At 47.6% G+C, this 125,364-nt stretch overlaps 3 protein-coding genes across 10 annotated transcripts; 2 read left to right on the top strand and 1 right to left on the bottom strand.

Annotated features, from left to right (window-relative positions):
• Positions 1–21,372: 21,372 nt before the first annotated feature.
• Positions 21,373–53,758, bottom strand: SIX3 (SIX homeobox 3). 6 transcript variants are annotated; one of them, XM_055539976.1, is made up of 3 exons: positions 52,974–53,758; positions 50,979–51,165; positions 21,373–21,633 (listed from the first exon to the last, which is right to left on the bottom strand). In XM_055539976.1, the coding sequence occupies exons 1-3, from the start codon at positions 53,756–53,758 to the stop codon at positions 21,553–21,555; spliced, it is 1,053 nt and encodes a 350-aa protein (XP_055395951.1). In that variant the 3' UTR covers positions 21,373–21,552. The 6 variants fall into 6 exon arrangements, with proteins under 6 accessions (XP_055395951.1, XP_055395952.1, XP_055395950.1 ...); XM_055539977.1 differs by lacking the exon at positions 21,373–21,633 and adding an exon at positions 49,745–50,893; XM_055539975.1 differs by lacking the exon at positions 21,373–21,633 and adding an exon at positions 49,745–50,654.
• A 5,825-nt stretch (positions 53,759–59,583) lies between these two features.
• Positions 59,584–62,793, top strand: LOC129623003 (uncharacterized). 3 transcript variants are annotated; one of them, XM_055539983.1, is made up of 4 exons: positions 59,584–59,715; positions 60,364–60,522; positions 61,220–61,427; positions 62,349–62,793. In XM_055539983.1, the coding sequence occupies exons 2-4, from the start codon at positions 60,412–60,414 to the stop codon at positions 62,666–62,668; spliced, it is 639 nt and encodes a 212-aa protein (XP_055395958.1). In that variant the 5' UTR covers positions 59,584–59,715; positions 60,364–60,411; the 3' UTR covers positions 62,669–62,793. The 3 variants fall into 3 exon arrangements, 2 of the variants coding, with proteins under 2 accessions (XP_055395958.1, XP_055395959.1); XR_008700242.1 differs by lacking the exon at positions 61,220–61,427; XM_055539984.1 differs by lacking the exon at positions 59,584–59,715 and having other exon boundaries at positions 60,272–60,522.
• Positions 62,794–62,805: 12 nt separating this feature from the next.
• Positions 62,806–67,249, top strand: LOC129623002 (translation initiation factor IF-2-like). Its single transcript, XM_055539982.1, has 2 exons — positions 62,806–65,445; positions 65,550–67,249. Exon 2 carries the CDS (start codon positions 65,816–65,818, stop codon positions 66,701–66,703), a length of 888 nt encoding a protein of 295 aa, XP_055395957.1. The 5' UTR covers positions 62,806–65,445; positions 65,550–65,815; the 3' UTR covers positions 66,704–67,249.
• The last annotated feature ends 58,115 nt before the right edge of the window (positions 67,250–125,364 follow it).

Below are 125,364 nucleotides of genomic sequence, written 5' to 3'. Positions count from 1 at the left end.
CTTTCTTGAACGCTCACTCCACATCAGGCACTTTACACACCTGGTATCTGTTTAATTCTCACAGAGGCCACACAAAGAAGCTATTATTACTGATACATGAAACTGAGACGTCAGGTTCGGGAACTTGCCCAGAGTCAGACACGTTTACAGCGGTGGGACCGGCATTTGAACTTGGTCCTTGCCAATATGCAGCGCATGTTTGCGCGGGGCCAGGGATTGGAAGGCGCCTGGCCCCGGGGTCCCCGGGTGGCCGGAGGTGGGGGCGGGGGGGCGCATATGCTTCCCGGGGGATCGGAGGCAGACCTTTGCCGCGGGAGCGAGCTGCGGCATCGGGGCTCGCAGTCCCAGTGATCCGCCCAAGTCCGGTGCAAGCGTTTATCCCTTCAACCATCAGCGTAATTACCCCGTTCCCTCACTTGCACTCTTCTAGTTTTGAAGCACCATCGAGTACCACCAAGCAGATTTCGACCAGCGCGGGTTACTAGATAGAAAAGATAGAACCTTGGGATCCTAGGGTCAATCTGCTGCCGCTTCCCTCTTCGCCCTCCTGAGACTCCGGCCTTGTCTCTGCCATTCTGATAGGGACAGTGAGGCTGACTGGGGACCCTGAGGGCTAGACCGGAGTCTTGGGTGGGACACTCTCCTCTTTGTCCGCTTCCAGCCCCACCTCCATTAATCCTGTGCTGCGGACAGGGCTCTCTGGTGGGCTGTAAATAAAAAGCATCATTCAATTAACACAGGTTTACTGCTGGGGTGCAAGGAGATTAGTAGGGAGGCGGAGTCCAGTCACTATTTTTCAAAGACCAGAGCGACCCATCCCAGTCCGGCTCCTCCCCCGCTTCCCCAAGGCACACCCTTCGGGCCCCTCTGGAAGCCCCCATGCCCTTCACCCGTGGAGCAGTAGATGGTGCAAGCGCTCAGATTCCACCCGAGCTAGGTGATTCTGTCAGTTTCAAGATAAGGTGTGTGCAATACCCTGTTGTCCCCAAGCAGAGCCATTGGCGACCCTGAAAAGCTGCCCGGAGACACCTGAACTGATGAGGGAGATTGCTCGCCCAAGTGAATGCATGGGCTCAGCTTAAAGCTAGTCCGGTATGAGTCACTCCTTCGTCCTCCTAAGGGAAGAGCAGGCCCTGGTGGGACGTGCTAGGGAGCTGAAGGAGGTTAGAAACAGGGCGAGGCAGAATCGTTTCTAAAAGCAAAATAATGTAGGGATTGCTAGTGTTTGTCCAGTCTTCAATGGGCTCATGCTCTTTCTTCTGCATTCTGTTGTTGAGGTGGCTTCTTGAGTTTGGGAGAAATTGTTGTTGTTCAGTCACTAAATCGTGTCCGACGCTTTGTGACCCCATGGACTGCAGCACTCCAGGCTTTCCTGTCCTCCCTATCTCGGGAGCTTGTTCAGATTCATATCCATTGAGTCAGTGGTGCTATCTGACCATCTCATCCTCTGCCGCCCTTTTCTCCTCCTGCCCTCAATCTTTCCCAGCATCAGGGTCTTTCCCAATGAGTCAACTCTTCGTATCAGGTGGCCAAAGTATTGAAGCTTCAGCTTCAGCATCAGTCCTTCCAATGAATATTCAGGGTTGATTTCCTTTAGGGGGAAAAAGCAGACACCAAACCAGCCCAAAGAATAGAGATTGTTACTCTGGGATTAGGGAAGGGTGCAGAAAAATGGCCACCATCATGGAGCTCCAGATGCTGCTACAGAGACTTAAATGTATCTCAAAATCAGAACAAACCATCCCTGAAATCATTCAAAGGAATGCCTAACCACTGAAAGAAAGGGATCTGTTCTGACAGGCCACTTCCAAACCTTCCCCAGAGGAAGCAGGCAGAGCTGAGAACTTGAGTTTTGGTCTCTCACTGGACCGGTCAGTTAAGGCTCCCAACAAATGAGCTGTGAGCCAGAGATTTCCACAGCAGGTGAATACTGAATTTTGTGGGTGATCCCCAAAGGGATGTAGCTTTTTTTTTAACTGAAGAAAATGGAGAGTCAAGAGTTCTATTTACTCTGAAAGACTAGACCTTGGTGTCAGTTCAGAGCTATAGATAAAATCAAGAGTTACTTTATCATTTACTTATTATTCTTTAAAGAACTAGGTTAAGCAATCACCCTAAAGGCAGATAAATATTTAGTAGGAATATTAAATAGACAAGACTTCAGAGGAAGGATGAAGGTCCAGAATGGGTGGAGCCAAGACACAGTATCCGGGGTTAGGCAGTCCTCCTTCCCTAGAGATCAGGAACCAAGAGGGGGCAGGGAGGCACAAGTAGGTAATGCCACATCATCCAGAAGCAGCTGGAATGTGTTGGGCACCAAACTTGAGACCAGGAAAGAATCAAAATGTCACCATACCTGGTAGCTATGTCAACAAAAGTGTGCCCCAGGCTCAAAGTCTACCCAACACAAACCAGCTTCCAATTCAGATGGAGCTGAGGCAAAGCCCAGGAAAAGAGACTGTATTACATGTTTGTAGACAAATCCCAAAACAAGAGTTTATTTCTCATCCACATTCATAACAGTCTAGTGGAACGTTTCTGGGTAACAGGTGGCTTCCCAAGGGGTGGTTCTGGAACCAAGCCTTCCTTATCAGGTGGCTCCACTCTTAGAGTCTTTTGTATTCAGTTGCCATATGGGTAAGAAGCATGAGACAGGCATGGGAGGGGTGGGTGAAGTGAGGGGGTTTGGAGTGGTACACATCACTTCCACTTGCATTCCATGGAACGGAACTTAGTCATTTGATCAAGTAAACTGCAAGGGAAATTGGGAAAGGAAGCTACCTGTGTGACCAGAAATATGTCCCAGGAAACAGATTTACTGATTTTTTATGGTTAGTCAGCCCTCAGTGATTTTAAAACAGAGAGATCTGTCAATTTTCCCTTTGCATGCATCTATATTTATTTTTTTTACAATTATGAGTTAGAATACTGTTTTTTTGGTTTTTGTCTTGGTTGTCTTGGTTTTTCTGGGGTGAGGAATACACATGGAGATACCACTCTTACATTATAGGTCACTTCACTTCTCTGGGCCTCAGTTTCCTCATCTGTTTCATAGTATATTAATTAGGGCAAGGTTCAGCTAAACATGATTAAAAAAAAAAAACCCAAATAAGAGTCGCTTAAGCATAATAGAAGATCATTTCTCTCACAGATTAACATCTAGGTAGGCAATCTAAGATTGATGCAAACCCAAGCTCTTCCTACTTTGTTGTTGGCTCTGAAGAAGTCTAGACATTGACTTACAAGATGGGCACCATAAATCACCTGATTTTATAATTTTTGTTTACTTATTTATGGCTGCTCTGGGCTTTCTCTAGTTGTGGAGATCAGGGGCTACTCTCTAGTTGCAGAATGTGAGCTTCTCGTTTCAATGGCTTCCCTCATTGCAGAGTCCAGGCTTTAGAGCACGGGCTCAGTAGTTGTGGTACATGAACTTAGTTGCCCCTTGGCCTGTGGAATCTTCCCGGACCAGGAATTGAACCTGTGTCCCTGCACTGGCAGGCGGATTCTTAACCTCTGAACCACCAGGAAAGTCCTAAATCACCCATTTGAAATACGCTCAAAGAGCTAAAAGAAACTATATCTAAAGAACTAAAAGAAAGCATGAGAACTATGTCACACCAAATAGAGAATATCAATAAAGAAATCAGAACTACAAAAATAAATTATATAGGAATTTTGGCATTGAAAATTACAATAAATAAAATGAAAATTTTTTACTAGAGGGAGTCAATAACAGTTTTGAGCTGACAGGAGAAGGAATCAGCCAACAAAATTATCCAGTCTGAGCAACAGAAAAAAGAAGGAAGAAAAATGAACAATGTCTATGAGACCTGCAGGGCACCAGTGAGCACACCAACCTAGGCATACTGGGAGTTCCCTGAAGAAGAAGAGAGAGAAAAGGGCAGGAAGACTATTGGAAGAAATAATGGCTAAAAACTTCCCAAATTTGATGAAAAACATTAATTTACATATCCAAGAAGCTCAATAAACTTCATGTAAGATAAATTCAAAGAGAGCCACACTGAAACATATCATAATCAAACCATCAAGACAAAGACAATCTCTTTGGATACACTGTATGCAGAATCTTAGTTCCACAACCAGGGATCAAACCCACACCCCTGGCAATGGAAGTGTGGAGTCTTACACACTGGATTGCCAGGGAAGTCCCAAGAACCTTTTTTTAAATTGAAGTTTAGTTGCTGCACAATATTATATGTTATAGGTGTACAATACAGTGATTCACAATTTTTAAATGTTATGGTCCATTTATAGTTATTATAAAATGTTGGCTATATTCCCTGTGTTGTACAATATACCCTTGTAGCTTACTTTGTACAGAATAATCTGTGCTTTTTAATCCCCTATCCCTGTCTTGTCCCACCTCCTTCGCCCCTCCCCACTGGTAACCACTAATTTGTTCTCTATATCTGTGAGACTGGTTTTGTTGTTGTTATATTCACTAGTTTCTTCTATCGTTCAGATTCCACATATAAATGATATCATATAGTATTTGTCTTTCTCTGTCTGACATTTCATCTAGCATACTGCAAGTCCATCTATGTTGCTGAAAATGGCAAGATTTCATTCTGTTTTTATGGCTGAGTAGTATTCCACTGGAGAAGGAAATGGCAACCCACTCCAGTGTTCTTGCCTGAAGAATCCCAGGGACAGCGCAGCCTGGGCCGTCTATGGGGTCACAGAGAGTCTGACACGACTGAAGCGACTTAGCAGCAGTAACAGCCGTATTCCATTACATATATATACCAGGATTCCCTGGTGGTAAAGAATCCACCTGCTAATGCAGGAGATGTGGGTTTGATCCCTGGGTCAGGAAGATGTCCTGGAGAAAGAAATGGCAGCCCACTCCAGGATTCTTGCCTGAGAAATCCCATGGGCAGAGGAACCTGGTGGGCTATAGTCTATGGTCGCAAAGAGTTGGACATGACTGAGAGCCTAAACATCAACAACTATATATGGACTTTCCTAGTGGGTAAACTGGTAAAGAATCTGCCTGCAATGTGGGAGACCTTGGTTTGATCCCTGGGTTGGGAAGATCCCCTGAAGAAGGGAACGGCTACCCACTCCAGTATTCTGGCCTGGAGAATTCCATGGACTATATAGTCCATGGGTCTCAAAGAGTTGGACATGACTGAGTGACTTTCACATATATATATATATATATATCACATCTTCTTCATCCATTTGTCTTTTGATGGACACTTGGGTTGCTTCCATATATTGACTACTGTAAATAGTGCTGCTGTGAACATTGGAGTGCATGTATCTTTTTGAATGTGTGTTTTTGGCTTTTCCAGATATATACCCAGGAGTGGAATTGCAGTGTCATATGGTAGTTCTATTTTTAGTCTTTGAGAAAACTGCATACTGTTTTCCGCAGTGGCTGCACCAGTTAACATTCTCACCAACAGTCTTCTACTGGAATAGACACCTACTCAGGATATGGATTTACTTTCCCTACCAAAACAACCATCCATGGGCTTGTAGATTGCCTTAGTCACCATCATGGTATTGCATACAGCATTGCTTCTGATCAAGGAATACACCCGCACAAAAGAAGCGCAGCAGTAGAGCAATGCTCATAAGATTCACTGACCTTACCATGTCCCCCACCATCCTGAGGAAGCTGACTTGATAGAAAGGTAGAATGCTCTTTTGAAGATTTAGTTAGAGCACCAGCTGGATGGCAATGACTCGGGTGAGGTTCCTGAGAAAGCTGTATATGCTCTGAATCTACATCCATTTATGGTGCTGTTTTTCCCATAGCCAGACCTCACAGGTCCGGGAATCAAGGGGTAGAAATGGCAACGCCACCACTCACTATTCCTCCTAGTGACTCACAAGGAAAGTTTCTGCTTTCTGTTCCCACAACATGATGCTCTACTAGAAGTCTTAGTTCCAGAAGGAGAAATGCTTCCACCAGGAAACAAAACAACGATTCCACTGAACTGGAAGTTAAGACAGCCACCTGCCCACTTTGGGTTCCTCATGCCTCTGAATCAACAAGCAAAGAAGGGAGTTACCGTGCTGGCTGTGGTAATTGGTCCTGATTGCCAAGCGGAAGTTGGACTGCTCCTGCACTCCGGAGGTAAGGAAAAGGATGTCCTGGGATACAGGAGATCCCTTAGCTTATCTCTTAGTAGTACCACGCCTTGTAATTAAGGTCAATGGAAAACTACAACAACCCAGACCAGGCAGAACTACTAAGGGCCCAGAACCTTGAGGAATCAACCCACCAGTTGAAGAACTATGACCAGCTGAAGTCCTAGCTGAAGGAAAAGGGTTAGAATGGGTAATGGAAGAAGATAATTATGAATACCAGCTCCAACTATGTGACCAGTTAGAGAAATGAGGACTGCAGTTGTCAAGAGTATTTCATTCTTATTTTGCTATTCATATTTTTGTGTATAATATATGCATATATATTGGGCTGCCACAGTGGCTCAGTGGTAAAGAATCCACCTGCAGCGCAGGAGACGCAGGAGACGTGGGTTCTGTCCCTGGGTCAGGAAGATCCCCTGGAAGAGGGCATAGCAACCCACTCCAGTATTCTTGCCTAGAGAATCTCATACAGAAGAGCCTGGAAGGCTATAGTCCATAGATCGCAAAGAGCTAGACACAACTGAAGCGACTGAGCATGCAAATGCATGCATATATACTGGCCTTCCCAGGTGGTGCAGTGATAAAGGCTCTGCCTGTCAAATGCAGCAGATGCAAGAGACAGGATCGATCCCCGGGTAGGGAAGATCCCCTCGAGTAGGAAATGGCAATCCACTCCAGTATTCTTGCCTGGAAAATTCCATGGACAGAGGCGCCTGGTGGGGTTCAGTCCTTGGGGTCTCAAAGAGTTGGACACATCTGAGCAACTGAGCACATACACATGCATATATATTAAGCAAATATCATTGGGGTTTTTTCCTCTCATTTCCTTATCATGTAGCATAAGGTGCATTGACCTATATTATAGCACATACATTTTGTTAATTTTACATCATAGTATTTAAGTTATGGGATATCAAGGAGAGAAGTGAACATAGTTCAAGGATTTTTCCTCCTCTTCTGGGGATGGGGTTGGTGCACTTTCAATCATACTCAGGATAGTTGAATCATGCTTGGAATTACGACCTAGTTATTATCTTAATTTGCACATTAAGTTTGGTTTAAGGAGCTATATATGTCAAGTTGACAAAGGGTAGGCATCTGAAGGTTTTAATTTCATGTGAAGCTTGGCTGGGCCACAAGATAGATATCTGATTGAACATTATTTCTGATAAAAATCGAAATGGCCATAAGTTATCATGTCACACTTGTTCGAATGACTATTATCAAAAAGGCAAGAAATAGTAAGCATTGGCAAGGGGGTGGAGAAAAGGGAATCCTTGTACACTGTTGGTGGGAATGTAAATTGGTGCGGCCACTATGGAAGACAGCATGGAGATTCTGAAAAAATAAGAATAGAACTATCATATAATACAGCTATCCCACTTCTGAATATTTATTCAAAGAAACCCAAAAACACTCATTTGGAAAGGTATATGCACCCCTATGTTTATCTCTGCATTATTTACAATACTGAGATAGGGAAGCAGCCTAGGTGCGCATCAATAGGTGAATGAATAAAAAAGATGTGGTATATATATATATATATATATATATACACACACACACACACACAATACAATATTATTCAGTCATTTAAAAAATTAAATATTGCCATTTGCAACAACATGGACCTTGAGGGTATATGGTAAGTAAAAGAAGTCACATGGAAAAAGACAACTACGATATGATTTCACTTCTATGTGGAATATAAAGAACAAGCAAAAATGAAACAAATGAACAAAACAAATGAAAACCAACATATAGATACAGAGAACAGAGTAATGGTTACCAGAAGGAACTAAATCTATACATATGATATGGCCCTTGATTCTGCTTCTCTGGACAATGACAGTGACAGCCGCTCAGTCGAGTCTGATTTTGTGTGGCCCCGTGGACTGTAGCCCTCCAGGCTTCTCTGTCCAGAGAATTCTTCAGGCAAGAATACTGCAGTGGATAGCCATTCCCTCCTCCAGGGGATCTTCCTGACCCAGGGATCAAACCCAGGTCTCCTGCATTGCAGGCAGATTCTTTACCATCTGAGCCACCAGGGAAGCAGCTTTTCCAAGATAGACCAACCAGGTGACCCAAGCGGAAAAATATAAAGAATTATTTTTCACACTCTTTAGTACTTTGTATGTATGCCCAGTAGGCTATTAATATCATTTATTGTCTGGTAAATGATATACTATACCTATATCTTCCCACCTCACCACCATCTGCTATTGACCCTTGTAATTTAGTCTCTACACCTTTGTTAATGATAGAACTTGCAATCTGTAGCTGACCAAATGCTGCGCAGAATAAAGACTACATTTTCTGACCTCCCTTGCAGCTAAACATACCACACAACTAAGTTTTGGCTAATGAATATTATTGAAATGTTGTATGTAAACTTTTAGAAGTGTTTTTCAAGGAAGAGGATCTCTTTCTTCTCTCTTCCTCCTTCTTGCTGACAGGAATATAGATGCGATGGCCGGAGCTAGCACAGCCTTCTTGGACCATGAGGCAACATGCTGAAGTTGGTGGAGCAGTCAAACAGAAGGAGCCTGATTCTAATATAACTTTGGAGTAGGTATTCTAGCCCTCAACCTCTTACTCCAGATTTCCTTAATATAAAAGAGAAATAAACCCCTATTTTATTTAAGCTACTAATCCCATAGGTTTCTCACATGTGTAGGTATATCTAATTCTAACTGAAAACGACTTTTCAAAATTCAAAGAGTATAATATTCCTTTCTGGAACCCTATGGCTCTTTTACTTGTGTAATTTGCTTTTCTTCTTTCAATATTTCTCTGAGGTGTAGTATTCTCTGACCATGCCTAGTTCACAAAAGTACAGAAAACTTGCATTCAAAGTATTGCCTAAGGCAAAGAAGTGGCTTAACTGAGAAGTTGTAACTCCTAGTTCTCCAGTGCATGCTGTCCCCACGCATGCACTTGTGAAAACATAAGTTCAGCATAGTCCGGGCAACCAAATGAAGAAAGTTTCCAGCTACTCCTATGCCTAGATGAATTTGTCTGGACCCAAGAGGCTACCAGATATGTTCTCACTTTTATTTTGGGTCCTTCTCAGGCTGGCATACCCCTGAAAGAGATTTAAAAATCCACAGATGTTCCTTGATAGAAATGGTGGGGGTGCGGGCTGTGATGAGCTTTTGGAAGACATAAAATATTGACTTTATCCCCTTCCCAGACTTGGTAAAATCTTGGTATTCCCCAGGTTTGGTAAAATCAGTACCAAAACTATTTCATTTTTATAAATGATCTGGAGGGCCATGGTGAAACCGCTAGTTTTGCAAATGACACTGTGCTCTAGTAGTGAGTGAAGGACTCAGAGGCTGAGAACAAATTCAGGAAGATCTCATAAAGGCACATGAGTAGGCAGACCAGTGACAGGTAAACTGAGGCAAGCAAATAAGCGACTGGAGGTACATAATAATCTAAATCTGTGGGTTGGGGAGCTGGAGGTGAAGGCACAGGGATTATTATTAACTCCTCTCCAAAGACATTAACCAATGAGCTTGTCTAGCTGAGGAGGTCAGTGCAGTTCAGCTGCACAACATTGATCGAGAGTCTCTGATGTGCCAGGCATCATACCAAGTGCCAGTTCATAAACACGTGTCAGAGGTCGGCCCTACCCTCATGGGGTGTGTGCTCTAGCTCCAAGTGTCACCATGGAGGGAGTTGGAATATTCTCCTTCCTGCTCTCTGGGACATTGTGTGCAAAATTGATCACTGTGCCCAGAATCCAAAACAGAGCTGAAGAAGGTTCAATGAACAGGTGGAACCAGAGGGCAGGCATCTGCCATCAAGCATTGGTTGCAGAGGTGAGGGTTCCACTCTGACCCCAGATTATACGTCACCTCCTCTGTGAAGACCTACCTGACTGTCTCCCCCAGGTAGAAATGACCTACACTTACTTTAGTTTGTAAACAATTCTGTCATGTAACTTCACTCCAACTACTTTTTTTTTTAATACTTCTTATCTTTCCTTCCAAAATACCTGAAAGCAAAGACCTTACAAGGTTTTGCATCCTTAGTATTTAGTATAGTATGAGAGTATAGTACATGTTCCATAAATATATTTCATTGGTCTCTAAAATTTATTGTTCATATGCTATATCAGATAAAAAACATTTGATCATGTTCCATTTAAGTATATTGTATACTTATTCTGTACATTAGAAAACAAAAATAATGTGAACTGAATGAGGTATAAAATTGAATATAACATTCTAAAAATCTTATTTTTTAACAAGACATCAATAACAATAATGGATACAAATTCATAATGCAAATAGCCCTTGATAAGTTTGATTGTTTTTTTTTCATCTGACTGGGTCTGTCCTGATTAGAATATCATTGTTTTTACCGAATAACATACCAGATGAAGTGTCATCAGATAAAATGTCACTGAACAGGTGCCTGATTTGCCATTAGAATACATATATATTTAAATTTTTTATTCTTTTTTTTTTTTTTTGGCTGTGCTGGGTCTTTGCCAAGGCAGGCAGACTCCTCAGTATGTGAGATCTTAGTTCCCCAAACAGGGATTGAACCTGTGTCTCGTGTATTGGAAGTGCAGCGTCTTAACCACTGAACCACCACAGAAGTCCCTAGAATATATATTTTTAATAAACTAATTTCAGAGCAGTTTTAGGTTCACAATGGACCAGAAGATACAGAAATTTCCCACACACTGTCTTCCCCAACACAAGCATAGTCTCCCTCACAGATGCATCATTATCACCCAGAGCCCATCATGCAGAGTTCACTTTCAATGCTGTGCTTTGTATGAGTTTGCACAAGTGTATATGGGTATGTGTCCACCATTATAGTATTATGCAGAGTAGTTTCACTGCCCTGAAAATCCTCTGCACCCCCTCTATTCATCTTGACCACCTCCTCCAATCCCTGATCCTTTCACTATTGTTACAGTGTCCTTTTTTGGGAATATCACATAGCTGAAATCATACAGTGTATAGCCTTTTCAGTTTGACTTCTTTCACGTAGCAATATGCGTTTAAGTTTACGCATGGCTTTCCATGGCTTGATAGCATATCTTTTTAATGCTGCATAATATTGCATTGTCTGGATGCACCACAGTTTATTTACTCACTCACCCATTGAAGGACACCTCAGTTGCTTCCGAGTTTTAGCAATTATGAATTAAGTAGCTATAAACATCCGTGTGCAGGTTTCTGCGTGAATATATTTTTCAGTTCCTTTGGGTAAATAGCAAGGAGACTGACTGTTGAGTCAAATGGTAAGAATATGTTTAACTTTGTAAGAAACCACCAAACTGTCTTCCAAAGTGGCTGTACTATTTTTCGTTCCCATCAGTAAAAAATGAAGGTTCCTGTCGCTCCACATCCTTACCAATATCTATCTGTGTGTGTGTGAGTGCTCAGTCATGTCTGACTCTTTGCAACTGCATGGACTACAGCCTGCCAGGCTCCTCTGTCCATGTGATTTTTCAGGCAAGAATACTGGAGTGGGTTGCCATTTCCTACTCCATGGGAACTTCCCAACCCAGGGATCGAACCAGTGTCTCCTGCACTGGCAGGCAGATTCTTTACCACTGAGCTACCTGGAATGTTGACTATGTTCTGAATTTTGGCCATTCTAATAGGTGTGTAGTGTTATCTCATTGTTGCTTCCTTTTCCCCCCATTGTTCTGCTTGCATTATTGTTTAGTTTTTCAACCTAAAGATTATTTGCAAAATTCTCTTGAGCTTCTTCAACGACTGGGCATGAGTAACTTCCTTAAATCTTGCAATGAGCATCCTGGCACTCAAGCGTTTCTCTAACACAAGGAAGATGAACGATTAAGGGCATTGCTGACAATCATTTTGGGGAACATCACCTCTTCCTTCAGAGGATCTTGTAGACAGCAGGTAGCATATCTCCACCTAAAACAAGATCTGAAGGTAGGTACCAGCCTCAACCTATAAAATATCTTTTAACTTTTTACTGATTTATTTCTTTTTGGCTGTGCTGGGTCTTCATTGCTGTGTGGGCTTTTCTCTAGTTGTGGTGAGCAGGGGATACTCTCTAGTTGAGGTACACTGGCTCCTCATTACAACGGCTCCTCTTGCTGTGGAGCATGGGCTCCAGGGAGCTTCAGTAGTTGGGGCACATGGGCTCAGTAGCTGTAGATCGCAGGCTCTAGAGCACAGGATCAATAGTTGTGGTGCACGGGCTTAGGTACTCTGCGGCATGTGGAATCTTCCAGGATCAGGGATGGAACTCGTGTCTCCTGCATTGACAGGTGGATTCTTTACCACTGAATCACAGGGAAGCCCCTCAATCTATATGTGAAATATTAGTAAAGCTCCATTTAAAGTTTTATAGGTAAAATTAAAATATGAATGTAAGTTCTGCTATTTTCTTGTCTCACCCCTAATGGATTATTTTGTGAATTGAAAACAGAATAATTTGAATAGAGAAGGAGTGTAGAGCTAGAGGCAGATTTAGAAAAGCTAATTTTGAGTCACTAAGTGGATCAGAACATGATGGCAAATCTTTTTACACCTCTTCCAGCAAGAGGCGGAATTTATCTCCTACCCTAGAAACTGGGTGGGGCCTCTGACTACTTCAACCAGTAGGATGCAGTGCAAGAGGCATTATGTGACTTTTATGGTCGTAAAAGGCCATAAAACTTCCACCTTCCTCACTGGAACCCTCACTTGTAGAGCTCTAAGCTTTGGTGTAAAATGCCCTACTTCCCTGAGGCCACGTGCCGGAGCACCAAAAGGGGCTCTGACAGGTCCAACCCAGGCCAAGGAGCCAGACATACAAGAAAAGCGGCCCTGCACCCTGCAGACCAGCCCACAGGTCAAGTAAGTGCCCCTGTAGGACCTCTGTCGATGCCACAGGGAACAGAAGAATCAGGCAAGTGATCTCTGAATACCTGACACGTGAGGCCATGAGATATAAGAACATGGCTGATGTTTTTTTAATTTTTATTTTATATTATGATCCTGTAGATCGAGGCTTCCCAGGTGGCACAGTGGTAAAGAACCCACCTGCCAATGCAGGAGACACAGGAGACTTAGGTTTGACCCCTGGGTCAGGAAGATTCCCTGGAGTAGAAAATGGCAACCCACTCCAGTATCTTGCCTGGAGAATTCCATGGACAGAGGAGCCTGATGGGCGAGCTACAGTCCATGGGGTCACAAAGAGGTGGCACAGCTGAGCAACTGAGTGCACACGCACGCATGGCTGATTTATAATGTGTTAGTTTCAGGTATACAGCAAAGTGATTCAGGTATACACATCTATTCTTTTTCAGATTCTTTCCCCATATAGGGTATTACAGAATATTGAGTGGGGTTCTCTGTGCTATACAGTAGAATCCTTGTTGATTATTTTATATATAGTAGTATATATGTTACCTCTAAATTCCTAATATATCCCTTCCCCAGCTTTCCCCTTTGGTAATCCTAAATTTGTTTCCTAAGGCTGTGAGTCTGTTTCTTTTTTTTCAGTCTTGTCTGGGCTGGGTCTCAGTTGCAGCATGCAGGATCTTTGGTCTTCATTGCAGCATGCAGGATCTTTAGTTCTGGCCTGCGAACTCTTAGTTGTAGCATGTGGGATCTAGTTCCCCAACCAAAGATCAAACCTGGGCCCCCCTGCATTGGGAGCTTGGAGTCTTAGCCTCTGAGCCACCAGGGAAGTCCCTGTGAGTCTGTTTCTGTTTTGTGAATAAGTTCATTTGTATCATTTTTTTTTAAGATTCCACATATAAGGAAATATCATATGATATTTGTCTTTCTCTCTCTGACTTTCGGAGAAGGCAATGGCACCCCACTCCAGTATTCTTGCCTGGAAAATCCCATGGACGGAGGAGCCTGGAAGGCTGCAGTCCATGGGGTCGCTGAGGGTCGGACACAACTGAGAGACTTCACTTTCACTTTTCACTTTCATGCATTGGAGAAGGGAATGGCAACCCACTCCAGTGTTCTTGCCTGGAGAATCCCAGGGATGGGGGAGCCTGGTGGGCTGCTGTCTATGGGGTCACACAGAGTCGGACACGACTGAAGTCACTTAGCAGCAGCAGCTCTGACTTTACTTACTATGATGATCTCTAGGTTCATCCATGTTGCTGCAAATGGCATTATTTCATTCCTTTTTATGACAGCATAGTATTCCATTGTGTGTGTATATGTGTGTGTGTGTGTGTGTGTGTGTGTCACATCTTTCTTTATCCATTTATCTGTTGATGGACATTTATGTTGCTTCCATGTCTTAACTATTGTAAATGGTGCTGCAGTGAACATTGGGGTACATGTATCTTTTTGAATTATGTTTTCCACTAGATATATGCCCAAGAGTGGGATTGCTGGAGCATATGGTAGCTCTATTTTTAATTTTTAAGGAATCTCCATACTGTTCTCCCTAGTGGCTACACCAATTTTCATTCTCACCAACAGTGTAGAAGGGTTCAACGTGGTTACTTTTTTAAGTCACTAAATTTGGAGGTAGTTGTTATACAGCAGAGAATAACCAGACAATAAGGAAAGTGTTTCTCAAAAATCATAGCTACCAAACAGTGGAACAGACCACACTGAAGGGAACGATTGTGGGCAGCATTCAGTAAGAGGTAAGAACTGGACAGACATTGCCAAGGGGGATTGGGAGGAGCTGGTCATGGGAGAGGGCTCAGCTGGAAGTTGGGTGTCCTGCGTATATCCTGCCACGGAGGAGCCGGGAATCCTTGGGCAAATCTCTTCACGCATGTATCTCCCATGGTTTGAAAAGTTTTTAAAGAGATATGACATCAGCTGCAAACTGGAAAGGGACTCGACTTCCCTTGCCTTGTCACACTACAACCATGCATTGGTTGAACAGCTGAGTTAGGTGAATTAATTCTGAGATTCTATAAAAGGAGAGGGAGTTGTACTTCATGTAACATGGCATAAATGTATGCTGCTGTGGATGATTGATTGGTCAGGGTTTCATCTTCCCAAAAGCAGAGTTCAACCCAGGGTGTGTTCTCCTCACTGCCTCCCCAGCCCCTAAGATGTGAGCGTGTCAGTCAAGCAAGCGGTCTCATTATTAAGTTGAAAATTAGATTGAAACTCTACGTCTGGAGAGCAGATCTTTCTACAGGGAGACTGGGGGTGTTCAGGAGAAAACTCCAGAATTTTAGGGTGATGGAGAGCATAGTTAGGACTTGCCCCAATTCCTCCTCAGGACTTCAGGAGGTTTAAGACAATAAATATTTCTGACAAGTTTGTTTATGAAGCTGAGATAAAGAATCAGAAATATTGCGGGTATGGGAAGGAGAGTGATACGAAGAAGGCTGGTTGGAATTAGTTTGCTGTCCTAAGGGTTATCAAAGCCCCAAATACTGAGAAGGGGAGTCCCAGGTGGCGACTTACATTCCTGGTTTGCAAACTCAGAGCAAACTTCCCTGTCCATGGAGGCACCGGAAGGTTAAGTTATGGTGCCACCTGCTGGAAAAACATAGGCTTGCTTCTCTTTGCTTGCCGGTTCTGTTCCTTCTGCTGCTGCTGCTGCTGCAGTCGTGTCTGACTCTGTGCGACCCCAGAGACGGCAGCCCACCAGGCTCCCCTGTCCCTGGGATTCTCCAGGCAAGAACACTGGAGTGGGTTGCCATTTCCTTCTCCAGTGCGTGAAAGCGAAAAGTGAAAGTGAAGTCGCTCAGTCGTGTCCGACCCTCAGCGACCCCATGGGCTACAGCCCACCAGGCTCCTCTGTCCGTGGGATTTTCCAGGCAAGAGTACTGGAGTGGGGTGCCATTGCCTTCTCCTCTGTTCCTCCCTACACTTGCCCTAAAATTCAGTCCCCCAGAGACCCAAGACCTGGAGGGGAGCCACATCCCAGACAGGTGGGAAACCACAGTCCGGCTTATTAATATGCCTTCAGCCTTTCAAAACCTGGGCTCTTGGGGCTGGAGAATTAATATGTTATAGATCTAGCAGACCTTCTCAAAGGAGATGAGGATAGGATGAACATGCCCACCTCCCTTAAAAAGATAGGACCAGAGACTTCCTTGGCTGTCCAGAGGTTAAGATGTCACGTCCCAATGCAGAGGGTACGAGTTTGATCCCTGGTAGGGAAGCTAAGATCCCACCTGCTTCACTAAAAAAACAGAACAGGAACAACAGAAGCAATATTGTAACAAGTTAAATAAAGACTTTAAAATTGGTCCACATTTAAAAAAAAAAATTTTTTTTTAAAAACAAGCTAAGGCCAGAGGAGGGTTAGCTCTTCTGAGGTTGCCCTCAACTCAAATAGACAGCCCTCCCTGTGAGCCTACCATGGTCAGGGTCCTCTTCTCTGAGTTTTCAGGAAGGACACATCTGTGGTTCTGAAGGAAGAGACATGGACTGGTGAGCCATGGAATGCATTCACCAGCACGGGATCCAAAACCCGTACCCACACTGATCAATTTGCCAGTGCCCCATTCCGTGTGGACCAGGTCTAAAAGGCTCCATAATGACCCAGTAATGGCCAGCAGATGCCTTGAAAATGGTTCCCTCCTCTAAGGATCATTAGAAAGCTATTAAGGGTATCTAATGATTCCCTAGTGCTAATAAAGGTGCTAATAAGCCAACCAAGTTTTCTCACTTTTATGGAGATAACTAGAAGACCAATTATTTTTTATGTACATAAAGGAGCAAAATCTTAGCTGCTGTTCCTGTAGCTGTATTTTATTCTGCACTGTTACAGAAGCTGCATTGTAGCCCTTCGTTATGCATTAACAAGAAGCTTGGATTTTTAAACTCCACACCACCAGCTCACCTCAGGTTAAGAGTTGGTCTGGAGGAAGCAGAGAGAGAAAACAGAGGAGGATTGATCGTGGGGAAGGGGCCACCTTGGCCATGCAGCCCACTTCAGAAATTGCATCCTTCTCTGCTCCATGACAGAGAAGGCAATGGCACCCCACTCCAGTACTCTTGCCTGGCAAATCCCATGTGGATGGAGGAGCCTGGTAGGCTGCAGTCCATATGGTCGCTAAGAGTCGGACACGACTGAGCGACTTCACTTTCACTTTTCACTTTCATGCATTGGAGAAGGAAATGGCAACCCACCCCAATGTTCTTGCCTAGAGAATCCCACGAACAGGGGAGCCTGGTGGGCTGCAATCTCTGGGGTCGCACGGAGCTGCTCCATGACGAGGCTTCCCCGGTGGCTCAAATGATAAAGAATCTGCCTGTAATACAGGAGACCTGGGTTTGATCCCTGGGTCAGGAAGATCCCCTGGAGAAGGGAATGGCTACCGGCTCCAGTATTATTGCCTGGAGAATTCCAAGGACAGAGAAGCCTGGTGGGCCACGGTCCCTGGAGTCGCAAAGACACGACTGAGCAACTAATTCTTTGACTCCCACTCCCACTTTATGACAGGGGTTCTCAAACTTGAGCACATATCGGACCCACCCAAATGCTTGTTCAAACTCATACTGATGGGTCCCATGCTGGTTTGTTTTTTTTTTTAAGAAATTTATTTATTACATTTTTACTTATTTACTGCACAGGGTCTCAGCTGCAGCATGTGAGATCTAGTTCCCTGACAAAGGATCAAACCCAGACCCCCTGCATTGGGAAATCCCCTCACTCCAGAGTTTTTGACTCACTAAATTTTCATGGAGGGGCAGAGTTGAGGGGAGATTTACATTTTTAATAGGCTCCCAGGTGAAAAGACCACTGTAAAACAAGCGTTTCAAACTTGGAAAACACAGATACCCTCCTTCCCTCCCCGACAAGAGATTAATGGATAAGCTTCCAAGGAGTCTTTGACTTCGGTGGAAAAAAATGACATCTTTATCTTCACTAATTTCTCATTGAAATTTCCATCTTTTCTTAAGTTACAAACATAAGCAGACAACCACAGCAGTACTAGCCATGATAACAGATACTTTCAAATCCCATCACAGTCTAACAAGTATCTTCTGTACATATCACTGCTTCAAAACTCCAATGGTTGTTAGTCCTGCTGGAAGATCTTATAATGTAATCCATTAATGCAGAAGTATAAATATTACTATATCACTACTTTAAAAAACATTTTGATCACTGTATTTCAACATGATTGGTTTCCTTTGAGAACCTCTGCATTTTTTTTTTAATGCATTGAAAATGTTCTTCAGGCTGCAGAGGAAGGAAGAGGGATAGGAAGCAGGAACTATAGCAAAAAAAAAAAAAACCACACAGTTCAAACCTTGTTCTTAGGGTGTGCAATTCATTCTCAAGAAGAATTCAGAGTTTCCTTCCAGGGGAAAATTTGAGAGAAGTGATGTCACCACTTGGATGGGCAAGGAGAGGCGTGGAGGGGGTGGTGACCTAGAGGTAGGGTTCAGACAAGATGGCCATCTATGCTGTTCACACTCTGGTTAGATTAGGCCTCTTAAAACCTCACCAGCTCAGTTTGAAATAAGCAGTGGCAGTATCAACAGTAATGCTGATGTATCGTCAAAAACATGATTGACTTTTATCAGGCACCAGATGGTTTATTAAGGTCTAACGTGTGTGATACACTCTATTTGGGAGACTTGATGGAGGTCATAATTTTATGACGTGCTGAGACAGGGAGGCTGTCCACTCAATAATTGGGAAGATTAAGCTGATTTCTCTACTCCCAAATCCTGCACTTTCCAGCCATTTGAAGGGATGGGAGCAAGCGTGTGTGTCTATGGAGGTGGCAGTTGAGACATTTGCCCATATCGTAAAACCCTTCTTTATTCCCCATCTAGGCTCACAGACCTTGTCACTGTGGTTCCCAGATCCAAATCCAATGTTTTTCTCCATGTGGCATTAAGGGAATAATCTGGAGTCTGGGGTCACTTAGACTTGAGCTCCACACTGATTCTGCCACTGTGAATTTGGGTGATTTATTTGAGCTCCCTGAACCTGACTCTTCATCTGTAAAATGACTATAGTATTCACTTTGCATGGCTGTTGGCACCCACTGGGTGCTTAGTAAACACCAGCCGTCATGGTGTTTTCACCTACCCTTGTTCCTGTGGTCACATACCATCACCCTCTCCCTCCCTGTCAATCTTCATTATTTCTGCCTGGCCACACCTCCTCCATCTTCTACCCCCTTGCCCCAGCCTGCTCCCTCCTCCTAAATCTCCTTCCTTGCGATGCCCAATTCTGTGCATTTATGAACAGCTCACTGGGTATCTTCAGCTTTGCCAAAGAGGGCCTGATTATGCCTCATTTGAGGGGCCAGGCTTCCTGCCTGAACAGAGGACTCAGTGTCTCATCAGAGGAAGAGACAGTGTCATACAGAAATCTTCCCTAGAATAGCTCTTTCCATCATATTTTTCTTTTGTTTTATTTTAATTGGGGTATAATTGCTTTACAATGTTGACTCCTGCATGAGTCAGCCACAGTATACGTATAGCCCCTCCTTTGTAAGCCCCCTCCCACTGCTTCCCTATCCCACCCTTCTAGGTCATCACAGAGCGCCGAGCTGAGTTCCCTGTGCTGTACATCAGCTTCCCACTAGCTGCTGTTTTACACTCGGTAATTTACGTATGCCAGTGCGACTCCTCGATTCGTCCCACCCTCTCCTTCCCCACCTGTGTCTACAAGTCCTTTTCTCTACGTCCACATCTCTATTCCTGCCCTGCAAATAGGATCATCTGTACCATTTTTCTAGATTCCATATATATGCATTAATAGACGATATTTGTTCCAACATGTTTCTTAGCCAAAGATTGTCTGGGACTTGCTTTGATTGTGTTTCTTCCCTTCTCCTGTGTGGGTGTTGAGACAGGTTTCCCAAACCTGTGGCTTTGAGAGCAGCCCCCAAAGCTCTGTGTCATCCCCTTGTCAACTCACCCACTCTTTCTGGCTCCAGAGAAACACACTGAAGCTTTGTCTGAGAACTGGGAGGCCCCGGCAATGTCAATTTCCTCAATGTCCTGCATTCCAATGTTTTAATCCTTTTATGTGCTCCGTGTCTTTAAGCAAGTCCCCTGTCCTTTCTGGGCCTGGGGTCGACACATCCTACAGAAGGAAGACACGGTCACTCCATTTTCCTGAGTGCTCTAGAGGGGTGTTGAAAGGTTCAATTAAAGTTTAGAGAGGATGAGGGCTCTGTTGCTAGACCAAAGATTCACAGTGCTTTTCCATGGCCTCTTTCCTGCCTATCCATCCATCACTGATACCTCCCTTAAAAGAAGCGGAGAATGTGACCCTTAGGCCCTCCATATAGGAGAGAGAGACTTCAATCCCGGGTCTCCTGCATTGCAGGCTGATTCTTTACCATCTGAGCCACCAAGGAAGTCCCAAGTGAAAGTGTTAGTCGCTCAGTCGTGTCCGACTCTTTGCGACCCCATGGACTATAGCCTTCCAGGCTCCTCTGTCCATGGAATTCTCCAGGCAAGAATACTGGAATGGGAAGCCATTCCCTTCTTCAGGGGATCTTCCCAACCCAGGGATCAAACCCAGGTCGCCTGTATTGCAGGCAGATTCTTTACCATCTGAGCCACCAGGGAAGTCTATAAACAAAAATTTTGTGCTAAATGCTTACCTGTTCAGGATTCTTGTAAAACACTCCAGGTGCAGGTAAGCCACTGACTGACCCTTCCTGGAGTTGGGCAGCTGGACTGGGAGGTGTGTCTCACACTGGGCAGAGGGAGAGGGAGGATCCAGGGTGATTCCACATATTGGGGGATGATGGACCACTAGCCAAACTGGGGCACTTAGAAGAAGCAGGCTTGCCACAAAGGACGACACCTTTCCTGGTAAAGCAGGCAAGAACTTCCCCCTTTTAACATAATTTCATTCTACAAAGGTAATGTTTTTATTATAAGAAATTTAGAAAACAATAAAAGTTTACAATTTCACTACTCAAATGAAGTTATTTTGCATTTTATTATTATCTTAATATCTTTATGTACATATATATTTTTAAACAGCAAATGTTCTATATTACTGTTTTATAATTGTTTTTGTTGAACAATAAGTTGTGATAACCTTTTTTATGATTATGAAATTAATCTATGTCAGAAAACTTGTGAAAATAAAAATTGTGAGTAATAACACTGCCCAAAGACCAAAAAACATACTTAATCCATGAGGATCTAGGTATCTGATGCCAGGTATCAGAAGGAGTTAGAGCTAGGAGATTGTGACACAAGAGCTCCTGAACCCAGGGCCTCCCCAGAAATCCCCAAAGGCAGAATGTGCCAGAGGATAATAATAGACAAAGCAAAAATAATAGTTACAAGAATCATAATAACCATTATTTATTGAGCACCTACTAAGTGCTAAGAACTTGCTTGGTGTTTTGCTCCATTTACTCTTAGTAACAAACCCACAAGGTGGGTATCACCGCTCTCATTTACAAAGAAGAAATTGCATCTCCAAGCAGATGGACCATGAACCCGTACCCAAGCCCTGCTTCGGGACCCAGTGAGCACCCATGCAGGATCCCATGGAAGACTAGGGACCACCAGCCACCATGGTCTGAATGGCCCCTCTGCTGTCCCCTCCTAAATTGGCTCCTAGCTTCAGTAGCTCCATCTGTAAGAACAAGAAAAAGCAGAATCATGAGCAACAGCGAGAAAGTCAACTTGGGAAACAAGGTAGTCAGCCCACTGGGTCCAAGCTATAGGTTCACATCCACCCCAGTGGGTCACCCACAATGTGGGTGAGTTGCCCACAAAGGGGCAAGAGAGAGGCAGCCATAAAAAGTCAGAAGGGGCATCTCTCCCCCTGGAGATAGCCTGGTAACTCTGATTCCAGTTCAGCTTATTCAGACCCTCTTCTTTAAGAAATTTTATATTTATTTAACTGTGTCTGGTCTTGGTTGCAGCATGTGGGATCTAGTTACCCAACCAGGGATTGAACCCCAGCCCCTTGCATTACGAGTTCAGAGTCTTAGCCACTAGGAAGAGATAGGAAGCAGACAGGAGCCTCAATATCCCCCACTTTCTGCTCCTTCTCCTGTTAACTTTATGGGTACAATAGCCAAGCCACAACCAAATGTGGACATCACCCCCAACTCCACACCCAGTAAGGAATCTTCCAGTGTGTGTGTGTGTGTGTGTGTGTGTGTGTGTGTGTGTGATCTCTGACATTTCCTGAACTCCTCTGGCTTCAGCTCAGAGAGACAAGTGCCAGATATGCTGAAAACAGAGCTGAAAACCAGGCAACAGCCTAGGCAGCTGACTCCACAATCCCTGAGGGCCAGGCTGAGAGGCTGGATTCCCACGAGGTCTGGGAGACAGGCTAGACCAGCCCTGGGGGGCTGCTCCAGTCCACACCAGGTAGGGTCCTATCAACAGCCAGCAGCTTCTCCCCAAAGCAGTGCAGGTCCCCCTTCCCACACTCCCATCTCAGAGAGTCCCGTAGATTTCCTGAGGATATAAGGACCACCTTCTCTCTCCCCCTTCACTTCTTGCTTTAGGGAAATAGAGGAGCTGCAGCTACTTTTATTCAAAAAATGAGATCGCAGTGGCTTGTGCTTACCCCAAACTCTTGTCAGGAGTCTTAGAATTTTAACTTCACACAGTCTCAGTTTCCCCATCGATGAAGTGGGACTAAGACTAAATAGGATAATACATGTACAAAGCCGACCACAGGGCCTGGTCGACAACGGCTGGCAGCCAACAGCAGCTGGTGCCCTTCCCTCCCTTCCCCACACCCTGCTCTCAGCACTGCTTTCACTCTCAAGACTAAGAGTGGAGCAGGACCAACCAGGTCCCTGTGGCTGCTGCTGGCCTGAAGTCCTAAGTCAGGTCTGGGCACGGAGTTCTAGAACTAACATAAAAAACCAGGATGTTCTGTGCCTGCAACGCAGGAGACTCTGGTTTGAGAGGATCCCCTGGAGGAGGGCATGGCAACCCACTCAGGTATTCTTGCCTGGAGAATTCCATGGACAGAGGAGCCTGGAGGGCTACAGTCAGGGTCGCAGAGAGTCGGACACGACTGAGCAACTGACACTTTCACGTTCACCCTCAGGGCGACTGGGTACTGGTCTGCAATATGCAATGGGGTGCTGCGCTTGGAAAAAAGGGGCTGATGGTCCCAAAGAGCTCCAAGGGCTAGATAACGGACCCATAATGGAAGCAACAGGGAGACAGTCATTGACTTGGGAAGGAAGAGATCTTCAGAGGGGAGTCCAGAGATGCTGTGGGCTGGCTTCAGTGGTGATGGTATATCTGATGTTCAGGCAGAGGAAGGTGAGATCAAAAGGACTGGGGGGTAAAAGAGGGGATGGAATAAGTAACCTTATTCCTCTCCTAGTCTGGAATTTCTGGGTCTGTCAAAATAAGAGGCACAATTTAAGAAGAACTCTTCACTGCAAACCTCTCTTCTGCCCAGAGTTAATGTCTGAAATTCCTTCACTGCAGATCCATTGCTTTGGGTTAAGATGTCCCTTGCAAAATGCCAGACTCCCTAGCTGGTATCACACACTGATTAATCAAAGCCCTTATGAAGGTTCTGAAGGCAGGAGTAGGAAGATGAGGATGAGGGACATTGGCATTGCATCAGCACATTTTGGGGAGTCAAAAAGTCCTGCTGTGTTTTTAAAGAAAGCCAAGTATAAGCTCAGTACTGGAATGATAAATACATTGCATGCTTGGGTTTTTTTATCTTAATCATTTTTATTGATTTATTCTTATCTAGTTAAAATAAGACACATTAAATATGTCTTCTTACTGTTCTATAAATACATGTATCTGATTTTATATATCCAAAGTGATAAATATGATGATAAAATACCAAGGCAGTTATAAAGATGACAGCCCAACCTCAAACATAGTATTAACCAGTCCAATCTAGAAAAAAAAATCCCAACAATACATAAAAGTGCCTCACATGAAAACAGGCAGCTTGTATATCTACTCCAATACTGGGCTTACACTTGATAGTCTTTAAATACACAGTAGGTTTTTTTTAATTCCCTAAAAAGAGTTATATGTGTGTGTTTGTGTATTCTCAGTCATTTCTGACTCTTTGCGACCCCATGGACTGTAGCCCACCAGGCTCCTCTTTTCCATGGAGTTTTCCAGGCAACAATACCAAAGTGGGGTTGTCATTTCCTACTCCAGGGGATCTTTCTGACCCAGGGATTGAACCCACATTTCTTGCATTGGCAGGTGGATTCTTTACCACTGCACCACCTGAGAAGCCCTTGACAAGATGCAAAGCAGCTCAAGATGTACCATCGTTGAGAGGTTCCTGCCCTGCCATGGGAGAAGTCCTCATTTGATAGGAACGTAGAGCCTATTACAGGGGCAGAGGGAGGAGCCCTTTGGGAAGCATGTAAAATACACACTCTGGACTCAAACAGATACTTGTCCACAAGTTCATAGCAGTATTATTCACAATAACAGAGAGGTGCAAATAACCCAAGTGTCCATCAGTGGATGAATGTATCAACAGAATGTGATACCTGCATACCATGAACACAATGCACAGAATGGATACTGGAGTTCAGCCTTAACGACGAATGAAATTCTGATACATGTTACAACATGGATGACCTTGAAAACATGTGAAATAAGCCCATCACAAAAGGCCAAATACCATGTGATTCCACTTATGCAGAGGTGCCTATAGGATTCAAATTCACAGAGCTACAACGTGGAATCGTGGTTGCCAAGGCATGGGCAAAGAGAGGAATGGGGAGTCAGTGCTTCATGGATATAGAGGTTCAGTTGAGGGTGATGACAAAGCTCTGGAGACGGATGGTGGTGATGGGGCACAGCACTGTGAATGTACTCACTGTCACTGAACTGTGCACCGAAAAATGATTCCAGTGGAGAAGCTTATGTTACATATATTTTACCACAATAAAAAAATACACACTCTGAAGTTTGGGGTTCAGACAGGCTCAGTGAGAAAGGCTGTGGGTTCTGCTTCCAAAGACAGAGCGTGTTAGCCCTTTGCTATGGGCTCCAGTCCACTGCCCCTCCCCACACAGTGGCTGGGCTGGATGTTGGGATCCAGGCTTTATGCTGATGGGGAAAGAGGTAGAGGGGCTTAGCAGAACCTAGTGAGTGGTTCCAGGACAAGCACTTGTGGATGAGGGGGTTCAGAGTACCAGGGGCTATGAGGAAACTCACAGAAGCCCCACTCAGTACGTGCACAGGTGCCTGGAATGATATGGACCTGGCTGGAGTGACGGCTGGATGGAACAGAAAGTTGATAGGGGTCTGAGGGGACAGCAGAGGCCACTGGGGGAGTGGTGGGAAGTTTACTGAGGACAACAATCCTGAAAGTCTCCCCTCACTAGGAAGAGTGATATCCTGTGGCCAGTGGGCACTCCAGAATTCCATGGAGGGGGGAGCTTGGAGCAAGCACTCTTTCTCTGTGCCTTGAGCAAAGGATTATTTAGTGCTTCACTGCCCCGGATGGAGCTGCAGGCTTTGAACCATGACCCATGGGAAAAACAGCAGAGTTTCTGCTTCAGTCAGCACAAAAATAATAGAGCTGTCCAGAACTGGAGATGGAATGGGCTACCTTCAGAGGTGGTGAGTTCCCCATCACCTCTCCTAAGATAAGCTGTCCTCTGCAGATTCACAGCAGAGGACCCTGGGCTGCTTGGTTAGAAAAGGGGGCCAGAAATCCGCAAGAGAGGAGGTATTGTCTGAGAGAGTGGCTGCGGCTTTTTCAAGAGGAAGCCACTAATCCTCACAGGGAGCCTTTCTGGCCCAGGGCACTAGATAATCCCAAACTGCCATTCTGGGGTTTCTTTCATCCTAGTGACTGGCGCGAGGGGCAGGGCGGCAGAGCTGCTCCCGACACTTCCTGGCAACAGTGCTGGGCGGGGGCAGACAGTCTGGCTCCCCATGCCTTTGCCCTAAATGCTGGGCTGGGAGGAGACTGGCAGCAGGATGGCAGAGAGAGAAAGGAAATGTCACCCTCACTCTCCCAAAGGACTGCTTCAGAGCCTAGGAGTTGGTGTCCCTGGGCTGGCCTGTGGGGGAAGGGGGAGGAGTGGGCTCCTGGGAGTGGGCAGGTATGGGGGTGCCGCCCATTTCACAGGCAGGTGGGTCCTGGGTGGAATGAAATGAGTTTTTGCTTCCAGTGGCTTCCAACCTTTGGAAAGAGAGATGGACTCTACAGAGAGAGCTGTCTTGTTAGGAGTTTCTGGAGGACAACACTTGCCCAAAGACAGGTGATGCTGCATGGTGGGATTTAAGGAGGGTATGGCAGGTTAGGTCTTTGGAGGCAGAGGGAATTTTCTAGCACTTTTCCACCTCATCCCTCTGCCTGTCCTACCTGAGAGTCCATCTGGCCTTCAGAACAAACCTTGAACTTCCAGTCAGTACTTACCAGGCAGAAAAGTGTATGTATTAAGGACATAAGGGTCCCTACTGGAAAGAAAAGTGTATGTATTAAGGACATAAGGGTCCCTACTGGAAACCTGCATCAAAATCATCTCCAAGATGGATAAAATGCTAATACTTACCTGTCAAGATTCCTTGCCTCTGAGGCTCATCTCTATTAAAAATATAGGTTCCCATAGCAAAGGGCTTCCCACGTGGCGCTAGTGGTAAAGAATCTGCCTGCCAATGCAGGAGACACGAGAGATGTGAGTTCAATCCTTGGGTCGGGAAGATCCCCTGGAGCAGGAAATGGTACCCCATCCCAGTATTCTTGCCTGGAAACATTCCATGGACAGAGGAGTCTGGCAGGCTACAGCGTATGGGGTCACAAAGAATTGGACACAACTGAGTGACTGAGCTCAGCACGTGGGGAGACCCTGGAACCAGAACCACCATCGCTGTGGAATTTTTGCTGTGCAGGGGGCACCAGGAGGACCTGTGTGTGCCTAGGTTTGCAGGCATCCCATGGAGCCATTTACTGCTCTGTGCTAGCTCCCAAGGACAGGAATATGGGAGAGGCAGAGCACACAGCCAGCAAACTGATGTCTTCTCCAATTCTCTGGATCCCAGTCACCCCATGAGCCACCACTCCAGGGCCCAGCATACAACCAACCACACATCAGCCAGGCTCCAGGGACAGCCTCAGTGGGGGATTAGTGACTCTCCAGAGATCCCCCCTCTCCATCCTCACTCAGAACCTTCGGGCACCAACTTCTCCAAGCCTGCACTGGCCTGGGCATCTGGGGTTGGATCATTTTGCCAGCTGATGAGTGTTCAGAAAACCCAGCAGGAGCTGTTTCCTCCCAGTGACAGGCAGACATCTGAGGGTGGACAGGTGTGGCTCATTCATACTTCTGTGGCAGTGTTTGCTTCCAGCAGCTTCCAACCTTTGGAAAGAGGAACGGACTGACCCCTAGGTCAGAGGTGAAGGTCAAAGGGAGTTCATTTTGAGAGCCCCAGCGCAATAAGGATTGTGTCCTGACTGTATATTCCTTGCAGTGGGAAATGATAGGGAGTTGGAGTGGATCGAAGTGCTCCTATTCCTAAACCTTGGGCCCTTTTCTCAGAGCTGATTAGATCTGCTAAGAGCTTAAACATTGTCACAGATGCTAGACTGTGTGACCCTGGTGCCTGTAGAAGAAATGATCTGAGGATGATGCCTGCAACCTGAGTAACCTTCTGATCTCTGAATAACTCAGATCTTAACTCATGCTATATTCCAACTCAGGTTCACATAGGTTGTCTACAGCCAATGCACTGACTGATTCCCTCTGCCTTCTTTTACCAGTCCTTCTTAGAGTTCTGCCTGGTGCCTTAGTGGGGCATGCTGGGTGGACCCCTCATAGACCAAGGCCCACCATGACCCTGTTATGGGCTTGCTTCGCATATCTTCCAAAGGGCCCTCTTTTCTTGCCCCCTTACCAGCCCCGTCTCCTATGATCAAGGGAGGGTAAGAGGCTAGGTCTTTTCAACATTTTAACATTAATCATGAGTCTTAAGAGACAGTGAGGATAAAGAGCACTCTTTCCTGATAGAAGTAAACACAGTACATTTTAAAATTTACAAATAGGTCCCCATGTTTACATCGCTTGGGCAGCCTCTCCAAATTCCTGCAGGACTGAGCATTTGTCACTGCCCCACCAGCGTTACCCAGACACAAATGCCTGCAAAGAATTTTCTTCTCCAGGATGTCAGCAATCTTCTCCAGGATATCGGACCTCAGAGATGACTGTGATGTCATTTAGCACTTGCACATTTGGTTCAAATGCCCCTAGCTATTTTTCCTCCTCTGTCCCCTGCCCTGACCGAGGAAGAGGACCCATTTCTGAAGACTTTGAAAACCACTTTTCCTCCATCTGGCTGGGGATGTGAGTGGTCTTGTCTGCCAGCAGAGGGATGAATGAAATCAGTGGGTCTTTGGCTCCCACAGCCCATAATCTCCCATGATAGCCATGGGCCTTCATTCTCAGCTGCTGCTGCCACAATGGAAGCCCCTTTTCCCAAGTTACCACCAGCCTGACCATCAGCATGGGAGCCAGGGGGAATTAAACCCCAAGACAAAAGTATATACCGAAAGCCCTAAGGTATGAGACCAGCCCACAATGCCCTTCACAGCAGAGTGAGTCCTGGGGGCTTCAGGCTCTGACCCCACCTCTTGCCACATGTCCTTCACCACCCCACCATCCCTACATCTCTGTGTGTGTAAGTAAGTCTTCATCGCTCAGTCGTGTCTGACTCTCTGCGATCCCATGGACTATAGCCTGCCAGGCTCCTCTGTCCATGGAATTCTTCAGGCAAGAATACCGGAGTGGATAGACATTCCGTTCTCCAGGGGATCTTCCCAACCCAGGGATCGAACCTGGGACTCCCACATAGTGGGCAGACTCTTTACCATCTGAGCACACAGGGAAACCCTGTAGATGAGTCCAATTAAACAGAACGGCCTCAAAGGGAAGAAACTGCAAAAAGATAGTCTGAGGAAAGCTGGGAGGAAGCAGTCTCTCATTCTGCTTTAGGGCTTGGGACAAAAAGAGTGGGGGGTTCCGTATTCCCTGAATCCTGTGACTCTCTCAGGGGTCCTGCTAGTGGGTCTACCCCACGCGCCTTGTCTTGAGGGGACCACTAAATCATCTGAGATGTCCAATCTCAGGGACCACGACAGCTATCCCTGGCCTCCACACCCTAGAAACCTCTCAAATCCTTTGAGACAACAGAACATCAATATCTCTCAAGATTCTTTCCTGCCAGTAAGTTCTGTTTTATTCCAGGGGAAAGGGGAGTATACTAAAAAGGCTTTGTGTCCACCTGTTTATGCTGTGCATTCCTTTTTCAGGTCTAACCACCCATCTGTGGGTCTGACTGCAGGAGGGCATTCGGCAGGCACCAAGCCAAGCCAACACGAGGGACGGAGATATCATCCCCTGACACCGCAGGGGAGCAGGGGACGCTGGACCCTGCTTTTCTCTCTGAATCCATCGATGAGGCACATTGTAACAAGAGCGGGGCACACTCTCGGATTCTTTTTGCTCTACCAACAAACCTAACATCTAGCCAGTATCAAGCTCCTCAAACTTTGCCCACAAGCTATGAACACTGAGGGCCAAGGGAGAAGGGAGGTGAAGAAGAAACTGAGGCAGGAGCAGAAGCCTGACTGGTGGGTATCACTGCTTCTGAGGCAGCTAGGGAGGAGGTATTCCATTTCCTGAGCTGTGCTTGTCCCATTTCAGCTTGAGCAGATGGAAATATAGTTCAATGTTTCAACATCATTTGCCTTTCTCGTGCTAAAATATTGATAAGTGCTGCCCAGGCAGATGCCCCTGCGGTTCCGAGCAGTAACTGGAGCATGATGTGTACTGAAGTGAGACACGGCAAAGCCTTTAACGAGTGTTTAAAATTCCTGGAATAATGCTCAAAGCTGGCTTAGCTCACTGGGCTCCTGAAAACCGCCCCCCCCGGGCCGCCTCCTAAGCGGCAGGAGGGGTGTGAGCCCGGCCGAGACCCCCTGCTGGTGGCAATTAGTGCAGCAGCTGCTCGTCTCCAGGACGGGAAACAAAGCGGAGGTGCCTGCATCTGCCGCGGAGCCGCGCGGGGAGGCAGGGCCGCTCAGGGGCGCCGAGGGCGAGGGGTGATGCCTCTCCCGCCTGCAGGGGCCCGGCACGGGGCACCCAGAAAGAGGGGGCCTTGGACAGGGCTCTCGAGAAAGACAGGTGAGGGGAGGGCCAGAAAAGGGAAGAGGGAGAGGAAGAGGGTGGGGACTTGGGAAAAGAAAGAGGAAGAAGGGCTGGGAAGAAGGGTTTTGCCAGGATCAGCAAATCTCCAGGGACGAGCTCGCCAGGCCTTGAAAGGAGAATCCAACACTGCCTCTAAGAGAGCCTGATGAGTGGCACCCCTGTCCTAAGATACTCGTTTTCAGATTCCATTCATGACAAAGGCCCCCCGGATTGAGGGTGTAAAAGAAACCTACAAGAGCACCTGGGATGTCACCCCAAGACTCAGAACAGTGCTGGTTGCTGAAGTTCGGATCTCCGTGATCTCTGTCCCCACGTGGAGATCGGATGGTCTAATCGTGGAGATCCCTCAATATTAGAGGTCCTCAATATTTTAAGTTTTAGGGTTTCAGAGTCTTGATTTAAATTAAAAAAAAAAACCCTCCTTTGAGTTCTTTGTGAAATTGTTCAGAAGAATGTTCTCCAAGGAGCCTACTTGAATCTTATCTGGGGAGAAAATGTCTGCGTTTTTCAGGAGTGACCCCATTAAAGTGCCACCCACGTGGGAGAATGCAAGGCTGTGTCCCAGCAAGCTGGGGTGCGCCCCCAAGAAGAAATTCTGGGCTGGTGGTTTAATAGGACTTAAAGCAGTGTAACTTGATGCCCCTGACCAAAGACTCGCAGAAATTATTATTGTTGATTGAATAACATCTGCAACTGGGGAGACAGAATAAGAGATCTACAATGAGTTGGGAAACAGGGTCTAATGATTACACTTTTCCTCTGCCTTCGAGGAAATCAAACTCAGTGAAGTCGTGTAACTATAACTATTCTATTTTCTGAGATAAAAATTAAAGGGGGACGTGATCTGACACACAAGAGGACATTTATGGGGACAAACCAGATGGAGCATAACACTGAAAGGGAAGGGACAAGAAAGTCTAAGACAGACATCTATCACGAATACTGGAGGCAGATTGAAGGGCTCCAGGACCCACCAGGGAAGCTGTGTTGGAAAAAACTTAATAGAGGAGGAATTGTCTGGACCCAACACATACCATGCACTCCGGAGAGGTTGGCAGCAGTCCCATCTTGTTCTCCGTCCCGAAGCCATCTAGCTGATTGAGGAACAGCTCCCCTGGTGACACAATGGTACCTCCCTCCACCCACATCTTCTGCTACAGGCATCTTCCCACTCCTGTGTTGTTTCAGCTGCTGGCCCAGGTCCAGCCATCCTCCAACCACAAGCATCCTCAGAAGGTGAGCCTGTCACACAGATCAACATCTACAAGAACTGTTGCTGAGACCAGCTCTGTAGCTCTGGGCTGAGGCCCTGGCCATGGGTCTGTCCCTCCGGCAATGTGGCTCTGTCTATCATTGTTTTCCCAGTTTTCCAGTTGCAGAGTCTGTCCACTGAATGATGGGGCATCTGGCTTCCATGGCCAGAGGCCTGTCTGCTCGTGGAGCGGAGTATGGGTGTGGCCAAGGTGAAGACCTGCCTGATGCTGACCACCCTCTCCAGGAGCTTATCTGCAGAAGCTGAGGAGCCCTGCCTGCAGGCACTCAGCCTGGTCACTGTGGAGGAGGAAGGCCAGCATCTGTGAGAAGACAAACAGGATGGAAAGTCCCAGGTGGCCAGAGTGAAAGGAACGATAGCAAGGGCAGGAGCCAGGCAACAGTAGTAGTCACCCTTTCTAAATTTTGAAAAATCTACTCTGATCATTACAACCCCGGCAGGTGTTATTAGTGCCAATTTATAAAGAAGAAAGCCAGGAGCTCAGATCGGTGAAATCACATGACTAAGCTTACAGGCCTGATTTTCCCTACGCAATGTACCTCCTCGAGGAACTAGAAACCCAGGGAGGCACTTTTTGTGGAAATCTCCCAGGGTTCTTATTAAATCAGTGTTGGAGGGACCTAAGACTCTTCAGTCCTAAGAAGTCCCCAGGTGATCCCAAATGCTGCTGGAATCTCCCCCAACACATACGCGTGCACACACACACACGCGCGCGTGCGCGTGCATGCATGCAAACTGTGAGTGGCAAGGTCCTGCAGCTGTGTTTTCCCATCTCCTTGTTCACAAGCATCTCCTGGATTCTGACTCAAGAAGGACTGATCTCAATAAGACTAAGTCTCAATAAGACTCAAGATGCTGACTGTCTGACAAGAGCCTCAAGCACCCTCAGATAAGCTTGGGAAATGCCCTTCAAGTGTGGGAAACATGAGGTCCCAGCTGGGAAGTTTCATCAGGGAACCAGAAGCTGGGTCCCATCCCCTTCGATGGTCTCCTGGGTTTACCAGACACCCTTCCCTCTGACAGGAGAATACCTGCCTTGACCCTGATGTTGCTTTGGTGTTCAGTCTTGAGCAAACTTCTTCCCATCTCTCTGCCTCCACACTCTCCTCTGTAACATGGGAAGTGGCAGCTGAAGCCCTGCGCATGCAGAGGATACGATAGAGGGAGGCACCTAGAGAAGGGAGTGAGGGAGAAACAGCCAGTGATGAGTCAGTGTCCATCCAGCAAGTGGAAAAGAGATGGATGATGGGGAAAGGCAATGGGGAGAAAGCCACAATTGTGCTGGCTGCTAAGGAGCAAAGGTGGTGGAGTGGGGTGGGGGGCACCATATCCTGCCCCCACACCCTAGCACTGGCCTCCCTGGTGGCTTAGACGGTACAAGAACCTACCTGCAATGTAGAAGATCCAGGTCCAGTCCCTGGGTCAAGAAGATCCCCTGGAGAAGGGAATGGCTACCCACTCCAGTATTCTTGCCTAAAGAATTCCATGGACAGAGGAGCCTGGCAGGCTATAGTCCACAGGGTGGCAAAGAGTCAGACAGGACTGAGCAACTAACACACACACACACCCTGGCATTAGAAAACATGGAGCCAAAGGACCAAAGAGACTTTGGTCTCAAAAGCAGGAATGGAGAGGATTCTAGAGACCTGGACCATTTCCACCATGAACAAGTACGCAAAGCCATCACTTTTCCCTCCCTTTCACAGGAACAGAGAAGAAGTGCTAAGGGGGTTTGGGGTGGGGTGGCCAGGGGCTCTAACTGGAATGGAGAAGAGGGCAGAGTGGCCCAGAACCAGGAGGAGCCAGGGGGCTGGACACAGACCCTCCCAGCTTCCCACTCACTGGCTTGAACCCAATCTCAGTTGCCACCACCCCACCTGGGTCCTCTCCATAGACAGGTACTGAGCAACCACTGTATAACACGTGCTGGAAATGTCCGTTATATCCTTAATGTTCTGTCTACTCTGGTAAGACATGTGTTCTTGTACCCATTTTACAGATGAGGAAAGCAGACCCAATGCTCAAGTTTACAGAGTTATTACACGCAAGTACTGACATTCAAACCCAGGCCTCCTGCTCGAACACTTCTGACTTCTACAGTTCAGCATCTTTCTGAAAAGGGTGTTTGCACAGGAGCTCCAAACCCAAGGGAACCAGGGATATATTTATCCTTTCCCTCAAATCAAATTAAATGCATATTAGGGTGGTGATTTGGGCTTGTGGCACATGTGTGGGAACCTTTCACGGAGAGGTATTGACCCACAGAAACTACTGGTTCCAATTCTAGGTTCATTTGCTGGGAATGGGCTTGCTAAGTATGTAGGCACATGGTGGTTTTTACCCTGCTGCTGCTGCTAAGTCGCTTCAGTCGTGTCTGACTCTGTGCTACCCCAGAGATGGCAGCCCACCAGGCTCCCTGGTCCCTGGGATTCTCCAGGCAAGAACGCTGGAGTGGGTTGCCATTTCCTTCTCCAATGCATGAAAGTGAAAAGTGAAAGTGAAGTCGCTCAGTTGTGTCTGACTCATAGCGACCCCATGGACTGCAGCCCACCAGGCTCCTCTGTCCATGGGATTTTCCAGGCAAGAGTACTAGAATGAGTTGCCATTGCCTTTTCTGGGTTTTTACCCTAATACACACCAAACACAGAGAGTTCATTTTCTTGTTTCCCTTCATTAAATCCATGACTTCACCAGTTATTCTGGGCCCACTCACTAACCAGCATTTACCATGCAAAGCCTACTCACCCCACACATCCATGTGGAAAAAATGGGGATGTCAATTTGAGCACATATGTTTTTCCTATTTTTACAATAAGGCAAATAGGCATGAAGATTTGAGTTTAAATGGATGACTTTGCAATTCAATGAACAAACTAGACAGGAAAAGACAAGAAGATTCTAAAATTGGTCAAAATAAGATGGGTAGATTTAGAAGCAGATAAGAGCTGAGTACCACTGTCCAAACTAACCAGATACGCTCAGACAAGGATATTCTAAGTCTCAGTTCCAGGTACTTGAGTGTGAGGTCATCTCCAAGGCCCCTCCTCCCCCTCCCCTTACCCCACCCCCAACATGGCTTTGTTTCCAACACTTCCAGGGGTACCCTGCCCCTTTCTCTTGCTCTGTTCTGTTAGCACCTCCTCCTTCAAGCTCCCTGGTTGCTTCCCTTACATCTGACCATAGTGAATCCTTCTGTTGGTCCAGGTTATCCCACCTTCTCAGGCTGTCCTCACCTCCACTCCATTTTTAGGGATCTCTCTGACTCAGCATAGGGCTTCCCAGGTGGCGCTAGTGGTATAGAACCCACCTGCCAATTCAGGAGGCAGATTCGGAGGTTCAATCCCTGGGGCATGGCAACCCACACCAGTATTCTTGCCTATAGAATCCCATGGATGGGGGAGACTGGCGGGCTACAGTCCATAGGGTCACAAAGAGTCAGACATGACTGAAGGGACCTAGCATGCACGTATGCACTCACTGACTCAGCATGTCCTACCTGGATCACCTGTTGATTTCTAGAAGCATATTCCATGGCAGCCTGAAACACCTGGCTTCCTTGTCTATGGCCATGAGCTAGTATTTATCACTCACTCACTCATCAGTTCAACAAATATGTACCAAGCTTTGGGTTAGGTGCTGTGGGCAATACAAAGGTGTGTTCAATACAGCCCTGTCCCACTCTAGTCAGACACTGAGCCATACACCCAAGGCACCGTCAGGCCAGGTAGAGTGTGTCTTGGGCTCTCTGGTGACCAGGGTATCTCAGTGAAGACACTGTGTCTGTCTGGTATGCACTGCGCCATAAACTTCCCCCACAGCCTCAGTGAGTCCCTCCTCCTGCTCTGAAAACCCCAGCTCCCCTCTGGATGGCCTGCAGAGTTCCTGTTGCCTCTGCTTCTGGGCAGGCCAGGATGACTCAGGTCTCCCTGAGTCACTTTCTCAGCTCAGGTGACCATTCCCCACCTGTCTCTAAGCGGTTGTCCCATGACTCAGGTACCCAGATGGTCCAGAAGAGTGCACTTCCAGGCTCCTATCACTCCAAGCGTTTAGTGTTATAATAATTTACATAAACATCACAAACAACACAGCCGCAGTTGAGGGGCAGGGAGGGGAGGTGTCATCATGCTGACACTTTGCTGCCTATGGACTCTCAGGGAAAGGAGCTCCAAGGGCTTCTTGAAGTCTTCAAGCCAGGCCTTCCTGAAGACAACCCTCTCCAGAGTGCAGGACCCTTGCCATATCCTCACAAGCGATGCTACCTCCCCATCAGGCCCAGAAGAAGGAAGAGAGGAAAGCTGATGATGAAACTCCTTACATGCCTGCAAAGTGACTTCAGGCAATGGAGAAAACTAGCAAGCATCCTACAATTCCCTCAGCCTTCAACTTCCTCAACTGTAAAATGAGGATAAAGATACTAGCCACCCACTATGCTGGGAGGATTAAAAGAAATAAGATGGTAAGAAAACCCAGGACACTACCTGATGCCCAGGAAGCCTTCAATCAACGTTCCTTTTCCTCCTTCCTTTGGGGGTGCTGTCCCTCATGTAAAAGTTTAAAGCTTGAGGCACTGATCCGTGGCTTGATAGTAGAGATGGACTTTTCCCAGAGGCACCCAGGAGTGAGATTAATGAGTCCCTGGCTGTCCCCAACCTGACCTGGGAGGTGGAGTCCAGAGTGTCCTAGGGTCTGGAAAAGAGTGAAGGCTGGCATCAAGGGGAAAGTCCAACTCGAGGAGAGAATGGCCATGAAAATTGAGAGCTATGAACTTCCCTGGTGGTCCACTGATTAAGAATCTGCCTGCCGGTGCAGGGGACATAGGTTCTATCTCTTCCTAGTCCAGGAAGATTCCATATGCTACAGAGCAACCCAACCCATGCGCTACAACTACTGAAGCCTGTCCCATGCTCTAGAGCCCATGCTCCGCAACAAAAGAAGCTACTGCCCACGAGAAGCCCAGGCATCACAGCTAGAGAGTAGTCCCTGCTTGCTGCAACTAGAGAAAGTCCACACACTGCAACAAAGACCCTAGTGCAGTCAAAAATAACTTTTTTTTTTTTAAATGAGAGCTGGCCCTGGGCAAGGGATCAGCCTAGCTGTTGATTCAGAGATTTAATCTCTGCAGAACTGCATACTTCCTTGAAAGGGACCTTTTTGCTTTTTCAACTGTGAAGCTTCTTGAATCAAGTCCCTTCTTTCCAGTGAAGGTGAAGATTGCATCTTCCCCTTGCCTGCACAGTAAAAAGAAGAGGGAGCAGGCACGGGGAGCAGGGGCAGGGAAATCCACAGGGATGAAGGACACCACCCAGCTGCCCGCTCTCTCCTTCCAGGCTGCTCCCCACAAGCCTTCCTGATACCCAGGGGGGAGTCTGCTGTCACCACCACCCCTCTGGCCCCAAATACCCGCAGACGCCCTCGCCTCCAGTCCTGGGCACCAGTGAGCCCCATTTCCTCTTTTCATCCAGGGTGAGGATAGAACTGTTCTCAACAGGTATACTGAATAGTAACTGGGTGTGCAGGGTATGTGTTGGGGGAGGAGGCCCCGGAAAACTACTACAGCCCAGCGCACTCAGCTTGGATGACTCTTCCTTCTGTGGCTAAAACACAGTCGCTGGTGGGTCCTCCCCCTTTACCGCAATCCTCCCTTGGCAAGGGGCTAAAATCCCCTTTCATCAACTGATAAATAGATAAGCAAAATGTGGCATATCCATGTAATAGAGAATCTTGCAGCCATAAAAAGGAAAGAAGTAGGATACAGGCTGGGCTCCCCTGGTAGCTCAGCTGGTAAAGAATCTGCCTGCAATGAGGGAGACCTGGGTTCAACCTCTGGGTTGGGAAGGTCCCTTGGAGGAGGCCATGGCAACCCACTCCAGTATTCTTGTCTGGAGAATCCCCATGGATAGAGGAGCCTGGCGGGCTACAGTCCATGGGGTCACAAAGAGTCAGACATGACTGAGAGACTAAGCACAGCAAAGGGTACAGGTTAGAAATGAATGAAGATTGCAAACATTTTAAGTAAAATAGTATAACACAAAAAGGTATGATTTAAGTAAAATGGTAAGACACAAAAAATATGATTATATTTATACAAAATGTCCAGAATAGGTGCATCCAGAAAAACAGAGAGTAGACTGGTGGTAGCCAGAGGTTGGGGGCAGAGAAAGAGGGGACCCCAGGGAGTGACTACTTAATGGCTATGGGCTTTATTTTGTAGGATGATGAAAATGTTCTAAAACTAGACGGTGGTGCTGGCTGCACAATACTGTGAGGGTATAAATGCCATTGAATTGTATGCTTAAAAACAAAGTGAGGACTCTTATTGTGTATTTTAGCACAATTAAAAAGCTTTTCAGGCTTTGAGTATTTCCTTCTCCACTTCCATCTTTCTAACTCCACCTCCATTTGGGAAAAAGAGTGTTCTAGAGCTCACTTGGGGAGAAGGCAATGGCACCCCACTCCAGTACTTTTGCCTGGAAAATCCCATGGAAGGAGGAGCCTGGTAGGCTGCAGTCCATGGGGTCGCTAAAGTCGGACACAACTGAGCGACTTCACTTTCACTTTTCACTTTCATGCATTGGAGAAGGAAATGGCAACCCACTCCAGTGTTCTTGCCTGGAGAATCCCAGGGACAGGGGAGCCTGGTAAGCTGCCGTCTATGGAGTCGCACAGAGTCGGACACGACTGAAGGGACTTAGCAGCAGCATATATATATATATATATATAAACCGAATCACTTTGTTGTACACCTGAAATTAACACATTGTAAATTGACTATACTTCAATTTTAAAAAAAAGTTCACCAAGGACAACCCCACAGGGACTTGACTGAGACAGCATCACTCTCAGACCTAGTCCCAGAACTAAGAAGAAAGACGCACCCTTGTGCCCATTCCAGGCTTTTATCCTAACACATCTCCCTGCCCAGCCCACTCTCTTTCTCACCAGCATGGAGCTTCCCAGATGGTCCCCGGCCAGGGGCAGAGGAGGCTGATCCACTGTGTCCATCTTCCTCCAGGTCCTCTGGCTCCTGTAACAGAGGAGCAGGCAGGATGGAGCAGGTGCTCATGAGGTCCAAGGAGTGTTTGTCACCTGTAAGACCACACACGCGGCCTCACAACTCACCAGGTCTGAACACAGCCTGGTCCCTGCCCCCATGCTGACCATTCCTACTGCTGTGGCAAGGCCCAGATGACCACAGGAAGCCTGGACCTCCTCCCTCCTCAGTGATAACATGGAACTTCACAAGATGCCACTCAGTTGGTTGTGGACCAAATCTGACCTGGGAGTCAGTCAGCTCAACTCGCCACGACATGCCCAGTAGACACCTACACTGGGCTTAGATGTGTCAAGAAGGAAGAAGATGCTTGGAGACAAGGGCCTGGGCCTGGGCCAGTCATCCAACTGGATGGCAGGAAGGCATCCAGAAAGATCAGCGTTCCCAGAAGGCCCTGTGTCTCCTTCTTTCCACCCTCAATGCCAAGAACGAAGATTAACCTCCTTCCTCCAGCTTGGGCAGAAATCAAGACGCTAGCCCCTTGGGTCCTCCAGGTTGCCACCATTTGGGTAGCCTCTCTGACCTTGTCCCACAGCCAACCTGACCTACTCTTCCTGTGGACCTTAGCCTTTGTGGTTTATCCACGTACATTATTTAAATTCTAATTCCCCTAACTTCCTGTCCCACTATGACCCTCTGTATCCTTAGACAATACAGGCTCAATCCAATAGACTGCAATCCCCTGCCCCAAACGTTTAGGGTAAGATGCCTTTGGGAATTCAGGATCTGTGGGATTTGTGCTTGTATTATATGTTCTACAGTACCACCCTGGGGGTATAGAGCCATACCTGTAATCAAATACGCTAATATTTCCACAGTGAAACATCTGATATCTGTGCCAAATGGGACAAATAAAGACTATAAATAGCTTCACTTCAGCTTAGGTCAGATTTTGTTTCCAAATAGCTTTGGCAGCAAAAATACCAAACAAACAAGCAAAAATAGAGCTTTCCAAGTTTGGGATTTGTTGAGAAGAGATTGAAGATCAGTATTTATGCTGCTTAAGAGAGAACCAGGCAAAACTATCCCTGTGAAAGGAAAAGAGCCTGCGATGGAGACTGCCCCCTCCCACCACCGGCCCCCTCCCACCACCTGCCTCCCCTCTGAGATCCCGGCTCTGGTGCCCAGGCTCCTCAGGCACTGTTTGGGACTCTATAGTGTTAGGGGTGCTCAAGGTCAGAGCCTGAGCCATCCTGGGTCTGTTTCCTGATCTCTTTTAACTGAGAAGGAAGTGATTCCACAGGCTCCTTTGACCTCTGACTTTTTATGGTCCTACTAAAAACATTAGCCAGCGCTTGCCACACTGTTCACAGGAGGCAGTGTCTTTACCATCAGAACAAGGAGCACCCCAAGAAAGCATCTGTCTCTCTCAGCACCCATGAGTGTCTTTGGACACACAGTGTCTTCCCAGTCCCCTGGATGGTCCTTTCCTCCTCACCAGCCTGGAAAACGTGTACCGAAGAACCACTTCAAGGGCCGTCCTCTGGGATCCTTCTTTATTCATGCTCCATGTGGGCATTTCTCTGCTTCCGGTGAACTATAACTGGGTAGCTGGAGTCTACGTTGCCACCTGCTGTCTCAGAGGGTACAGCAGCAACTGGCACACAATAGGCACTCAGCAAGACATTGTGGAGAGGATGAGTGGGTGCTAGTTCCATGTGACTTCCTGCCAGCTAAGTTATCCTGGTGGAAGCAGGGCCCCTGTGCCATCTGGACGAGGCCCGGAGGCATCTGAGGGAGAGGAAGTGAACAGTGAAGGAGGAAGGAGACACACATTACCAGTCCAGGTAGACAACTCTGGGACCACATACTAAGGCAAGAGGATGGAGCAGGAGTTCAGTTCAGTCTCTCAGTCGTGTCTGACTCTGTGACCCCATGCACTGCAGCACACCAGGCTTCTCTGTCCATCACCAACTCTCAGAACTTACTCAAACTCATGTCCATAGAGTTGGTGATGCCATCCAACCATCTCATCCTCTGTCATCCCTTCTTCTCCTGCCTTCAATCTTTCCCAGCATCAGGGGCTTTTCCAATGAGTCAACTCTTCGCATCAGGTGGCCAAAGGATTGGCGTTTCAGCTTCAGCATCAGTCCTTCCAATGAATATTCAGGACTGATTTCGTTTAGGATGGACTGGTTGGATCTCCTTGCAGTCCAAGGGACTCTCAAGAGGTTTCTCCAACACCACAGTTCAAAGCATCAATTCTTCGGCACTCAGCTTTCTTTATAGTCCAACTCTCACATCCATACATGACTACTGGAAAAACCATAACTTTGACTACAGGGACCTTTGTTGGCAAAGTAATATCTCTAATTTTTAATATGCTGTCTAGGTTGGTCATAGCTTTTCTTCCAAGGAGCAAGCGTCTTTTAAGTTCATGGCTGCAGTCACCATCTGCAGTGATTTTGGAGCCCCAAAAAATAAAGTCTGTCACTCTTTCCATTGTTTCCCCATCTATTTGCCATGAAGTGATGGGGCAGGAGAGGTAAACCCAAATCCACAGCCAAGATGGACGGTCCTACAGACGCAAAACTGTGGATTTTGGTATAACACAGGGACTTTTTAATAAAAAGAGGCGATCCTGGGGTAAGCGATGCTCGGAAAAACCAAGAGGAAAAGGAAAGGCCCGGCAGCCCATCTGCACAGTCAAAGCCCTCAGAGCCCGGGACTGAGACGCTGCACCGCAGCCGCGAGGTGGCACCAAAAACCCGCCAATTGCCCAGAGCGCACACTGCCTTCCCACCTCCGACCAGGTTCTGCTTTTGGCCTGGGCGCGCACATCCGAAGCAGAAGGGCATCCCTTCGCTTTGCCGCCGGGTGGAGGCTGAGCGCCCCAGCCAGGTTTTTTGGATCCCCGGCGGCGGAAGACGAGTCTTCCTCGAGTGCCCAGCTCAGAAAAGCTTCTAATCTGCTATCTGGAAGCTTCTCGAGGGACTCGTGGAATCTAGATGCGCTGCCCCGCTCCCCCTCCTCTCCACCCCTCACCCCCACCAAGGAAACGGATCCCTTCTCCTTCCTCCCCGCGTCTCTCCGAAGGCGGGCTCACGTCCTGAATTCTTCTGGGAACAGAACCGTGGTCCGCCTTCATCCTGTCGCGTTCCCACTCACAGCTCGGGTTAGGGCCCGAGAGCGATTCTGGAAGCTGAGACTCCCCGGTCCTGTTCTGCTCCCTGAGACCTGTCACACCTTCGCGCACACGCAGTAAACACTTGCTGGCGAGAGTCACACGAAGGAGGCTCGCCCCGGGCTCGTGAGGGGCAGGAGTGAGAGGCCGCGAAGGATCGCTGGACTCGATGCCAAGAGACTTGCGTTTGACTTAGACTCACTTGTTTTCTCGGGGTCCCTTAAAACCCCATTCCTTCAATATCGAGATCTTAAAGCCTCCTGGCGGCTCCAAAGCCGATGCCGTCTCCGCGTGGAAGAGCTTGCTGCAGCCTAGAAAGCTTTCTTTAGTTGTCTCTCAAATAGCAGATTCCTGCGCTGGGCCGTCTGGATCCCCGGAGTTCAAGACCCGAACAACGCGCAGGAACAGTTTGCAGAAGGCAAACCCCCAGGGCGCACAGAAGTTACGCGGAGCTTGTCGCGGCAAGAGGAACTCTCCAGGCTCGAGAGTCCTGGGTCCCCTTCTCCATGTCTGACTCTCTGGGACCCTACACCCAGGCCACACTTCCATTCACCTAGTGTGCTGGTCTCCCCGGGTCACACCAGCTACTCCCTCACCCTAGCACCCGCTCCCACTCGGAGTGAATGTTGCTGTGGGGTGGGACTAAAGCAGACAGGTGGTGGGCAAGGGAGGAGACCTGGCCACTAACATCCTGGGTAGGGGAAGGGTTTCTGAGAAAGGTACATGGCTCTGATTGGCCCTCGGGATCCACCCACAGAACCCCTCTAAGGAGAACGTGTGAGCCTTTTAAGGAGTTGAAGGTCATGATGCTTCTGGAGTTAGAAGGTGAGAACAGGGACCTCATCACAGATCTATGAAATTGGGACCAACGCTGAAATCACATCATCAAGGGAGCCCAGAGGTCTCCCATTGGCCCTCATTCCTCCTTGGCACTGTGTTCAACCAGCCAGACAGCCTGAGCTCAGTCCCCTTCACCTCCTGCCTACCTATGGGAATAGCTTCCTGACCTGCCTTCCAGCCTACAGCCTCACTCCCTCAAAGTTTTGAAGCAGAGCTCTGAGTGTGATTTCTAAAGCTCTCCATAAAGCCTTATTTGGCTCCCCAGTACCCATGGGATCAAAGCAACACAACTTACCTGACCTTGAGCTGGATCCAGACCCACCCCACCCCCACCCCCACCCACTTCTCTCAGATTCCATTACCAGCTTCCTATGCATGTGGGCGCCTGCCGCATGACTTTGTTCAGCGCTGGAATCCAACCTCCTCCATGCCTTTGCTCCTACTGTTCCTGCCTGGAATCTCCTCCAGGGAGTACAATTCATCTTTCTGGTCAAAACCATCTCTTCTGCTGGAACACTCCAAAGCTGTAATTAATCTCCAAGTTGCCTCCCAAAATGCTCGGTATGCAATTCCTAAGTGCGTCTGTTGGTTTTTCAGTGATATTTCAACTGTGAGTTACTCCATGGTTTTTACTTTAGGGCAAGGCTTGACTGTGCTTTGGCCCTCCCTCCCAACTCAGTTCTTATTTTGGAATAAGTTGGATGCAGTGGTATCCAAAGCATACATCACTTTCAACAATGTCCCTCCCCCCCTGGTACATATACAGGTAGAGATGTCACAAGGGCATGAGGTCAGTATTTCTCCTACATCTTGGGGGAATGTGGAGGGTCTCACTGCACACTTATCAAGGTTCACATGGACACACACACTTCACTTCCAAAAACACATCATGGAGTCCTATGCTACTTGGAAGAGCTGGTGGTTCTTGTGGAGCCCTGTCCAGTCTGGAGGAGGAGCCCACTGAAATCCCACTCATCCTCTGGGCTTCATGGGAATCCAGCCCGTTGCCCTTTGCTGGGTGCTTCTCTCTCAACTGGGCCCTGAAGCAGGAGCGTTGGTCCAAGTAAGGAACTTGGATCTACCTTGCAAGGTCCAAGTTCAGGAGCTTGAGAGAAGGTGCCTCCAAAAGGGCAGAGCCTAGGGCCACTGCCCCTGGGCCTTCCCAACTCCTTTCTCTCCCATTTTTCCTCATCTTTTGCGCCCACCTAAGGTTCTTAGGAAAGTATTTCCTCAGCTACCCGGAGTGCACGGGCTAGGAAGCCTGGGGGAGGGGGGCTGGGCATTAGAGACACAGGGTGAGGGGGTTAAGGGACAGGCCGGCTGTGTGACAGTAGCCACGGCCTTCTCTGAGCTTCAGTTTTTCCTTTCCGTGAAATCAGAGCCGTTTCCATTTCAAAGGCCCTGGTGCCAGGGCCTGGATTCCAAAAATCCGCAGGTGTACCTCAGTCCCTCCTTGCCCCCCAGTCCAACCTGACCCTGCGGCGCCAGTGGGACCCGGACCTGGCGAGGGCAGGCGGCAGGCGGCAGCGAGGGGCGCGGGCTACCGAGCCAGAGGCGCGCACTCCCTTAATTAGCAGCGCGTTCAGTCATCAAGGGGCCCTGCTAGGAATTTGTTTAATAAAGGTCGCAAATTAGTTATGATGGTAAATAGACATCTCAAAACCCAACAAACTAAAGCTACTGCCGGCCTGGAAGGGCTCCAGGCTGCCTCCCCAAGTACAGCCGGGCCCTCTCCCGGGACGGCCCAGCACCGCGGGGATCCCCCGGGGGAAGGTTGGGGCGAGGCTGCGGAGCTGGGGCGTCTGGCCCGGAGAGGCTGGGGCTTCGGCCACAGCGCCTCCCAGCGGCCTGAAAGAAGAAAGCCGGAGTCCGAGCCAGAGAAGCCGGGACAAAGGCCCGACGCCAGAGAGCGCCAAGAAGGCTGGGAGGGGGAGCGGGCTGGAGAGGAGCGGAGAGCATCCCGCAGAGCCAGGCGGCAGCCTCCCAGACTCCAAGGACCGCGTTACCCCCGGACACCGCCGGGCTCCCCTCCCCGCTGGGCCTTGCTTCGGTCCCCTCAGACCTGTTGAGATTCCTGGGCTGAGTACACTCCCCCCGCTTCACCTCTAGAGGTCCAAGAACTTATCCTTGGCCCCAAGCCCATCTTTTCCTAGGGAGAACACCTGCGCTCTGGAGGTCTGTAGAGCGACTCCAGCCCCGTGGAGAGGCTCTCCCGAGTCCGGCAGTGAGAGCCGGAGGCTATGCATACAAGTGTCTGTGACTTTCCATGTGCCTTCCTTTCTTGCCAGCACATTCTGTAACATCCTCAGTATCTTAAGGGTTAGACTCCTGCAGGTTAAGGCCCTTCCCTTTTCCGAAAAAAAGTGTGTGTATAAATCCGTGAGCGTCATGGGCTTCTCTGTGAAAAGTGGGGAGATGTTGCAGGGAGTGGAGACCCTGCTTCTGTTCTGCGGAGGAGAGTGGGAAGGCTGAGTGTGTGTGTGTGCGCGCGCGCGTGCATGCGTGTGCGGCGAGAGTGGGTGAGGTTGGGCAAATGGGTGGTGTTCAAGTACCTGGAGTCAGACTGAAGTTTGGAGGTTGCAGTGTCTCCCGGTGGCATTTCTATTGTCTTTGGGTTGCCGCATGTATATTGTATGTCTGAAGGGTTCCTCTGTGTATCCTCCATGTGTTTTCTGGTGGATGTGTGGTGGCTGTGTTCTCTGACTGTATGGATCGCTCACCTGTTCCTCTTCTCTGATGTGAACTTTTGGTGAGCCCTAGTCCACTGTGCATCCCAGGCTCCATGCCAAATGTTCTTGATGTGAAGACTATTGTATGCAGATGTGTTTCTTTTGCGGTGTGAATAGCTCTGGACCGCTCCATAGGAGGATGTGGTTATGAAACTGACCACGTTTGTGTGCATCTGTGCAGTTTGGAGTGAGCACACCCTGGAGAGTGTGCCTGCAGGGGAGGAGAATGAGGGCTTCTTGTGTTTGTGTCTGAGAACTGATATGGAATCTCTAAAGAGGAAATCAGAAAGGCAGGCAGGCCCTGTGTTGTGTTGGGAAGGTTTACGCATGTTGGGAAACTGCTCTCAGGGCAGGAGGATGCCTAAGGAGGGAGAGGGCTCTACTGGGTTTGTGATGACATGGCTTGGAGTTGAGATGTGTGCCTAACATGGGGGGTGGGTGGTATATTTGTGTAGATAATTGTGTGTGTGTGTGTGTGTGTGTGTGTGTGTGTGTGTGTGTGGTGTAGCCTCTGTCAGGCTGGCTGTGCCTGCTTGCTCCTGTAGAGCCCCGCCTGACACAGCCAGCTCAATCAGCCCCTGCATGAATACACCCAAATGGAAAGTTGTGCTCAGCTGACCGGAGAAATCAGAGCCGGCTAGCACTGCTCCCCTCCTCCCGACTCCCTCCTGCCCTCCCATAGGCCAGACACCCACCCGGCCAGAGCACTGGTTCAGTGGAGGCTCAGCTCAGCTGGGGCCGGAAGGGGCCCAGGCGGTGGGAAGTTGAGTAGGCCTGAGCCCAAGAACTTGGGGCAAGCATCCCAGGGGGCTGGACATCTCGGTGCAGTTCTTGGGGGTAAAGGGGTTAGGGGAGCTCCAGGGAAATTCCCCAAGGTGGCAGTGGGTGCCTCAGGTAACAGCCACACAAAGACCTAGGCAGGGAAGGAGACAGAGAAAGAGAGGGAGAGGGAGAAGAGACAGAGACAGCCCCTGCTCGGAAAAGCCAAGTCCCAACGCACCACAGACTTGTGATCTCTAGCGGACCTGAGCGATGAGCTGGGTCCATATTCCAGGCTAACCCATTCTCTTTTCAGAAGAAGCTGAGGGAGCCACTCTACCACCACAGCCCACACTAGGGTTTGAGTTCTACCCCAGTTGGTTCACCTAGGCCTGGGCCTGGCCCTCCCAGTGATCACTGGAGCCCTCTGTGCATGCAAGTCCAGCCATCCCTGGCTAGTCCCACGGCCTCCAACCCCAATCCCAGGCCAGCCAGGCTCTTGTGTCTCCAATCCCACTATTGATCAGCATTCCCACTCTGCACCGTGGCAGCTTCCAGGTCATTTCATTTTAATCAGCTGTACGTCTCGCCAGGGATAATCAACTGCACTGGCGCTGGGCAGTCGATTCCGCAGGATCCAGGAGGGCCAAAAGAGGGGCCTGGTCAGGGCTCAGGACAGAGCTGGGGGCAGGGCTGAGGAGGGAGAGGAGAGCAGGCTGGAAAGGAGGTGGAATGACCTATCTTACCTCAGGCAGGCAGCTTCTAGAGGTCAATGACTTTGATACAGATTTTCCTGGTTTTGCATCCCACTCTGCAAGTTCAGGTTTCCAGTGCAAATCCCAGATTGCCATTGTGTTTTCTTTGAGGAGGGCAGGAATAAAGAAAATCTTCCCAAATTGGCAGTTCTTCTTTAAGCCCATCATACCCTAGCTACAGGTACCCCCACAGGCCTATGCACACAGGGAAGCTTTCCAGCCTGAGTGTGCTGGCTGGGGCACCAGAGAGGAAGTGCACCGAGTTCAGGCAGGATGCACCCAGGGCAGCATGTGCTACAGCACACCCGGAGTGCAGCTGGCCCCTGGGCTGCCACGGGTCCAGACAGCGGAGGGCGGATGGACATTGAGTCCTGCTTACCCAGTCTGCTGAGCAAGTACACACACTCCCCTTGCCAGGGCACAATCTGCAACACTCCCAGGTGGTAGAGACTTCGTACAGCGGCTGCGATGGCTTTTCCCCAGCAGGGCTTCAGCCAGGTCTTGCCCTTGAGCTCTGCCCCCACGACCCCTGGGACATTGACTGCCTTGGCTGTGGCTTTGAGGGACCCAGAAAGAGAAGGGGCAAGCAGCCGATTAAAGGAGAGATCTGGCCAGAAAGGGGTCTCTGTCCCTCTCTCTCTAATATTTAAAGGGGCAGGGGCCAAATTCAGTGTAACATCCAAACGTGTCGGGGTACAGGGTGGACTTCGGGAGTAGAAGAGCCTGGGTCCCTCCATCCTCTGGTCAAAGACAATCTACCAGGACTCCCATTCCTTAATGAGACAGTAAGGTGGATTAGGGGTGGGCAGCTGCCTGGTGGACTGACTAGAACAAGGGAACCCACACATGTCCACACCAGATTCAAGACTCACAAGATACCTATCCACTGCACAGAAACTCCTGTACACACAGCATCCTGTAGGTGTATTTAACCCACTCCTTGCAGAACTAGGGACACAGAAACTGCCCAAGCCACCCCAAAATACCTACACTATAGGCAATAGGCATGAAAACACAGGGCACACACTGACTCAGTGTACACACTTTAACATCAAACATCACAACACATGCACACCTTTATATAGAGAACTTGACTGAATGGTGGAAATCAGCTTTCAGAATTACACACATCCACACCACTCACAGCCAGCATTCATGCCTGGCCTGCAGGGAACCCATAGGTAAGGTCAGACAGTGCAGAGTGGAGTACTGGTATCTGTACAGACCTAGCAGAGATGAGGAGAGGAGAGTGGCAGATGAGAGATAGCAAGACAGATAGCTGGCTGGTGACACCATGTGGGGCCTGGGACCCCGAGGATAAAGTGGAAAAGGAGGAGTGGGCCCTGAATGCCCAAATGCTTTCTCTGCCAGTTATGTTGAGAGAAGGAAGCATTTTAATTCCACTGGTTTGCCCCCTGTCCCCATCTAAAAAGGCATCTGCTCCCTAGTGTCACCTGTCAAGGCCTTTCGAGGGGTCATTCTCCAGCAGCACCCAGTCTTTCCGTCCACCCATCAGTTCTAATTGGTCTGTTGGGTAGGGTCCACTCAGACACATCCAGACACTGTCTGAAGCAGCCGCGCCTTGGGTTTCCAGGCCCAAGGTCTGGGTCAGGTATGTGACAGGCCATTTGAAAATGATAGTAGGAGACAGAGCCCCTCACCCCAGACATTATTCTGTGCATCTGATCCAAGGCCCAAGCTGAACAGAATCCAGGCAGCCCTTTCCCCAGATGCCTACCACTTGGGCCACTACTGCCAGAAATATGGCTTCATGAGGCACATTCCCTATCCCCCACCCCAGGCAGTGAACACAAGTAGAGATGCTGATACTGGCATGCCAGGCCTCCGAACTTGGAAGCTCTCAAGGTGGTTGTGGTCACAATGTCCTGATTCTAAGTAAGGATGCAGGTGGGGAACCTTCTCCACACAAGCCGGAGCCCTAGGTGCACAAGGCCCCACTTGCACCCAGGTTACCTCCTGTCCTGGTCGCCTTTCTGCAAAGCCCACTCCACATCAACGCCATGGTACTGCCGAGGATGTGGACAAAAGGAAATTGGAAATCAAAATTAGTCTGGAAACTGGCGCAAAATTCCAGGCACGTTTCTTCTTAATCCTCCTTGCTCTGGAAATTGGACTTTCAAGTGAAGGCAAGTTTTCAGAAATTACCTCTTTGGCTCCTCCTCAGGCACAGATTGACCTGGCCCAGAGTACCAGAGCGGCAGAGGCACCCAGCCAGGCCATCACAGGGAGCCGTGGGCCCCCACCCTCACCCCTCCACCCTGTGCAGGGCGGGGAGGCCTGGGGTCAGACGGAACCTGATTGGCAAAATGCAGAGATTTGGGGGGCAGAGGGTGGATTCCATTTAAAGTATAACCTAACTCTGAAATGTTCGAGAGACTCCAGTTGATCCCCAAAGACAGAAATTTCAAGGAAACAGACAGCCATAAGGCCAAGTCATACAGTCACATAGACACACACACAGGTGGTAAGGAGGGGTTCCATCCTGATTCTAGGCCCTCAACTCCTCAAACTACATCCTCACCCAGCCTACAGTAGTCCCCCCACCTCCACCCCCTGTAAAGAAGACAAAACCTATCAGCTCCACTCTAGATTTATGCTTGCATTTGGCGACCTTGTATATTTCCCCTTTAAATTAAAAAAAAAAAAAAGGCAGTAACAACCAAAAGATGCCAACTCGCTCCCAATGACCCACCAGGGCCAAGACAAGGCTACAGTTCCTGGGGATCTAGGCCTGGCATCTGGTGCTAAAGAAACTGGCCGTAGACCCCTCTCCCTGCGCCGTCTCTGCCTTTTCTCTCAGGATTTGGCTTTGGGTCTTTTCCAAAGGGCCTGTTCCCATCTTTCCACTCCCTCCCCTTCTCCAGGAAAAAATTCAGATTCAGCCTTAAAATTCTGCCCCAGCTTCAGTGGCTGTGTAATGGGAGTGGAAGCAAAGGCCAGGCCGCTGCACCCCAGGGCTGCAGCACAGTGGTGGACAAAAACACCAGTCTCTGGGGAGTGATAAGAAAATGGAGAATACTGTATTTGCTTTAGAAAGTTTTTACATATAGATAAACACGCAGTTAAGATAACAGTAAAAGCTCCCTACGGGGAGTGAGAGATACCTCCAAAGCAGCTAAGAAATACTTGAAATAGCTTTTGCATAAGAATACTACAGTCTCACTCTCCGCTTTGCAAGCGACAGGGTCCCTCTTCCTCACCCAGCCCGCCACGCCTTGACTGCCAAGTCGATGCCAGGAACATCGAGTGGGAGGGGAACCCCAAAAAGGAAAGAGACAGGTGAGTGGGGAGGGAGGAAAAAGGTGGGAGAGAAAGAAAGAGAAAGGGAGAGGAGAAAAAGCAATATCATATACAGGCAATTTCTACACATATATTACAAACTGGGAAAATGACCAATCATTAAGATATACATAATTCATATAAAATTTTGAAATAAAAATAAAAATCTGTTACAGTCATAACTATTCTTTTTCCACATTTATAACCAGTACCCACACAGGCAGTGACAGAGTGGAGAGAAAAAGGTGCTTAACAAGAAAATGATTGTCTGCTGAACAAAAAACAGAAGATTGCATTTTGTTTGACCAGTACTTGGACTTAAAAACAGAGAAAGAAAGAGAGCAAGAGAGGAAAAAAGAGAGAGCGCAACAAAAGGCGAGAAACATTTGCTATTTCCCTCTCGAGGAGTTCTTTTTTTTTTTTTTTTTAAACAAATTCCGAACGGAGATGGCGGGTTTTTTTCTTCTCTTTTTGTCTGTTTTGCTTTTGTCGTCTTGTCGTCGTGGTGGCGGTCGGTTTTTGTATAGTCGACTCTTTTTTAATCGTTTTTAACTAGAGAGAGTATTTTCCCAGATACAAATAAATCGTCATGCAGGTGGGGTGCCGGGTCCGTGGGAACCGAAAGGAGAAGCCGTGCTTGTCCTAGAAAGTATACAATTGTCGCCTCTTTTATGCTGTCTGCCCGCCGAATCAGCGCTTGTGACTGTCTGTTGGCTGTCGCGGTCCTTTGGGGTGGCCGTGGTGGTAGATGGTGGTTGGGAGTTGTTGATGGTTTGCGTTTAACTTGTTATTTTTCTTGGTTTTTATATATTTTTGGCTGGAGTGGAAGTGTGTGTGTATTTAGGTGTGTGTATGATTGTGTATCCTGATTTCGGTTTGTTCTGGGGGTGGAGGAAGAGGAGGCGGTCAAGGAGGAGGAAGGGAAGGAGCGGGGAGAGGGGAGGAGGGCGGCCTTGGGTATCATACATCACATTCCGAGTCGCTGGAGGTTACCGAGAGGATGGAGGTGCCGGTGTCCGCGCGCTCCGTCAGGCTCGACACGCTGGTGGTGGGGCTGGCCGCTGTGGACGGCGACTCTGCTGAGCCGTGCGTGGGGCATCCGGGCTCGGCCAGCGAGCGCATGCCGCTCGGTCCAATGGCCTGGTGCTGGAGCCTGCGGGAGACAGAAAACGGCGCACGCCCTGACACGGCGGCCCCAAGACCCGGTTCCGACAAGCCTCCACCCCAAGCCTGCGCCGCCGGGAGCCGGGCCTGCCGCCCTGGTGCTACTCCGCCTTCCCCAACCCAGTGCCCTTCGCCAGCGCCCCCTGATTCCACTCTCTCGCTCATCCCCCTCCTGCTATACCTAGCTGATCCCGAGCGCAGCAGAGCGTCCCCCAGCGCGGTCTGGGCTCCCGTCTCCCTTTCCCCGGGGTTCTCTGGGGTCTCCCAAAGCTTCCTAAATCATGGCGGGCCTCGGAGGAAGAGGTACAACCCCAGGCCGGCCGCCTGGGGAGGCCTGGGCGCTTGCTGTGAAAGAGGCCCAGCCCCAAAGGGGCAGAAGTCAGGGAGAGGCAGGATGTTTCTACTTCCCCAGCCCCTGGGACTCTTCAGACTCAGTTGGCTGTCCCTGGAGCAGACAGGTCCCCTCCCTGACTCCTGCCTCAGCTCCCCCAAGCACAAGTCCAGAGCTGCAGGATGCTCGCCCGCTGGAGGTCCTCCCATGGAGGACCGCTTGGCTTTGCTCTCTGGATCCCTGAGCAGAGTGCAAGATCGGGGGAAGAGAAAATGGTGAAGCTGGGAGCAGAAAAGCAGGGGAAGAGGAGCGAGAGAGAAAGTGGGCGACAGAGGAGGCAGGAGGAGACTGTAGAGCCGTCTTTGGCTGCCCCTTCACCCCTCCAGGCTGCCAGTACCTAGTGTCTCTGGAGTTCTCCCCACAAGGAGGCCTTCCCCTGGTCCTGGGCGCTGCCCTCATCGGACGAAAAATTGGCTCCACAGGCATGGGTGAGAGGGCCAAAGGTTCAGGCCTGGGCCACCTAAACCGGAAAACACTCCCTCCCTCCAGGGATTCACACCCAACCCGCAGCCCTGGCAGCTGTCAGCAGCTGCGGCCTGGCTCCCTGCAGTGCATTAGGCCAGGGCACACCCAGGCAGGCCCGGGATACAGGCTTTCCCTCGGGGTTTCACCCAACTCTCTCCTTCCCCAGTGTCTCTCCACTTCTTTTTCTCCCTACTTCCCCCAGGCCCAGCTCTGCTGACAGGTCAAGCCCAGTGCAACTTTGTGACTTTGTGGCCAACTTGCCTGGGCAGCAAGGCAACTTCTGTTTCTGCTTATTCCCTAACTTAGTGGACCAACGGCATGTTCCTTGGCTAAGGCAGGAGGGCTGCACCGACACCCACGGCCCCTCCACTCCCAGCCTGGTTCTCCAGTTGCTGGTCAGACAACTTGCAACGCCTTGGGAACAGGCCTGCTGCACGGTGGCCACCCCGGCCTTTCCCCTTTGTGGCAGGGACCCAGTTCAATTTCCTCTCCCAGACGTTCGTGGATTCCTCCCAGGGTTTTTGCAGTGCGTGGAAGTAACAGCCAGGTGGCAAGGAGCTCTTTCCTTCCTTCCCTGTCTGCAGGCTCCAGCGGAGCCCAGAGCCGGATCCCGGGCTGATAAGGCTGGCGCGGGTGCAGCGCGGGGCTAAGGCTCCCAAGGACTCGACCCAGAGTTTATGGACACTCAGGACCTCATACACACTCTCCACACTGACAAGAGCCCCTTCGGGGCAAAAACAGCCCATACGTCCACGCTCGCCCTTCTTCCGCGCTCCCAGGCAAGCGGAAACTTTCTCCAAACTGACCAAGAGGTCTAGGCTTCTCGCGCGCTCGGCAGCCGCTCGCCTCCTGCCTCCTGTCCGCTCAAGCCTCTTTTCCATCCATCTCCCCCTCCCCGTCCCCGGAGACGGTAGCCAGGCCGCAGGGTCCCCGCCACTGACCTGTTCTTGGCCGCCGCGGCGCGGTCGCGCTGCCTCCGGTTCTTAAACCAGTTGCCTACTTGTGTGGGAGTGAGGCCGGTGGCCTGCGCCAGTTCGCGTTTCTTGCTGGGGTTGGGGTAGGGGTCCTGCAGGTACCACTCCCGCAGCAGGCTCCGAGTCCGCTCCTTGAAGCAATGCGTCTTCTGCTCGCCGTCCCAGATGGTGCGCGGCAGCGGGAACTTCTTGCGCACGCGGTACTTGTCCACCGGGCCGAGCGGGCGGCCGCGCAGCTTCTCGGCCTCCTGGTAGTGCGCCTCGAGCCACATGGCCTGCAGCTTGCCGTGAGACTCCTTGGTGAACTTGTGGTTCTCCAGGATGTGGTAGAGGTCGCGGAAGTTGCCCGTGTGGAAAGCGACCACGGCGCGCGCGCGCAGGATCGACTCGTGCTTGTTGATGGCCTCGCACGCCCCGGGGGCCACGGGCAGCGACCAGAGGAAGCGGCCCAGCCGCTCGATGTCGCCCGTCTCCTCCAGCGTCTCGCAGACGCTGGCCACCTGCTCCGGCGAGAAGTTGAGGGTGGGCAGCTGGAACATGGACAACTCTTCCGGGGGGGCCCTGGAGCCGCCGCCGCCGCCGCCTCCCGCTCCGCCAGCACCGCCGCCTCCCACACCGTTCCCGCCGCCGCCGCCTCCCGAGCCGTTCCCGCCGCCGCTACTCGCCAGAAGTAGGGAGCGGTGGTGAGAATCGGCGAAGTTTGGCAACAAGAAGTGGGAGGAATAGAGGTCTAGGGGGGAGCGGAATACCATGGACTGACCTGAGAGGAGAGGAGAAAATTCAGGGAGAGGAAGAGAGAGGGGAGGAAGAGGAGGAGAGGGGCGATGGGGACGAGGAGGAGGGAGAGGAGAGGGGGGAGGCGGAGGAGGGAAGGAGGGGGGAGCAGGAGGAGGGGGAGGAGGAAGGGCGTAAGGGACACCCACACCCCGAACACATCCACACACACACACACCCGCGCAGCCACATAGAGAGGGAGGAAGAAGAGCGGCCCGGTGCGCGCGCGCAGAGAGCGAGCCCGAGACAGAGAGGGAGAGGGGGAGAGAGCGAGCGAGAGCCAACCACCGCCGAGTCAAGATTCAGCGATTCCACAGCAATCGCCCTAATGACAACAGCCTCATAATATCTCCCCTAAATCCACAGTGAGTGCAGCATTGAAACATTTTGTTTCGCTTTTCTATTGGTCTGCGGAGTGTCGTTGTAGCGTTGCCACGGCAACCGCTGCCAATCACTGTCAGCCCTGCCAATCAATACCGAGAACGTAAGGACGGTTTTACCACTTAGCCAGAGTGGGGGGGTGGGGGGAGGGAGAGAGGAGGGAAAGAGAGAGAACGGAGGAGAAAGAGAATTTTTTTTTTAATCTTTGCAACTCTTAATCTCACTACTTCCCCTTCTCTTCCTCTCTCTCTCCTCGTTTCTCACTGTTTCTGAGCTCTTTTCCCCGCTTCCCCAAAGAAGTTGGTCCAGAAAATTTACAAGCCATGGACATACAGTCGTTAAAAGGGATGAGCAATTAAACGGGGGGATTTTGTTGGGAGGTGAGAGGCTCCCCACACTGCATGAAGGCCGGGGGCCAGCCGCCAAGGAGAGGCCGAGGGGCAGCGGAGCCAGCACGGTTTGCACACGGTGTGCACGTCGGGCCGCCTCTTTCTGCCTATGTGAGCACTAATAGTAGCGAGAAAGAAAGGAGAGATGAGATCATGGGGCCCACCGCGCGCCGACCCTGGTTCCGCGGGCTGCGGCGCCCCAGGATCTAGAATTTTGGGGAGCATATGGCTCCTGGGAGCCGGATCTCAGGACCCAGGGCTCAGGAGGCCACTCTGGCCTCCCTGGTCTGAAATCTTCAGCCACATTTACCCCCAACTTCCTCTGCATTGAATCTGGTTTCTCTTTAATTCTGTTTCCAGTCAAGGAGCCTTGATTTCCCCTATTGCCTTATATTTTTAAATAGCAGTAGAAACAACAGTACCCTTTCCATCATAAAAGGCGGCCCACCTCTTTGTTTCCCCCCAGGTTTCAGCTGCCTTCCTAGGAGTGGTAGAGAAGGTTGGGTTGAGACGACTGAAGGCCCTCTTCCCCCTTCCCAAGATGCCCGGTAGCCCCACAACGCCCAAGGGGCTAGTGGATCTGGCTACCAACCCCAGAAGGCACTCAAACTTTGGAGGCTGCCCTGAAGAAGCAAGCAGGCCTGAAAATTGCTTGTTTGCTCACATAGTAAAGAAAAAAAAAATCCACGTAACATCATAAGCCTAAAACAAACCCCAAAAGGCCCATGACATGAAGAGAGCCCTCCCTCCCCCTGGCCACTGCAACCTCCAGGCCAGGCATGGGTTTTTATTCTAAGGTATGTTGCGTTAAAGAACATGTAATCAGCATCTTGAGCCGGGCCTCCCTTTGTGAGGCTTCTGTAACTAGGGAAGTGTGATTTACGCAGATTTGTCGGGGTCAGTGATGTCTTTCCCCTAAGCACTGTGTATATTTAGACAGGACTCGGTTTGGTGTTAAAAAGTGTATATTTTGAATGAGTTCACACACAGTAGCCAACAATGCCCACATTGTCGGCCCGTGTACAACGTGTATTGAAAACGCAGCGTCCAGACTTCAACTAATCTGCCCTCAATAAAGCTGAAATAATTATCCTAAGCTGCCTTTCCAGAAGAAAAATCATTGAGGAATTCAAAACTTTTTTCTTTAAAAAAAAAAAAAGGATCTTTTCTACATTCCGATGCAGATCTGGGGGTGAGGCACTGAGACCAACACCACTTTGCAGATCTCAAAGAGGGAGGCGAGAAAGACAGACTGTGAGAGAATTTAAATAGGAAACCTAACGCTACTAGGGCTGTAAGTGTCCCAGCCCCTAAACCCCTAGTTCTGGCCTCCTTAGGCCGTGACTCCCCCAACACCAGGCTTCCCGGGTGAGACATGCAAGCTGCTTTGGAGGCTCCACTGCAGCTGGGAGTCTGTGGGCTGAGCGAAGGGGCTAGACGCCGGCCACTCAGCCCCCAGGCAGCTAGGGTCGCTGGTCTTAAACCCGCTGACTGAGGCAGTTAAATATTCGCCCAAAGGGAAGACCTGCCAAGCCCCACTTTGTGGGGCTCCGTGTATGTCTCCCCTCCGTGAATCTTCCTCCCGCCCGAGTCCTTTTCTGCTCAGCTGAGAAGCTCTAGGCGGTCGCTCACTGCGGGCCCAGAAAGAGCCCTAAGGTTGGGACACAAAAACAGACACTTCATCTTTTCTTCCCTACCCTTTCTCTCCTTTCTCTCGTCGGGGAAGGATTATAGGCTGAGGGGTGGGAGGGGGAAGGGGCAGGAGGAGGAAGCGGGGGAGGAAGGAATGAAAAAGGGGAGGGGAGTGGGTATTGTGCCGCGTGTGGGGGGAGAATTCCTACGGGTGGGTTTCCGAATATTGTGTTCAACTTTTTGAAAACAGCTCGTGACCCCGAAACTGCATCCCTGGAACCGAGGACCCAAGGCGCCGGGCGGGCGGGTGAACCCAGCCAGTCCCCTCCCAGTCCCCGCAACCCCCGCCTCCGGGTTGGGGCGACCCGGCCTCTCCCCGCCGCTGCTGGGCCAACCCCGGAGGGAGGCAGGGCAGGTGCTGCGGGCTCTGCCGAAAGCGCTGAAATCGAAAACCGTCGCCACTCCAGGAGAATTGAAGCAAGTGGGGCTGAGGTTCAGCTCGGCGGCACCTCTGCCCCTAGCCTCAGCCGGGGAGCCTGCCGAGTCGCCGCACCCCTCCGGCGGCTTGCTGGGTGCAAAGCGGGGCGGAGGGCTACAGCCAGGCGCGCAGCTTTGTGCGCCCGGCCAGAGCCGGGAGCGGCGGGGTGAGCGCGCAGCCCCGGGCTGTCTGAGCCTCCCCGCAGAGCCGAGCTCCTCGCCGCCCACCGAGCCCACCCCGCGGTCCCGCAGCTGCCAGCGGCTCTCCGCTCCGTCCCGAAGCACCACGCCTGCCGCCTGGAGCCCGTAAGTTCAGAGTCCAGAGAGCTGGGGAGGGAGGCGGGGCGGCTTGTCCGCGGCATGGATGGCTGGACTGGCTCCCGGCCGAGCTGGGAGGACAGACTCGGCAGGATGTCGATCTAAGGTGCTGATGGGAGGTTGGTGGGGAGGTGGAGCGGCAGAGCTTCCCCTCCCAAATTCCTAGACGCTGGGCGTTGGGGAGGGATGTTAGGAGAAGGACCTCGGGTTCTGGGGCCCAGGCTGCGTGCCCCGCTGCTATGGGGATCCGAAGTGCTGAGCAGCGCGAGAGCCGGGAGGTGGGCCTGGGGGACGCCTGGAGGAGGTGGCGCGCAGGGGCCTCCTGCTCCCTGGGTCTCTCAGAGAAGGGCGATCTGGATGGCTAGGTCGGCCCCGCGGGGTCTCTAGGTGTCTTCTGCTCTCTGGCCGCTCAGACTCCGGGATCTGGGATATGGCACCAGTACAGGCCGAGGTCACAAAATTGTCACCATCGTCTCTGCTTTAATCCTGACCCAGGCGATGAGGACAGCAGCACAGGTGATGAGGGGAGAAAGGGCCTTTGGGCTGGAAGATAGCCTTCTCTTCCCAGGACCTACTGGGCATTTACTTACAAATGTCATTCCCAACCGAGGCAGTCTCAACTCCACCAGAAGAGGTGTCTAAGAGAGTCCCACGCTCTCCTAGTTTCTGTTACCGGCAAAGCCAAGAGGTCTGGAAGCCTCCGAGAGAGGAAGACCCGAGGGCTGGGGCAGCGGCACCCATTCGACCTCGCTCATCTCCATAGGCCAGTTTGTCCTGGGGGGCAACGCTTGTCCGGCCCCCAAGACTTACGGAGGCGGGAGCTGGCCCGCGGTCTGGGCCTCCCCGCAAGCTGCAAACTGAGGCGCTTGGCGCCGACGGCCAAGGAGGGCGCAGGGGAGCGCAGCACGCAGGCGGGGAGGCCGCGAAGCCCTTCAAGGACCCCGATTACTTTCCTTTGAATGAAAAACAACAACAACAACAACAACTGCTCCCTTCCCGCGCCCCCGCCCCTCCTTAGCCTCCGGGCACCCGCGCTCCGAGTAATTGTCGACCAGGACAGTAAACACAGCTCAGTTGCCTCAACTTTCTCCATACATAAAAGTTCCCGGCGTGCGGGGAAATTTGAATATTTGATCAGCCCCTTTGAGTGACCCTCATTAGCCTGGCGCCCTGCTAAGGCCCCGACATTGCAAGAAAGCTGCTGGGCCCGGCATTTGTATGCCTTGTTAGCGCCGCTTAATGAAGCCGCCCCAACCGCTCAAAGGCGGCCTCCCGGCTGGCGGCGCACACCTCTCGGCACCCCGCTCTGCCTAATGAGCCCCACCGCCCGCCGAAGGCCCCTCTGCCCCCCACATCCTCAAACAAGAAAAGTTTGGCTCTGTCTTGGGCCACCGCACCTCCCACTGCCAGGCCCAGGAGAGTGGGCACAAACAAGGCCTAGGTGGCTGTGGTTACCCAGCCACAAGAGAAGAGGTGGGAGACTTGGGTGGGGGGGCAGGGGGTGGTTTGTGGCCTTTGGTTGTAGCCTAAGGAGAGCACTGCCAACATTTCTCAAGAGGGTCAATTTCAAATCAGTCACCCCAGTTCCTTAAAGAACTGCAAGTGGACTAACCTTGGCGTGGCAGAGAGTAGATGCCCGTGGAGGGTCAGCTTTCCATCTCCTTCCTTCTCCAAATTCCTTTGGTCTCCACTGCCCAGGAGGCTGCCTACTTTTTTTTTTGCAGAGATCCCGGGTGTAACAGCCAGAACTGGTGTGCTAGGGCTTGGAGTTAAGAAGAGGTGGGCACACCATCATTGCTCCCACCATCCACAGACCTCAAGCACAGTCAAATGTTATGACTCCCACTGCCAGGACACTAGGCAAAGGAAAGGTACACTTGACACTAGGAAAGGCAACGTACAACAGTGCACCCTGTTCTTGTCTCCAATCCTAGTCACGATGTCTCTGATTTTTTTCTTTCATCACACATCGGGTCTCCAGGAGGCCTGAAAAAAAGCACTCTAGGCAAAAGGCCACTCTGCACAGGATCAACTCGCTGCTAGGGTGAGACTAAGACTAAAATAGGCCTGAAGGAGAAAAAGAGAGGGAGAGCTCTGGAAGGAAGGAGGACTAAAGCACCATCTACTTCTTTTCTTGGTGGGACAAGTGACATTGTTGACCAGCAAATGTCAGGAACCTTGTTAGCAGTTGGGCTTCAGTGCTTTGAAAGAGTAGACTCCTTCCCCTCTCTACCCCCTCTCTCCCCTGATGCCCCTTTCCCTGGACAGTTGTTACTCAAGGCCCCTCCTTGCTCACCCAGCTCTTGGGCTTTTAAGGGTTACTTTTGGGGGGATTAATATACAGAGCTTGGAAAGCAAGCTTGCTTTCAGGTCCACACTCTGGGCATTCTGGAGGTGACCACCCCCCCCACCCCCATGCCCACAATCTCTCAGACACACATGGGCTGGCCAGATTGGTAACCTCTGGAACCCATTCCAGAATGGCCACCTCTAGGAATGAGTGGCTCCATCCAGCTCTCATCCTCTGCCAAAAGGTCAGGTAGGCCTTGGGATAGCACAGCCTTCTGAATCCATCTGGTCTGCTCCTCTTCACTTCTCTCCCCCAGCTCAACTGGCATGCTCCGCCCCTTTTTCCATTCCACGACCTCCTAATTCAAGCCCAAACTGACGAGTTTTAGAAATCATCTCTGCCCTGGGCAAGGCAGTGCCCGGGGCCTTGATCCATGCAAAGGCCAAAGGTAGGAGCGGGGAGGAGAGGAGTTGAAGCTGTTGGAGAGAAAAGGGGTCCTAAGGCGGAGGGTCTAACTCAGCTCTGTGGCCCCAAGGCCAGGCCCACCAACTGCTCAGGGGAGGAGGCGAGAGGAGGGGGCTAGGAGTCCGCGGGCCTCGGTCGGGACAGGAGGGACCTGAGGCGTCGGCGTGGGGGGCTAGATCCATAGGAGAGGGGCGGGGAGGCGGGGGTCGGGGGAGCGCGCAGGGCGAGGTGGCGGGGGTGGGGGGGAGGTTTGCGGTCTTTAAGAGCCACACTGCTGGCAGGAGAAGCGCGAGGCCGGGTGCTGGTAGCGCCTTGACCCCGAAGGGGATTTAGCGGGAAGGGAGCGGCCGGGCTCCAGGGGCTTTGTCCCGGGGCAACCAGAGAGGCCGAGGCACAAGAATAAGGAGCGACCGCGTCTTGAAAGGCCGCGAGGAGGCGGCGGCGCTGCTGCTCTTGACTTCTGAGCAGGGCTTAGAAAGCCTGTCCCGGCTTAAGCCGAACTGCGGGTGCTGGGCCCTGAGCACCGAGTCCGGGGGCTCCCAGCTCCCGGCCTCGGAACCGAGGAGGCGTGGGATGAGGGTGGGACACTGGGGTGGCTAGAGACCTGGCAAAGTTTCTTTTGGCTCTGCAGCCGCCGGACCCTGTTGCCGAGCTGCGAGCCTGACAGGCTGCGCCAGGCATGGCCAGAGAAATAATTTTCTTTTTCCAACTTGGGCGTTTGGTTTTGTGTGTCCACCACGCGCAGCTCCGGAGCCGGCCGACCCCACATGGATTCTCAACAGGTGGCCAAGTAAGTCCATTTAAGAATTCTGGTTCTAGCACCAGCTCCTCCCCGGGCCCCCTTCCCTTTTCCCCTCCCAGTTCCCCCCCACCCCACCCCCCGCCGGCAGCCCCGAATTCCTGCTGCTCCTCCCGCGGGCGGAGGCGGGAGGAGGTGAGGGAGGGGCTGAGTGGCGCTCTCTCCCGGGGGCCCTCCGGCTTCCAGCTGCAGCCCAGGACGGCTCCACCCGGGACCCGCGGGCCGGATCACCCTTAGGTCGGTCGTGGGCCTCGGTGCCCCGAGGCGTGTGGGTGGCGGAACGCGCCGCAGCACCTCCAGAGTGTAGCGGGCTGGAAGGGGACCCGGGCCCCCGTGGCCGCGCGGCCTTTGTGTGTAGGGGGGGGGCGGGGGTGCTGGGGACAGAAACCCACCTATACACCCTCTCTTATAAGACACCGGGATCCAGCCCCGGGGGAGCACTCGCCAGCTATATACAGTAGCCCGCAGAGGAGCGTCTCAGGGGCCAGGGCTGGGGACAGGGTGGGGGAGGTGGAGAGGGCAGAAGCGGGAGGAGAAGGAAGCAGAGAAAGGCAAAGGCAAGAAATCCGGAGCGTCCGAGTGAAAAGTCAGAAAAATGTCCTCAGAGCGCGCAGGAAACAGGCGCTCACGCCCGCGGGTGCACATCCTCTCCCTCTCACACACACGCACTCGCACCCACTCCACACAGGTAGCCCACGCACGCGGCCTTGGCAGTGCCTGGTCTCCTGCGCCGGCGCCCCAGCCCAGCCGGGAGGGACTCGCCCTCCTACTTCCTTTCCTCGGCTGCCAAGAACCCCTCCGCCCCTCCAACTTTGCCCCGAGACTGACTGGGGGAGCTGGGAGCACCCCCACCCCTCCCAGGGCTGGGAAGCAGGGAGGATCTTACCTGCGGAAAGGTAAGGGAAGCCGGGAGCAGGAAGCAGCGGCGGATAAATATTCATTAGGAAGTGTGTCTCCTTTTAAACCGCGCGGCGCGCGCTCTGGCTCCTATCTCTCTCCCTCCCTCTGTCCTCTTGTGAGGCTCTCTCCCCCTCTCGCTCAGTCTCCCCCCAACCCCCACCCTTTCCTGCGAAATGCCGGGTGGATCCCTGTCTAGCTAACCTGTTGGGAAGCCTGAGCTGCGGGCAGCGCCTGCACAGCTGTTTGCCTTCGCTCTTGGGGCGCGTGTTCCCCATCCTTCCTCCTTTCGCCCAGCCCCTTACCCCCTCCTAAATTACTACATCATTAGCTTTATTTTCCGGTGGTGGTGGGGGGGGGGGGTGGTAACGGCGCAGCCCGATGCACCTCCCCAAAGCAGGGCGAAAAGCCGGCGATTTCAGAAGCTGCCCAACTCCATCTCCTCCCAGTGTAGTTTTTTCTTTTCCCTTCTTTTCATCTCCACCTCCACCCTGTACCAGCACTACTCCATCCGGATCCCCAGCTGGGTCGGCAGTGAGACTCCAGGTCTGCAGGTCCAGTGCTCGAGCTTGGGACTTCACCCTGCACTGGACATGGGGATGGCTCTCCGAGTCCCCCCTTTCCCACGTAGGTTTTCTAGGTTGACCCAGTCTGGGCACCTGGGCAGCTTGGAATTCATGATCAAAACCCCGGGGGCGCATAGCAAGACCCTCACCTCTCCAGGCCTCAGGGGCCCCGGGTCTTGGCCCTTTGGCCGAGCCTGGGAGGCTGTATGGAAAGTGGGAGAGAGGTGGCCTCACTTTGTGCGAATGCGCAGGAGACAGGCCGACGCACTGACAACAGCCTTTCACGAACAAACTGACCTGAAGTTAGCCGCAAATACTCATCTTTCTCACACTCACGAGAAAACACATCTACAGGATTCCAGGAACGCACCGGTCCCCGCACTATCCCTGCGAGAACAGCTTCCAGTCGCGTGCTAGCCACCCGCATTCCCATACCAGCACGCCGGAGACCAGCGCGCCCGCCGGCTTCGGGGACTAGAAGACGCGCGGGCCAGCAAGGCGGCGCCCGGCGGAGGGATACATCGCAAGGCGGTAGCGGCACGACCCTGACCACCCTTCTTGGTACCCTTCCTATCCGCTCCAGGCCCTTAGGCCTCTCCAGGGACTCTAAGAGATGGCGTGGCCCTTTAGGGTGCGTGGCGGTGGCAGGGGCTCAGGGTCCGGCAGCCGGCTGAGCTTGGAGCGCCGAGGTGGGGGCAGGAGGAGGGGCCGAGGGGGCGGTCCCAGGCCAGCTCCCAGTTACAAATACAGCCGGTCCCCGGAGGAGGCCGAGGAAGAGAGTTTCGCCCCCAAAGACGTAGATTACTCACCCTCGAGGCGCCTGGACTTTCAGTGTTGGTTCCTAAAAGGTCCCCAGGATCCCGGGGCGCCCTGATCCAGTTGGTGGCCTGCGTGGAGGGGTGCAGTCGCGAGCCTTCAGGCGACTTCGCGGACTCCCCCACCACTCCCATTTGGCCCGGCCCGGCCAAAATCGACCAAAAGAGATCCCAAAAGCTGTTTCGAACCTTCTCCCCCCTCCCCCCACTCAAGGAACAAGGCTCAGGATCCTCGGAGGATCGCCCTCTTCCTGAAAAGTTAAGATGGGGAGATGTAAGGTGTAAGAGAGGCCTAGAAGGCCCTGGGGCCGGAAAACCTTATTAACCTCGCGCCCCACCTAAAGCCCCGAATTTACACTTGCACACTTCCTCCTCTCCACGCAGACTCAGGGGGTCGCGTACGTCGGAGCTCAGGCTTAAAGCTGAGTCACCTGACTGTACACGGAACGTACATGCAGTTGTACCCGAATGCACAGGAGAATTAGAGGAATACTAACAGTAGGATTTGAGGGGGGGAAAGAAATGTCCACAGACAGTATTATTTGAATGAACGGGTGCACACCCAGTTGTGCAGATGCAGACAAAAGCCGCAGTGCCCGAGCGCGGAGTGACCCCAGCCACAGGCAGGTGTGCAGGAAGCCACATGCAGGGAGAGTGGCTCGAATGAGGATGCAGAACGCGAGGCCAAGGGCTTCCTGCTAGAGAGACGGACGTTGGCTCCCCGAAGGAGAAACTTTGTTAAGCAGACTGGGTGAAATGTTCCAGATCAAGTGCTGGAGACTAGAAAGAGCACCGCATCCACCCCAAAGCCGACCCTTTCACCTTCTTCTAAGCTGGGCTGGAGACCCCCAGAAGAGGGCAATCCAGAAAATATTCATTTTGACCCGGATTATTTATTTGTTATTACTATTGGTTTATGAGATTGTGTTCTGAAGGATAGGGTGGAAAGCATAGACGCCTTCACTCAAAAGCTGGGCGATTTCTAATAGGAACGTTCAGCCCCAACCAGGATTCAAGAAGCCAGGGGGCCCTTGTTTTGCCCCCTTGTCTCCCTTTATGCCAAATTTAGTCGTTAAAAAGAGCCTTAGCTAGCTGCATACTCTCCTGCCTTCACCTCCACCCCAATTCCCTTTATATCAAATAAATCCACAAAAGAACACTCCAAAGCAAACTGAATTATTTGATTTGTTAGACTGATTTTCTTGGTGAGATATTGGCAAGTTCTCACTCCCTATTGCTCAGTTCCAAACAGAACCTACTGTCCTGGTCAACTTGGAAGTCAGGAAGGGGGATTCCTAGAGTAGCTCTCCCAAAAGACAAGTGCACAGGCTTGATTGTGGTTTCAGCTCTTTTCGCCTGCCCCCGTCCTAGTAAACCTTCCAGATAGTAGCCACCATGGTTTTCCTGCAGAAGAGGCTAGCACCCTGGGTGTAATGGTGCCCTTACATCCACTTCACTTCCCTCCCTAAATCTCTCTCTAAAAGTAGAGGGTTCGCTTGGAAAATTCTTTTAGACTAAAATAGGATGGGGAGGGAGGAAGAGGGCTTTCTGGGCTAGCAAGTAGATAACATCCTGCAAGGGGTAGAGGAAGGTTCCTCTTGTGAGAAAGAGATGAGCCATCCTGTAAACAGGGAAGGACAGGTTGAAGCAGATGTAGTTGCCCTAGAAATGTAGAGGGTAGCGTAGGGATCTGAGTAGGAAAGAATGTCTTCCCTTTTGGGGTCAAACACTCTGCCCCTTCTCCCCCTGTACTTAATTCCTGGAAATTTTAGCAAGAGTCGTTTTGAACAATAAAGAGTGAATCACTTTAAAGTCTGTTAATGTTTCTTGGAAGGACAGTTTCTTCCAAGACCTTTTTCTTTCTCCAGGTCTGTTTTTCCTCATTCCCTAATAAGGGTCCACCTGCTGTTGTACCTCAGAAGGAGACTGTGACAGAAGGGCTGGGGGTGAATAAAGGGACCATTGCTCCCACACCTGAAGTGTAACTTCCATTCCCTGTAGCTGAGATTCACATGTGGAAGCAAACTCCTTTCCCTTGGGGCATTTCTTTCTCCCCTCTGTGGATAGTTTATTTAGACCCTTCCCAATAATAAATAACAATCAGCATTTTAGAGTTGGAGATGTTGGCTATTACTTACCAATGAATTCTACAGAATTCTCCAAACTCTGCTTGTTTGATTTAGAAAACTCCGGTTACATAGCTAAGCTCATTGCAGCATTTATCACTCAAGCAGAAAAGCAGCTCGTTTTCTCATAGCCCCACATGCCCCATGTACACTCACTGGAGCGAATTTATTTTTCTGTGTGTTTCCTAAACGCCCTTGTCACCGCTGCCCAGCCACCGGGCTCAGGGTAAAACTAGGGAGGTTTGTGACCTCTGGAATGGGGGTGCACTGTGTTGTTCGAGTTTTTTGTTGTGATGAGTTCTTAGCGATCGTGAGCTCCTCTCCCTCCCTCCCTCCCTCCCCCGTCCCAGCCTCTCTCTCTTTCTCCCTCTTCTTGGTCCCAAATGAGCCAACTGGAGTTGCACGCGTCTTCCTTACGAGAAACCCGCCGCGCTGATAGAAGCAAACCATTTCCGCTGCCCGGGGCAAAGGGCTGAACTTCGTTGTCCAGTCCAGTGCTGCGGCGGGAAAGTGTGTGTCGGGGGCGGGGGATGTCTATGCGGGTGGGGGAGGGGCAACCATCACTTTCCACAATAAAAATAACCAGATACCCCTTTAATCGCTCCCGTTAACAGTGTCCTTGCGCCAGAGAGGCCGTCTCACCTCCAAAGGCGTCTTCACCCCCGGAGGGCCCAGGCTTCCAGCCACAGCCCGGCAACACTGGGCCCGCGCGCCCGAGAGGAGGTGCTCCGACGGCAAAAATCCCATACATTTTTAACTACAGTGATTACTAAATTAATAGCAGGCACTAAGACAGATGTCAAAACGTCTTGAAAATGTTTATCTGTGAATAATTGAGAAGGTGGTGGGACGCATTATCTGATTGTGTAATGAAATATGTATGAGGAACAGCTGTTTGCAACAGTCCCCTCCCGCCGCCGCCTCAGCCGGGGCCCTTCTCTTGAAAGCAGAAGTCTCGATGAAGTTGGTTGCCCACTTCCGAACACTTGGGAGCCCGCTGGGCCCCTCCGGGGCTGCTGGCAGAGCTGTGGTTCCAGCGCGCGCCGGGGACAAACTCGCTTCTTGGCGGAGGACATCAACGTGGAGTCACCCCTCGGCCTCGCTCTTTTGGCTTTGGTGGCGGGGTGAGGCTGCCCCGCCGGCCGACCTGGCCTTCGTGCCTTCGGGACTGGCAGCGGGCTTGACTTGCCCGACCCAAGGAGAGCGCGGGCTCCGGCGGCGGCGGAGGCCCGGCCCTGGCTTGCGCCCCCGGAGTGGGGCGGCCTGCTCTAAGGCGAGGGCCTGGAGTCAACGTGAGGTGACGGGGCTCCCAAGGGGGCTTTGTTTGGCGCCGCGGCCACACCGCGAACTTCCTTCCAGCCCCCAGCCGGTCCCCACCCCAAACCCGCGCGCCGGCCCCGTTTGTTTTTCCCAGTCCCACGCCCTCCACCGGGGCGCGCCAACAGTTCTCGGGGCGGCGTCAGCGGCTCGGGGCTGTGGCCCAAGGCAGGCCCGAATCCCGCTGGGCTCAGCGAGGCGAGCTCCAAACGCTCAAGGCGCGGAGAAGGAGCTCGCGGTCTTTCTGAAATTCTGGGGTAGGGGTCGGTCAGGCCGGGGAGGTGGCCGAATGAGGCGCATGGCCTTGGCGGGAGGCAGAGGCCCAAGTCCTGGTCTCGGAAGGGAGCGGGCGGCCTGCGCCGCCGCCACTCACTCCACTGCCGCCGGGCCCCGTCCCTCTGCCCCAGCCAGGCAGAGAGTGGCAGCGGCACGGGAGTTATACGAGGACTGACCCTCTAGACTTGGACCTTGAACGCGGCGTGGGCAACATTCTAGACCTGTGACCCCTTGCGGGCGTGATGTTTTCTTCTCCGAGTTCCAGGCGCCGCGTATCGCGGCGAAGGGTGGCCTGAGCCCTGTGCTACCCTCGGCCCCCAACCGGGCTATAGGCCAGCCCGCGCCCCCCGCCTTTGCGGCCTCCCAACTCTTCGTCCTCCCGAACCTGGCGACCCCGTCATTCGTTCCCGGCGTCCAGCCTTTGGCCCCGCCAGCCCTTCGGGCACCGCGGGCCCTGACCGCTCCGGGGCTGGAGAGCGGAGGAGCTGCGGCTCCAGGGCAGCGAGCGTCTACGAGGATTCCACCCGCTGCCTCTGAGTCGAGATGCGCTCGGGCGTTATTTCTCGGGCGTCCCCCCTTTTACCTAATCCCTATGCTTTTATTCTAATCCCACACATTACGGTTAATCTGTAATGATACCGCTTCGGAGGTACCTGTTGCATGGGAGGCACGGTAATTTGTAGCCTTGGAAACAGTTTAAAATAAAGATTATAAACAGTGATGTCAACTGTGTTTATTTTCGGCGCGGGGGGGAGTTGGGGGCCTGGCAGGCCCGGGACGGAGAGGACGGAGTCTGGGGAGAGAAGGACCAAGACGCGTGGGGCAGAGCCGGGTGGGCAGGAGTCCGGGGGCGGGCGAGCACCAGACCCCGCTCCACTTGCTCCCGTCGGCGCCTGGTGTCTTTTTGAGTTTTTCCTTTTGGGAAATCGCGTGGTCTTAAATCTTGAGGCATAGCGAAAGAGGAACAGTTTGCAAAATGAGGAAAACTTGGTGAACTTGAACCACTGTGTTTTATGAATTAGCATTCAGCCGGGGCCCTGCGTCTCTTGGAGGGACGTTGAAACCGCTGAGAGCAGAGAAAGCAGAGAAAGGGCGGCTTGCAGGACCCTTCAGCTGCAAGAAGGCAGAGCCGCGTCGGTACCGATCACGCAGCGCTCGGAGCTTCCTCCTCTATTAAACACACCGGCAACTGCAGCAACAACAACCAAAAATTGTTCGCACACCGAAAGCAAAATTAAACATAATTGCTTTTATTTATCTCTTGCTTTTAAATCATTAAAATATTTTTAGTTACATTGTATAAAATAGCATCCACTCTGATTATTACCTGCCATATCTGTTGATCCGCTCCTTGAGTATTCAACCCAGAAATATTAACAATTAAGAAAAAAGCAGATCTTATATATTGTATCTGTCAAGATATGTTACAATTTCCATTAACAAAAAAACATTATTCTTGTTGAAGAAGCTATGAAGCATATCTTTCATGAGCACTTTATTAATAATCATAGTTGTCAAAAAGAATTAGATATGCATAGATTGTAGATGCAAAGGAAATATTAGATGCACAGAATAAAATATACAGTGGGGTTGAAGCATAACTATTTTTCTTTTTAAAATAAAATTTTACCCAGGTGAAAAAAAACTGAGCTATTAAGCTTACTTAAAAGATGGCTTTGTTGGTTTAATTATACTGTAGTTATTTTATAAATATGTTTCAAAGGAAGCTTGCCATATTGCATGTCAATGAGGACTGTAAAGAAAAGCTCACAAAAGCTAATGCATACCAAATACCAAATTTTAGTCATTAGCATTCCTATTTATTACAAACTAAAGAAACCTATTAACAGACAAGAATTTCTATTTAGCTAGCATTACAATGTTTGGCCATTAAAATAAAAAGGGCAAAGTATATACGTATTTTTTCCCCTTGGAACTATACTTTTTTTTTTTTTTTTTTGCCTAGAAGCTCTGGTGAAATTGGAAGATGTTTTTCATTGGGGAAATGCGGTTCTACAGTGGGAATGGGCCAGAGGGGCCAGAACCACTATTTTTAGTTGCCAAGCTTAATGCTATTCATTTGGGAGCAAGAGCAGTGCAGGGCTGGGTCTGGGCAGCTTGTGGAGGGCTGCATAGTTACCACAGTCTGTGAGGGGGCCCTTTGTCTTTAATTTGTGTCTTGAGCATATGCAAATTATTAATTGTTTTCCCTCTGGGGGAGGGAGTGGATAGCAATGGTAATACTGCTTTTGTTTGGATATTAACATTTCCTTAAATGCTCCCCAGGCAGGGTACTTCTCCCAAGGCGGATCCCCCTAGTTGGAAAGCCCACCACCTCAATGAATACAAGTGTATTAATTCTAGAAACACACACAGACAGGTTTGTGTCATTTCAAAAACCTTTTGGGTTGAGCAAAAGCGGCAATCCTGTTCTCACAACAGAAGTAAATGTATGTATAAATATTTTTGAATGCTGATTTGAGAAGGGAAAGAAACTTTTCAACCATTCTTACAGTCAGAAAATTTAAAGATCTTTTTTCTTCCTAAAATCGGGGCAGATTTTTTTTTTCCCTAATTGGGTAGGGAAAGAAGTAAATATTACAGGAACTGAAATGAAATGTTTGGGATGATAAGGAAGGGTTATTTTGAATTAGGTGAGATATTTTTAAGTGCCCAATAGGAAAAAAATAATAGTTATATGAGCTTGTTAAACCAAGCAACTTGAAGCATAGGTTCTTCTGGCCTGATGTTGGATTCTGCCGTCATTGGTGGACTTCTAGCATTTAAAAGCTTGAAAAAATGTAAGAAAAGTGCTTCCCCAAAAGACCCATATGAAAATAGCAAGTATCAGAAGGAAGGAAGAGAATACGTGAATTCTTGATTTAAAAAAGAAAATCTCTCTGCCAAAGTCATCAACATTTGCAAACCCCACAAAAAAATGTTTAGCTTTCCAATAGTAAAGTTCACTGTGTTGTGTTGGTGGGGGCAAGTTATCTCTCTTGTGATGACTCGGGCAACAATAAAGGGGGGAAAGTGTAATGATTCCTACACTGCAAACTTTCCCTGAGGGCAGTAACAAAAGTCACTGTATTAAGCAGGAAGCTTGGTGACTTAATGCTGGCAGTTTCAGGAAAAAAAAAAAAAAGTGAACTCTCTCCATTTCTATCCCATTATGTCTGGACAAAGTGTCAGCCCCCAAGTTTCTAAAGCATATTTGATCCAAAGGTGGGGGAAATTGTTTTAAATACCTAAGTGTATCAAAAAGGATGAGACTTGCCTCAAAGGCCAGATCTACAGAATTATTTGGATACTTTGACTCATCTTATTCATCCCAAATGAACAAGTCTGATTTTGCCTCCACTTCAAGAAAGCACATATTATCTAGATGGGCTTCCCACTTGCCTCTCCCTTATCTGTATCTTTCCCCAGCATCAAATAGCCAAGGAAGAGAAGGCTGTTTCCCATCAGTTGTGTCCGACTCTGTGACTCCATGGACTGTAGCCTGCCAGGCTCCTCTGTACATAGAATTCTCCAGACCAGATTACTGGAGTGGGTAGCAGGGGATCTTCCCAACCCAGGGACTGAACCCAGGTCTCCCTCATTGTGGGCGGATTCTTTACCATCTGAGCCACCAGGGAAGCCCATATTTAAACTAAGGTCATTTAAATCTTAACATGGGTGAAAGATAACCCTGCTTTCAGTTCTCTTAAATCTCATTCCAAAGAGCGTATCAGGGAGACCATCTCAGTGATAAGATGGAGACCCTTTTCTCGGGAGCTAATCTTCATCTTGGGGAGAGGAACTTAGATAGGTCAGGATGGCACAGAACAGTGCTGTTCTTATGGGTGTCCAGTCTGGGAGCCCACAGGAGGGAAGCATGGGAGAAATCTTAGAAGGCTTCCTGGAAGAGGTGGGCTTTGTGCTGAAGCCTTGAAGGTTGAGTATGACATGAGATGGTGAGGAGGATGATTTATAAACAGAATTACTATACAGTTAAGATATAGTGACAGCTCTTACATAAACAGGCATTCAAAAGTGCTTATTTAAATAAATGAGTGGAATTATTTAGAAGCCTAATAATAAACTCCTCTAAACTTTTCTCCTTTGGACGGCCCATCTACCATGTTAACCTGTTAGCATGTTAAGCTCTCTTATTTAGTGTTGTATTTAGTGTTGTATTTTCCCCTCATTCGGGCTGAGAGACCTCAGTTTGTGGTTACTGATGTCTAGGGCTGAATAATACCCATTGGCACCAGGCAGTGAGTGAAGGTTCTTATTCAGAGGAGACTTCTCCAGTCTTGCAAAAATGAGGGGATTCCTGCAATCATAAGGAGTTTGGGGGTTTGTTTTCACAAATCTTCCTCTTAGGGTACCAATTTAATGTTTTGTTTGAAACATCCTGGAATGCAAAATGATGAAAGGGAACTTTTTAGGTTTTTATACACAGAGCAGATTCCACTGAAAATGACCTCTGGATTAGAAACAAGGAAACCAGTTAGTGCCACTAATTAGTGAATGCATAATGTGGTTCACTCAATTCAGCTTCACTTTTTTTTCCCCTGAGAGATAGGGACATTACTGGCTACCTTTGTCTATGTGGTAAGACTTTGTTTTTGTTCTTTAAAGAAGAAACCATAGGAAGGTAGTCTTTTTTCATAATTCTGGCTTCCAGCAGTTACAGGATTTGGGTGATATTAATCAATTACGGATAGGTTTTTTTTTTTTTTTTTTTCTCCCCTGGAAACAGATGCTTATTAGTTTAATCTTTAAGATACAAATTTTAAAATGACAACAACCAGAAAAATAAACAATACTGCCAAGCTGGGAAATCTACACCCATAGAGTCTATTCTTCCAAATGTATTTGTATGCTTTAGTAGAGTCTGGATGCCTAGGACATACAATCCACATTAGGATACAGCAGAGATTTGCTCTTCAGAAAGTATTAATACCTTCGCTGAGCACAGTGGTGCCAGACTTTATCATGCACCAGGCTGAATATCTCACATGGCCATTCTTTCTGCCGAATCTTCTCTACTCTGCCCTCACCTCCACCTCTGCTCCAGAAATCTGACTTTCTTCCGGTTCTTCTTTTCTTTTTTTCCTAAACAAGCCATTGTTTCTTCCTAAACTAAGCATGAAAGTCAACAAGTTGAGGGCAATTCCATTTCAATAATAAACAGATGTCTTTTGAGTTCCCGAGACCCAAGTAAAGGCCCTTCCACGGGAAGCACCTTATTCAAAAGGAGGAAACACCAAGGATTATGAATGATTCGGCTGTGAGTGCAGCTGAAGTGGAACCAGCCTCCCACTCCCACGCCCTGTACAGTCGCTCCGAGCTCATCGAAGGGAAACTTGCTTTCCCAAGAGCCCATCTTTTCCTGGTTGTAAAATGTGTCCCGTCCTAACATACACAGGCTAAACATATGGTGAACAGTGTGAAGAGAACATGTGTCCATTACCACTTCCAAGGGCAGAGCCAGGACGTGTGTTCAATAAAGGAATTCTTGTATGGGAGCCCTACACCATAATTCTCCAAAGAAAGCTGAACTGACCTCAATTTGTGTGGGTAACCTGCTTTGCGTGTGTATGTGTGTGTGTGTGTGTGTGTGTGTGTGTGGTGTATTTACAAGGCCAGATGAATTCAGGCCACTCAGTCTCTTAGTATTGAGGAGGAAAAAAGTACTGGATGACCTTGTGTGTATGTGTCGAGAAGGAGGGGTCCCCAGAGATTAGAAAATGAAGAGGGGCTGGAATTTTTATTTTAATTAGTCTCATATTTCCCTGGAGAGCTTTTCTGAGCATATGATCTTCTTTCTATTTACTTGTCTGCAGCTAAGTGTAGAGACTCACCAAACCCAGGAGGAAGAGTGGACCATCTTGACCTAAGCTGAATTATGAAAAAAAGTTAGCCCTGGCTTCCAGAAATACTAAGTCACATGGAGGCAAAGTTAAGGCCAGGTCACCAAGGATAAAACAGAAGCTGCTTCCGTGACTCAAAGGTTCACATTAACCAGAGGACACACTGAAAACCCTCTTCTTGTGTGAGACATGGAAAGCCTGCCTCAAGGGTGGACTTCGCTTGATACGGCAAGTGAGGACTGCATCCTTCAGTCCTGATACCCAGGTCACATCTTCAACTCCTGCCGGATCATGCTGTGAGGGAGGGTGGATCAGGGACAGGGGAGGGGTCTGCAGCATCAGCCAAAGCAGCCAGAATTGGGGCGGGAAGAACCTATCAACTTGCCTTGGAGATGGCAAGTCCCTCCACCCACTGAAGGAAGGCACCCACCTGGGACAGAGAGGGTTATTAAGTCCTCCCCTGAGTCACAGCACTGATGTCCCCAGAAGATCTCCAACCCTCTGTAGTAATCTATAGTATGAATCAGTTGGGGTGAAAAAGCTTCTTCTATCAAGTTTAACAACTTTCTGGTGTAACTTCTGAGAGGGTTGATTGCTTATTCATGCGGAAGCAGGACGCCCAGTTCATTTTGCCTGTTTTTGCTACTCTTTGTTGGGTTTGGGAGGCTGTTATGGTAGCTGCAAATGGCTTCTCAAGTGACATTTGCTGACATTCAGTGAAGTACATTTATCAGTATTCGGCAGCTCACCTCTACACATGCAATCCATTTTGTTTTGTTCTTCATAGCAACCTCCTTTCCGACACCCGTGCCCTGAAAATGATAAATGGCAAGGTGGCATATTTCTCAAGCTGCACTCAAATGTCACTGTGAAAAATCTTTAATGGACTAAGTGTAGCTCTTCACGTTACAACTTGTCAGGTACTGAGAAATTCTAGAGTTTCTCCCTAATCCACAAGTCTTTGGAACCACACATCTGCAAGCAGAGACTAATTATAAGCTACACCAGTCAGACCTGGGCAAGCAGAAAACAAGAAGAAAACATCTGATATCAGTTAATTCATCTTTATTCTTATTCTCATTCCATTTTTGCTACTTCCCTTCCTACTCAGAGACCATGCCAGGTATGAGTAATCTGTTACTCTAATTAAGTGGGTGATGGCCCCCACCCCATGCCCCATGCGGGCTTGTAATCCAGTTGTTCAACCAGCCTTCTCCAGAATATCTTCACTCTTCTCCTCCAAGACTCAAAATCTCTAGGACCTCTTCCATCCCTCCACCAAATCCCTGATTCCAAATTATAAACCCTGGCCCCTAACTGTTGACAATGGGATAATTCAGAGGTACCTAAGATGTCTGGCTAGAAGGGCCCTTTCTCCTGTCTCCCTAATATTTCCTTTTCAGACCATCCTTCCAGAGAGCTGAAAGTTTTACCTCACTGCCAAAAAGGTCTGCCTATTTTTTCATCACCACCACACTGCTCTCAGGGGAACAGCCTTCAGGCACTCATTCACCCCTCAACATGGCTTGCTCACTCAGATGCTATCTTTGCAAGGGGTCTCTATTCCCTGGAGTGTGGGCCAACATGGAATCATCCCTTGCCCACTGTGGTTGGGGGAATTTGCTGATTTGCCTCTATTTGAGATGTGTTCCAATGAGAGAACCATTATCAATTAATATTGATTTTACAATCAATGTTTGAAGGTCAATGAAGTTGGGAGAAGGTAACCTAAAGCCAAGGGAAAGGAGCAGTGCCACCCCAAACTGTGCCAGCAAGTGCATCTTTGGCCGGATGCTGAAGACTGGGATGTTTTGGTTTTCCTCCTGGCCGCTTAAATCTCACCCAGTTTCTAATCTTGGTATTTGCTTCTAGACCCCTTGGTTGGGCACCTCCCTGGCTCTCCTATTTTTTCTCTACTCTCGTCCTTGGCCTTTTTCCTCCCTTACTAGCTGTCGCCTCTGGCTCCTAGACCTCAGGGACCCCTCCAATAAGGACAGGTCTTTAGTCATATAGATGCTCAACAATCTAATAGTCTCACAATCTAAAATCTTTAAATGCCTCCATTTCTATGCTTTTGTGTTTATTGTGTCTCGGTTTTCAGACCTTTTCAAAGTCTTCGAGTTATGCCAAAACTAGGCTAAGAATTTTGTTGTTTCTCATATCTTAGAATAAGAAAGGGAAATAAATTATGCCCCTAGTGGTCAGGCGTGGTAGGGCACAAAGAGTATAGATAACCTGCTAAGTATTAAAAAGCGGAGACATTACTTTGCCCACAAAGGTACCTCTAATCAAAACTATGGTTTTACCATTAGTCATGTATGAATGTAAGAGTTGGACTATAAAGAAAGCTGAGTGCCGAAGAACTGATGCTTTTGAACTGTGGTGTTGGAGAAGACTCTTGAGAGTCCCTTGGACTGCAAGGAGATCCAACCAGTCCATCCTAAAGGAAATCAGTCCTGGGTATTCATTGGAGGGACTGATGCTGAAGCTGAAACGCCAATCCTTTGGCCACCTGATGCGAAGAACTGACTCATTGGAAAAGACTGTGATGCTGGGAAAGATTGAAGGTGCAAGGAGAAGGGGATGACAGAGGATGAGATGGTTGGATGGCATCACTGACTCTATGAGCATGAGTTTGAGTAAGCTCTGGGAGTTAGTGATGGACAGGGAGGCCTGGTGTGCTGCAGTCCATGGGGTCGCAAAGAGTCAGAGATGACTGAGCAACTGAACTGAACTGAACTGAACTGAAATGCCTTCCCAGCAGGGCAGAGACAGAGGATCCCAGGTAACTGCCTGGGGATGGCACAGATATGAGACCAACAAGGGCCCAGCCATGCCCGAACCCATGACTCTTAGCAGGCTAGGACATATCCCAGGGAAAAGTTGGTGTGTCAATTGTCCCTGTAATTTAATCAGGGCAGACAGTTAAACCAGACAGCTGAGGGGGAAATATGTCATAATTTTTGGAAACTGCTAAAAAACCAACACAGGGTTGGGGCTGATTTTTGGAAGCAATGATTAAATCTGTATTTTCATGGCTATTTTGTGTATTTGTGTAAGCTGTTTTAGATCTAAAGGTCAAAAGATAGGAGACAGCAATATCCTATTTTCTTTGTTGACTGTTGGCTATTCAATTGTTTCATTATTGCTTAAAAAAAAAGAAGAAGAAAGAAAGAAATGCTTGAGTAGTTCTTTCTAAAATTAGTGGCAATTCCATTGTCTCTCATTTGATGATCAAACAATACCTGGGTTGGATGTTGAACCTCAGATGACATATGTGACTACTGGGTACCCTGTATATAAGTGTGTGTGTGAGTGTGTGTGCATGTGTGGGAGCAGGCTCTTGAAGGGTGGGGAGTAGAGGTGAGGAGGGGCACTTATCAGAACCTGGGAAACTGTAAGGATGCCGCCATCCAGTTTTCTCACCTGACAAATAAAACAACCTTTGTTACAATCCATAATTACAGTCTGCATGTAGTAATTAATACAAGGTTTCTTTTTCAGACAATCTCATACATTCTAGCTATTCTTCCTTTTATTTAACCATTTCAGAGCCCAGGTTAGGAAGAACTGTGTTGACATCGTTTTGGTTGGGCACATTCTCCGAGGGTGAAACCATGTCCACAGTGTGGAGCCTGCTTTGCCACCTCCTGTCACTTCCCAAGGTACATCCTAAGCTAAGTCTGGGGTCAACATTCTTTATCCATGACCTCTTTATTAGCCTCCATTGCAGAGATGGATTGTCAAATACCTTCTTTGGAATCTTCACACCTCCTGGGCTTTGGCTGTGCTGTTCTCTGTGCCAGAAACTCTCCACACCTCCCCCCCCCCCCCCCCCCCCCCCCCCCGACCCTACCTGTCTGACCTTTAGTCCTTTAAGCTCCCTCAGGCATTGTCTTCTCCGGGAATTCCCGATCCTCCCCTCCTCCCACATCCTGCAACACCTCCCTCCATCAATCCTCTTGTTTATTGGATCTTTCACATCCACATACAAGCATCCTCTATAATCTATTAGTCATTGTTCTGCAACTACTGTGCCAACCTTGCAGCCAGGGGCCATATGTTGGCTGCGGTTGTATAGTAGACTTGTCTGCATTTGCTGGGCAAATCCGCCACACTTCCTGAGCAGAAGGACAGGTAAGGGTGCAGAGGAATTCGTTGGAAATGACAGGGACATGGAGCACAGGCAGAGCCCAGGTATGTTCGGTACAAAGACATGAGTTTAGTCTGAATCCATCTGTCCTAATTCCAGGCCCTGTCTGGCCAGGTCCTTTTCTCCAGAGCTCTCCAGGAAACCTTTTTTCAGTTTCCCCTGTATTGCCTTTGGGGGGGGAGGGCAAGTGCTTTCAGTGAGCAAGTAGGTCCCACGTCTGATTCAGGTCAAATGGTCTCTTACATGTTCTTCGGCTATAGTCCCTCTCCTCTGGCACCATCTTCTAGGCTCTTCTTCACTGTCACAATCTATCCCCTTTGGTTCAGATTTTACTTTCTCTTTTCTGCCTCCTGCCTACCAGCATCTGCCTTGTATCTGAAGTCACAACACAGTTTTACTGACAGAGCAGACTGTTGCTTACTCCATAAGAGGCTACATATCACTCCTCTTAAGGCAAACAATTTCAACAGGTGAGATCCACGCACACCTGTTTCTGCCTTCACACCCGTTCATTTACCTATTGTCTATGACTGCTTTCCTACTGAAACAGCAATGCTGAGTGGTTGTGACTGAGATCATACAGCTCAGGAAGCCTAGCATTTACTCTTTGGCCCTTTATGGAAAGTGCGCTGATCTCTGTTTATAGAGGATGCTTATATGTGCATAAGAATGATCTGGCAAAGAGGAGGAATTGATGATATTAGAGCTAGGGAGTAGAGGGATCATTGGGGGAAAATCCCTGAGAAGGGAACAAGCAACAGGTTCCAGAGCCCAAGGGAAGAACTGGATTTTGATGGGAGTCAAGACATGTCATCTGCTAAAACAGACAGGAAGATGGAGCGTGCATACACAGGCAGGTAGGACAATGAGGGCATTCCCGTCAATTGCCTCTATTAGCTCCATTGTACGTGTGAGGCAAGGTCACAAGCTAGAAATTTAGGGGATAAGGGAGGTATAAGGACAGAGGAGAAATTGTAGACAGTGGGGAAGTGAGCACACGAGAACATTAACTAGGATGCCTGTTCAGTGTTGTGGCCACCGTCTAAATGAAGGCAATGAGCACAGCGGTGTGCTATTCTCCAGCAGTGTCCACAGGCTCCAGTGCCAGCAGGGGTGGTTGAATTTCATCAGCGGCGGGGCTTTGCCAGGTGTGTCAAAGGGGTGAAGGGAGAAAGGAGTAGTGACCTTCGGTGCAATGGGAATGACTAAGGATCACAGCAGGTCATGGAAGCTCAACTGGTGAGAAGAGTGGTGAGGAGTGAGAAAGGGGTGAGGTAGTGGGAAAGCGGTAGGGTCAGTCCATGGGCTGGAGGTGATGACGAGGTCAATGCTCCTTTGGAGAATATGAGAGCTGGAAGGATCAGAGATCAAAGAATGGGGAGCATGATGTCCAGATTTCTGAGGTAGAGCAGTTCCTGGTGATGGTAGGATATAGACAGAGTGTAGCCATGGGGGTGGGAGAGCGAGATAAGTGAGAGTCAGGGAGGTCAAGACACTGAGAGGCCATCCAAGAGCATGCACTCTGATACTCAATCGTGTCTGACTTTGCAACCTGAGGAACTGTAGCCGCCACACTTCTCTGTCCATGGGATCCACCAGGCAAGAATACTGGAGAGGGGTACCATTTCCTCTTCCAGAGGATCTTCCCAACTCAGGGATCGAACCTGCATCTCTTATCTCTTCTGCAATGGCAGGCAGATTCTTTACCACTGAGCTACTTGGGAAGCCCCAGGGAGGGCACCTACAGTTAGCCAAACTGGGGACAGGAAGTGATGTGGAAAGGAAGTGAATGGATGAGGGACAGAATCTTCAGTTGGGTTGGGGGTGACTAAGATGACAGCAACAAGGGACGAGAAACAGGAGACACAGTGTAATTGTCCAAGTGTCAGGGGCCCTTGAAGCAGAGCAGAGATTGGTCTAGAAGTAGCAATGGGAACAAGACGGACCCCATCTCTCCCCAAACTCAGTGGTTTAGGGAGAATGAGGGATAGATAAAAGAACTTCCACCTCAGAGGACTGCCAAGTGAGGCCTGGGGGAGAATGCGCTTCAGCGAACATAAAAAGAGAAAAACATTCAGGGAAGTTTTTGAAGAGGTAGGAGCTGTGCTGGTTTCCAGTGCGCCTCATTGGCAGGGCTGGGGAGGGTGGGGAGGGCTGGGGAGGACCCTGAATCAGATTAGGGTGGACAGAGCTGTACTGGGTAAGGTCTGGGAGGCGAACTGGAAGACTTGAACTTCTGGGGAGGACCAAGTTGGCAAGGATGTGTAGACATAACAGGATTCAGCTGTGAAAGCCTCTCTGAGGTGGGAGAGGTGGAAGAACAGGGGGTCCCCAGATGGTCCCCAAATCTACTGTAGCTCAGGATGTTGTGTAGTCTGGTGGGTAGTGAGAGGCTCCCCAAGGATCTGCCATCTTAGGCAACACGGAGGGGGAGGGCACCTGGGTTGGGAGGAGCCCTGGCAGTGAGAGCAGTAATCCCTAGGGTCGCAGTGACCCTTCCAAGGAGGTCAAGAGGCGGGTGGGGGTTGGGGGGGTGCAGGGCCCTCAGCTTGTGCTGATCATTCTTATCAACACGCTCCAGTACAAATAAACGAGCCAAGTCACAGCCGTCAGATTCCTCCCTTGAACCTGCTGACCTCTCCAACCCCCACCCCATTTACCTGCTTCTCTTCAACATGAAACAGCCCCAAAGAGCTGAGGATGTTGTCTGGTCTGTGTCCTGTCCCCACCCCTTCGCTAAGATCACTCTTCTCAAAGACAGGCACATGGTACCCATGGAGGCCTTCCGTCTGCTCTTGAACATGCCGAGTCCCCTGAACCCCATCCCCAAACCATCCACCTTAATGCCTTTGCACAGCCTCTTCTCTTCCCAGAATGCTTTCCTCTCACATTTCTGTTGTGGCTTCTTCCTGTTACATCAGTTCAAATACACCCTCTGAGAGAGGCTTTCCCTGTGGAACCCTCTAACCCGGCTCCTGAAGTCACTCCATCACATCGCCCTGTCTTATTGTCTTCATGACTTGTCATGCCCTCAGAAATGATCTTCATTTATTTGGTTAATTTATTTATGTCCCACTTCCTTGATCTAGAATGTAAGCCAGAACCTCATGTCTTCTTCGCTGCTGTATCTTTAGCATTGGAAACATTAACTTTTTCCTAGATGCCCAATAATTACTTGTTAATAAGATTAGCCTTATAAAGAGAGCCTTAAAAGAGAACTCTTGAACTCAAGAATGCACAATTTGTCTACAGAGATAATTAAAACCCCTTCCGCCCTCTGCCAGGATGGCCTAGGGATCATCATAAAAGTACAAATCCATAGCACCCATCATAGACTAAATCAGAATCTCCAGGGATGGGTCTGGACTCTGTATGCTGAATCAGCTCCCCAAGCAAGCCATTGGCAGTCAGCAGGTATGGGTGTGAGGAATGGACATTGGGAACCTCATTCATTTTTTCCCCCACAAAGAATCATTGAAAACTTCTGTGGTACCCAGCTCTGCAAGGGACTCAAAGAACATCCTGTTACAAGTAAGAGAAATCTAGTCAAACTAGCATCATTAAAATAATGGGGGGCTTTCAGTTAAGGATGCAAGAATCTCAGAGAGCCAACAAGCAGGAGTGGTTGCCTCAGAGAGGTCTTGGGGAACTTCCCTGGTGGTCCAGTGGTTAGGAATCTGCCTGCCAATGCAGAGGACACAGAATGGATCCCTTTGTCCTGGAACTAAGATCGCACATGGTACAGGACAACTAAACCCACGCACCACAATCACTGAAGTATACACGCCCTGGAACCTGTGCTCTGCAACTAGAGAAGCCACTGCAGTGAGAAGTCCAAGCACTGCAACTAGAGCAAGGCCTTGAGCTGCAGTGGAGACCCAGAGCAGACAAATAGATGGATGGATGAATGAATGAATTTTCAAAATTATAAAAGAAAAAAGAAAGGTCTGGGACCAGAAGTGGAAGAGGCACCACGAGAGAGGTGGCCGTTCTCACGCTTACTCACTCTTGCCTCTGCTTTGTTCACGCTCCACTGCTGGTTGATGGCGCTGCATCTTTGCATGCATGGTGGGCCAAAGCCCCCTCAGTTCTAGGACTTCAATCTCCTCCCTTCAGGTGACCAGCAGACAGTATTCTCTTCCCTTTTGGCCAAGTCCAAAATGCCTGGGGAGAGTTTGGCCTAATGGGTCAGAAGTTGACCCAGAGGACTGATCCCTTATATGAATGGAGGCTTGTTCTCAAAGGTTGTGGGTTTGACAGTCTACAACATATTAGGAATGACGAGCTACCACTGGGGTATGGAATCTTTGATTAGATCTTCTATGGGGTGGAAGTGGCATTTTTTTTTTTTTTAGTTGCTGCCACCTGTTAGTGAATGAGTTTATCAAGTTCTTTCCTGAGGGAGAGGTCTTAGAGAAGTCTGGAAATAACCCTGAAGTCACTGAGTACCCAAGAGAGGGTAGGGAAGATGGCATGAAGGTTGAAAAGTTTGCACTGCTCTTCCGAGAGCTCTGTGAGGCACGTAGACAATCTGAGGTAAGGGCAGCTGTATGTCATGCGAGTCACTTGAACTTAAGGTTAGAAACACATGAGCTCCTTGAGTGACTGAATCCACATTGCCTGGTACTTTCAGTTGCTTAGGTAGTTCATAGAATAATGTAATAGGATTGAGGACCCAGGCGTGCTTTCTGGAAGCCTGTTCCTCATGGCCCTGGGAGATTACCTTGACCATCTGTTTGGAAACTTATAGACAATATTCCCCTTCCCTTTCTCCTCATTTCCTAGAAGGTCAGCAGGCCAAGCCTAGGGGATCAAGGGAGCAGAGGGCATCTCATTCAGATCAAGGTGTCGGGGCTCCACAGATCTACAATCAAAAGCTTTGAGGTGCAAGACTCTTTTCAGCTTCACTGCTGCTGCTGCTAAGTCACTTCAGTCATGTCCAACTCTGTGTGACCCCATAGACGGCAGCCCACCAGGCTCCCCGTCCCTGGGATTCTACATTGGAGTGGGTTGCCATTTCCTTCTCCAATGCAGCAAGGTGAAAAGTGAAAGTGAAGTCGCTCAGTCATGTCTGACCCTCAGCAACCCCATGGACTGCAGCCTACCAGGCTCCTCCATCCATGGGATTTTCCAGGCAAGAGTACTGGAGTGGGGAGCCATTGCCTTCTCCGTTTCAGCTTCACAGGGCCCAGTAATTTACTCTGAAGGACTTGTCTTCTTAGCATCCTCCTCCTCAGAAATCCCCTTTTCCACAACCTAAGTCTCAGCTTCATTCTCTCCATTCACTAGCTGAGCTAAGATTATTGGTCAGGGAATCAACACCTAAAGAGGGGGCCTCACACAGTGTTGGGGTCTTTGAAAGCTATAGAAACAACCTCTAGTGGGGTTGGGCCCTGCTGAGTCCACCAGGTGAGGGATGGGGAAGCCAAGTTGTTCCATGGCTTGGGAGCAAGGCTGCGGAGGTAGGGCTGCTGTCTCCCTAAGGGCCAGGCCACAGGATATGTTTCAAGTCCCAGTTATTGCCCCCTCACAAAGCAAGAACCAGGAAATAGTCCTTCTTCTAGTTCTCCATCCTTTCTCAGAGCAAGAGGAAACACTGATGGAGTAAGAGAGAATGAAGAGACTGTGTTTCTAGTTCTAGTTCATTCCTTCCATCATTCAGCAGATATTCAGAGTGCTTACCACAGCACTGGGGTGAATGTGAGGGACATGCCATGAGCGAAACAGATCCCATCCCTGCTGTGACCAGAAGTACAGCTCTTACTGGGCCTCCATTTCCTCCTCTGTAAAGTGAGGTGGTTGGCCTAGATCAACAATTCTCAAAGCTTAGCATGCATTCAAATCACCTGGAGGATTTGTTAAACCCCAGCTTGCTTGGCCTTACTCCCAGAATTCCTGATCCAGTAGATCTAAGAATTTGCATTTCTAACAAGTTCCCAGTTGAGACTGATGCTGCTAGTCCAGGGACCACACTTTGAGAACGACCACACTAGATGACCTCTCAGACCCCTTCAGTGATGTGACTGGCTTGGTGGTCACTGGAGTGGCCTAATCAGAAAGGGATTGTGCAAAGTCAGGTTGGAAATGGAAAAGTCCCATAAGTTTCCTGAGCTTAGGGGTAAATGGATCAGAGAAACCTTAACAGAGCCACTAAAGCATCTGCCTCATTATTTTTTAAAAAAAATGATTAAAAAGTAATTTCCTAACATGAAAGTTCAATCAGATGCTGGAGAAATTATTTCAACTTTTCATTGGGGAAAAAAAGGCTCCACTAAAAAGCTACAAGGGTATTGATGTCTATTAAATATTTGCTTTTCTCTCTAGCCCACACTAGACTGAGTAATTTGTATTTGGCAGAAACCAGCTGCAATTACATTAGTCAATCCAAAAGCCCAACTTGCTCATACAAAATGCAAACAAATTAGTTAAAATGGCCTAATTAGTGGACTGTAAAAATACAAACTGAGGCTGGCAGCCTGGTGTGTGTGAGGCAAAAGCACTGTCTCCCCACATGGGGAGCCCAGAGCTAAGGAGACATGAGACTCAGCTTTCAGCTGATGGAGGGTCTTCTTCTGGGACCTCTGATAGCCAGTGACCCCGATGAATCCCAGTGGTTCTGCCTCAGGAAATGCCATGCTCTCCTGACCTGGAGCATGGCCTCAACTTTGGCCAGGTGGGTGCAATAGTAGGAACATGGGGTTTGGATCCAGATAAACTCAAGCTTGACTCTCAGCCCCACCAATTCACCAGTTAACCCTTTGCTCAAGTCACTTCACTTCTCTAAGCCTCTTATTTCCTTTTTAAAATGGAAAGGATGCATCCTGTATTGAACAGTGGCTGTGAAGATTAGCAATTAGGTATATATGTATCTGGGCTTCCCAGATACTAGTAGTAAAGAATCCACCTGCCAATACAGGAGATACAAGAGACTCGGTTTGATGCCTGGGTCAGGAAGATCCCCCAGAGAAGGAAATGGCAACCTGTTCCAGCATTCTTGCGTGGAAAATTCCACAGACAGAGGAGTCTGGCTATAGTCCATGGGGTCTCAAGGAATCAGACACGATTGAGTGGCTTAGCACACACACATATACATATCTGGTGCATAATACATAGTGTGGCTCTGGGTTTCCTTGGCCTTGACATACCAGAATGGCTCTATAGATCAGGATTCTGGTTTCAATTTAGGGCACCAGTGGCCAGTTTTGTAAAGACTGGATGAGACTGAGGAAATGACCCTCAGTGCACTGACCAAGGTCAAGGACTGTGTTGAGTACTGCGGTGTGACTCAGCTCATCTGTGCTCTCTCCCCAGGGGCTCCAGGCTTGCAGCCCTATAGATGCATGGGTCACAGAATCAGAGAGCTGGCAGGGACAGCAGACACCTCCCAGTCTAGGGGTCACTGTGCCTCAGGGTCCCTCGGGGAGCTTCTACAAAAGGCTGGAGCCAGGACCCCACTCCCAGAAAGTCTAGCTCAAGCAACCTTGGAGGGACTCAGGTGTCAGTGTGTTTTGATGTCTCTCCAGGTGATTCTAAATGAAGTCAAGGTTAAGGGTCATTCCTCTAATTAGACCCTTTATTTTGTGGGAGAAAAACCTAGCAAATATGCAATGAATATTTAAAGATGAACAAAGCAGCTAAACAGTGACAACTCATAAACTCAGAGAGATGTGGATTATCTAAGATCACACAGAATCAAAATTTCCTAAATTGTTGGATCACACTGTTGGCTCTGATAGGCAGAATGTGTGCACAATGCCCGCAGAGTCCTGGGGCTCTTTACCAGGCACTTAAAGAAGGTTAGACTTTGGTGACACTCAACATCTTGTATTTCATAACACCTTCTCGCCTGAGCACATTTCCAACTCAATTATAGTCACAACATCAGCCAGCTTGAGACTTGGGAGTCTCCGGGAAGTGCTACACCATTTGTTTCAAGATCACACAGCCAATCAGTGTTGGACACAAGACTGAGAAACCCAGGGGATGGGTGTTAGAGAAATAGAGTCCACATCAGTTCTGGATGCCAGACTTTGTGACTTACAAGGGTGGTCCCTAGCCTTTACTGGATTCTACCGAAAGGCAGACAGCAAAGTTACACACTTACATAGAGAGGACCAGAGATTTAAGATGTCCTGAGTAAGTGGAAAAACGTTTAGTCTCATTAGTTACAGTGTGACTCTTAACTCAAAAATAAAATCTAACCCTTCAGGGACTGTGTCTCATTTACACTTTTTAAAAATTAATTACTTAATTAATTATTTTTGGCTGGGTCTTCGTTGCTGCACATGGTCTTTCTGTAGTTGCAGTGAGTGGCGGCTGCTCTCTAGGTCCTGTGTGAGGGCTTCTCGTGGCAGTGGCTTCTCCTGTTGCAGAGTATGGGCTCCAGGGCGCCCAGGCATCAGTAGCTGCCCCCAGGGCATGTGGAATCTTTCCTAACCTGGAGTTGAACTCATGTCCCCTGCACCAGCAGTGGATCCTTACCTACTGGGCCACCAGGGAAGTCTCTCTCAAAACCCCCTTACTTTTGTATCCCGCATCTAATGGAGGCTCTTCTGAATTTTCCTGCCTCTGTTCTCATGGGCCTCTGTTCCCTCTGGAGTCAGACACCTGGACTCAAAGAGTCCAGGACACAGGCAGAATGTAAGGGCTTCTCAACTTGAAGGAAAGCGCAAGGAGGGCTAGTTCTGCTTCTACCCTCATTCTCCAACTCCAGGCTGCCCTTCTGTCCACCCCAATTCCCAGAACCAAAATTCTAGAGACACGAAAATACAGTGTCATTTCTGACATGTGTGGCTGTCAGTGATTTCATCACTACATATGTTCAGACCTTTCTAAGTGCTCTGAGATGCAATTCACTCTTTGACATAATTATCTCAAATTGTGGCATGGCATCAGGCTGAGGTTGGATCCCTCAGCTTTGCCTACCTTAAGTCAGATTAGTACTTAGCTTCTACATCCTCATTTCTAATCTCATTTAAGGTTAAGCATTTCCCTCGAAGAACTGTGTTAGATGCTTTCCACAGCTATGGGTTTTATTGTATTGAAATGTTGTATTTTATCTTTCAGTATTTTTTTTATGTATTTATTTTTAACTGAAGGGTGTCTATGGCAACACCACCCTGAATTGAGGTTTTGAACTGTGGTGTTGGAGAAGACTCTTGAGAGTCCCTTGGACTGCAAGGAGATCCAACCAGTCCATCCTAAAGGAAATCAGTCCTGATTATTCATTGGAAGGACTGATGCTGAAGCTGAAGCTCCAATACTTTGGCTACTTGATTCGAAGAACTGACTCATTGGAAAAGACCCTGATGCTGGGAAAGATTGAAGGCAGGAGGAGAAGAGGACAATAGAGGATGAGATGGTTGGATGGCATCACTGACTTGATGGACATGAGTTTGAGTAAGCTCTGGGAGTTGGTGATGGACAGTGAAGCCTAGCATGCTGCAATCCGTGGGGTTGCAAAGAGTCAGACATGACTGAGCAACTGAACTGAACTGAATTGAATTGAAGGGTAATTGCTTTACAGTGTTGCATTGGTTTCTTTCTTTCTTTTTTTTTTTTTTTAATTTTACATAATTGTATTAGTTTTGCCAAATATCAAAATGAATCCGCCACAGGTATACATGTGTTCCCCATCCTGAACCCTCCTCCCTCCTCCCTCCCCTTTGCATTGGTTTCTATCAAACATCAACATGAATCAGCCATAGGTTTGCCCATGTCCCCTCTCACTGTTATGGGTTTTATTGTATTGAAATGTTGTATTTTATCTTTCAGTATTTTCAAACCTTCCTCAGTGAAGGTCTGTTGGTAGAAAAATAAATTTGTCTGAAAATGTTTTGAAATGTATATTTCTTCTAAGTATTTTCCTTCAACACATTGATAAGATCTTTTTCCAGTATCTTCTGGCTTCCATTGTTGGTGTTGGGAGGCCAGCTGATACTCTAATTATCAGTCCTTTGAAAATAATGGTTTTCCTCTCTGGCTGCTTTTAAGATTTTTTTCTTTGTCTTTTGTGTTCTGTGATTGCGGTGTGATTCGCATGGTTATGCACATTGTCACATACATGGGTATATGTATTGAACTATACTGATAAATATCAGTTGTAGGTTTGGATTGACAGGAACTTCACACATGGACCTGGATAATTCAGATGAAGTTTGCTTATCTAAAAAATACAGGTGAAAGTCAACACCCTGAGAATACACAGCAGAGAGAGACAGCGGTATAAGCTTCAGGACCCCCGTTTTCATAAAGGAATACATACATTGTTGTAGACTGCAATATCTAAGTGAATGAGCATCCAATCAGACTTTTTGGAAAAGTATCTTCTTCTTCCAAGCTTAATCTCATGTACAATCTTGGTGTTATCTGATGTGTAGCATGCCCACACAATTCAGTGCTGTATAATACAGTGTACTGGAATAGGAACACAATCACCTCAGTCCACCTTGGGAAAGCTGTGATAGGAATCTAGAACAAATATCTAACCCAAATATCTGTATAAATCCTGCTTACTCTGCCATATAGTTAAATCTTTTATTTATCCTTCTTGACTTTTTTGCTTAGAATCTGTGGGAAAATCCTATCCTTTCAAATATTGCCTCTATCCTATCCTTCCTCTCCTCTCTGCTACAGTTTTCTTCATGTATGTTAAACGTATTCACCAGATCCTAAATGTCTCTTAACATTTCTTTGATGTTATCCTTCTCAGTGTCTTTCTGAGCTGCATTCTGGATCATTCTTTTCAGAATATCTAATCCTCTGTTGAAGCTATCAACTGAGTTTTTAATTTCAACAATTTAATACTTTTTATGGCTTAAAGATCTATTTGAATTTTTTTTCTAATCTGTTCAGGCATTTCTACAGCCTCTTACTACTAATGATACTTTTAATCCTTGCCTTTACTTTTAAAGTTATTAAACATACTGTTTCATAATTATATCTGGTCATTTCAATATCTGATGTCTCTGTGGGTTCAATTCTGCTATGTGCTGGCTCTTGCTCTTGGTACTTTCTTTCCTTGAATGCTTTATAATTGTTGACTATAAGTTTATATCTTTGAAACTTCATCTATATGGGAAATATTTGAGGTTTGGATTAAAGTTCCTTCAGAGAGGTAGCATCTTATTCCCCAGGTCTCTGGAACTACTACTAATTTACATTCACTTCCTTGACTGGGGCTTTCTTGGACCACTGGGGAGTAAGCATTCGATGTGTAAACTCATGGAAGAGCTGGCACATGTTTATAAATTCTCAGAAAAATTCTCCCCTCTGTTTAGAGTCAGAGCTGGATACATATAATTTTTCTTGTGCTCCCTTTGGTAGGAACAGAGTCTAGGTTATTTCTAAGTCACCTTCATGATGAGGGGGCAGTGATGTGGAATTTCAGTTTTATGCATAGGGGATCTCTACTACATTCCCCCAATTTAGATAAGCACTAGGTTTTTTTTCTTTCCCCTCTTGCCCTATAAGGTTGTGAAAACTAAATCAAAATTTACATGATTCAGCACATGCCCTCAAGGCCAAAGCCAACTTCAGTGGTCCATTTATTTCTCTGCAATTTCACTTTACCTATTTTTTATCTAGGACTATTCCCTAGTTTCTTTCCAATTCATCAGTACGTTGAAAAGTGTTCTCTTAATTTTATCCAGATTTTATAGTTGTTTTTGTTGGGAAGATTGATTGGCATTTAGTCCACTCTCTTGTAGAAATGGTCATGGCTACCTACTATCCTTCCAATCCTGAGCAAACAATTGATCTCGTCAAACCTCAGTCTCCTCACCTAAAAAAATCATCTATTTCCTAGAGTTATTTGAGGATCAATTGAAATATTGTATGAAAAAGATTTTTTAAACTCAAAAGTAAAACAGTTTATCAATATTAGAGCATTTTGTGACTCTGTATCTGATTTAAAAAAATGATTTCTTTTTCACGAAAATGAGAGAAGAAAGCTTTGCACAGGCTGTTTATAATCCAGGTCAATATTCACCTAGTCATTCAACAAGCATTTGCCAAGTAGCTTCTATATGGCACTTTCCTAGCCTAGAGGTTACCTGATTCAATTATTTACCTAAGGTGTTGAACCCAGGACAAAAATGTAGTTTATATAGAAATTTAAAAAAAAAAAATCCTCTGCTGTTTGCTTATATGAACCTTTTCTTTCTTCTAAACAACAGACACAATACCAATATTTCTTTTCTAGGCTGTGCTTAGTCACTCAGTCGTGTCCCACTCTTTGTGACCCCATGGACTGTAGCCTGCCAGGCTCTTCTATCCATGGGAATTCTCTAGGCAAGAATACTGGAGCGGGTTGCCATGACCTCCTCCAGGGGATCTTCCCAACCCAGGAGTTGAACCCAGGTCTCCCACATTGCAGGCAGATTCTTTACCCTATGAGCCACGAGGGAAGCCCAAGAATATTAGACTGGGTAGTCAATCCCTTCTCCAGGGGAACTTCCCAACACAGGAATTGAACTGGGTCTCTGGCAAACAGGCAGATTCTTTACCAATTCTAGCACATCCTTATTTCCTCTGCAGGTCAAAAAGATATTTGTTTCTCTAAGAGTACTTTTAACATTCTGATTTCTTCTGGGCATTTCTCTCAAGGACTGTTTTCAACTCAGGTTAAATAACCTGAGTTATGTCTGCAGCCTGGGCCAGCCCTGTGAAGGCCTAGGCTGTTGGTCTAGATGGAGAAAACCTAGATTCTAATTCCCTTCTCCCTTACTTGGCTGTTTAGCTTGGGAAAATCACAGCCCTCGGTTCTAAAGACCACACCCCCTCCATATAAAAAAAAGGAATGCTCATCACATTTTGAGGGTCACCTGAGGGTAACGCATATGAAGATACCCTGGATATTTTGAAGATTTCCACAATTTAAGGGAAAGGAATTATTATTTCCTAGCATTAGAAATGATTTCTTCTCATACTACCAACCCCCACTAATAATATCCCAGGCCAGAAAAAAAATTTGCAGGGCATATTCTTGTGGAAGCCAGAATTTGGGAATGCTCACAACTGCATGTCATGGCAGGACACATTCCTGCTGGTTCCAGGGGAAAATCGCATTCCCTCTGCCTTTGGCTGCAGCAGCACCCATGTCCCTGCTTCTCCCCAGCTGCCTGCCTCACTGGGGCAGCCCTCCCAGGCCCAGCTGTGGGGACTTGCCTCCTCTGGGTCGGGCACAGAGTGCCAGAACAGGCTGATATGCCAAGAGCTGTGGTATCAGGGGTCAGTGTCAGGATGTGCTGACTGCAGAGGACACGGTGACAGGCTGAGCTGGGGCAGTAATTAGACAGTGAGAGCTTCCTCCAGCAAGCTGCAATCAATAGGTCCGCTTACCGAGGGGAAAAAAAGATTAAAGTAAAGCAGATGGCGGAAGATAATAACATCTCCCACTTAACTCGTGTTTTCACTCGTTGAAGCACTTTCATCACCATTTTCTCGTTTGGTCCACAGCTTCTCTCTCCTCAGATCCTCTGGTGAATGTAGCTTGCCAGTTTTACAGGCAAGGAAGCTGAGACACAGACATAGCAGCTGATTAACCTTGCTCTAAGAGCTGAGACATACATTTCCATTCTTTTGCGCTAGCCATCCCATCATCAGTACCTTGGAGAGAATGCAAACATGTTCATTAATGCCACACATTTTTATTGAGTACCTACTATGTACCAGTCACTGTGCTAGGGATGATGGATTCAGCAGGAAATGAAACAAAGTCCTATTCTCATTGAGGTTCCCATTTAGTAGGCGACGATAACACACAGACAAATGAACATGATAATTTCAGACAGTAGTATGTGCCATGAAGACAATAAACTGTAACAATTCAGCAGAGAGGAACCAGCAAGGCTAATTGATCCTGCAAAGAGCTCTCTGAGCAGGTGATCTCTGAGCTGAAACCTGAATATCAAGAAGTTGCATGAATGTCAAGAAGAGGTAGAATAATGAAGAAAAAGCAAATAAAAATTAATAGCAAATTAATAATGCTTTGGACCTTGCAGTCTCTCAGGATTGGAAGAGGAGGCTGAGGAAAAGGAAGTCCTCTTGTGAAGCACAGGGAGGCTGGCCTGGAAAGTTTGAACTTCACTCTTGGAGAAGGAAATGGCAACCCACTCGTGTTCTTGCCTGGAGAATCCCAGGGACGGTGGAGCCTGATGAGCTGCCATCTCTGGGTTCGCACAGTCGGACATAACTGAAGTGACTTAGCAGCAGCAGCTGGAGCTCCCTTCTCAGGCTACCAACTTTTCTTTACTCCTGGCCTCAAGTTGCCCATCTGTGAAATGGATGCAGTGGTGGCAGTCATTACTGTAGACCTCAGGGTGAAGACTTGTGAAGTGTTAGACCCATAACCACACCAGTAAGAGGTTGCAAATTTTTTAGACACTTAATGAATATTAACTGTTTCCTGTTTTCTTTATTTATTTGGTTGTGCTGGGTCTTCATTGCTGCACCAGCTTTCCTCTAGTTGTGGTGAGCAGGGGCTACTCTCTAGTTGCAGTGTACAGACTTCTCTTTGCAGTGGCTTCTCTTGTTGCAGAGCATGGGCTCTAGGGTGCATGTGCTTCGGTAGCTGCAGTTCCCAGGTTCTAGAGAACAGGTTCAGTAGTTGTGGTGCACGAGCTTAGTTGCTCTGCAGCATGAGGGATCCTCCTGGATCAGGGATCGAACACGTGTCTTCTCCATTGGCAGGTGGATTCTTCACCAGTGAACCACCAGGGAAGCCCCTGATATTTTAAATAATGTTACCAAAAGATAGCTAAAAAGTAAACCTCTCTAGTCTACTCACTTGAATTAAATTCAACTGGTCTACACAAACTTGACAACGTCAGCCTCCTAAGGCTTCCTGTCAATGACATCACTGTCTCTTGACTTTACAAAGGACTCTCGACTGTACAGAACCTTTGGCAGCTCTTACTAGACATCTACTAGACTATAAGCCCTTTGAAGGCAAGAACCAGTTACTTACTATAAGGGTGCAATAAATGTTTGTGGAATTAATATGTGAAAAACACAGCTTTATCCCCAACACAATATCTCCTCATGTGGGCAGGGTCATTATTAACATGATAATGTACCAGCTGGAGCTTCCGCGGTGCCTCAGTGGTAAAGAATCCACCTGCGTGCAGGAGACAGGTAGACAAGGGTTCAATGCCTGGGTTGGGAAGATCCCCTGGAGGAAGAAATGGCAACCTGATTCAGTATTCTTGCCTGGAAAATTCCATGGACAGAGGAGCCTTGTGGTCTACAGTCCATAGGGTCACAGGGAATCAGACACGACTGAGTGACTGAGCATGCATGTACCCATGTATATACTAGGTGAGGAAACTGAGGCTCAGAGAGTTTGAAAGACTAGCAGTCTCTACCCAAACTCACTGACTTTATTGGAAACTTTCTTGGTAGTTATATCTACAGTAGCAGCAGAAGCATCAGTCAAGTTTTCAGAGACAGACACAAAGGGAGAGATTTCTTTTTGCCTAAAGAGTCCAAGTCAGGGATCTCAAATCTTCAGATCTAAGGGTATTTGCCTAAAGAGACCTTACCAACTGAGGGCTCAAGTTCTGCAAAGGAAGAAACTGATAAGATTATTTAGGCTTGGTTTGCAGCTGGATAACAAGGCCAGAGAGTTACTTGGGCTTGTCAAGGTCACCTAGGTAGCTGAACACTTATTTTTAGTGCAGGTATGATACAGATAACCACAATGGTATGATCACTCACCTAGAGCCAGACATCCTGGAATTCGAAGTCAAGTGGGCCTTAGGAAGCATCACTTTAAACAAAGCTAGTGGAGGTGATGGAATTCCAGTTAAGCTATTCCAAATCCTAAAAGATGATGCTGTGAAAGTGCTGCACTCAATATGCCAGCAAATCTGAAAAACTCAGCAGTGGCCACAGGACTGGAAAAGGTCAGTTTTCATTCCAATCTCAAAGAAAGGCAATGAATGCCAAAGAATGCTTGAACTACTGCACAATTACACTCATCTCACACGCTAGCAAAGTAATGCTTAAAATTCTCCAAGTCAGGCTTCAACAGTATGTGAATGTGAACTTCCAGATGTTCAAGCTGGATTTAGAAAAGGCAGAGGAACCAGAGATCAAACTGCCAACATCCGATGGGTCACTGAAAAAGCAAGAGAGTTCCAGAAAAACATCTATTTCTGCTTTATTGACTATGCCAAAGCCTTTGACTGTGTGGCTCACAACAAACTGTGGAAAATTCTGAAAGAGATGGGAATACCAGACCACCTGACCTGCCTCTTGAGAAATTTGTATGCAGGTCAGGAAGCAACAGTTAGAACTGGACATGGAACAACAGACTGGTTCCAAATAGGAAAAGGAGTACATCAAGGCTGTATATTGTCACCCTGCTTATTTAACTTCTTTGCAGAGTATATCATGTGAAATGCCGGGCTGGATGAAGCACAAGCTGGAAGCAAGACTGCTGGGAGCATAACCTCAGATACACAGATACATCAGATCGGATCAAATCAGTCGCTCAGTCGTGTCCGACTCTTTGCGAACCCATGAATCGCAACACGCCAGGCCTCCCTGTCCATCACCAACTCCCCCTGAATAACCTCAAATACACAGATGATACCATTCTTATGGCAGAAAGTGAAAAAGAACTAAAGAGCCTTTTCATGAAAGTGAAAGAGGAGAGTGAAAAGTTGGCTTAAAACTCAACATTCAGAAGACTAAGATCATGGCATCTGGTCCCATCACTTCATGGCAAATAGATGGGGAAACAAAGGAAACAGTGACAGACTTAATTTTTTTTTTTTTTTTGGCTCCAAAATCACTGCAGATGGTAACTTCAGCTATGAAATTAAAAGATGCTTGCTCCTTGGAAGAAAGGCTATGACCAACCTAGATAGTGTATTAAAAAGCAGAGACATTACTTTGTCAACATAGGTCTGTCTCATCAAAACTATGGTTTTTCCAGTAGTCATGTATGGATGTGAGAGTTGGACTATAAAGAAAGCTGAGTGCCGAAGATTGATGCTTTTGAACTGCCTTTCCAGTGTCTTGCTTTAGTGTTTAAGCTTTGGTGTTGGAGAAGACTCTTGAGAGTCCTTTGGACTGCAAGGAGATCCAACCTGTCAATCCTAAAGGAAATCAGTCCTGAATATTCATTGGAAGGACTGATGCTGAAGCTGAAACTCCAATCCTTTGGCCACCTGATGCGAAGAACTGACTCATTGGAAAAGACCCTGATGCTGGGAAAGATTGAAGGTGTGAGGAGAAAGGGATGACAGAGGATGAGATGGTTGGATGGCATCACCAACTCTATGGACATGAGTTTGAGTACGCTCCAGGAGTGGGTGAGGGACAGGGAAGCCTGGCATGCGCAGTCCATAGGGTTGCAGAGAGTAGGACACGACTGAGCGACTGAGCTGACTGACAGATCACTTCCCTTTACAAAGATCCCCTGTGGCAGGGCCTTGGGGTTTCATGTCATTTGCATTTGGATTGCCTGATATGTCAATCAGTTCTAGCCACTTGCCAAGAAAGTTGCAAACCTAAGACTTTATTTAAGGAGGGAGAAGAAAGGGAGTGATAAGAGCCCTCCCTTTGGCACTCCGTTAAAACAGTTAAGCTGTTTCAATGAGGTTGAAAAATTGTAGTCAGTAGATTCAGATAGAAATATAACACATTTGGACATCATTGATTTTATCCAAACACAAACTCCTTTTGAGACATCTAAGAGAGTTTAGGCTGCTGAATGCTCATGCTCAGTCACTTTAGTCACATCTGACTCTTTGCAACCCCATGGACTGTAGCCCACCAGGTTCCTCTGTCCATAGGATTTTCCTGGTAAGAATTCTGGAGTGGGTTGCCATTTCCTCCTCCAGGGGATCTTCCTGATCTAGGGATCGAACCCACGTCTCCTGCATTGGCAGGTGGATTCTTTACTGCCACCTGGGAAGCCTGGGCTACTGAATGGATACAACCAAAGAGTGCTTGATTCTCAAAGCTCCTTGAAATTCCTTCTCCTCTGCACTAGCTGTCAATCTTGGTTGAACATTGGAATCATTTGGAGAACTTTAAAAAGCCTGGCTGCCTAGGTCCTCCCTCTAGAGATACTAACTCAAACATTCTGGGATGTAGCCTAGACATTAAGATGTTTTAAATCTCAGCAGATTGATTCTATGATGCAATTAAGATTGAGACCAGTGATCTGAAAGGGGTCACTTCCCAAGCACAAGAAAGAAAGACATTAATATAACAAGGAAGAGAAAGTGTCATTTCCTCAATAGCTTGCACCATCTGGGAATGTGCTGGGACAGCATTTTCCTCTAAGGTGACCAACCAGCCAGTTTGTTGTCCCAGGTTTAGCACTGAAAGTCCTGTTCTCCAGGAAACCCATCAGTTCCAGCCAACCTGGGAAGCTCAGTCACTCCACCCCTACCCAGGCTTGCTCAGTTCTTTTGCATAATGGAAGGAGGGGAATTGAAGAGAAGGAGAGAAACTTAAGGGAGGGTTTGAGGGGGATCAGAAAAGAGAGCGAAGAGGTAAGTGGATAGAAGACTGTACAATGATCCCCTAATTTCATGAGGGTCAACTAATTCAAAAATACTTGATATAGGTAACTTCTTTCCTTGTAAAAACTGTAAAGGTGGCCAAGTTCCACTTCAGGGTTGAAATTATGGGAAGTTGAAGTGGCCTTGAGGTGAGACAGCCTCCTAGGAATTTGCACAAATTTTGTGAGAGGTCTTAGGTCTTGGGGAACCAGTGTGTACTGAAGCCCTTTTCACCCAGACCTTGGAGCAAGCAGCTCCCAGGTAACATGAGTCATATTGGCATCCATCACACTCTGAAACTTTTTTGGACACCATTTTCCACAGACACTATAGCTGGGCTCACACCCAGGGTGAATGAACGTGGTGGGTGTGGGCAAAGAGGGAGCATGGAGTTACTGCAGAAAAGGTACTGTTAAGTGGTTCTTTGGGGTGAGGCTGAGAACAGTTAGACCGGCACAGATGGCGTGTCTGGAGAAGGGAAACCAACTTAGCTAGCTTCACAGAGAACAGGCCCCTGTTTTACAATGTTATAAAAGACGAATCATGCCAGCTTGAAAAGTTAGCCATTGGCCAGGAATCTGAAAAATTAAATGTCCAGAAATCACTTGCAAAATGACCTCACAGGCCCCAATTATCCCCAAAATTGATCAGACAAATGGATGGAAACAGATCATTTCACGTTCCTTGTTGTTGGTTTTGTTTTTCTTCCCCCGCCCCCAGGCCTCTGCTCCACATCCTCCTCACCATCTGCAAAGAACCAAATTTGGAAAGTTTTCGATTGGCTTTTGGCGCTCTGATTTTTTTAGAGGGAAGGAAAACACCTATTAAAAATGTTCGTTCCAGGTGGATGGTTGCTTCCAGCAGCCTCCAGTGCCAGGGAAATGAATCTAGAATCCCCAGTCCTTTGCCCAAATCTCAATGACTAGTAATTAAATTTCCACTAACAGTTTGTTTTATCACCTCGGTTAGCTTGTTGACATATAATAGGTGCTGCTGAGAAGTAGAGCTAGTTAATGATTTTCTTTTACATATTGATATTAGTACCTGGAGAGGGAACATCTCCTCTTCAGAATATGATTACTATTTTGAAATCTTAAGCACAGGAGGGAAATCCGCAGCTATAAATTAAACAAGAAGTTCTGAGAACTTATATCTTCAGTTCCCATCCAGACACTAATGCATCTCATTTACTTTGTGCTGTTCCCCTGAGTTATCTGTGTCACACAGGCGACTCTTGCATGTCGCGTTAACTATCTCTTGAAAAAAGCTCGACGTGTGCTTGTAACGGTGCCCTGAGCCAGGAGACAAGGTAGAAAGCTGAAGAGGAGAAACTCATCACTGTTTCAAGTTGCTTGGATATTTTAATTTGAAGAGGAAAGAACCCATGTCAGCTAAGGATGGAGCTGTAATTAAACTGATTTCACATTCACAATTGTCTCCAAATCGGCTCTCATTGATTCTTCTCATCTTTAAACTACATGAAATCAATTATCTCTGCAAACCAGTGGTAAGGATCATACGCCAGCCTCTTACTCCTAAAGTGAAGAAATGATTTGGAATTCATTATTGATACCAACAACTCTTCCCATGGAAAGCTCCTTCTGATTCTCTGGGGGTGGGTTCAGGAAAGCATGGCCGGCCCCTGGCCTCCAGTTCGGATGCCCAGGGCAAGGGTACGGTCTTTCTGTTACAAATGCTGGGGGGCAGGAGAGGAGGGCAGGACAAAGCGGACTTTGCCTCCAGAGTGGCCAGCCTTTAACGTGTGAGGCTTTACACATAGTGACAAACGTGTTCCTGGCATACCCCAGAGTGACAGCTACAGGGGGAGGGGGCATGGGCGTCCTGGCCTGAAAACACCTCTTGTGAATGGAGGATGCCAGCCACCTGGAGCTGTGACAGGCACTGGTGTGTACAGGATCTGAAATGGAGTTGATGTGATGTCATTTCGGCTCTTCTATAACCTGGTTATCTCTTGCCAAGACTTCACGTCTGATTAGCCCGCTCGGAGGGGACAGCGGACTTTATCAGCCTCGCTTCCCGACACTGCCATCAACTTCAGAAATGCGGTGAAGGAATTTAAGATGAGGTGTCACATCTTCCTATCAGATCCTTTTGTGAGCCACCCCTGAGTCTGGTGCCTCCTTTGGGAAACATTCATAACGGAGGGAAATGAAGTTTCGGCTGGCTTCAACCTGGTGATGCATTCGACGGTTCCATCTTCCCGGCTTAGCATCTCCTGGCTGGTTCTGGGTTGTCTCCCGTGAGTTCTCTTTGTCAGCCACCAGGGTAGGGGGCAGGATGTTGGTCCGACAGTGAATACCACTTGTTTGCAGCTTGCAGGAAGGGTGAGGTTTGCTGGAGACAGGCAAGGCTGCTTCTATTGAAATCTTTGTCTGAGTGTGGGGAAGTCAGCCAGTGGACTGCTGACAAAGTAAATCCTCCCTGGCCGTCACCTCTTTACCTAGTTGGGTAATTTTGCCACTTTAGCTCCAGGGGCCCTGGCAAGGCCCAGACCACACAGGGTTTTTTAGGGGTCCGAGCCTGCCAAGCTTCCTGGCAAAGGAAAGGAGGCTGGCTCCTCTGCAAGTTTCGTCTTCTCAAATCCCCCTCTACGCCTGCTCTCCACCCCCTGCCCCAGCTGCAATGACTGTCCCGACAGCAGATCTGTGACTCTCTCCCACCCAGGAGAGAAGTGTGGAGACGGGGTTAGCTGTTAGAAAAGTTATGATGCCCAAGAAGTGTAACACTGGCAAGGGTGATGCTTTTCCAGCAAATGTCTTCTGAAAGGTGTCTCCTACTCCCCAACCCAGTAGGCAAAGACTGCTTCTATGAGGCTGCGTCCTTCTCAGAAACAAAATCATGAGCTCATTTACATATTAGGAACTCAGGGTATGGTCCTTGATCTTAGAGAATTTGATTTTAAAAGAAGATCCCATAGAGGTCAGTGCTTAATCCAAGAGGAATGAGTCTCTAGTGATAGAATTGAAGGCACTGAGAGATCTCGACATTTAGGAACCCTGGGTCCCTGGCATCATACTCTCTGAACATCGGTGTCTTAACTGGGGATGTGGGGATTAATACCAGGCTTACTTCTTACTCCTATCAGAGGTCCAGGATGTGATGACTATATATGGGTATGCAAGAAATGCCACTCAAACAGTAAAATGTATAAGATAATGCCCTTATTTTCTGTAGGAGGATGTAAGTTAGTTAGCCCAAGTTCAATGATTTGGTCCCAGAAGGAAAATCTGCCAGCTAGCTTCAAAATGCTATTCTGTTCCACTGAATTCCATGCAGGTTCCAAGGAAAGCTTCTGCCCTTTCATGTATTGTCCTCAGTAGGAATAATACATTCAATTTTATCAGAGTTAAGCTGCAGGAGGCAAAAGCCCCTTTCTAGCTTTTAAGCAGAAAGGTATTTAACACAGGGTCCTTATGAAACCAAAACCACAGGAACTGGTTTTAGCCTGGCTCCAGGAATGGCTCCTAGGATAACACCACAGAGCTGACCCTCCAGGGAACTGCTGCTTCTGCCACCATCAGGAAGGCAGAGGATCAGGAGGCCAGTTCTGGAATCAGTCCAACAACACATCATTCATGGGTGAGCCAGGACTTAGGGAGCATTCTCTAGCCATTTGCCTCTCAGCTCCACAACTGGACGCTGGGGCCCTGCCACAGAAAAGCCTCATAGCTCTATGACTGTGCATCCAGCCACAGGATGACATGGAACATTGTCTGGCATATTAGTGTTTCTTAATCACCTCTTCCTCCTTGATTCCCAAGGAATCAAGATGGGCACCAACCTGGCAGATAACATTTTCTGGCTGCCTTGAATGCACCAGGTATCCCCATTAGAAATGCAGGACTCTGCTATTATTGGGGAGAATATGGACACTGAGAAACAGGTTAATATGGAAACCTGCTGTGTCTGTACTATTTAAGGTACTGTGGGGGTGGCAGAAGAATGGGAAACCAATGGTCTTTGCTTTTAAGGAACTCAACCTGATTGGCGCAATAAAATTTATGTTAACAAGGATCCAGGGAATCTTGTCTTTGGGTCTCCCTGGCCTCTTATGATCTTCTGAATCAATGTCAAAGTGAGAATTGTACTGTCCTGTAGCTCTGCCAAGGATAGTCACATAGTATATGATGTGTCCTTTGAATGCTCCTTTACTCTGAACAAAACTGCAAAGTTAGCCAGGTGTGACTGCAAGGCTTCTGAGCATACCTGTCCTCAGGCGTCTATGCTTCCTAGAGGCCTCTCTCATCACTTTCCTTCCAGCCTGGTTACCAGGGAGCTGCTACATACAAACATTATTTAGCATCAGGTTCACGGACTAAGGTACATGCATGCTCAGTCACTTCAGTCGTGTCCGAGTCTTTGCGACCCTATGGACTGTAGCCGCCAGGCTCCTTTGTCCATGGGATTCTCCAGGCAAGAATACTGGAGTCGGCTGAGTGGAGTACCAGGCCCTCCTCCATGAACTAAGGTATTAGAAGTCAAATGCTTAAGGGTTTCTTTGCCTGTGATATTTGGTTCTTAATAAGACTCATTAAAGACTCAAATCCTTGCTGATAACTCTAATTTCATAGCCTCTGAGTTGAGACACTTGTGTATACCACCAAATTTGGCCAAGGAAATGATGATGAGGATGATAAGGTTCTATAAATAATTGCTAACATGTATTGAATACTTGCTATGTACTAGTCACTGTTTTAAAACCTCTGTATGTATTAACTCCTTTAACTCTGATAACAACCTTATCAGGAGACAGGCCCTATTATCATGATGATTTTATAGTTATTAGAGACCCAGTACTTCCTCAGGTTCACAAAAGTAGTAAGTGGACAAGCCTCTGTGTGAGTCCAGAGCTCAAGACCTATCCTCTCCAGTCTCTCTATGAGATATGATGGAAAAATCTGCTGTGGTTTCTGGGGAAATTTTTCCTTCATGACAAAATAGCAGCACAAGGAGAAATGCTTTTGCCCCTTTCCCACCTTTCCTTACATGTTCTTATGTTAGGGAGCAGTGGCAACCATCTTGTGACCATGAGGGAATAAACTTGAGAACAAAAGCCAAGAAGCTTAAGATAGCAGAATAAAGAATGCAAAGAATCTGGTCCCCCGATGATTATACCGAAGTGATAAACCAACTCTTGGACCAATCACTAGATAAACTTTTATCTTTTATCACTATGATCAATAATAAAAATATAGCTTCCTTAACCAGCTTGACCCCAGATCCTGCAATGAACCAACAGAGCATCACTGTGGAGGTGGTGATGGTGGGGAGGGGCAGAGCAAATCTAAGAGCCTCACCAGAGCACTCTTGTTGGGGACCACCATCAGAATTTTCCCCAAGGTTCATTATCCAAGAGAGCAAGGCTAGAGAGAGTTCTGAAGAGTCCTTGTACTTCTTTGAATTTCAGGATTCTTATCTGCAGACTCACTCGCCCCCTCTGGTTGAAATTGGGAATACCTACATGCTTTTTATATCCGCACTGAGGACAACTATGAATTCAGCACAATTCACTCAAATTTGACCAAATCCACGCAAATCAATACAGGACAATGTAATATAACACAAGGAACCCAACAAACAAAACAAGAGCCAGTGTGTGTGCACACACATGTATCATGCATGTATGGGCTTCCCTCGTGGCTCAGTGGTAACGAATCTGCCTGCCAATGCAGGAGATGCAGGTTTGATTCCTGGGTCCGGAAGATCCCCTGAAGAAGGAAATGCCAACCCACTCCAGTATGCTTGCCTAGGAAATACCATGGGCAGAAAAGCTTGGCAGGCTACAGTCCATGGGGTTGCAAAAGAGTCAGATATGACTGAGGGACTAAACAACAACATGTGTGAATGATTTATCATGGTTGCATGCTCTTTATTTCCTGGGTAACTTTTACTACCAGAAGATTGTCTCATCAGAAGCGCTTTCCTGCAATATACAAGGAAGACGTGGCAGCTAACAGGAGAGAGATGAGTCCACCCTCCGTGGGCCCTGCCAAGGGCAGGAGTCCAGGGGCCTTCCAGACTGAATGTCACCAGCCCTTTCATTTCCCTTGTATAAACTGATCACTCATCTTTCTACACAGATTTTTTAAAAACACTTGACTTTTTACAATACAACTCATCATTCAGTCCCTTTTTTCCCATTAGGATGTTATTCTGGGAACGTCTCTTTGCTATTTTTAGGACCATTGATTTCTTTTTGAATCATTCTGCCTGCGTTATTCGTGATGTCCTCGCACAATACTTCTGGTCTGACTCTTCTATCGACACCTAGCAAAGGCATCCTGCCGATCAGTTAGCAGACACGGCAGGGGGGACAAAGCTGGGGAAGGAACCTCCACCCCCCTGGCCCCTCCTCTCCTTCCCCTGCAGAAATAATCATGATAACAATAACGACACCACCGCCCTGCATTTATACGGAACATTGTACTTTTCAAGGAGGGTACACCTTTCAATGAACAACACATAATATCTTTCAAAGGATGAGAACAGAACAGTATGTTGGAGGAACTCCTTTTGATTGGGGTAGGGAGGGTGGGGAGCAGTAGCAGTAGCAGTACTCTGGGCTTTTTTCTTAGCAGCTTTGCATTTCTCTTGAGGAAGGGAAATCTATTCTGTTGATCACCTCATTTATTCCCAGGCCTGATCTTTGTAGTTATGCTGCACTCTGTACAACTTGGTCCAAAGTGGGGACAACTGCCTGCCCACCCACCTCAACAGAGCTGAGAGCCTAGAATTTTCTACAAACACTCTATTCTCAAAGCAAGCAATTTCTCTCTTTACTCTCTAGGTAACTTGAATTGCCATCAAATGCAAGGCGTAGAAAACAAGACTTGTCCTGGGGACTTTGGGAGACGGCATCTGTTGGAAGGTAGCTGTGGGTACAGTAAAAAGGGAACTGATGTCAGGCAATCTGTGCTCAAATCTTGGTTATGCCACTTACCAGCAAGTGGAAATGGCATGCCTAGTCTGCTTGTCATGAAAATTAAATGACATAACTGGATGAAGAGGCACTTGGCGCATTGGAAAGCGACAAATAAACACAAGTTTGCAACATGAGGCAGAGGAGAGAGCTTAGGTTTTGTGGCCAGGCCCTCTTGGTTATGAATGCTGGCATTGCAAATTGATAGCTTGATCCTGGGTGACTTACTTAGACTTTCTGAACCTTAGTTTCCACAGCTGTAAAATGGAGCCAACAGAATGGAGTTAAGCAAGGTGAGGGGCTTAGCACGGTGGCCAGTGCTTGGTAAGTGACGGCTGCTTCTACTACTACTATTACGTGTCTTTCAAACCATGGTCCAAATGGGGAATTTGCCTTCAACGCAGGGAGTTTGATCCCTAGTCAGGGAGCTGAGATCTCACATGCCTTATGGCCAAAAAGAAAGAAAAAAACCTAAAACATAAAATAGAAACAATATTGTGACACAGTCAACAAATAAGTGAATTTAAATTTAAATTCAATGATTTAAAAATGGCTCACATTTTAAAAAACTTTAAAAAAAAGATAAAGACAGAATTGCAAGAGGAAATGAGTCTTGCTTCCAAGGGGATAGAAGGTCTCCAAAACTTCCATCTTTGCTCCATGGCTCTCCATCGCCATCAATTTAGTAAGGGTTTGTTCAGATTTGTTCTAAGCAGACCTCCTTTTGTCTGCTTAGAACTTTGGGGGTCACAGTATAAACTTAGTTTTTCCAGGCCAGTTGAATCTTGATAGCAAAAAAAAATTTTACCCTGATTTTTAAGTTGCTCTGAGTTTGATGTAGCACATAGATTCAGAATTCTGCACATGACTGCATGATGTATTATACATCATGAATAACTTTCCTGAGTGTACGCTGGGTACCATTCTCTCCAAAAGTTGGTTGTAGTTTCAAATACATTGAATAGAACACAAGGCAATATGGAAAGTCTTTGAGTGGAATGGCTGCTCCACAACTTACTGCAAACTAGTGGAATCCAAAGACACTTTCTTTCAGTTAGGAATATAGACATTGCTAGAATCAAGTGTCCACAAAGACCCATTTCAACTTGCTAAACTTAAGATTAAGAGAATAAGTACCTGATAGAAATGATTGTTTATGGTACCAAAAAGACATTTAAAAGAATATTCACAGCAACTATATTTGTAATAGTTCCAAACTTGAGATAACTCAGATATCCTTCAGCAGTAGAATAGGTGGTATATTCACATGTGGAATATTATATAACAAGGAAAAAGAACAAACTGCATATTTTTGAGTGAAAGAAGCCAGATACACAAGAATACACACTATATATAAGATTCCACTTATATGAAGGTCAAGAATGGAAAGATAAGTTCTGGGTGATAGAGGTTAACTTTTGGTGGTGGTGGAGATGGTCTGGGAAGGTACATGAAGAAACTGTGGTGCTCAATTATAGATATTATTGCCTTTCTGATATGGAACCTGGAAATGGAATACATTTAAGGTAGCCCAACAGTCCCTCTAAATTTATGGTTTTACATTTTAGAAAATATATCATGATGGCCACATAAGCATAGACTCTGAGAAGAACCCAACAGTCATGTTAATTTCCATTCAGCTTCTAGAATTCTATAGTGCATGATATTCATTAATAGTTGTTGAATCAAAAAGGAATGAATGAGGTCTTTTCAGTTATTCATATAACTTTATGTGGAAAGAAGTTGTTTGCCAGCCAACCCCTACTTTCTAATTTGACTGACCCCACAGCAACCAAAACATCAGCGATCCAGATTCAATAGTCAAGATCCAATCAAAGCCTTCTCAGAGGCGAAGATGCCTGGGGAGACTTGGGGGCATAGGGCTAGACCGTCTGAGCATTCGAGGCCTCAGTTCCTGACTCCAGCTGAACTCACTCTGCTCTTTGGACTTGAGGCCTTTGAACTAAAATGTGCCCTTGCAAGATTTCCCGGCTTCCTTGTTTGGACTGGACAGGAATGAGAAACACCATTCTTACGGTATTTCAGGACCTTGCCTTCCTGTGCAGTCCCTAAAGGAGGAAGTTCAGAGAGGGGCAAGGGTTCACTTGAGTCCCACCATTTACAGGCCATCCGGCCACCTCTTTGCCCTCATCACGTCTCCCCTGAGAATTTATTCCCTTCACTGACCTGAGCCCCCTTCTCATTGTTTTTCTTATACTAGAGCCTTTTTTTTTTTTTTCTTTAAAAAAAAAGTCCACCAGAAGGATTTTCTATTCTGGTTTGAAACTTGATCATCTTTTTTGTGCAAAAATAATTATCTTGATAAAAACCTGGTGATTATAGCTGCTAATACTGTCTCATATAATCGAAATTTGCTAGGAGGGTAGAACTTAAATGTTCTCAACAAAAAAGGGGAGTAGATATGTGAGGTGATGAATGTTAATGAATTCAACAGGGACAGGAATCCATATATATATATATATATATATATATATATATATATATATATATCAAATCATTGCATTGTATACTTTAAATATTTTACAATTTTGTTTGTCAATTATACTCGATAAAGTTGAAAAAAGGGCTTCATAAATGGCTCAAGTGGTAAAAAATTCACCTGCCAATGCAGATGTATGCAACAGACATGAGTTCAATACCTAGGTTGGGAAGATCCCCTGGAGGAGGAAATGGCAATCCACTTCTGTATTCTTGCCTATAAAGTCCCATGAACAGAGGAGCCTGGCAGGCTACAGTCCATGGGGTCACAAAGAGTCAGACACAACTTAGTGATTGAGCCTACACAAAGCTGAAAAAAAAATATAAAGTAAAAACTTTGGGCATTTGAGTGGATCCTGCTTTCTTGTAATCCTACAAATAGATTACAGCAAGCATTCTTTTCCCAACTTAAAAATGTGCAAAACAGAGATTCAGTTAATCACCAGGATCAAGGTCCTACAACAGTTGCAGGGACTGGAATCTGGGGGTTGGAATTGTGCACCCATTTCCACCTCTCCCGGGCTTCCCTCTGTCTGACTCAGTCCACAGCCTCTGACTCTCATCTCCCACTTTGGTAATGGAGACTTTCATCAAGAGTGAGAAAGCCCCAGAGAACAGGGAGGGTGTCCTAAGGATGGGCTTCAATACCTACCTAGAGCCCAGAGTGGCTTCTGGGGCCTTTTATCCATCCCCAGGGCCCAGCACAGGGCTTGAAACAGAGGGATCCTCAGTAAAAGGGTGCTAGAGTGGGTTAACTACTGGTGCTGCAAGCTTAGTATGCCTGAGCTTTGAGCACATAAAGCCATAGCGAAGGGAGGATGCGTTAGAGATCCTGGTGTCCACTGGGCATTTTCTACTAATAACAATCCTCATCGTTAGCATTCATTGAGAGTTTACTGGGTACCAATGACTGGACACAATTTACATGAGTTATTTCAGTACTACAGTCGTCCCTCTAAAACCACGGGGAAATGGTCCCAGGATCCACCACGGATACCAGAATCCATGGAGGCTCAAGCTCCATAGTCAGTCGATCTTTTGTTATCTGCATTCCACATTCACAGATTTAACCTACCTGGATTGTAAGCATAGTGTCCGTGGTCTGTGATTGGTCGGACCCACGAATACGAAGCACAGACTGTACAGTGATCCTGTGAAATATGTACTGTCTATCACAGTTTTACAGATGAGGAAATCAGAGCTCAGATAAGGGGCTTGCCTAAGGCTATTCAGGCAGTCTGTGGAAGTGGGGAGGGCCAGCATTCACACTCAGGCAGCCAAGTCCAGAGACCATACTCTGAGCCTTGGAGCAGATCTCCCCACAGAGAACCAGTTCCAAGGCCCAAGGGATCCTCAGACAGCAAGAGGCTTCCTTTTGTCTTTCCCTGGACAGACACCCTCATTCCTCAAAATGTCCACTTCCTTCAGCGTTTGGCTCTTTCTTCCATTCCTCTCCCCCTCTTCTTCTCACTTGCTTCTTTAACTTTCTCATTTTTCCCATTTCCCACGTTGTATCTTTTTCTTTTGAAGTTACTTTTTGTTGGAGTATAATTGCCTTACAATGTTGTGTTCGTTTTCTACTGTGCAGCAGAATGGATGCACATTTTAAAAGATAATCTCTCTCTCTTCTCCCTTTCCCTCTTTTTTGCACGAGTTTTTTTCTCTCACCTCTCCTTTTTCTCTTTTCCTTTGCTTCTCCTCCACCAACCCCCACCATCTCTCTCTTTCTCCTGTAGCGATGTGGCATACATGCTCAGTCAATCAGTTGTGTCCAACTCTTTGTGACCCCATGGACGGTAGCCCATCAGGGCCCTCTGTCCATGGGATTTTCCAGGCAAGAACACTGGAGTGGGTTGCTACGCTGGCACAAGCGTAAGTTGTAGGAGAAAATCATCTAGAGGGGAGCTGAGGTGTCCCCAGATTTGTCTGTTCTTTCTCCTTCGCCGAATGAGTCACTAGCCCAGGAGGTCATCTATTCTCATTCCTGGGCAGACAGTAGTTCGAGAAGCAGACATTAACCAAATACCACACTGCAAAGGCAACTACAACTGGATGAGGTCAATAAGGCGACAGGACCTAGCCTGGAAATAATCAGAATGGTTAGCAAAGTCTTCAGGAGGACTGAACTCTGACTCTGACACTGTTGTAGTTGATACTGACGTCTCAGCTTATCTAATACTTACAACCATCCTCTAAGGTGGGTGCTAATATTCGTCCGTTTTACAGATGAGGAAATTGCAGGGTGGGCTTCCCAGGGGGCGCTAGTGGTAAAGGTCCTGCCTGCAATGCAGGAGACATAAGAGATAAGGGTTCGATCCCTGGGTCAGGAAGATCCCCTGGAGGAGGGCATGGCAACCCACTCCAGTATTCTTGCCTTTAGAGTCCCATGGACAGAGGAACCTGGGGCTACAGTTCACAATTCAGATCCTGGTGGTGGGCCTGTGTTCTCAAGTCTTGTGCTATGTCACTGAGAAGTTAAGGCAGGCTTTCTTGAGGAGGTGACAGTGAGATGAGATCTAAGGCTAAGTAGAGCTGTGTTTGGGCTGAAGTAGTAAAATACCATAGACTTGGTGGCTTCTAAATAACAGGAATTTATTTCTTATGGTTCAAGAAGTAGGAAGTCCAAGATCAAAGTGCTAGCAGAAAGTGTCTTCTGAGGGCTTCCTGGTCATAGACAGTGGTCTTCTCTCTGTGTCCTCATATTGCTGAAGGAGCATGATATCTCTCTGGGATCTCTTTTATAAGGGCATTAATCCCATTCATGAGGGCTCCACCCTCATGGCCTAATATCCTTCCAAAGACCCTGCCTTCAAATACTATAACATATAGTGGAGATGAAGGTATAGCCTATGGAGTTGGAGCAGACACATTCAGTCTGAAGCTGGATTATTAAATAGTTACCAAACTCTTGCCCTCATGCCCATGTCCATGGCAGACATCACTAGTTGATTACAGCACCCCTTTTCTCAGATGGGGACTCTTCAGATTCCTCAGGAAGATACTCCCAATTGATTGATCAGAATTGGTTCAAGAATTGAAACCTACTTGCCATCCTAGGTTTTACTACTTCTAAACCACCAGGCAATGTAAAATCACTTTGATTTAGCTTTAATATGTGCCAGTGAGACAGAAGGCAATGGCAACCCACTCCAGTACTCTTGCCTGGAAAATCCCATGGATGGAGGAGCCTGGTAGGCTGCAGTCCATGGGGTTGCTAAGGGTCGGACACGACTGAGCGATTTCACTTTCCCTTTTCACTTTCCTGCATTGGAGAAGGAAATGGCAACCCACTCCAGTGTTCTTTCCTGGAGAATCCCAGGGACGGCGGAGCCTGGTGGGCTGCCGTCTATAGGGTCACACAGAGTTGGACATGACTGAAGTGACTTAGCAGCAGCAGCAGTGAGACAGTCAGCATTGATTAGGCACTTGCTGTATACAGCAGTTTGGCTTCCTCAAAATAGCAGTTATTGAGTTACCTGGATTGGCTCTTCATTCTCTGGGAACAAAGTGATAAGGAAGGCAGGGGACCTGGAAGGTCAGTGAGCTTCGAGGGGAGTTATTTGGGGAATGGAAATCGCACCTTGCCTCATGCAGAGCCCTCATATGGGATTCACAGCCTGTAAAGAGTTTCATTGTTGGGCAACGCAGGATCCATCCTGTGGTCTCTGAATCCTCACTGACTCACAGCCAAACAGAAATTATGCCAAGAATGGCCGTTGTGTCTGGTCCTAAAATCAGCTTCCAAGCTGAGAATTCAAAACATCTGCTCAAGTGCTGACCTCCACACAACATCCCTCCTCATATTCCCGCCCTGACCAGCTGTGGGTCAGCAGAGCCCGGCTTCCAGAGAAAACCCAGAGCAGAGGGCAATGTGCAGTGGTGAAGGGGGGCTCGGCTGCCCAAACAGGCCCCTAGAGTCACTTACGCCTTAGGTGGCTCCTCCATTTTACTTAAGTACCACCACTGTTTCAGGCATTCACGTTACCTATTGTCTTTTAAAAAATTATACATTAAATGTGGTTAGACTTGTATGAATAGACCAGTATGATATAAGTGATATTTAGTAACCGATAATTACTGCATGTTAGCCATCTGCTATTCCTGAGGTTTTCACCAAACCCTTTCATAAAAGCAAAATGATACTCCGCAGCCAAATTATATAACATTAACGGGATATTTTATATGCGAAATGCTGTATTTCTTTACTTTTCATTCAACTAAAAATGTACACAGTCAGTAGCAAGCCATTTCAGCTGCATATTTATCCAAAACATTTCATAGGCAAAAAAAAGTCAAGTGAGAAAAATAACAGTTCAGCCACATGAGGGCTAGAAAAAACACATTAGAAAAGGGATCCTCATTACAATAATAAACGAGGGTCCAATCAAGGCTGCCACATGCAGGGCTGGTCCATACTGGGCAGGGAGGTTCTGCCCTTGACTTTGAGAGCCTCTGGCACCCTAACCAGCATTCCCAGTCTGGGGCTGCCACAGGGCAAGCACTGACATCTCCCGCCACTTTTCAGCCTCACATTCTGGAAAGGGTTTCTTGGGTGTAAGCAGATACTGCTTTTCAGATGTCTGGGCCCCTGTCTCGCCACCCTATAATCCTCACCATCCTGGAAGTGCAGCCAGACAGTGCTCGAGGAAGAGAAGGGTAGAGAAATGTAGAGACTTGGCATTCCACAACAGGTCCATGAAAAGACACATCTCAACATTTGTGAACCTGAGCTCCAAGTCTCCTGGATGGGGGACACGCTGGCTGGCGGCATTTGCCAGGTAAGTGTGATGTGTGGAGCCCTGACAGGGAGGGAAGGGAACAGCCTGCATCTGGCTCTGGCAGAGGCCATGTCCTGCAGAGGGATGAAAGTGTAGGGCTCAGACAGTACTTACCTTCTCTCAGCCTCAGTGTCCTCCTCTGTAAAATGGGACTAGAATACCTTTGAGGATTAAGTGAGATTATTTTGCCAGGTGCTAAGAGCAGTGTCTGGCCTATATGAGTCACACTTGCTAAATGTTTGCTATTGTTGCATGCGTGCTCAGTCGTGTCCGACTTTATGTTGTACCAGGTTTATGATATAACTGAGTAAAGAAAATATAATCAAACGAAACAGTAGAGAATAATCACGGGACTATATGGCACTGAGTGCAGAATGCTCAAGTACAGACTGAATTTGAGGTGTTGAAAGGCTCACGTGGTAAGGAGGTGAGCAGAGGGCAAGAAGGGCTGAGTAATGAAGGTGGATTTCACATGAGAATGTCTCTGTTTCAGATCCTACAGGATGCCAGTCATTGCAGTCCCTGGCAAATATATGAAGTCTTCTGCAGGCAGATTTATTGCTCAGATCTCAAGCTTCCCCTGTGGGCTCCAGCAATCAGGTCAACAGTGGGGTCTATTTATGGTAACTCAGGCCCAATAGAATAGGCTGTCTTCCAGGGTGGATAATTGAGAAGGGCAGGGACTTCATGGAGGCACTTAACGTTCCTGTGTCAGCAGTTTACTTCTAATTAATCTTCTCTGAATTGCTCTATCCTAGCTTGCAAGAGCTTCCAATATTTACCTCTCGACTTCTTAAAGGGCCAGGGTCTTTTTCATATGAACATTAAAGAACCTCCAAGATAATAGAAAATCTGTTTTTAACACAGTTACTTGGCTATTTCCCTTCTCCCATACATATCCACACAGACAAGGGAGAAGGAGATGGAAGAGAGACAGGGACAATGGAGGGAAGAGAACATGTCAAGGGAGAGGCTGGGATGGCCAATAGCAAAGCAAGGAAGGCACTGGACAGCATTTGGTCTTGACTGTTGTCCTGAGAAAGCTGGTGATGGCAGAGCATGACTGTACCCCAGATGAGTGGGGCACAATGCTGACTGGGCTGTCTCCTACCTCCCACATTTTTACCTGGAGATCTGGTTTCCTCGAGCTGCTGCGTCATCATACCCATGTCTGTCCATTCATCCAGTCGACTTGTGTTTGCTGATAACTCCTCAACCAAGATTCAGACTCAGGACCAAAGTAGTGGATCTTCAGAGACCCTTTCCCTTTGTAAAGCAAGAGAAGTGCATGAGAGCCTTATTCTCTGCAACAGACATGTGGCTGAAAATTTCAGTTTAAATACAGAACTAACATCCAACCTTATCATAAATATAGTAGCTATTTAAATGGTCCCTGCTTTTTAGAATGAATAATTTATGTTAGTTTATCTGGTTTGGGCAGCTGGCATGTTGCTATGCTATGCTAAGTCGCTTCAGTCATGTCCAACTCTGTGCGACTCCATAGATGGCAGCCCACCAGGCTCCCCTGTCCCTGGGATTCTCCAGACAAGAACACTGGAGTGGGTTGCCATTTCCTTCTCCAATGCATGAAAGTGAAGTCGCTCAGTCATGTCCGACTCTTCGTGACCCCATGGACTGCAGCCCTCCAGGCTCCTCCGTCCACAGGATTTTCCAGGAAAGAGTACTGGAGTGGGGTGCCATCTCCTTCTCCGAGTTGGCATATTAGATCTTCATAAAGCAGGATACCTGTATGTAGAGTATGTTGTGAAATGGTCAGTTAAAACAGGTGCTAGAGAGGCTTGTACGAAAGATTTTAGAGTAAAGATTGGAGCAATGTTGGATCCAAACAGATGGCCTTGCTATTTATCGAGCATTTACTATGTACCCATCCAATACAGGAAGTCACGGAATACAAAAGAAAACATATTTTGCCTCTGCAGACTTTTGTTTCCTCATGTATAAAATGGGGTGTTAGATGAAAAGATGTCTAACACAACTTCTAGCCCTAGACGTTTATGATTCTGTAGTGTGATCTTTGCCCTAAAAGGCCTCAGAATCTTGCTGGAATAAAGCACAATACACACCATCTAATGAAATAACAATGTGGCAGTGACTGGAGATCAAGGAGAAGAGAGGCCATGAGGGTTGGGAAAGGTCTAAAAGTCTTTCCCCAGTTTGTGGGACATGGCAGGGCCTTGTAAGCTGGAGAAAGATTTCCAGGGGACTAGTGGAGGGTTGAGTCAAGCTGGAGGGGACAAGCTTGGTGATGGTGGGGGCCCAGAGGGTACCTGCCTCACAGGATTGTTGGAAGATTAAATGAATTAACACCTAAAGAGTCCACATTGTGCATAATGCCTGGTACACAGTAAACATTTAACGCAAGTCTAAACACAACTGCTGGGAGTGACTGCATGCTAGGTTGTCTTCTGCTTCACCTTCGTGGGTGTAACTAGAAACAGGAGGGAATCTCAGAGGAGCAGCTGCAGCGGCTTCAGCAGTGGAACTGACACGGTGGCCACCCTGCAGGACAAGCGTCCCGAAGAGATGGAGTAGAGGGTGGGTCTGGCACCAAGATTCATCGCTACTTGCTTTTGTATGAAAATTCCTCACTAGGCCCAGGTAAACAGAAGCTCTGCGAGTTTTATAGACAGTTTGGGTTAAATTCGCCTTTGGAATGATCAGGAAAAATTTTACTTTGAAAAATGAGGTTTATACATTTTGGGGTCTGTATTATTTATTATCAAGCAGGGCACAAAGTTGTTTATTGTCTGTCTGTGCCCTCAGTGGTGTTCCCAAGAGGATCAGTGCATCCAGCAAACTCAGTTTCTGAAGATGTCCCTAAGCCAAAATGCTAAGAGGCTTCTTTAAAGAACTTGCCTGGCCTTCTGTGGGCAGCTCTCATGACATTCTATGACTCTGGATAGATTCCCAGCCAATGATATTCCCATTGCTCTTCTTTGAGCTCCAATTAATGTTATTATTAACCACAACTATCATTTATTGAGTTTTGTTGAGCATTTATTAATCCAGGTACATATATAGATTTTAAAATCAGATTATAAAATACCTTACATTGGCCCTAGGAGATAGGTTTATTATTATGTCCATTTTACAGATAAGAAAACTGAGGCCCAGAGGGGTTAAGTCATGTACCCGTAAGTCACACAGCAGACAAGTAGCAGAGCTGGGACTCTGACTGAGCTCTGTCTGATTCTAATTCTTAATAACTATATCCTCCTACCTCCAAGATGATGAGCCAACTGTGTATAAGGAATAAAAAGGGCATGTGATGCAGATGGATGAGAATTTAAAAATGGAAGGGCTTTCCAGTGCTGCCTTGGAAAAGAGAAAGGAAGATAAGGAGAGCAATGAACAGAACTGCACTCCTTCGACTCAAGGGCAAGATGTACCATGGACAGAGCCCACATCCCGGATTTCTGGTATGTAAGAGTCACGTGAAATTGAGAAATGCCTAAACCCAGGGTATCCTCAGCCTTCGCTGTCTAAGCATCTAGATCCATCAGGGTCTTAGGAGAGAGATAAGACTCCCATCCCAGAGAATCAAGGCCTCAGAGATAGGAGGCAGCTGCCCATAATGGGAGCATCATGATAGGATGAGAAAGCACTGGATGTTTGAAAGGAGGACAGACATAGAAAATAAAACCCCTCTATGTTAACCCTCTACATTTGTTGCATTATCTACAACAAAGCAAAGCAAATTTACAAGCATATTATGGAAACTGCAAGAGAGAGAAATTATAGAAAGTTTCTAGTGGACAAGGAAATTGGAAATGGAAATTGGGATCTCCCAGTAATGTGCCAATTACTACTAATTTGCACTATGTAAAATGTTATCGATAGTGTCTTTGTCACTATCTTCTTCTTTCTGTTTTATCTTCGCGATTACACAAATATTTGAAAGGCTTACAGGGGCTCATTCTCAACCTTGTTGCCCCAATCCTGTTTTTCCTACAACATCTCACATCTCTTAAATCCCAATCTTCCTCCTGATTGGAAGTTTTCTTCATGCCTAGAGAGAGCCTACTGCATACGTGGTGGGCTCCTGGCAGGCAAAACTGTGCTTTCCTATCTTTGGAATCCCTTCTAGACTAAGCCTGGAATGGGCAAACAGCAAGTGCTCAATAAATACCTGCTGTGTGATGAATACGTTTCAGCTTTGCCTTCCCTGGTCGCATGTCACTCTGAGAGTCATGTTGAAAGGCAGCAGGAGCAGCCAGTTGGGTCTCAGGTGCTGCCAACATGGGGCTTTGAGCAAACCCCGTGTGTTGGAGTATGGTGGGACTGGGGGGTGGGGGACGGGTGTGGAGTTCTGCAGGCTGGGGAAGAGCCTGCCAGGATTTGCCTGAAATCTCTGCATTTTCCCTGGACAGACCAAGTTGGACGTGGATGGAGATGGGGGTGGGGGAAGCCTACCACCCAGGACAATGGGAAAAAAAGAACAAGCTTGCATGTTCTAAGCTGACACCCTTTGAGATACAAAGATGGCTCAGGGCCTGCCTGGGAACAATTCTCTTGGTATGGACCCCAAAGTTAGAGGGAGACTGAAGAGCAGAACAATTTCTCATTCATGGAGAAAATGAGGAGGCCGAACATCTTTTCAATGAGTCAGCTGTAGGCAAAGGGATTTATTTACAATATTATTATTTGGTAGCAAAGAACTTACTATGGCCGAATGTAAAAAGTATTTTTTTTGATAAGTTAAAGAGATTAAGAAAAATCGGCCGATTTTGACAGAGAATGGTGTGTAAACGAGAGGTGTTATCAGTGAGAATCTGGCACCAGCTCCATTTTGTTATGGTGAAAAATATCAGTATTATTTACTAAGAAGATTAGGGTTGAATTGGAAGAGAGGCTGGTTGTTGTGTGCAGATGGAGATAAGATAAGGATTTTACCTTCTCTGCGGAGCCAAATGCAGCACACAGGCGCTGTTATCTCGGGGCTGGCAAGCAGGGGGATATTAAGATGTACGTTGTAATTACCAGTGGCAGGAGCAAATTTCATAGCGACTATTTTAAACCCTAATAAAATGCCGGCCTTTAATTATACAGCTTTGAAATATTTTTCTCCGTTAATTGCAACGGGGGAAAATAAAATCAACCTCATATTTGAAACTGATTCTCACAGGGAAAGCCCTCGCCTGGCGCTCCAGCTGCCTCTGAGCACCGCGCTGCGGGGCGGAGGGGCTGCCTCGGTTTTTGAGTTTCCGGGTTCCATTGACCTCCCTCACACACTGCCTGCACCGCCAGCCTTGTGTGGGAGACAATAAAAAGGTGGAAGTCTTTCGGTGTAGAATTAGATCCCGTCCAAGAAGCCGCATGCTCTTTCCTTCTGAGAATAAAGTCTGATTTCTAGAAGCTGGAGGCAGGCGGGACATAGGAGAGAAGAAACGGTTCAAGTAGGGGCTTCAACGCGGCAGAGGCACCGCCTGCCCGCACCGCCCCCTTGCCCCCACATCAAGGGCTCCAGTCTATGGAGCATCCCACCCCATCAGCCTCCACACGGGGCATTTGAAGGCTGCTATCCGTCTTGGTCCACACCTGTACCACTATTACTGACATTTCTCCCCCCACCCCCACCGGCCACACACTTGGCATGTGGGATCCTAGTCCCCGACCAGGGCTAGAACCCCTGTCCCCTGCACTGAACGCACAGAGTCTTCACCACTGGACCACCGAGGAAGTCCTATTTACATTTTTCAGTACTGTTTCTGAGGTCCAGGGAGGTCAAGTAATTTGCCCGGGATCACACCCAGGGTCGCCATTCATGGACCATCTGACCCCAGAGCACCCTTCCTTATGTCTCAGGAAAAATTCACCTCTCCATCTGTCCTTACCTTTCCCTCAGTTCACCAGCTCCATGTGTGACTGCGGACAGTTACCTGAACTCCCTGCCCCCGTTGCCTTCAGAGAGCTGCACCTACTCCACATCGTCCCCTGGAAAATTTAAAGACCCCCCACTGCCCTCAGGTCAACAGTCAACCATCCCAGCTGCCCCTCGGGCCCTCCATAGTCTGGTCTCCATTACCTTGCCTCACTGTCATCCCCTTCACCCACACAAGAAACTCCCAGTTCTGGTTCTGGAAGGTTCCTTGGCTGCTGAAAGGAGCCACACAAGCTCATCTTCTTCCTGCCTGGAACCCCTTTGAAGCTTCTCTCCACTTGACTGTTCTTCAAAGCCAAGTTCAAACTGCTCTGCTTCCTGACGGGCCCCCATGCAAGTCCCTCAGCACTCTGGTCATGCCCAGGTCAGACTCTCTTTCTGCCTGGGCCTTCTTTGCATCATTTAGGACGTAAGCTCTCAAGGGCAGACAGTCACACAGACACTGTCTGAGACCCTAACGTGATTTGCTGAGCAAAAATTACCCTTTAGCATACACGTGTTTTGTTTTACCTGGTGGATGGTAAACTTCCTGATGGCAGGAACTGTGTGAATTCCCTTTGCAATCCCAGCCCTGACTTTCCAGAGGTGCCCTTGATGAGAAAGGCGCTCCTTTTGTATCTGGGTCCCATGAGATGCTTCCCTGGTGGCTCAGAGGTTAAAGCATCTGCCTGCAATGTGGGAGACCTGGGTTCGATCCCTGGGTTGGGAAGATCCCCTGGAGAAGGAAATGGCAACCCACTCCAGTATTCTTACCTGGAGAATCCCATTGACAGAGGAGCCTGGTGGTCTACAGTCCACGGGGTCGCAAAGAGTCGGACATGACTGAACGACCACTCACAATCACTCCCATGAGATGGAAAAACCTGTGGGCAAGAGGCCAAGAGATGGCACAACCTAACTCGCTGGTGTCACCTTGTATTTACATAACCCTAATCTCCTCCCCGGAGAAGGCAATGGCACCCCACTCCAGTACTCTTGCCTGGAAAATCCCATGGATGGAGGAGCCTGGAAACCTGCAGTCCATGGGATCGCTGAGGGTTGGACATGACTGAGCGACTTCACTTTCCCTTTTCACTTTCATGCATTGGAGAAGGAAATGGCAACCCACTCCAGTGTTCTTGCCTGGAGAATCCCAGGGACAGGGGAGCCTGGTGGGCTGCCGTCTATGGGGTCGCACAGAGTCAGACACGACTGAAGTGACTTAGCAGCAGCAGCAACAATCTCCTCCCATGTGAAATGGTGCCAGCAACACCCACCCTCTAGAGTGTGGGTTTTGTGATCCAACCACTATCGGAGATGAGATGGGCAGGAAGTACACAAACGTGGCATGTTGGTAGATAACACCTCCTTCTCCCAGGGACTGCAGACCCTTTATAGTCATTATGTTGGCTGGCCCCAAAACAAAAAGGAAATTTCTTACCCTCCAGCATTGGCCCCACATCCTGTGGCTAGGTAAGGGGATCCAACTGGAGGGAACCATGGCATGAGCTCTGGAAGGATTGGGAGGGTCATCCCAGAGTCTTCCCTGGGGCTAGTGGGAGGCAGAGAGAGTGGGGTGCAGAGGGTCTTTCCCCAGAGAAAAGAGTCAGCCCAGTGGGATTCTCAGCTGTTTGGACCATTTCTCATCCAGGGTGAGGGATGGAAGCAGGCCCCTCCATCCAGGAAAGGCACCAACCTCACAACAAAGGGAGGCTTTATCAAAACCACCAATAGGACCCCTTAGTATGCTTCTTTGCTGCCAAACTACTCTTCTTAGGAGAGTTGCATTCAGGTAGAAAGCACAGACGATCTGACGTACTATGGTCTTAAGGTCTCTCTCTCTGAACTCCCTGACACAGTATTAGAGCTGAGCATAAAAGGAATTTTCATAAAATTTCTACTTCTCCATTAAGTTACACTTTACCTTCTCAGAGTTCATCTATTTAATTTTTTATGGAATCTCTCTGTACCTCGTAGCTCCAAACTTCCCATCAAATAGTTGGTGGTCTGAAAACAGATACTTAAATATACTAGGAACCCCCTCCTCCAAGAAGGTTTTGGGAAGGCATTCCATAAAAGGTAGAATTCTTTGATCCACAACGATTCTTACCATCAGTACGAACATGTATCTGCTGCTGCTGCTGCTAAGTCGCTTCAGTCGTGTCCGACCCTGTGCAACCCCATAGACGGCAGCCCACTAGACTCCCCCGTCCCTGGGATTCTCCAGGCAAGAACACTGGAGTGGGTTGCCATTTCCTTCTCCAATGCATGGAAGTGAAAAGTGAAAGTGAAGTCGCTCAGTCGTGTCCGACTCTTCGCGACCCCATGGACTGCAGCCTACCAGGCTCCTCTGTCCATGGGATTTTCCAGGCAAGAGTACTGGAATGGGGTGCCATCGCCTTCTCTGAACATTTATCTAGTACTGACTAAATATGCGAAGAGCCAACTCATTAGGAAAAAACCCTGATGCTAGGAAAGAAGGCAGGAGGAGAAGGGGACAACAAGATGAGATGGTTGGATGACATCACCGACTAAATGGACATGAGTTTGAGCAAGCTCCAGGAGATGATGAAGGACACAGAAGCCTGGTGTACTGCAGTCCACAGGGTCGCAGAGTCAGACATGACTGAGCAACTGAATGATGACAATGCCTAAATATGCCTACTTGTAAACTTCAATTTTTATTATTGATAATAACAGCTAACATCAATGGAATTTTTGTTTTCCTATGCAAGACACTGGGCTAGAGATTTTTACATATGGCTTCATTGAATTCTTATAAAATCCCCTAAGGGGGATGCTATTATTATCCCCATTTTATTGAGGAGAAAACAGAGGTTTAGAGAAAAAACTGATAGCTGAATGTTGAATCCAGTCTCCTTCTAAAGCTGTGCTGCTTCCCATGATGTTGCACAGCTTCACATGGGGCCAGGCTGCATTAACTAAGTGTGTGTCCACCATGAGGAGTATTTGATTACGGATATTTAGTCCACGTTCATATGTGTGTGGGTGTGTTTGCAGCAGTCCCATGCTGTTCCCAGCTCTCTCGACAGCAATGACCAGGGCTTTGTGATTCTCTAGCTCCAGGAGGTCAGGGCCCACTCTGCCACCGTGCCTGGGTGAATAGCAGGAGCCCGCCGGCACATGCTCTGGGTCACAGAGTTCAGAGATTGAATCCCAAGCAGGTGTCTGTCCCAGGTGATGGCAGCTGGCCCTGGGGTTGCAGCCTTTGTGGGTGCTGGTTGATGTTGGGGCTCTCACTATTCCAGAAATGATTAAGACTCTGATACTATCTTGATAGCTTTAGGAGACACCCCTCTGTGGATTGGGATGCTACTGGTTGATATAAAATGATATATTTTTTTCAATCTATTTCATGGTGGCAGTAATTCAGACGAGGAAAGGTCTTTGCCTTCTACGGGAGCTATGCTGCTTAGAAAGAAAAAAAGAAAATAATCACTGAAAAGGATGAAGAAAATTTTTCAGAGGACCTACTACATTAGGAACTGGGAGCTTAGAAAATTAAACACTTTCTAAATTTCCAATATTGAACAATTGGCTTTCCCTCCCTCCTGAACAGTAACAATTATCTCTCCCTCTTCCAAATGTCAGGCAGCCCAAGGGAAGTACAGTGACAGAGAACACAGCCAGGGGAAGGGCTGAAAATATTACAGTGTTTCTCTGATTTTTCACCCAGAAGCAGATCTCTGTATTGTTTTCCTTCAGCAGTTTTCCTTTATTTTTGCAGCCTGCCCCAGAGGGATAGAACACATGATTTTAAGCCACAGACAAAACTAATTTTTAGATTGTGCTGTAGCTTTGTTTTTCCCACATTTGCAAATTTCTTAAGTTGCTCTGTCCCTGGCTAGAGCATACTAAGACCAAACCTGCTACTTCCAGGGCCTTCTTCCATACCAATTTTTCTTTACCTAGAGAACTAAGCAAGCCAAGGCCAGCACCAATAGTAATATTTTAAGAAATCTCTCCAAGATTATTTTAAGAAACTCTGATTTTGCAACAAATATAGAATTTAACAAAGTCAGAGCCACTCATTTGCCAGTGCCAGTCTACGGTCTGATATAAATGACTAGCCAGTAGCTTGTAGCTAGTAACTAGAAGAGTCTGAGACTCTGAGGGGATTTGGTGACAGGGAAACTGATCAGAGAACTAAGCTTGAGCGTTTACTATAAATCCTTGAGGAACATTATTATTTTTTTTAATCAAAGTTATACAGGTACATAGTTTCAAGGTAAAAAATGCAACTCTACAGTTATGTAAAGTTTAAAAATAAAATAAAATTAAAAAAAAAAAAAAAAAAAAAAAAAAAAAAAATGAAACAGAAAAAAAAAAAAAAAAAAAAAAAAAAAAAATGCAACTCTATAAGGCTCATTCCCAACTCCCTTTTCACAGTCCCCAGAGGCCACAATTTCAAATCTAGCACCTTCTTCTATTATTTAGCTCCATTTATCTAAACGACATGCTTATGCTATTATTTCTGCACTTTTCAATCTTAGACCCTGTCCACTACCTTTCTACTAAGGAAGATCTCTTACACTTCCCTCCCACCCCATTCACACTTGCTCCCTCCCCACCAAATTTTATCTGCCCCTCAACATCACAATATAGTTATATCATGATTTTTGAAATGGTCAATGTTTGGCATTTAATTACCATGACTATGAAAATAATAATTTACTGCAGAGCTATATGTATTCTAGGTTCTATTTCCTGTCTTATACTTTCCTTGTTTTTGGTAGAGTCAATAATTCTCTTTTCTTTAGTGTACTATACACTTGTTAATTCATCCTTGAATGTTGTAAATCTCTCGATACATTAAAAATATTAGGAATTTTACCAATCTTATTTTTTCTGTAGAGATTTCCATTTCATAACTGACCTCCTGCCTCAATCTGAACTGGCTGTTCCCTAGGCTACTGCGAAGTTACTGTCTTAGGGTCTTTCTTACAATTATCTTCTTGATTCCCTAAGCTTTGGCCTTGTATTAGACTCCATGTCTGGTGTCCAATGTCTTCCTCTTTCTTGATTTACTCCTTCAGATACTTCATGGTAAAAACATATGAAGGACAAGTAGGAGGTGGCTTTTTTGAGCTCATATGTGAATGAAAATATCATTGTCTTGCACTTATGCTTGATTGATAGCTTGCCTAGGTATAGAATTCCAGGATGGAAATAATTTCCCTTCTACTTTAAAAAAAATTTTATTTATTTCTAAAAAAAATTTTTTTTGGCCACAGCATGCAGCTTATGGGAACTTCATTCCTCAACCAGGGATTGAACCTGGGACCAAGGCAGTGAAAGTGCCAAGTCCTAACAACTGGAATACTAAGGAATTCCCACCTTCTGCTTTTAAAAACATTTCTCTGGGTTGCAAACTGATTCCAAAAATATTAAACCAGCAAAATGATATGATGATCATAGGGGAACCTACTCATAGAGTTTAAGAACTGTAGAAAGTCAAAGGGTAGGCAATCACCCATTAGCAAGTGTATATTGATTATGTTAATAGGAGTGATAACATTAGTTTATCTTCTTCAAACTCCCTTTCTTGACCTTCAGTGTCTCTCCTACTCCCCTGCTTATTGGACCAAGTTAAGTGGTCTCTAAACAGCCTTCCAAACTCCTACCCACCTCCTGGCTTCCTATCATACCTATTCTAGTCCAGATAAGCTATTCTTATTATCTCTTGTTCACTTTTCCTCTTCATCAACCAGCAATTTTCCTCCCTGAACATTTCCCTGGATGTTCCCTGAACATTTCCCTTTTAAAACAAATCTTACACAGTTTCAAGGCCTATTTCAAAGCCCATCTTCTCCATGAGCTCTGGTAACACTGATGACCAAATACTATGGACTAGCTCATCAACCTTCTCTCCATTCATTCTCTTTGCAGTTGCAGAGATTAGAAAGATGAAAACTAGGTTTCTGAATTTTTCTTGTAGGTAGGGTTCTGCCTAAGTAGATACATTCAGGATTTGGAGTTGAATCGAATTGAATGGGCATTTGAAATTAGATTATTCACCATAGTATCTGCAGCAGAAGAAAATGAATGAGGCCAAAAGTAGAAAAGAATTTCCCTCCAAGCTGATGCACATGGGATCAGTTTGTCACCCTTGAGACTGACTATTTGGATGAACCAGGATTTTCCTACTTCATTCATTAGCCACTTAATGCATGTCTGCTGAATGAAGAAATATTTAATGATCATTAGAAATCTGCTAGAGATTTCAAGGACTGAGGTACTCATTAACCCCATCCCCAAAGAAAAAGAAAGAGAATAGAAAATATTTCAGTAAATGGATCTTACCCTAGGGAGTTCAGAATCATCACCTATAGCAGTGGCCAAGGGGTCAATGGCAGAGGATAGATAGTTAATCAACTTTGAACATCCCATATACAGAATCCCCTGGGCAGTTCTTCCTGTTTGGAGGAATTTTTGTTTTGCAACTTTTGGAAGCAAGTTTTTCTGCCCCCAAAATCCCCTTACCTCATCTGGTGTCCAATTCACTTCCCACTTACAAGTGTCACGGGAATATCACTCTGTAACTACAACACGTGCGTCATCTTCCAAATTGAGTTCTGTGAAACCCCTCATTGTTCTCCAGGGAACTCAGGCATATCTTCCATTCTGTCACTTCTGACACAGAGAAGAAAAGGAAGACTCTGATGAGAGCAACTGACAAAGCAAGGATAACATGTTCCCAAGTCGGACAAGGCAATCTTACAGCTATTCACAAGGATTTTTATGAAAAATGGCATAAATTTAAATACCGTCTATCTGTAATGAGGCCACAAACACACAATCAAATACACAAATAAATGTTTCAAAACTACATGCGGCCATTAGTGAAATGACCATTGACTAATAGTGTACTCATCAAGAATCATGGGGACCCAAAGGGACAGAGGAAAGGGAAAACCAGAAGCAGAGGTAATAACTAAGTTACATTAAAATGTACAAACACCGGCCCTTCTGGTGTCCAGTGGTTAAGAATCCACTTTCAAATGCAGGGAACGTAGGTTCGACCCCTGATTGGGAAACTAAGAGCCCACATGCCACAGGGCAATTAAGTCTGTATGCTGCAACTGCCAAACCCATGTGCTCTGGAGCCCAGGCACCATGACTACAGAAGCCCGAGCACCACGATGAAGGATCCCACGTGACGCGAGAAAGATCCTGTGTGCAGCAGCTAAGACCCGACACGGCCAAATGAGTAAATAATCCTTTAAAAATGTACAAACATGATTGAGCGTCTATTGTACGCTGTTTTCTAGCATATTGTCTCATTTATTTCATACCTCGTAAGTTATATATTATTAACCTCATTTTGCAAAGGAGGAAACTTAAGTCAGAGGAGTTAAGTACCTTGGCTAAGGCCACACTGTTGGTGTCTGAGCTAGATCTGGATCCAAGCCACTTGATTTCAAGTCATGGGCTCACTTTCAGTCTTGGTTTTATGGGTTATATAGGTCCCAGACCTATAGTTATGTAGGTGCCAGAATATAAACAAATGTTGAGGACCAAGGAAGGAGTTAGAGACAGAAGGTCCGCTAGTGGTTTTAGGATGAATGCTGAGGGGAAGGGTAAGTGGATAAGAGTTGTTTTTCCTGGGAAAGGGAGTATTTTATGATGCTCAACTCTTTACTACAGAGACCCAGATGAGATTTAGGGAAGCAGAAGCTCCAGGAAGATTTATATGAATTCCTCAGGAGCCATTTGACCCTGGAAAAAGATTCTTTCAGTCTGGAGCAGATCAGGGTGTCTTCCAGAAACCTGGAGGCAGAAAAGAGCATGAGTTCCTTTACCCCAGCTCACCTTGGGTACCTCCACCATAGTACACTGGTTTTCTCTGGAGAAAATAGTTTGAAAACCAGTATGGCACTGCAAGATTTGGATCAAGTGTCTCATTAAGATTTCTGCCATGTACTCATATATTCCTTCACACAGTTGGTGAGTATTTATTGCGTTCCAATTAAATACTCAGCTCTGTTCTTAGTCTCATACCTCACAAAAGAAAAGAGGCTACTTGCTGTCTACCTCAAGATGCTTATCATCTTACAGAAAAGACTAGATACACACAAGTCAGTTAAGGAACAGTCCAAATCAGGAATAATCAAGTGCCCAAAATAATAATATGGGCTATACAAAAATAAGACCGGGAGCTGACTGCAGCTCAGATCATGAACTCCTTATTGCCAAATTCAGACGTAAATTGAAGAAAGTAAGGAAAACCACTAGACCATTCAGGTATGACCTAAATCAAATCCCGTACGATTATACAGTGAAAATGACAAATAGATTCAAGGGATTAGATCTGATAGACACAGTGCCTGAAGAACTATGGACAGAGGTTCCTGACATTGTACAGGAGGCAGGGATCAAGACCATCCCCACGGAAAAGAAATGCAAAAAGGCAAAATGTTTGTCTGAAGAGGCCTTACAAATAGCTGTGAATAGAAGAGAAGTGAAAGGCAAAGGAGAAAAGGAAAGATATACCCATTTGAATGCAGAGTTCCAAAGAATAGCAAGGAGAGATAAGAAAGCCTTCCTCAGCGATCAATGCAAAGAAATAGAGGAAAACAATAGAATAGGAAAGACTAGAGATCTCTTCAAGAAAATTAGAGATACCAAAGGAATATTTCATGCAAAGATGGGCACAATAAAGGACAGAAATGGTATGGACCTAAAAGAAGCAGAAGATATTAAGAGGTGGCAAGAACACACAGAAGAACTATACAAAAAAGATCTTCATGACCCAGATAACCACAATGGTGTGATCACTCACCTAGAGCCAGACATCCTAGAATTCAAAGTCAAGTGGGCCCTAGGAAGCATCACTTTGAACAAAGCTAGTGGAGGTGATGGAATTCCAGTTGAGCTATTTCAAATCCTAAAAGATGATGCTGTGAAAGTGTTGCACTCAATATGCCAGTAAATCTGAAAAACTCAGCAGTGGCCACAGGACTGGAAAAGGTCAGTTTTCATTCCAAAAGAAAGGCAATGCCAAAGAATGTTCAAACTACCACACAACTGCACTCATCTCACACTCTAGCAAAGTAATGCTCAAAATTCTCCAAGCCAGGGAGGAGAGTTCAGGATGGGGAACACGTGTATACCTGTGGCGGATTCATGTTGATATATGGCAAAACCAATACAATATTGTAAAGTTAAAAAATAAAATAAAATAAAAAATTCTCCAAGCCAGATTTCAACAGTACATGAACCGTGAACTTCCAGTTGTTCAAGCTGGACTTAGAAAAGACAGAGGAACCAGAGATCAAATTGTCAAAATCTGTTGGATCATAGAAAAAGCAAGAGAGTTCCAGAAAAACATCTACTTTGCTTTATTGACTATGCCAAAGACTTTGACTGTGTGGATCAGAACAAACTGTGGAAAATTCTTAAAGAGATGGGAATACCAAACCACCTGACCTGCCTCCTGAGGAATCTGTATGCAGGTCAAGAAGCAACAGTTAGAACTGGACATGGAACAACAGACTGGCTCCAAATCAGGAAAGGAGTATGTCAAGGCTGTATATTGTCACCCTGCTTATTTAACTTACATGCAGAGTACCTCATGTGAAATGCTGGGCTGGATGATGCACAAGCTGGAATCAAGATTGCCGGGAGAAATGTCAATAACTTCAGATATGCAGATGACACCACCCTTATGGCAGAAAGGGAAGAACTAAAGAGCCTCTTGATGAGAGTGAAAGAGGAGAGTGAAAAAGTTGGCTTAAAACTCAAACATTCAGAAAACGAAGATCTGCATCTGGTCCCATCACTTCATGGCAAATAAATGGGGAAACAATGGAAACAGTGATAGACTTTATTTTTGGGGGGCTCCAAAATCACTGCAGATGGTGACTGCAGCCATGCAATGAAAAGACACTTGCTCCTTGGAAGAAAAGCTATGACCAACCTAGACAGCATATTAAAAAGCAGAGACATTACTTTGCCAACAAAGGTCCATCTAGTGAAAGCTTTGGTTTTTCCAGTAGTCATGTATGGATGTGAGAGTTGGCCTATAAAGAAAGCTGAGCGTGGAAGAATGGATGCTTTTGAACTGTGGTGTTGGAGAAGACTCTTGAGAGTCCCTTGGACTGCAAGGAGATCTAACCAGTCCATCCTAAAGGAAACCAGTCCTGAATATTTATTGGAAGGACTGATGCTGAAGCTGTCCTT

This window comes from Bubalus kerabau, chromosome 11, assembly GCF_029407905.1.
Source record: "Bubalus kerabau isolate K-KA32 ecotype Philippines breed swamp buffalo chromosome 11, PCC_UOA_SB_1v2, whole genome shotgun sequence".
NCBI classification, from domain to species: domain Eukaryota; kingdom Metazoa; phylum Chordata; class Mammalia; order Artiodactyla; family Bovidae; genus Bubalus; species Bubalus kerabau.
Note: the sequence above shows the minus strand (reverse complement) of the source record. Positions and strands in the feature narration are given on the sequence as shown.

What these genes read in the sequence shown, in the direction of transcription:
- SIX3 (XM_055539975.1), bottom strand. Translation starts at nt 53,758, where the DNA reads ATGGTATTCCGCTCCCCCCTAGACCTCTATTCCTCCCACTTCTTGTTG. An exon ending in GCCGCGGCGGCCAAGAACAG is followed by an intron (nt 51,166 to 52,973) that starts GTCAGTGGCGGG and finishes TGTCTCCCGCAG; the next exon opens with GCTCCAGCACCAGGCCATTG. An exon ending in CCAGCGACTCGGAATGTGAT is followed by an intron (nt 50,655 to 50,978) that starts GTATGATACCCA and finishes TATACTTTCTAG; the next exon opens with GACAAGCACGGCTTCTCCTT.
- LOC129623003 (XM_055539983.1), top strand. Translation starts at nt 60,412, where the DNA reads ATGGCCAGAGAAATAATTTTCTTTTTCCAACTTGGGCGTTTGGTTTTG. An exon ending in GATTCTCAACAGGTGGCCAA is followed by an intron (nt 60,523 to 61,219) that starts GTAAGTCCATTT and finishes CACTCCACACAG; the next exon opens with GTAGCCCACGCACGCGGCCT. An exon ending in AGGATCTTACCTGCGGAAAG is followed by an intron (nt 61,428 to 62,348) that starts GTAAGGGAAGCC and finishes ACACATCTACAG; the next exon opens with GATTCCAGGAACGCACCGGT.
- LOC129623002 (XM_055539982.1), top strand. Translation starts at nt 65,816, where the DNA reads ATGAGGAACAGCTGTTTGCAACAGTCCCCTCCCGCCGCCGCCTCAGCC.